This window comes from Malaclemys terrapin, chromosome 1 (assembly GCF_027887155.1).
Source record: "Malaclemys terrapin pileata isolate rMalTer1 chromosome 1, rMalTer1.hap1, whole genome shotgun sequence".
Taxonomy (NCBI): domain Eukaryota; kingdom Metazoa; phylum Chordata; order Testudines; family Emydidae; genus Malaclemys; species Malaclemys terrapin.
The window spans coordinates 27609988-27731883 of NC_071505.1; the positions used below are offsets into that span (position 1 = coordinate 27609988).

Sequence of the window (121896 nt, forward strand, 5' to 3'; positions counted from 1 at the left end):
ACCTCTGAATGGGACATTCAAGAGGCCGCCTCACTGCCAGGCAACTGGGGAGCCCAAGCCGCCGAACTCTATGCCCTGGCCCGAGCTTGCCAGTTGGCCGCTGGTAAGACCGTTACCATTTTTACTGATAGCAAGTATGCTTTTGGAGTTGTGCATTGTCACATCCACCTCTGGAAGTTTCGAGGTTTCCAGACAGCTGCCGGTAAACCCATTCAGCACCTCCCCCTAATCCACAAGCTTTTGGACGCCCTCCAAGAACCCTCGGTCCTGGCTGTAGTTCACTGCCGGGCCCATACTAAAGATGATAGCCCCGTCACCCGCGGGAATGCCCTGGCTGACGCCTCCGCCAAGACGGCTGCCGTCTTACCCTTAGCCATGCCCACGTTGGCTATTGCAGCCTCCTCCTTTACTCCACCGTACCCCATACCAGTACCCGCTGCTGAACTACAGTCGTGGGAGAGCCTCGGAGCCACTCTGGTCAAAGGGACCTGGCTTATGCCAGATGGCCGAGCCTGCCTCCCTCGCTCCACATACCCCGTGGCAGTTCGCTGGCACCATGATAAGGGGGGTCACTACGGCACGCACGCCCTTGTGGACACCATCGCTCGCTTTTGGTATGCTCCAGGCATTCAACCCTACTGCCTGTCAATAGTGAAAGCATGCAGCACATGTCAGCGTAATGGACCTGCTCCGCCTCTTAAAAAAATTAAGGGTGGAAGACCTCCGCCTGCTGCTCCATTTCAACATCTTCAAATTGACTTTGCAGATATGCCAAAGGCTTTTGGAAAAAAGCACCTCCTTGTTTTGGTTTGCCCTCTGACTTCCTGGGTCGAAGCTTTTCCTACTGCTAATTGTACTGCTGCCACAGTGGCGAAGATTCTCCTTAGAGACATTGTACCCCGTTTTGGCATCCCTCTCGTGCTTGACTCAGACCGCGGACCTCACTTTACTGGTCATGTCCTTGGCCGTTTAGAACAAGGACTGGGTATTTCACACTCCTTTCATACACCCTACCACCCTCAGTCTAGCGGGAAAGTTGAGCGTATGAACAGGGAGCTTAAGTTTACATTGGCTAAATACTGTCAGGAAACAGGATTAAAGTGGCCTCAGGTACTTCCCTTGGTCCTGTTTCACCTTCGTACTCGCCCAACCCGTGTATTGGGATTATCCCCCTTTGAACTGCTCTATGGACACCCCCCTTTCAAAGGCGGGGCGCTACCACGTGCTGATGTTTCACTATTGGGAGGGGATCATATGACCGCGTGCCAGTTTCTCTCCCTACAGGCTCGCCTCCGTACCCTTTGGAAAGCCTCGCAGTTTTCCCAGACCGTGCCGCTGGAAGAACAGATCCACCCGTTCCAACCAGGGGACTTCGTCTGGGCCAAAAAGTTCATTCGTGGCGACACCCTCCAGCCAAGGTTTAGTGGACCCCACCAGGTTCTTTTAACAACCCAGACTGCAGTGTTCCTGGAAGGACGCAAATCCTGGATCCACCACTCCCACGTCAAGCCAGCCGTATTGGACCACAGTGACGGACCAGCAGCTCTTGACACCACTGAGGACACTGCCTCCGACCAGTGGACCAGCTTACCTCTTTCAGACATCAGACTTAAATTGACTCGGAAAAAATGAGAGGACCTTTTATTCTGACAACTGTATGTTTTTTATTGTGCCTTTTTCGTTTATTTTCTGCTTATGAAGATAATGCTTTTATTAGATATTCCCACGAGGTTAAAACTCGTATTTTAGGAAATAGAAGTAATTGCTGGGTATGTACTCAATTTCCAGTAAATGTAGAACAGGGACTCCCCTTCACACCCATTCCCCTGACCACTGCTAATATGACTTGGATGCCACCGGCTAAAGTAAAAGATCCAGTCCAACACAATCTTACATGGGACAAAACAGGAGTGCCAATTAACAGATATCTCAGGGTAACCAATCAGACAGGATCACTGTGTTTTGTTAAAGAAAAGGGGTCAACTTTTGTGGGAACAAGTAAATGCAACATGTATTTTAATGGCACCGCTTTTAGTAAAAATCTTGACTTCAAGCCTTGCGCATCCCACTTATCCCACATGTGGATCCCTCACCCCGATCCAACTTTTTCATGGGTGGGCAGGCCTTCAGAGTCAGCTTTTAAGAAGCCCTGCTCAGATCACGAGGGTGTCCAACTAATTGCTAAGGGACATACGATTGCCTTCTACAACTGCTCAAGCAGTACTACACTGCCCTTTGAAAACACCACTACCAAATTGTGCCTCTGCAGTTCGCACAACGACCCCTCTGCATTACCAGGGGAACAGTGGTCCAACGGGTGGTGGGTTACCTCCTACTTTGAGAAATGGAATACCCGAAACGCATTGTATGGAACATACTGGGTGTGTGGGCCCAAAGCTTATTACTTTCTCTCCCCTGATTGGGCAGGGTCATGTTATTTGGCATGGCTAGCACCGCCTTCTCGCATCTCCCTCACTCCCCCTCATTTTCCCCACGTTCGTAACATCCGTGAAACCTTCAGAGATATTAATATCCATGATGGTTTGTCGTGGCAGCGGTGGGCTGGTCTCATTAGCTTGAGGGGTGGTGTCATCCGTCTACAGGGACTACTAGAATCTTTAACCAATGAAACTGCGACCCTATTTGAGAATCAGGCTGGGGAAATGTCCCAGCTGCGCCAGTTAGCTTTGCAAAACCGAATGGCTTTAGACATAATGTTAGCAGCCCAGGGAGGAACTTGTGCCCTCATAAATGAAGAATGCTGTGTTTTTGTAAATGACACCTACTCTGACACTTTTCAACGTACCAAACATCTAAGGGAAATAGCTAAGAACTACTCCTCTGGCCAGCCACCTTATGATTGGTGGGGAGCCTTATGGAATTGGCTGCCTGGATTTGGGTGGGTTAAAAAACTCTTGGTGGGTATTGTTGGGGCCATAGTAATCATTATAATACTGTGTTGCTGTATTCAGTGTGTCCCCTCCCTCATAAACTCATGTAGGTCAGTTTATTCTTTTCCTACTTCAGCCAAGGGCCTTACTCTCTTCGAGTTGGCCCAGGCTGAAATTGCCAAGCGGCCCTTGGCTCCTTTAAATGGGGTGTAGCTTTTGGTAAATAGTTATCCCAAAGCTACAAATGGAGGAATGTTGAGTCTGAACTTTTGATGAGCTTAAACTTAACCCAGACTTGATGTCTCTATCTGAACTTTTAACCGAAGCTCTGACCTGCGAACTACTCATGACACCCCCCCCTCCCCTTAAGTAGCCATCTCCCCTTATCTCTTTCTGAATTTACATTTTAACCTGTTTTATCCTGTAGAATCTTGTTTGATTATGCATGACGATTATGATCTGTTAATCACTTTGTTTACTTCTGTGTATAAATATTGATGCTCACCCCTAATAAACTTGCCACACTTACTCTGAAGCCTTTCAAGCTAAGGATAGTGTGAGCCCGTTGATCAACGAATTGGTGTCTGGTCTCTGACAGATTGTGAGCCCATACCAACTCCGCACGAACTCGGGTGCTGGAGAGGTGAGTGAGGACTTGCTTTTTTACCTAACAGTATAAATGCTTGTGTCAGCACTCTCATTTTGGTTACATGTGGCTTATTTCAGTTCTGTTTTACCCATTCCTAATCAATTTAAGCTAAATTGAAATAAGCCACTCTTAAACAGAAATCAGGTTTCAGAGTAGCAGCCATGTTAGTCTGTATCCGCAAAAAGAACAGGAGTACTTGTGGCACCTTAGAGACTAACAAATTTATTAGAGCATAAGCTTTTGTGGGCTACAGCCCACTGTGTGCTCACAAATGTTTGCACTGATATAATCAAATCAATTACAATCAACCTCTTCTCAGACCTTTGTTCTCATAAATCTACTTCTCGAGGCCAAGAATTTAAAGTTATATTCCTAAATTCATTTACTTCAATTGGAGCTGCTGGGTGTTCAATACTTGCAACGTATGACCCAATTTTTAGAAGTACCGAACACTCGCCAGTCTCTTTGCAGTCAATGAGAGTCCAAGGTGCTCAGCATCTCTGAAAATTAGAACATTATTAAGAGTTTAAATAAATATTTCAGTGCCTAACTTTAAGGTCCTATTTTTGAAAATCTTAATTTATAATTTCTGGACTGTAACACAGACTGGACATGTTACAACAGAGGAATATACATTTATTCTACAAGTTAAGAGCTCTAAGCCTGTTTCTTTTTCTTCCATTCCCCCTTCCCTTTCTCTGTCTATTTTCCTCCTGACTGTCCCTCTCCCTGACTGTAAGTTGAATCACCACAAGTCCTCCTATTGCTTCCTGCCACAATGAGTCAGTGTTTCCAGATGCAGCACTTCCTTTCAATGACTAATACATTACAGCACAAATTTATTCTGTATAATATATGTCATATTATATCCTGATATGATTACAGAGTTAAATAATTCAGTTACAAAATTAAAAAGTAATGGATATTAGCAGAAAGGAACAACGGGAGAAACAGGGAAAGCAGAAAAGATGAAAAAATTTATGTAAACCTTGTCTACTACAATAGGAATTTGAACAATTACGGAAAATAGTTTTCAGATACTATGTGTAATCAGATGAAATCTGAAGATAGATGTGGAGTCTTTGAGGCAGAGATTTTACAGGAAGGCTGTTCTAGATGGCAGGATTTTCACAGCAGAAGGCTCTCATGCTAACAATAGTTAGAATGTGTGAAGGTGAAGAGCAAGAACGAGAGAGAGAGAGAGAGAGAGAGAGCTGATGCTAGAGATGTGGAAGGATTGGGAAGACCAGCAGAGACAGAGAAGTACGCTGTAAGGTTTCTGTGCCACCCAACTTGACTAAGGCTATGTCTACACTACAGCAGCTACCATAGCACAGCTACGATGTTGCAGCTGTGCTGCCATAGCATCATAGTGTAGATGCTTCCTACAGCGAAGGAAGGGGATTTTCCATCATTGTAGCTAATCCACCTCTCTAAGAGATGATAGTCGAGGACAGTGATTATCTATAAATCAAAGACCCGCTTGAAGACAGCCATTTACATTTTCCAGAATAAGATTATCATAGTTTCTTGCACCATTCCCAACAACTTCTGCTCTATACTATCTTTAGAAATGGTGGTTCTCACAGAGAATGAAATGTGTGGAAAATTTTGACTAAATCTGCTGGGATTTCCTTCCTAAATCTTCAGCATTTTTTCTGTTAATAGAGTTTGGGGTCATAATTAGTAGTCTATCTGACCTTATTCTTATATTTTAGTATTATTAGCTTATTAAAATGAATAGCTTTTTCTGCCCTAGGACTATATGTCATAGGAAATCCACAAAATGAGAGCGCAGAAGACCCATAAAAGCTACACTACATGAACCCAACCCTTTTTAGTGTAACATGCTTTTTACCCTAGTTATCTGAATATTTCATAGATATTTGCATTTTCAAAACTTTCAGCTGTGTTCTTACAGACTGTACTTTCTAAAGAAAGAACACTTACCGGCATATTCCACAGCAATGGAGATCAAGAACAAGAATAACTGAACAAGATGACAGTGAGCGAGGGTTGGGTTCCAGAACCTCCTCTACCTCTGTTTTAAGGAAACTAAAAACAAAAACAAACAGTTCATCTAATATTACTATTAGATTTACATTTTACATAATCTACACAAGGTAAGGCATTTTCATCTTAAGTTAAAGAAAGGAAAGAAAAAGCGTACGTGTCCCAAAATGCAATCCTTGGCTCTGACCCCTTTGTCAGGGTCCCAGGAGCTATTCTATTCTATATAGCACGGGTTCTGAAACTTTTTTTTACTGGGCCCCCCCTTTTTAAATATTTCACACACACACACACTCTCTCTCTCTCTCTTTCAGTACCAGACATAGCTTTTGCAGCATCAGTACAGAACCCTACAGAGCTAAGTAACCATCCCATGCCATCTTTACTTCTGTGCTGCTGCTGGTGGCAGTGATGCCTTCAGAGCTGAGTGCCCAGCCAGCAGCTACTGCTCTCCAGCCACCCAGCTCTGAAGGCAGTGCCACTGCCAGCAGCATCACAGAAGTAAGGGTGGCAATACCATACCTTGCCATCCTTACTTCTGTACTGCCTTCAGAGCTGGGTGTCTGGCCAGCATCTACAGCTCTCTGCACTCCCAGCTCTGAGGGCAAGGAAAAAGGACAAACGGAAAAATCACAGACATCTGTTTGTATTTCAAAAAATCTGCCAGAGATTGGAGGACCAAAAAAGAGGTCATATCCAGGAAAACCTGGATGTCTGATAATCCTATTTTGAACTCATGACCCCCCCCCCAGAAAAGCGACCCCCTTTTGGGTCAATACCACCAGTTTGAGAAACACTGCTATATAGGTTCATATACCATGCTCATCATCACTGGTGCTGGAACCATTTTTATAATGGGTGTGCTGACAGCGAAAACCATGTATTTGGGTTGTTATTACTACTTCAAGCCAGGGGGTGCGGCAGCAGACCCAGCACGTCTAGTTCCAGCACCTATGCTCCTCACCGTAGTATCTGAGTGCCTCTCAATAGTGCATTAAGCAACATGACTACACATCCCTCCCTCTCCTCAGAGGGAGAAGTGTTAACATTGGAGTGTTTTGTTCTGGAATTTACTTTATAATATATAAACATGTTGTTTTATGTTTGTTAGAGAACACTAAGTCAAAGAAATGCACCTTGCTCTTGGAGCAGATGGTGGAGAGGTCTGTGATAGTCCTTAGTTCCTGGGCGCGTTCATTCCACAGTCTTGGGCTATCCCATGTCAAAGCTCTGTCTCCTGCACAGACAACCTGTATCCTTATTGTAGATAGTTCCTTTGTGCTAGAAGAACGAAGTGCTCCACCGCAATCTTCACCCTGGGGTTTAGGGGCGAGGTTTTTCTGAGGTGGTGTTTTCTTACATATCCTGTGTGACAGATTAGTATAGATCTGTACATGTCTGAATTGAATTGCAAAAATCATCAACTGAAAGTGTAATCTTTTTTAAGAATGTGACCTATATTTTGCATATGTAACAGTAACTGCTTAGAGATATCAAGGGCAGCAAGCCTTATTGTAATGCCTGAAACTCCCTGAGGGACTAATAGAAGAGTCATCAAATTCAACTGTGATTGTGTTCTAGTCACAGTCTAGCGTAGTCTTTGTATTCCAGGGGGTCCACCCCTAGAATAATAGTTTTACCATAGGGAGGAGCCAGGCGGCAGGAAACTGGTTTTCCCAGTGGTAGACTCCACCTGGTGATGCAACAAAATGACACCGGTTCTGAATGATGATTCTTACTGGCACACTAACAAAGTAGAATCAAGGGGTTCTGGTACATCTATCCCATAGATATATCCCCAGAGGGACACAAGGGAATGGGATAACTCTGGTGCCAGGAGATTCTATCACCAGGTTTACATACCCCTAGGTACATACTCCTTTGCACGTACCCCTAGGTATTTTATTGAGTGCTCATTAAAACCCAAGTTTTTAAATCACATCTTATTAATTTGTTTTAGAGAAATACTTACTCCTAACATTTCTGATTTATTGTAGTTCACTTTAAAGCTAGAGACTTTCTCAAACACTTGCTCCAGAGGGCCAGTAATTTTAAAAGAAACAAACAAACAAACAAACAAACAATCAAAAAACAGGCTGGAAGCAAATAAAATTTCCCTATATTGTTACCAGCTTTGCCCGTTACTTTGGGGTGCACTCATTTATTAGGGATACTCTTCTGGGCGGGGGGAGAGGGGGTTCTGTATTTCTATCAATGTACTGCTTGTGTCACTTGTGTAGGTTTTTGTAGAGAAACAACAATGGTTCAAGGGAGAACACTAGATTTGTTTATGTGTAAACCGATGGCTCAAGAGGTATACGAAAATTGTTTTGTTCAGGCTAGATAATGGGAGCTGATCATTTTTGGCTATGGGCGGTGTTCCTTGGAGGGAGCTCACAATGCAATTAGGGAGCTTCACTATTTTAAAGATTTATTACTAGAATTGATCTGATAACTACTGAGCTGGGTGTGTGCAGGCGTGGGTTCATTAACATCTAGAGCAGAGATCCCCCATCATGCAGTGCTTCCCTGCCTTTCTGGTCCCAAAGTTCTGTGCGGTTCTTGCCTTGGAATCTCTGTTCTCCATTCTGTATGCTAATGGAGATGCCTCCTTGTACCATCTTCAATGCAAATGAGGCAAGGGGAGTTTCCTTAATCCTGTCATCCATATCCCAGGGGTTTAGGTGTGTCTCCCACTGCCTCATCATTGCTTTTTGTAAGTCTTTCTTCTGATGCAGATTTGCTTCAAGCAGAGGCGGGGGAGGGGTGGCAGGAAGGTCTTTCGTGAGTCAGACAGGCTGGGTACTGCGCCCTGGTTCCCCAAGAACACAGAGCTGACAGGTAATAACATGTAGATAGCAATCTATGTTGTCCTCCAGTAATAGTGACACCTTGTTTAAAAAACATTCATTGCAAGTAAGTTGGGCAAGTGGTTCTCTTGCTATGGTGCCTTTTTGGAGAGAGACTGTATCAGAGCTGTATCCTTTCAATAACAGGTTGGAGATGGGCATATAATATACAGGTTGGAGATGGGCATATAATATTTCTATCCTTTCCATGAATTGTGACCTATTCCTAGTGTTAATTTAGAATAATTCCAGTTAACTCTATCAAAGCTTTTGCATGTAACGATAGGCGTACTAGAAGATTCCTTTTATTTGAGCTGAATATAATATTCCTTATACCCCTCTTATATTGACTATTAAGATAACTGTCTTTGATAAATCTTATCAGGCCTTGGTTGATATAACTTGGTAATATGTGATATAGACTTTTTGCCCATACTTAATTGGAATCTTTACATCTGAATTTAATAAGAAAATTGGTCTGTATGCTGAAAGATCTTTTCCAGTTTTAGAACAAACATTATATTAGTTTGATTAGAAACTGCTATTTCTTCTCCATCAATTCCAAATTAAACCCATTTTTGACAGGTCATACCTGTTTTTCTTTAAGTGTTTCATAATATTCTATTGGCAAGCCATCTGGGTCCAGGACTTTTCTATTTTTCATATCACATATGGTTATTAAGACTTCCTCCCGTGTGATGGATGTTCAAACCTGTCTAACAAAGGAAGCCTGGGTAGGTTCACTTTATTTATATGGGCCAGAATTTTCAAAAGCTTGCGCATGAAAAGTTGGCAGTATGGACACTGGCTAAAAGGGGAGTTTTAGCTCCTCTGGCTACACCTGGCATTTTCAAAAGGGGTCTTCTAGTAAGGAACACAGAAAGGTCCATTCAGCCAAAGGGATAAGGCGGGGGTGAGGCTAATATCTTTGTGTGGGAAGGTATCCCATAATTCTCATCACATCTGACATCAGAGATGCAGTCCCTCGTACCAGGTTGGATCATTTGAAGGAGGGAGCAGGAGAAATTAAATAGATGAACAAGAGCAAATAAACTCTACAGCACCTAGGCAATATGCAACTGAGCTAGAGAACAGTGCAAGACACCAATGCAACAGTAGAAAAATCCACAGGCAATGATGGGGGTGATGGGTACATAGAAAGGCCAGGTAGAGACAATATGATGTCAAGAATGGAGAGCAGCAGGAAGTGCAAGATAATTAACATCAGTAAGGAGCATAGTGTTCTATAATTACAGGACAGCAGACCTGGAGCAAGTCCAACATCAGACACCATCTTTAGCATGGGCATGCTCCTCCAGCTTGTCCTTCCACCTACCTTAGAGGATGCTTACTGATCTTCATGCTGTCAGCTCCCCCTACACCATTGCCTTGTTTAGGATGTGTCAGCAAGTTAGTTAGTCCATGCATCAATGACTGATCCAGCAATCATTCCGAGTATATCAGTATCACACTCAGCAAGGTTGCCCTTTTCCTTGTGCCCTTCCCCTCCTCATTTTTAATGCATGTTCAGAATCCACCCTCGGTTCTTATGTGGCAAGAACAGAATACATGATGGTTTGATGTGATATTAAAGCACCCATTTGGGGTGATATAACTCGGTGTGGCTATCCCAAATTCCTGATGATAAAGCCTTTTGCTACATCACAATGTACTTTCTTTGTCATTCATCTGTTACACACGTATTTCTAGATCACCTTCCATCTACAAATCTTAAAATTTACTACAAGTATTAATAAATTAAACTTTACACCACATTTCTGAGGTGGGTAAATATTACCCCTACACACACATACTTACAGAGTGGTAAGGAAATGGACATACAGGCTAAATGATTTGTTTAAGACCATGGCAGAGCTTGGAAGAGATCTCAGATTGCTTGCCTCCAATGTCTGTACCTTAACCACACAATTGTCCTTCCTTACACCCAAGTGGAACTAATGAAGAAAGAAGAGGAGGGAGTTTTTAAGTTTATGGAGAAGAGACACCTATCTAAAGTACTTACATGGTCCCCCACAGTATCTGAGCACTTCATAATCTTTATTCTCATAACACTTCTGTTAAGCAGGGGACTACTATTATCCCCATTTTACAGCAGGGAACTATGGCAAGAGAGATTAAGTGACTTGCGCAAGATCACACACTCTGTAGCACAGCAAGGAATTGAACTGAAGTCTTCCAAGTCCTAGACTAACACCCTAACCACTGGACCACCCTTCCTTGCTAGTAAGGTTAGCCTTAGGAACTCTTTGTACTGTACCAGAAATAAAACAAGGTCACAGAGAAAAGTACTTTATTTCCCCTTTCATTGAAAAATACTACTACTGAGAGAAGCAGCCATTATTATTTTTCCACTTTCCAGCAGGTGTCACTATAAGACAATGGTCTCATTTACATCCAAAATACAGTGAGTGATGTATCATTTATAGGGTGCCATAAATGTACATACCACTTGACAGTAGGTTAGATATATTAACAACAAACAAATAATTAAATTCCTGTTCCACATAGTTTACACTCTGAAGAGTAAAGCCCTGTAAAGGAAAAGCAAAGTGAAAAATAAAAGGGTGCTCACAGAAGACAAAATGATATAACATCCACTTAATTACATTATGAAAAAGTGAACTAGTTTAACGTCTTGAGTTGAGCCATTGCTATTTATTATTTGCCTTACAGTAATGCCTGGAGACCCTCAACGAGATCAGGGCCCCATTGTGCTGAGCAAATACTGAAGAATTTATAACTTAAGTTACCAAGAGGGACAAAGAGTGGGAGAAATGGGCAAGATAACACTGCCTTTTATGGAACTGTGGCACAGAGAGATTAAGGTCACAACCCCAAAGCCCATTGAAGTCAATGGGAGTCCACTCACTTCTATGAGCATTGGGCTAGGATCTAAGCATCCCAAGATCACCAAAGAAGCATGTTGCAGAGCCAGAAATCAAACTCCTCTCTATAAAGTCCCATTCAAGCACCTTAACCACAGAGCCTTCCCTTCTCTCAAGGCATAGGCCTGTAGTATAAAGATAGAACTTGTTTTTCTCCAAAAGCTGCAGTGTTTTAATATATGCACTTCATTTAAATCAGAGTGCCAGCCTACTTCAGATGAATATAGCTCGTTATTCCCCATTAGCCAGGGCAGAGGATTCTCACTTTTTGTACTCCTCCTTTTGTGAAACCCTGTCTGAGTACATTAGTCATTTCGGTGTAATGCCCAGTTCTTCGAGTGACAGTCCACGTGCAGGCCTGGATTAACCGGTGTGCACTGAATACATGTGCACAGGGCCCCCACTCACAGAGGGGTCCCCTGACCACCTGGTCAGTTTTTTAACCAGCCTAGCTGTTTTTTCTCCTGCATTGCCTGTTGTGATGTGCTACAGGGCGGGGAGTGTGGGCATCTCTTTTACAAGCTACTTGTAAATTACAAATGGAAAAAAAATGATACATTGCAAAATGCAACCATTGCTGCGTGCATACAGCGGAGTGGCAGCTGCTGCTTCCACTATGGCACGTAGGTAATATGGCCACTGGGAGCACTGTGGTGCATCACTCACATCCTGCTTCACGTGTCAGGCCCTCAACAAGCTGACATGGCAACTCCAGCTCCTCTCGGTGCCAGAAAACAGGATGCATCCAAGGCTCGCCAACAGGGTGGGATGAGGAGTGGGGACCAGGGTGGGAGAGACAGGGGCTCCTGGGAGGGGAATGTAAGAGGGGACTCCCAGGGCTGAGGCTTTTGGGAGTGGGTGGGTGTGAGGGCTCATGGGCTGGGACTCCAGGCTCCTGGTGGTGGTGGAACACCTGGGAGGGGAAGAGGAGGGACAGGCTGGTAGTGGGGACAGTGGTTGTTTTTTCTTCCTCAGAGGTGGCAAACATATTTGGGCCCTGACCAGATGTGTCTAGACCAAACTTCAGTGAATGGTGCCATGACCTGGTGAACAGGGTTGCAGCACCACTCAGGTCTGGAGCCCTAGGGAGAAGCACAGGCAGGTTAGGCTCCCTAGGCACCTGGGCCTCTTCTCAGCACTCTCCCAGATGGCCATGGTGATCAAAGCCACATAAGAGTAGGAGGCTTCTGGTAGGGGTCTGGTGTCCTGGGTCCCTTTTCAGGGTTCAGCTCAAGTTTGGTTCATTCTGCCTCCTGCTGGCATTGGGTGTCAGGAGCTATGGTGTTCTCTTCAGAGATGTGGTAGCTGGCCACCATGGCACCCAAGTCCACCCTTCTTCCTGGGGGAAAAGGACCAGCTTTTCTGCTTGCTCAACTGCTGAAGTCCAATCCCACAATGAGTGTCTGAATCAGTCCCTTCTTTGTATCAACTCAGATCAAACTAATGTACAGAGCTAGCTGAGACTCAGAGACTCTTTCCCTTAGGAGCTGATAAAGTTCCTCTTAGCCCTGCCTGCTTTTCCAAAGGCAGTAAAGCGTCTTTGTATCAGGAGGCTCAGAGATCCAAATGCTATTGTACTTGCTCTCTTCTGATTTGTATGGTCCCCAGCAAGTTCTGCTTTACTCAGGGACCCTTTCCCTTATAAATGGGAGACAGCTGGGCTCAGACAAGTTCATTTCTAAGTCCCATTTAATAAATCCACCCAAGTGATTAGCCTCCTTAGCAAATGTTTCCCAGGGCAAAAGGAAAGAAGGTACAATACTAGATTTTTAAAAAATAAAATCAAATTGCCATGTTTATCTAAATTTAATATATTTCATATTAAAAAAGTCTTCTCTGATCTAATAATCAAATGAAGATGTTCTCACATTTAGACTATGTCACAAGCTCTGCCTAGTTTGAGGAAGGTGGGGAGGGAGCCCCCAAACTCTTTAATCTGGCTCTGGCCACATGAATTCCACACTTGGTGCACATGCACCCCTTGTGCGCAAGATTGGATCCTTCTGGCCAGCAATGTCTATTAGGATTGCACCTGTGCCCTAGATGTCCTTGTGCCCCACTTTAGTGGAGCCAACTGCACCTCAGTTCCTCCTTTCTATAACGAGACTGAACTCCTGAAATGTCCACCCTTTGCGCGCGGTGCTAGTTTTCCTTTAGATAAGATTATTAATTAGTTTGTATGATTAATTGCCCACTGACTTATATGTATCTTAGATAGTTTGTTAGGCTAGACCTCCTCCCCTTCCAGTACAGGTGTGATATGTTGAACCTAAATCTTTGGGAATGAAGTCTTGTCCCTTGTGATGCTTTGATACCTGTTAATGATGTGTATTCCTGGTGCCTGCTCTGCATAGGAGAGGGACATATCCTGAAGCAATGTTCTATATGAAACTCCTCTAAGAACATTCAGAGCTAGAGAAGCCCACCTGAAGCTGTTCCTCCTTGAGAAGTCAATGCAAGCCTTCTCAGACAGCAAGTGGAAGGTCACAGCCAAACCACAGTGCTCTGGTGAGTCTCTCTCCAGTCCTGGCCCAGTAAGCCAACACCCCAACAACCCCAGCTCCTGGGCCATATCTACTCAAAGGCTCCAGTTATCCACCACTATTCAGGAATGGACATCTTCTGACAGGAGAAGAAAGAAGCCCCACCCCAGGGATGAGCCAAGTCACAAGTCACCACCTCTAGCACGTAGCAAGTAGAGACACAAGAGTCAGACTTCTGATACCTCGTGGATGCAACTTATAAAGGACAAAAGTCTGAAAAGGCCTCTGCTGGTGCCCCAGTACTGACCACTAAGAGCACAACCAGTACCCACTAGATCCGCAAACTGCACTTATCTTGGACTCCTTTCCCCCAGCAACAAGTGTCTTAGCACCCAGAACCTTGGCACCAAGTGCTACAGTACTTGGAGCCCCAGTGCCTACCACTTCTATATCAGTTGCCTCAGAACTGTGCCCAATCGGTACTCACTAGTCAATATCTCAATATTTAAAGCATACATGGTATTGAGTGACTCAACTGCAGACCCAGAACCAGAGTCTTCTCTCCTTGAGAGATTAAGGATGGTGATATGCAAACCACCAGCCTGTCAGCTTAAGGAAATATCTCCTCTACTGGCCTCTTCTCCACAGTGGCAGGGGACTCAGTTGAAATGGCCTCTCGCTTGAAGGATGCGTATTCCTTCTCCTGTAGGCACTGTAGTGATTCATCACCCACCCATCCACCTTCTACTCCTTGGGTAGCACAATGGGAGTCAGGAAGTGATTCTTGAGAGGATTCCGTGAGAAGTAGCAGGAAGAAATCTGGGACTCATCATGAACATTCCTCCTGGTACCATCCCATGTGTTCCTTACTTCAGTATTCTTATCCCTATCAGCCATGGCCCTGTTGGAGGCCACAAAGTGTGCAGCCATATACCCAGGTCAGCACAAGAGTGCATGGTGCTTTGACATATGAGATGACATGTTCACTGGCCCAAAGAACATATAGTCTAAGGCCTTAATCCTGCAAGATGTTCTGTGCAGGCAAACCTGAGCCCCTGCAGAGCCTCAAAGGTCCATTCACTTGGAATAGATGGCCACACGACTAAGCTATTTGTGATAGCTAACAAAGATATTCATAATGCAAAATTATATTGTCTGAAACTTATGTACAAGTGCTGCGGTTTTCTATCTTGTAGGTACCTGAATATTATGGATTTTGCTTTAACTTTTTCATTTCTATAAAAAGAACATACATGAAGCATTTGCTACACCAGGGTTGATTCTGGTCTATTATATCTGCTTCTAGTTGAAGTGCTGGCTTTAGGGACAATAGTCCGGAAAAGGCAGAAGTTATATTTCCCAGTGTAAATATAGGCATTTTCTCCACCAAAACTATTTGTGTCAATGAAGCACTGCCTCTCTCTCACTGCCACAGTTGTGGTCAGAGGCACTTACGGTGTATCCCCTTCATTATGAAAGAGAATGCTCTGCTGACATCCCCCAGCAGCCTCGGGACTCTGGAATTTGCTCCTGCTATTGGTCCAGAATAGCGCAAGTTTAGTAGTTTTCTGCATGTGCTGCAAAAGCTATTTGTTTCACACGGTTTTTGAAGAAGACTAAAGGCATGTTCCCAGAGTTGATGGGAGTTGGGAAAGAGGTTTTTCTGTGGCTGATTTACTTAAGGGCTAAATTGAGTTGAGATGATTTGTTCCTTTTTTAATAGTAGCATTAAAAAGCAAACAGGTATTATGTTGCAAGATTAGTTAGGTATGAGGATGCCTAGAACTCTTGTATAGGATTTTTTTAGGAGGGCGGGGGGATTTACACTGCCTAAATCTAAAGAAATAAACACAGTAGTTTAAACTAGAAGCATTTAACATTACCAGTATAAGAAAATGCATCACAAATCCCCTAATAAAATTCTTACCTAAGGTAACCCATGTATTACTCCAATATACACATGCACTCATACAGATACACACACATACCAACATCCCGCATACTTACACACATAGAGCACTTCATCTTACAAGGACTAAGAATAAGAAAAATCTAGCTAGTAAGCTAAAAGCAAGGGGTATTAGGGTACACAGTTATAGAAAGCTGAATAAAGAGGTTCTCACTGTGTTCTATATATAGCCAGTTTAGACTCGGATGCATTTTTGGTGAGAATATTCCAGAGGCTACTGTGACCTCTCCTATCTGTATCTTAGATTTTAAAATGTCACAAAATGCTTTTTCACTCACTGAAGGTCTGCTTGGGCATATGAACTTTCTATACATTTCTCCTTTTTGTTCCCATTCACTTCCTCTTTCAGAGTCCTAGCACCACAAGATGATGCAATATTGCATCACTACATAATAGTGAGCCCTTTCATGATAGTCACAAAAACTAGTGAGTTCCTCTCTTTATTTACTTCCTCAAAGACCCATTTACTATCCTGAGCAATAATACCTCTCGGCTACACACATATAACTCATGCAGACTAAAAATGCAGATAAAATCTGTTCTTAATGCATTAAAATTAATTCAGTTTTACACAACTTTATCCACTGTTTTATATTTTGATTGTGCATGTACCATGCAGAGCTGTGCAGGAGTACGTTGCTTGTACTCCCCACCTCCATATCTGCCAGATCTGTAAATACCATCTTTTAGACTACGACATGAGGATTCTGTTTAAAGCCATTTTAAATCAACTAAAACAGGAGGTAAGGCTGCAGGAAGTTCATCTGCAGAACTTTCTGAAAAACCTGGTGTAGCTTCCTGAAGTATAAGAGTTTAAGACATTTTGAAAGATTTATGCAAAATCTATGTATTGTCCTTTTTGCTCAGAGGGAAGGCAGGGCTGACAGTGGGAAAAAGGGAGAAACATCTTCCTTTTGTCCGAGACCAATACAGGTTCGAATGAGTATTCGAGTGAAAGAAGAAAATTGAAACGAAGACAGATTGCAATTCAAAACAAGTGGTTGTTTATTAATGGGGAATGAATTACAACTTGGGCTGGGGAGGAATACCTTTACCACTAGCAATACTATCAAGGCAAAAATATTTACACAACTCTAATTAAAAGAGAAACAAATCGTCAATTAAAAGCATCACCAGAACAGTAATATATGTAACTTGAAACAGTCTATTTACATCCAACAATGAAGAACCGAATGATCTATAATCAACTGTTCACTAAAAGCCAGAACAGACATACAAAGCTGAGTAAACCATACATACATTAATCGAATCCCCTATATATTATACATGAGATTTGGTACCAAGTAAGGGAGGAGAAAGAAGGAAGAGGCCAAGCAGACAAAATGTTTAAATGTACATACCACACTCCAGGCGCAGCTGACCAGCAGTACAGACACCAGGGGCATGACGGGATGTAATCCGAAACAACACGACACGAGCCAGCTAAATCCGGAGGAGACCCTGGCTGAAAGGGTGATCAGGCCTTTCAGCTAACACGCGGACACTCCCACAGATTTTGGCACGGGATATAGTTTTATTTGAAGACCCTTACTTGTGCCAGCATTCGATTGGTCCCCCGCTCCTACACCAACTGGGTTCCGAGCTGGTGCCCTCTACGTAAACAGATACTGCACCCGGCACACTAAGCTTATGCACACGACACGCCGGTATTGTAGCACATGGTACCAATGTGACCTACAATTGACCAGGCAGAAGGTTCGAGAACAGGCACACGACACCACAGTGTTGCAAACTACACCACGGTGCTGCGCACGACACCAATGTGACCTTTTGACCGACAATTGGTCATACAGACATCATAGGGTTGCGACACCTTTGAAGACAAAGAGGTGGATATAGGCAAGACCACTTCTGTCTCCATCAGGAGTTGCTGCTGCTACGCCTGCTGCTAAGACTCCAATCGTATTTCAACAGCTTTGCCTTCTGTGGCAATCAGGGTCCAGACAACCCAAGAGGTCTGCACCCCCAAAGAATAAGCCATCAAATCAACTGGCTGTATACAATGGTACTGTGTATAAAATATGTTGAATAAGATCTTTTATGAAAACTTGAAATGTTCTGAACTTGATGGTCATTATGAAATCATTTCTATCATTATGAAAGATCGACTGTGCTTATGAGTTTATGTATTTGTGTACGTGTAGAGCTGCACTCATGATTTGTGCTGCAGCAGTCTGCTCCAGCTCACAGCAGGGAAGTGAACCAGTCAGGCTGAGAGGGGCTGCCTCTCCAACTAGATGAGATTAGCTCCAGCTATTTAGTGTTCCACAACCCAGGAAAAGACAAATGATGGGCCATTGAGGCTAATGGGAAAACATTAAGACAGCTTGGCTAGAATTTCTCCATCCTAAATGACCATTAACCACCAGGCCAGGAGAAAGAGAAAAAGAAAATGTGTGTGGCGGGGAAACCCTTTTAAATAGAAGGCTTGAAACCATGGGTGGTGGATGAAGTTTCCCCTGGGAGTGGTTAGCTCCCTGTCCCACCTCTTGGCCCATGGCCCTGCTCACATTCCACCCCCACTCCGCCCCAGACCTTCCCTGCTCTGCCCCAGGACCCCACCACCACCACACCCTTCTCACACTGCTGCTCACCTTGTCCCTCCTCACCCCCTCATCCACTGCATCCCTCCTCACTCCCACACCAGATCCCCCTGCCCGCCACAAGACACCCCCCTTGCCTACAGCTGGTTTGCTGCATCACTCCTCATTCCCTACCTGCCACTCACCACCTCACCCCCCCCACCACTCGCCTCCTCACCCACTCACCTCTTCACTCCCCCGCCTGCTGCAAGACCCCCCTCACCTGACATGTCCCTCCTCGCTCCCCTGTCCACCTGCCTCCTCAGCTGCTGCTCGCTATGTCCCTCCTCTCCCCCCTACCCTTATGGGGGCGATGAGGAGGGACACAGCAGGCAGCGGGGGCCTCTGGGGGGTGGTGGAGTGAAGGAGAGGAGGAAGACTCACCAGGCAGCAACAGCAGGCAGTGGGGGCCTTGGGGAAAGGGGTGGAACAGGGGGAGGAAGAGGCGGGGCCATGGTGCCCCGGTGGCAGGTCCACAGTGGCTGCGCCAGGGGAGACTTGTGAAAAGGCCTCTGCAGGGTCCTGGAGGGGATGTGCTGTGAACGCTGCCAAGCTGTACTGTGACACTGGCAAACCAGGTGCCAGCTCAGGTCAGAATCCTAGGCCGATTCACTTGTGTGTTAGTATAGCTCAGAGGTTCTCATACTGTGGGTCGGGACCCCAAAGTGGGTTGGAACCACATTTTAATGGGGTTGCCAGGGCTGGTGTTAGACTTGCTGGGGCCCAGGGCTGAAACCTGAGCCCTGGGTGGCGGGGCTCAGGCTTTGGCTTCAGCCCTGGGCAGCAGGGCTCAGGTTACAGGTCCCCTCCCCCACCTGGGGCTGAAGCGGCTTTGGCTCTCCCGCCCAGGGTGGCAGGGCTCGGACTTTGGTCCCCCCTTCTGGGGTCATGTAGTAATTTTTGTTCTCAGAAGGGGGTCATGGTGCAATGAAGTTTGAGAACCTCTGGTTAAAGTGTTAAATGTATGTGTGTGTATTCAGATGTTTAAACTTCACAAAAACTTGTTGAATGTTACTTGTATTGTTTTCACTTATCTGTTCCTGTTATAATGTAACTGCAAACATTTACATGGTGTATACCCTGTGACTGATGATGATGTTCATCCATCGTTATCGATGAAGACCTCGACAACTCATTCTTTCGATGACTGGGCTTTGTGCGTCCGAAGATGACTGATCAGTCCGATTCGGGCGTGGAACATCCTGTCACACGTCGGGCAAACATGTAATGGCACTGTCGGTGATGTACGAGCAGCTCTGGACTTGCACAGCTCACACTTTTTTTCAGCCTCAGCAATACGCCTCGCCTCAGAGGTGTTACTGCCTGTGTGAATGAGGCTGTGCCATGCTGAATGGTTCAGTGCGAAGATTTCCCATGTGGCGGTGTTGATCTAGAAGGACTTCAAAGAGGTCTTCAGCGTGTCCTTGAATCGCTTCTTTTGTCCTCCATGGGAGCGCTTTCCCTGAGTGAGTTCTCCATAGAAGACCCCATCAAAGAACTCTTGTGAAACACTAATGAAGGACTTAAGAGCTTTAACACAAAAGGCTAATTCCAAGCAAATGGCCATTGTGGTGATGACCCCATGTCAGAAACTCAAAGTAGATCCCTCACTCATCATCAAAGGAAAAGCCTACGTAGGTAGAGACATTGTCAGCTTGCTTTCTGTGTGAAGATACTATAAATATGGATTCAAAGAAAGATCCTTCATCTCTGGACTCTAACAGGGCAGAATAACTGAACGAGAAGACAGAGATCCCCAGAGTTATTCCTGGTAGTCCTGAGAGATTTTTGGGAAACTGGCAGATTACTACATCTCTGCTACCATTTGGAATTATAGACTGTGACTGACCTGTACATATATTTTACCTGCTTTAACTAGGGCCTGGTCGACAAGGGACCCTAGCAGTTCCAGTCAGCACCACTGACCGGGCCGCTAAAAGTCTGGTTGGCAGTGTACCAGGGCTAAGGCAGGCTCCCTGCCTGCCCTGGCTCCACATGGCTCCCAGAAGTGGCCGACATGGCCGGCTCCTAGGCACAGGGGACCCGCCCCGAGTGCCAGCACCACAGTTCCCATTGGCAGGTGCAGGTAGTGCACAGAGCCCCCTGGCCCCTCTGCCTAGGAGCCGGACATGCCAGCCACTTCCAAGAGCCGCCTGAGGTAAGTGCCGCCTGAAGCCCGCATCCCTGAACCCCTTCCTGCGATCTAATCCCCTGCCCCAGGTCAGAACCTCTTCCCGCACCCTAATTCCCTCCCAGAGCCCACATCCCATCCTGCACCCTAACCCCCTGCCCCAGCCCTGAGCCCCCTCCCACACACAAACCCCTCATCCCTGGCCTCAGCCCAGAGCCCACTCCCCCAGCTGGAGCTCTCGAACCCCCGCCACACACACATATCCCTAGCCCCTGCCCCAGCCCAGAGTCCCCTCCCACCCTCTGAACCCCTCAGCCCCACACCCCAGGCAGGAGCCCTCACCTGCACCGCAAACCCCTCATCCCTGGACCTACCCCCGGGCCCACACGCCAACCCCTGGCCACAGCCCAGAGCCCCCTTCTGCAACCTGAACCCCTCATTTCTGGTCCAATCCCGGGGCCCGCACTCCCAGCCAGAGCCCTCTCCCCCGCGCCCCAACCCTGCCCCAGGCCATTGAAAGTGAGTGAGGGTAGGGGAGAGCGAGTAACAGAGGGAGTGGGAATGGAGTGAGTGGGGTGTGGGGCTTCGGAGAAGGGGCAAGGCAGAGGACAGGGTAAGAGTGTTCAGTTTTGTGCGATTAGAAAGTTGGCAACCCCAATTTAACCTCTCAATAACTTTCATTAATTTTTCTTAGCTAAGTGACCTTTCATCACAAAGTTCAGTTGTCTGGGTGCAAGACAGACTGGAGCGTCTAAGGGGACTCCATGGTAAGACTAAGAAATTTATTTGAGCATAAGCTTTCATGGGCTAAACCCCACTTCATTGGATGCATGAAGTAGAAAATACGATAGGAAGATATATATACACAGAGAACAGGAAAAAATGGGTGTTGCCATACTAACTATAACAAGAGTAATCAATTAAGGTGGGCTATTATCAGCAGGAGAGAAAAAAACATTTGTAGTGATAATCAGGATGGCCCATTTCCAACAGTTGACAAGAAGGTGTAAGTAACAGTGTCACACCCCAATGGCCCCCTCCCTCAGGGAGTCCCCGGGGAAGGCAGATCAGCATTGTATGCGGCTAACGCTGTTGCAAGCATTGCAAAGCATTTTGGGGAGGGTCAAAGGTGTGTGAGTGGAGAATGGAAGATTCCTTTGCAGGAGTACAAGAGGCCAAGAAAGGAGGTGAAGAAAGAAAAAAGCAGAGAACGGGTTAACTCAGCACTTTAGCTAGCTCCATGTGCAGATAAAACGCTGGGCCTGGCCCAAGGTCATGGGTTCGATGAGAAATTTACAGACGAGAAATCTACAGCTGCCCAGTCGTGAGAAGAGGAGAACTAAGTGGAGCAGAGCTGCAAAGATAGCAGCGAAAACAGAGCGAATGAGGTGCCGACGGTGAAGGCCAACAGAAGACAAAACAAATTCTCCGGAGCCGGTATGTTTTGGGCAGCCGAGAAGGCCACAGCAAGCTGTTTGGGACTGGTACAAAGAGCACCAGGCACAGAGGGCCCTGGACGATGACACCCCCAAAGGAACCCAGGACTTAAAAACCCTCCCAAGAGCTGGAGCAATTTGGAGATTACAGCGGATTCCCCGGACAACCTGGGCCCAAGGCAAGAACTCCCATCCACCCCTCCCCCTCTTCTTCTTATGTTACACCCAGGCCTGGCCAGCCTTGGGTAGTGCATGTGTGAGTATGAAAGTGGGTTAGGACTTGGGGCTCTAGTGCTCTCTTCCTGCCCCTGAGTGATGTGGGAGCGTTCCCAGCACTCTCTGCTGTATTTTATTATTTTATTAATAAAGCTTTAAAACTTAGATGCTTGGTGTGCTTCATCATCTCCTCCCTGAAAAGTTCCTGTGGCCCATCCTGATCAACTGTGGCCCAGGCAGATTGATAATGAAAAACTGTCACAACAGTAGGGGGGGAAATTTAGTTTGGGGAAATAGTTTTTACTTTGTATAATGACCCATCCACTCCCAGTCTTTATTCAAGCCTAATTTAATGGTGTCCAGTTTGCAAATTAATTCCAATTCTGCAGTTTCTCGTTGGAGTCTGGTTTTGAAGTTATTTTGTTGGAGTATTGCAACTTTGAGGTCTGTAATTGAGTGATCAGGGAGGTTGAAGTGTTCTCCAACTGTTTTTTGAATGTTATAATTCTTGACATCTGATTTGTGTTCATTTATTCTTTTGTGTAGAGACTGTCTGGTTTGACTAATGTACATGGCAGAGGGGCATTGCTGGCACATGATGGCATATATCACATTGGCAGATGTGCAGGTGAATGAGCCTCTAATAGCATGGCTGATGTGATTAGGTACTATGATGGTGTCCCCTGAATAGAAAAGTGGACAGAGTTGGCAACAGGCTTTGTTGCAAGGATAGGTTCCTGGGTTAGTGTTTTTGTTGTGTGGTTGCTGGTAAGTATTTGCTCAGGTTGGGGGGCTGTCTGTAAGCGAGGACTGGCCTGTCTCCCAAGATCTGTGAGAGTGAGGGATTGTCCTTCAGGATAGGTTGTAGATCCTTGATGATGCGCTGGAGAGGTTTTAGTTGGGGACTGAAGGTGATGGTTAGTGGTGTTCTGTTACTTTTTTTGTTGAGCCTGTCCTGTAGTAGGTGACTTCTGGGTACTCTTCTGGCTCCGTCAATCTGTTTCTAAGGTGCCACAAGTATTCCTCATTCTTTTTGCTGATACAGATTAAAACGGCTACCACTCTGAAACCGGTCACTATGGTAAGACTGGCAACCATAGGTGCCAACTTCTCCTGGCACCGGTAGGTACTCGACCCCCCCCCCCCCGCTCCTGCCCCCGGCCCCACTCATACTCCACTCCTGCCCTGCCCCCCTTCCCACCCCTTCCCCAAAGTCCTCGCCCTCCCAGCCCCTATTGGACCCCTTCCCCAAATCCCCGCCCTGGCCCTGCCTCTTCCCCACCTCCTCCCCTGAGCATGCTGTGTTCCCGCACCTCTACCCTCCCTCCCACAGCTTGTTACCCCACGAAACAGCTGTTTCACAGCCGCAAGCGCTGGGAGGAGAAGCAGGAATGTGGCACCATCAGGGGAGGAGATGGAGGCAAAGGTGAGGTGAGCTGGGGCGGGATGGGGAGCTTGGCTGCTGGTGGGTGCAGAGCACCCACCAATTTTTCCCCGTGGGTGCTCCAGCCCTGGAGCATCCACGGAGTTGGTGCCTATGCTGGTAACAGTGATCCAGGAGTTCACATTTGTTACTAGCTTGGTGAAATCTAATTATAGAACATACAACCAGTTTGGGGTTTCTGCCCTATTTCTGACAGTCTGCCCTCCTGAGGTTAGGCACTCACAGTTGTGAGCCACTTCAGACAGCGTGACGCCTACTACCGTGCAATAGGTCTGTGAATGGAGCATGGAGGGTCCCCTCTGTGGATCTTGTGGGGTAGGAGGATGATCTGGGCCTTAGTTTCTGCAGGCAAGATTCTGCTCTTAGGTACACCAGTGCAGCTCAATTATTTTCAGTGGAGTTACACAAGTGTAACAAGGCAACATTGTCTCTGTCATTGGAACATAGTAAACAATTCTGTTCATGATGCATAAGCCAAAATAAAATCCAGTTTGCTCTACCATAGTTGTTTGGTTCTAAGGTCCTAACAGGAATACAGTTTTGGGGCTTTTTTTGTTTGTGTGTGTGTGTGTGGGGGGGGGGGGGGTTGGGCACCAAAGTGACCAGGTAATCTTAAATATACACAAAACTAGGTTTGAATAATGACAGTTACAATTTTCAGAGCAGAGCTGCAGTTTAAAGGGATACTGTCACTTGTTTTATGCCCCAAATTTGGATTTGCCATAAAGTGATTATAATCTCATTGGGAAGTACTACACATTCTAAATCTTTTTTCTATCTACCATTCCATCAAGAAAGTAAGAATTTGGCCCATACTGATTCTTATTCTCTTTACTCATATTAGTAGACCTATTGCAAGCAAGGATTACTACAAAGCAAGCAGGCATTGGTCCTATTTTTTGAAGGAACCATAAAATCTGTATATTGTATTTTCCCTCTGCTGGCCCTGTGGAAAGTTTAAAGAGAAAAAAAAGGACACTAGATACTATTCCTGAATTGTAATGAAAGCAGGCAGTCAATGATGCTACAAAACATACACAATGTTCTGACATAGGTTGGTATATAAAGTTAGGTTATTGTATGTTTAACATGGCTGCTATCTCATTTTCTTTCAAAATAACACAAAATTAGGCTTGCAAGGATTAGATTTTTATCAGTAAATGCTGATTTTGCTGTTCACACAAACCAACAAAAATATTTCCATCAATAATTAAAATTTACAGACAGGAAAAAAAGAAAAATGCTGCTTGAGAACTCAGAGTTTGATTTAAGGAAATTTCATTTGTATATTTTGACATGATATTGACAACATGAGTCTAACGGTAATAAAGCTTTAACTTCTTGAATCTCAACATCTACTGTCATTGAATAACTATTGTCTGACACCCCCCCCCATAACTTCCCACAGCAGTTAAAATTTAAATCCATAAAAATGGGGGGGAATGCTTAAACATCTATTTTATCCATGAAAACTATAAAAAAATGAAAATTGAAATCTGCCAAGCCTATACAACTAATTTTTGCTAATGCAAAAGGCAGAAAAGATATAATCCTCCATTTCTTGCCCCCTCAAATCTTTAATATAATGACATGGCTTTTGCAGTATTTTCACAGCTGAAACGTAAAACAAATACATGCATTTTCTCTGCATTCCAGATTACATTAGCAAAATGAAGGCTTCTTTGCATGAGAATTTTGATTGAGCTGGCTTCATTTAAATACCAAATTGGGTTCTTCATCTTCCTGCAGTAAGCTGTGATACTGTTGCTTAGGTAGAACTCCTGTGGTGAAATGTGGATTTCATTTTAATGCCCAACCCTGACTGACAAAAGGAATATAGATGGACAAATTATAGGAAAGGGTTTAAGTAATTTTTGGAAATCAACTGTTACAGTGCTAATTTAAAAAATATTTTCCAGAGCCACAGCAACCTATAGACACCATATCCGCTTACAGTATTCTCTTTATTACCACATCTTTCACATGAAGAAGTAAAGAAAGGCATGTTTTATGTTTAGAAACTGAAATTCATTGTGGTTTAATGGTGAATATTTTATGTATACTCTTCCTAGACCTATATGTAGCCTAAAGCTACTTCAACTATGGCTTTCGATGATGCCTTAGGAAAATTATTTTCTCTACCTTTTCAGCAAATATAATAATCAATTTCTTCATGTATTTCATTGCAAATCACATTATGCTGATTGATACCTATTTTTAAAAGTCTATTCATATATAATTCTGGCTCAAGTCAACAAGAAACGTAAGTGTGTCATTCATACTGTAAATTATTCCTACTGTCGTTATCATATTATTTTTGACAAATGAAAGTCTTTAAAATCATTATGGGCTAGAAAGATCTTGCAAACAGATCTGCCTGCATGTACCCTGCCCCCACAAAGTTCCACTGACTCAGCCAGGCTCCCTGTGGATGCAGTGATGCTCTTGGAAGGATCCATTTGCAAGATCTAGCCCTTAAAATATGAAGAACAAAGGGGGTTTAATAGCTATTTTATCTATTTTTAAATGATTTCATAATGCATGTATTGTGCAAGGCTGGGCTTGTCACAGTTATAACTAGTGGCACCATTGCAAATTAACTCACATGACAGCCAGCACAAAGCTGAGGGTTCTTCATTGTGTTTTCATTTTTTCCGCAGAAAGGTCCTTGCTCTGCTCCCATTTTTGCAAGAAGGGGAACTTGCTGCTGGGAAGAGTTATGCTTTCACTTGGCTCCAGGGCAGTACAGTGTTTCAGAATTATGATACTTGTTCACCAATTTATAGTTCCTCAGTTACTTTCATGACCTGAGCAACTCTGCTTCAGACTGATTAAAAATGAATATTTAATGACCTGTTACATTGTCATAGAAATTTGTAAAAAAGTCAAATGAGTGAATTACTTTATTACAAGCAAAAATAAAATGTTAATAATGACAACTGGAATTTTAAAGGAAAACAGATAGCATTAATGACATGGATGACAGTTATTGTAGCTAGCTCTTATATTTTAGTATGTATGGATTTTAGTAATTCATGGATTATGCCTGTTATTTTGTCTCTAAATGTAAATTAAAAAGGCATATCTAGAAAGGTGATGGTCATTTTGATATATATTAAGGTAGAGGTGGGCAAACAACAGCCCGCGGGCCACATCCAGCCCACGGGACACTCCTGCCCGGTCCCTGAGTTTATGCCCCAGGAGGCTAGCCCCCAGCCCCTCCCCTGCTGTTCCCCCTCTCCCATAGCCTCAGCTCACTGCGAGCTCCTGGGGCAGCGCAGCTGCAGAGCTGCAGCCTGACCCGGTGCTCTGCGCAGTGGCATGGCTGGCTCCAGCCGGGTGGTGCGGCTGTAGTGCTGCCAGCCACCGGTGCTCCAGGCAGCGCAGGGCGGGGTGGATAGAAGATAGGGGAGTTTGGGGGATGGTGTGGTCAGGGGGCAGGGAGGTGGATAGGGGTCGGGGCGGTCAGAGGGTGGAGAATAGAGGGGTCGAATGGGGGTAGGGGTCCCAGGGGGGCAGTCAGGAAGGAGGGGGGTTGGATGGGGTGGCGGGGGGGCAGTAAGGGGATAGGGAGAAAGGGTGGTTGGATGGGGCAGGGGTCCTGGGGGGGCAGTCAGGAATGAGAGGAGGATTGGATGGGGCGGTGGGGGGCAGTCAGGGGCAGAGGTTCCGGGGGCAGTCAGGGGATGGGGAACGGGGGTGGGGGTGGATGGGGCAGAGTTCCCGGGGAGGCCATCAGGGAACGGGGGGGTTGGATGGGGCAGGAGTCCCGGGGGGGCCATCAAGGGGCAAGAAGCGGGGAGGGGGGGTCAGATAGGGGGCAGGGCCGGGCCATGCCTGGCTGTTTGGGGAGGCCCAGTCTCACCTAACCGGCCCGCCATACAATTTCGGAAACCTGATGCGGCCCTCAGGCCAAAAAGTTTGCCCGCTCCTGTATTAAGGCCTTGATCCTGCAAGCTTTTCCTTACAGAAAGACTCCTTCACCCATGCACAATTTAATGCAAGCCACTGGGCAGGGCCAGCTCTGGCTTTTTTGCTGCCCCAAGCAACAACAACAACAAAAAAATCGGGGCGGCCAGAACCGCAAAGCAAAAAAAAAAAAAAAAACCTGCGGGGCGGCCGGAGCCAGGGTGCAGGGGGACTCCCTGCGCTACAGACGTGCCCCGGCTAGCGTGGGGGAGGGAGCGGGGGGAGAAAGAGAAAGGGGGCGGCCCGGGCTTCAGCAGGGTGCTCGCCACGCGGCCCCTCCCACCGCGCCGCCTGCTGGGAGGGCTCTGTGCCGCTCCGGTCAGCAGGGAGGGAAGGACGTGGGCTGCCCTGCCGGGCTTGCTACAGACCTGGCACAGGCTGGGGCAGACAGAGCCCCTCTCTTCTCAATGCACAGCAAGCAGGAGGCTCCCGGGAGCAGTTCCAAGGCAGAGGACAGGAGCAGCACACGGCAGTGAGGGGAGGGATAGCTGCAACTGATAGCCTGCTGGGCAGCTGCCGCACAGGGAACTTAGGGGAGCAGGGAACTGATAGGGGGGCTGCCGGTCCACCCTGGTTCCAAGCCCCCACCAGCTAGCTGCAACGGGCTGCTCTTCCTGCAAGCAGTGGACAAAGCAGGCGGCTGCCAAACAACGTTATGAGGGAGCATTGCGCAACTTTAAAAAGCATGTTCCCTAATGGAACAGCAACAAAACTACATTAACTGGGATGACTTTAAATGAGGAGTTAGTGTCCTCCAGATGTGGCCTCACGAATGCCAAATAGAAGGGAATAATCACTTCCCTCGATCTGTTGGCAATGCTCCTACTAATGCAGCACAATATGCCGTTAGCCTTCTTGGCAACAAAGGCACACTGACAGGTTTCAGAGTAACAGCTGTGTTAGTCTGTATCCGCAAAAAGAAGAACAGGAGTACTTGTGGCACCTTAGAGACTAACAAATTCACACTGCTGACTCATATCCAGCTTCTCATCCACTGTAATCCCCAGGTCCTTTTCTGCAGAACTGCCACTTAGCCAGTCGGTCCCCAGCCTGTAGCAGTGCATGGGATTCTTTCATCCTAAGTGCAGGACTCTGCACTTGTCCTTGCTGAACCACATCAGATTTCTTTTGGCCCAATCCTCCAATTTCTCTAGGTCAGTGGTTTTCAAACTTTTTTTCAGGTGACCCAGTTGAAGAAAATTGTTGATGCCCGTGATCCAACAAAGCTGGGGATGAGGAGTTTGGGTTGTGGGAGGGGCTCAGGGCTGGGGCAGAGGGTTGGGATGCGGGGGTGAGGGCTGTGGTGTGGGGCCAGGAATGAGGGGTTCAGGGTGTGGAAGGGAGCTCAGGGCTGGGGCAGGGGGTTGGGGTGCAGGAGGGGGGTCAGGGCTCTGGGCTAGGGTGCAGGCTCTGGGGTGGAACCAGGGATGAGAGGTTTGGGGTACAGGAGGAGGCTCCGGGTTTGGGGGGGCTCAGGGCTGTGGCAGGTGATTGGAGCACGGGCTTACCTCGGGCAGCTCCCAGTCAGCAGCGCAGCGGGGATGCTAAGGCAGGCTTCCTGCCTGTCCTGGCACCGCAGACCATGGTGCACCCTGGAAGCGGCCACCAGCAGGTCCGGCTCCTAGGCGGAGGCAAGCAAGCAGCTCCACATGGCTCTCGCCCGCAGGCACCCCCCCCCCCCCAGGAGTGCTGCCAGCTTTTCTGCTGCCCTAGGCGGCGGAAGGTCCCGCCCTAAAATGCCGCCCCTCCCCAGAGGCGGCAGAAGGTCCCGCCGCCAAAATACCGCCGCAGTCGTCGCTCCCCAAATTGTAGTGCCCTAGGCGACCGCCTAGGTCGCCTAATGGGTTGCGCCGGCCCTGGCGCCCCCCCAGTTCCCATTGGCCAGGATGTTATGCTCATACAAAGCACACGGGATCTTTATAGAGGAAGGTAAATACACAGCATTTATTGAGAATACCACAGTTAGCATATGCTTTTTAGACACTCACACACACACATACAATCCTGCCATTGATGTTCATAGTTACCAGTCTGTTGTAGCTCGAGTAATCTAATGGCCAGTTAGATTGAGCACGAGTGTGGAGCTGGGTTCTGTCAGTCGCGATCCGATGCTCCGAGGCTTTGCAGGACTGAACCCAGAGTTCCATGGCAAAACACCCCAGCTTTATAGTTGTAAATTCCCATTTGAGTTCATGCATTTTGCAATGTCATTCTGTAATCATTAGTCCTTAAGTGGTGTTATCATTTGATGGTTATTGTCGGGCTTCCCATCGTTATCTCTTATTTGTTGTCTCGCCTTTGGGGGTGCCTGCCTCACCTCTGAGGTCGTCAATGCTGCTAACATGTTTAACATCGGATACAATGGATGTTTTCTGATTGTCTCCTGGTCTTTCCAAGTCTCTCACTTCTTCTTGACCATCTGGACATTTGTGATGGCTTTCAAACCTTATCTTTTCCTGATGCATGCATTCCTCATTCACACAATCTCTTACAGAAACCTTCAAAGGTTACAGACAGCAGTATTGTATATTCAGCAGAATACATTGTAAATCAAGCCTTGCTAAATCTTATAACTAAAACAATTCATATTGGGGCTTCAGGCCCTCAACATTCCTTGAATCTTCTTAACATAGATACAATAGAGAATCCTGTCTCTTAGTTCCTAATTTGTAATACATATGGAAACCATAGTAGCTTTATAACTTATTCTAAAACAAAAGGGTGACCATAATCACTCATAAGGATTGTTCTGGTCTGTCATTCCTTTCTGCTATTCAAAAGGGGTGGCTGACAGGATGAAATAAAATCATACATTAATTCTCATAATACATTATAAAATCCAGCTCCTACAAGAAACCAGCCAATGGGAGTCAATGGAGTGCAGAGTCAGTGCTTCTGGGGTGCAGCGCGGTGTCAGAACAGGTAGGAACTAGCCTTCCTTAACCAGGCAGCACCACTGATGGGACTTTTAACAGCCCGGTTGGCGGTGCTGACCAGAGCCGCCACCACAACCCAGCACCTTACATTCTGCGACACAGTACTGGGTTGTGACCCGCAGTTTGAAAACCACTGGTCTAGGTCACTCTGGACCCTATCTCTACCCTCCAGCGTATCCACCTCTCCCCCCAGATTAGTGTCATCCATGAACTTGCTGAGGGTGCAATCCACCCCATCATCCAGATCGTTAATGAAGATGTTGAACAAAACCAGCCCCAGGACCAACCCCTGGGGCACTTCGTTTGATACCGGCTGCCAACTAGACATCAAGCCGTTGATCACTACCTGTTGAGCCCAACGATCTACCCAACTTTCTATCCACCTTATAGTCCATTCATCCAATCCATATTTTTTAACTTGCTGGCAAGAATACTGTGGGAGATCGTATCAAAAGCTTTGCTAAAGTCAAGATATATCACGTCCACTGCTTTCCCCATATCCACAGAGCCAGTTATGTCATCATAGGCTTGCCCTTGGTGAATCCATGTTGACTGTTCCTGATCACCTTCCTCTCCTCCAAGTGCTTCTAAATGGATTCCTTGAGGACCTGCTCCACAATTTTTCCACGGACTGAGGTGAGGCTGACCGGTCTGTAGTTCCCTGGATTCTCCTTTATATACATTCATATAAAGTGCAAGGAACATGCATGTTTCATCAGAGCACAACTACTTTAACTCTGAACAAGGGCGTAACTGGGTGCCACCACCCAAGCACTCTCTTGTGGCTAGGAGTGGCTCTGCAGAACTCTGCCTCAGTTTTTCATCTCACAGGGCACCTCAATCATTCACCTCCTCAGTCCAACAGTAATTAGAACACTCCTCTCTTGCGGTCCAAATTATTTAATCTTTATACACAGTCCCTCCAGGCCCTAACCCCAGTTCAGCATCTCTCTCCTTGAATCAGAAGCCCCCAGCACTCCTTCTCAGGGGCGGGTTCATAGATCCCAAAGCCAGAAGGGACAACGTGACCATCTAATCCAGTGATTCTCAACCTGTGGCCCATGGGCCACTTGCGGCCCAATCAGCACACAGCTGAGGCCCATGTGACATCCTCGGGGCCATACACATTGTGGGCCACACATAGGCGCTGACTTTTGGTTTTGCCGGTGGGTGCTTTTGAAGAGGTGTGTGTGTTTGAAGGGGACACTCTGCCAATTTTGGGGTAAGGCTATTTTCAGCATATTTATACACTTCTTTCATATTCTAGTTATTGAATGTGTCTATCATGGGTATCTTTACTATTTTAATAATTATTCAACAGTTATGAACTACGTAATTACATTATCATAAATTACAGTATATTAAAATCATTGCAATTACCTACAAGCTGTCTTCAGTTTAAAGACATTATGTCTCGCTGTAGTTTTCTGGATGAAACTATCAGCAATCTTATTTACATCTGGCTTCTCTGGTATTGTTTTGATGCATGTTAAGGACAGCTACATTATTCAATTGTGTCTGTCCCATTGATTACTAGAGATAATTTTTAAGTCTTCTGAAGCTGGAGACTGAGTTCAGGATGATACAGGTACAGTAAGAAGGATACTTATGAATTTGCAGTACTCTGGAAACACAGTGCTTCCAGAATACTGCAAATGACTCCAAGCTCTCTTTCTTGATGGGTAAAGCTAATTTAGGCACCATCATTTTGTATGTATAGTTGGGATTAAATTTTGCCATGTGCACTACTTTGCATTTAAAATTGAATTTCATCTGCCATTTTGTTGCCAACTCACCCAGTTTTGTGACTTCCCTTTGTAACTCTTTGCAGTCTGTTTTGGACTTAACTATCTTGAGTAATTTTGTATCATCTGCAAACTTTGCCACCTCAGTTTACCCCTTTTTGCAGATCATTTATGAATAGGCTGAATAGCCCAGTACAAGCCCCACTATTTACTTCTCTCCATTCTGAAAATGGACCATTTATTCCTACCCTTTGTTTCCTATCTTTTAACTTAATGACAAGCCTTTTGTTATCTTAATCACCCTGCCTCTGTTTATAAACAAATTCCCTCCCCAAGGGAGGAAGTTGTTAGCAGCCCAAAACTCATCACATTCCACACTCAAGCTCTGACTCCTGGGTGCTGAGCACCCACTATTTTTTTCCCCATGGGTGCCTAAGCCCTGGAACACCAACAGGGCATATGTAGCCCACAATGGTAAATAGGTTGAGAACCACTGATCTAATCTAACACCTGTGTAACACAGGCCATGGAACTTCTCCAAAATAATTCCTAGACCATATCTTTTAGAAAAACATCAGATCCAGATTTAAAAATTGACATGGATGGAAAAATCCACCATGACCCTCAATAAATTGCTCTAATTACAATTTATGCCTTATTTCCAGTCTGAATTTGTCTATCTTAGTGCAGCCCACAGTGTGTTATGTGGGCTGCATCCAATACTACGTGTATGGCCCTGAGAATGTCACATGGTCCACAGCTGTGTGCTGATTGGGCCGCAAGCCGCCCTGCCGTAACAACCCCCCCCCCCCAGCGCCCCACACACCCCCCCGATCCCTCCCCGAGTGCCAGGCCAGGCCGGGCTGCCCAAACCCCCGCCCCCGAGCGCCGCACCGGGCCGCCCAAATCCCGAGTGACGGGCCGCGCTGCCCAAACCCCCGCGCCCCCCCCGAACGCCGCACCGCCCAAACCCCGAGCACCGCGCCGGGCCGTCCAAACCCCCGCCCAAACCCCGAGCGCCGCGCCAGGCCAGGCCGCCCAACCCCCCTCCCCTAGCACCGGGCCTCGCTGGGCCACCCAAACCCCGAGCACCTTGCCATGCCAGTCCCCACTCCCTCCCAGTGCCGCGCTGCTGAAACAAAAACAAACAAAAAACCTTGAGCCAAAAAAACCCCACCGAACCAAAAAAAATAAAAAACCCCAAGCGCCCCCCGCCATCCCAAGATTGGCCACCCCTTCCAAGGTGCCGCCCCAAGCACGTGCTTGGTCGGCTGGTGCCTGGAGCTGGCCCTGTTACCAAGCAATCCAGATCACACATAATGCTGAACCTGGAAGGGAAGCTTCTCATACTGACTCTATACGTACATTGCTCCTTTGGGAGCGGACAATCTGGGATTTCCGTGACTAGCTAGCATGGAGGGCTGGATATCATAGGGGAAAGCTTCAAGGGGACATAAGGACTGGGTTGCATCTTTTGTTAACGTGCAAAAGAAAGACAGGGCTGGTATAGCCCAGAGGGGACTACTTCACTGTCTGAAAGGTTGATGGTGTGAGGGAGCTAACGCTCAACTACCTCAACCAAGACTCCCTCACACTGGAGGCAGGAGAAACAAGTTGACTCGCAATGCTGGGTATCGTGAGATCCATCACAGAGTCCCCTGACTTCCTCCATGGAGCTGGGTTCTGTTCCTTTACTCCCTATAGGAGCCAGTCTCACTCCCTGCAGTGCTCACCTACAACTGCTTTTTCAGTCCAGCTACAGCTTCCAGCCTTGTCCAGCCTCGCAATCCCAGCCCTCCTAACTAGACTGTTACCAGCTCCCATTTGACTTTCCTCCTTTATCTCCCCCTGGGCCTTGCCTGAGTTAATCACATGACCTAATTACCCAACTGGGGAGGTGAACAGCTCTTGTCAGGTGGGCTCAGGGGGCCCCATAAGGAGCCAACCACCCTGTGGCAAATGGCTTGTGTTCTAAATGTAGTTTTGTGTCCAGTCTGGCGTGAGCTCCACATGGGCCCAGGGGCCCACTTGTGTTGAGCTTATGGTAGGATCAGGGACTTAGTTATCTTAATTTATGTAAATATTTTCTTTTAATGTGTATTTTATTTTCATTCTAAGCCTAATTTAGGGATCTAAATCATAGGCGCCGAGTTTCTAATCTGACGGGGGGTGCTCCCCCCAGCTCCGCCCAGACCCTGCCCCCACTCCACCTATTCCCCCCAAGGCCCCACCCCCGCCCTGCTTCTTCCCACCCCTGCTCCGCCTCTTCCCCACCCAGTTCTTCCCCCTCCCCCAATCATGATGTGTCCTTACTCCTCCCTCCTGCCCCCATGCCAGCGCCTCCTGACACTGTGAAACAACTGATACACAGCAGGCAGTAAGCACTGGGAGGGAGGTGGAGGCACTGCTTGGGGAGGTTCTCGTATGGGGGCTACCAGTGTGCTCAGCACCCAACTTTTTTTTCCCCATGGGTGCTCCAGCCCCAGAGCACTCACGGATCTAAACCATAATTATTTTAAAAGGTATTAACTACTTGTTAATGCTGTAAGAGTGGTCTAGTCCCTTTGACAGCAATAAAGGTTTTGAACTAGTCTCTTTGAAGTTGAAGTGAATGAGTCCAAGTAAGGCCAACTGACTGACAGTAACTGAGCAAGTGGGAGGGGCAAAGTCCTTGTGATTTACACTGGCTAGATATACAAATATTGGCTAGAAATAGAAAGCTAGCTAGTGAGAGATCCTAGAGAAAGTGTCCACATGGCACAGGAGTAGGCATCTTAATTAGTTGTTAGTGCACTAACGTAGAGAGATGCTGTTAAATAACCTAGTACCTTGTCACAGAACAAAAATCCTAGTTAAACTATGGAAATAGAGGACCCAGCACCAACGCTGACACAAGAACAAATGAATATAAATTGGTCATCAACAAGTTAGGTTAGAAATTAGAAGAAGGTTTCTAATAAGCAGAGGGGTGAGGTTCTGGAACAGCCGTCCAAGGGGTGTGTCAAGGCTGTATCCCCACTTTGAACTTTAGGGTACAAATGTAGGGGCCTGCATGAAAACTTCTAAGCTTAACTACCAGCTTAGCTCTGGTCCGCTGCCACCATCCCAAAGCTAATTCCCTTCCCTGGGTAGCCTTGAGAGACCTTCACCAATTCCCTGGTGAATACAGATCCAACCCCCTTGGATCTAAAACAAGGAAAAAATCAATCAGGTTCTTAAAAAGAAGGCTTTTAATTAAAGAAAAAGGTAAAAATCATCTCTGTAAAATCAGTATGGAAATTAACTTTACAGGGCAATCAAACTTAAAGAGCTCAGAGGACTCCCCTCTAGTCTCAGGTTCAAAGTATAGCAAACAAAGATAAACACTCCAGTAAAAGGTACATTTACAAGTTGAGAAAACAAAGTAAAACTAAGACGCCTTGCCTGGCTTTTTACTTACAAGTTTGAAATATGAGAGACTTGTTTAGAAAGATGGGGAGAACCTGGATTGATGTCTGGTCCCTCTCAGTCCCAAGAGGGAACGAACTCCCAAACAAAGAGCACAAACAAAAGCCTTCCTCCTCCCCCCCCCCCCCCAAGATTTGAAAGTATCTTGTCCCCTTATTGGTCCTTTGGGTCAGATGCCAGCCAGGTTACCGGAGCTTCTTAACCTTTTACAGGGAAAAGGATTTTGGAGTCTCTGGCCAGGAGGGATTTTATAGTACTGTACACAGGACAGCTGTTACCCTTCCCTTTATAGTTATGACAGGGTGTAATGAGGCAAAAAAATCTAACTTGTTCCACGACTGAGCTTGATAAATGTATGGAGGGGATGGTATGATGAGACTACCTACAATAGCACATGGCTCATTTGCTTTTAGCAAATAAGTCCATCGGCTGGAGATGGAACACTAGATGAGGAGGGTTGTTAATTACTACAGAGAATTCTTCCCAGGTGTCTTTTCCACATGCTCAGGGTCTGAGGGACAGATTTGTAGTTGGGAAGGAATTTTCCCCTGGATCAGATTGGTGGAGACCTTGTGGGTTTTTTTGCCTTCCTCTGCAGTGTGGGGCACAGGTCATTTGCTGGTTTGAACTAGAGTAGTGGTTCTCAAGCTGTGGGTCACAACCCCAAAGTGGGTTGTGACCCAATTTTAATAGGGTCGCAGAACTGGCATTAGAGTCACTGCAGTCTCGGGCTGAAACGAAAGCCTGAAGGGCTTCAGCTCGGGTCAACGGAGCTCAGCCTTCAGCTTCTGTCCCCACTCACCCAGAGTCGTGAGGTAATTTTTGTTGTCAGAAGTAGGGATGTAAATATTTAAAAAGTTAACCGGTTAAATGATTAAGATTATATCGTTTAACCAGTTAATCGAGATTGCTCCGGCTGGCCTGGTGCAGCCAGGGCTGGGGACCCTTCAGCTGGCCAGCAGGCACGGCCAGGGCTGGGGACATTCTGGCTAGCACAGCACGGCCAGGGCCACTCCAGCCCACCTGGAGCTGGGGCTTCTCTGGCTGGCCAGCTGGCGCAACCGGTGTCCCTCCAGCTGACCAGCCTGGCGTGGCTGAGGTCCCTCCGACTGGCTGGGCCAGCATGGCCGGGACTGCGCTGGCTGGCAGACACAGGGTTAATGGTTAAGGTCAGTTTACCAGTAAGCCTAATGCTTACTGGTTAACCACTTAACCTTTTACATCCCTAGTCAGAAGGGGGTCACAGTGCAATGAAGTTTGAGAATCCCTGAACTAGAGTAAATGGTGGGTTCTCTGTAACTTGAAGTCTTTAAATCAAGCTTTGAGGACTTCATTATCTCAGCCAAAGATTATGGGATTATTACAGGAGTGGGTGGGTGAGGTTCTGTGGCCTGCAATGTGCAGGAGGTCAGACTAGATGATCATGATGGTCCCTTCTGGCCTCAGAGACAAGGGGTATGTCTACACTTGCCAGTAGATCAGCACTGCTGCAATCGATGCAGCAAGTGTCGATTTAGCGGGTCTGGTGGTCGGGTGGGTCTGGTGAAGACCCACTAAATCGATGGGAGAGCACTCTCCCATCAATTTATGTACTCCACCTCCTTGAGAAGTGTAAGGGAAGTCGAGGGGAGATGCTCTCCTGTCAACACTGCACAGTGTAGCCACTGCGATAAGTGGATCTAACAACGTTGACTTCAGTTATGTTATTCACGTAACTGAAGCTGTGTAAATTAGATCGATTTACCATGGTAGTGTAGACCAGCCCTTAGAGTTCACTAATAAGAGTGGGAGTTACTCAGTTTACTGCAGTAGAGTGCAAAATGTACAACTACTTGCTTGGGGCCAAGTGCCATAATATGCATCTGGGGTGAAATTTATCCCTCTTTAGAGGGGCATCACAAGGCCTATGTACCACTCATGTTCAACATAAGCCCTACTTTGAAAGGTAAAGTGGTGTACAGGTCTCATGCTGGTCCACTGCAGAGGAGTGAATTTCATAACCATTGCCTTCAGTTTGTGTTCAACAGCACCTTGCAGCCACAACTCTTGAACTTTAGGAACAGAGGGAAGTTAAATTATATACACACGGGGCCGGCTCTAGCTTTTTTGCTGCCCCAAGCAGCAAAAAAAAGCGCCGCCCTCCCGCCGAGCGCCGCCCCCGCGCCGGAGCCCACCCCCACCCCGAGAGCCGCCAGAACCCCCCCAAGCACCGAGCCCTGCCCCCCCGCCGAGCGCCGTGCCGCCGGAGCCCACCCCCGCCCCCTGCCGAGCGCCGCCGGAACCCCCCTCCAGCGCCGCGCCCGCGCCGCCCCCCCCGCTGAGCACCACAGCCCACCCCCCCATGCCGAGCGCCACCGGAACCTCCCCCCCCCCAGCGCCGAGCCCCGCGCTGCCCCCACCCCACCGAGCGCTGCGCCGCCGGAGCCCGCCCCCACCGAACGCCGCGCCACGCTGCCGGAGCGCCCCCCCCCCCCCCCCGCGGAATGCCGTGCCGCGCTCCCCACGCCGCTCCTTACCAGGTGCCGCCCCAAGCATGTGCTTGGGTGCCTGGTGCCGGCCCTGTATACACAGACAGAATATTGTAGAGTGAGTATGCATTATAATTGGCTGTTCATTCTTCCTGTTGAAGAAACCATTCTCATGATTGGAGGGAACCAAGCTGGAATGGAAGGACAAACTCCCTTATGTAGGACTTGCCCTCCAATGCAAATAGAGGAAGCTGATCATTTCTCACGCACTGAAGGTGTCACTCCTGGAATGGTGTTGCAGGAAGATGCAGACAGGATGAGGTGATATTGGATCTGATCATTAAAAATATCGATAACGTGAGTATGTGGTAATCATGAGAACTGTTCAGTTCTTAGCTATTGGGTGCAAAGGTAGTTGGATCTCAGAAGACATCTAAAAAAAACTTCTGGTGACTGCTGCGGAGGACTCAGGCCTGGTCTGCACAAACTATTTCAATTAGGGCTATGAGTTTTACATAATAATTAAGCCACACAATCCTCAAGTTTCAGAGTAGCAGCCGTGTTAGTCTGTATCCGCAAAAAAAACAGGAGTACTTGTGGCACCTTAGAGACTAACAGATTTATTAGAGCATAAGCTTTCGTGGACTACAGCCCACTTCTTCGGATGTCATTATGCAAGGCACTGCATTTAGCCGTATGGAGTGGAAATCCATCAACCTCATGAAAAAACTCGTACAGATACAGACAGACATCATCTTCCTTTCCAAATGCAAGCAGATGGACATCATACCAAAAGGACTAAAGGTAAAAAATCCATTACAATCTACATATGCATCCGAAGAAGTGGGCTGTAGTCCACGAAAGCTTATGCTCTAATAAATCTGTTAGTCTCTAAGGCCTGGTCTACACTAGGCGTTTATGTCGAAGTTAGCGCCGTTACATCGAATTAACCCTGCACCCGTCCACACCGCGAAGCTATTTAGTTTGACATAGAGGTCTCTTTAATTCGACTTCTGTACTCCTCCCCGATGAGGGGAGTAGCGGTAAATTCGACATGGCCATGTCGAATTAGGCTAGGTGTGGATGGAAATCGACGCTAATAGCTCCGGGAGCTATCCCACAGTGCACCACTCTGTTGACGCTCTGGACAGCAGTACGAGCTCGGATGCTCTGACCAGCCACACAGGAAAAGCCCCGGGAAAATTTGAATTTGAATTCCTTTTCCTGTCTGGCCAGTTTGAATCTCATTTCCTGTCTGGACATCGTGGCGAGCTCAGCAGCACTGGCAACGGTGCAGAGCTCTCCAGCAGTGATGGCCGTGCAATCTCAGAATAGAAAGAGGGCCCCAGCATGGACTGATTGGGAAGTCTTGGATCTGATCGCTGTGTGGGGCGATGAGTCCGTGCATTCCGAGCTGCGCTCCAAGAAACGGAATGCAAAGATCTACGAGAAGATCTCTAAAGACATGTCAGAGAGAGGATACAGCCGGGATGCAACGCAGTGCCATGTGAAAATCAAGGAGCTGAGACAAGGCTACCAGAAGACCAAAGAGGCAAACGGACGCTCCGGATCCCATCCCCAGACATCCCGTTTCTACGAGGCACTGCATTCCATCCTAGGTGCGGCCACCACCACTACCCCACCACTGACCGTGGACTTTGAGGATGGGATATTGTCCACGGCCGGTTCCTCGGACATGTTAGTGGACGGGGAAGATGAGGAAGGAGATGAGGAGGACGAGGCAGTCGACAGCGCTCACAACGCTGATTTCCCCGACAGCCAGGATCTCTTCATCACCCTTACAGAGATCCCCTACCAACCGTCCCCAGCTGTTACCCCGGACACAGAATCTGGGGAAGGATCAGCCAGTAAGTGTTGTAAACATCTAAACATTTATTTTTAACAGAACAGGAATATTAACAATAACAAAAATGGGTTTCTCATGATTAGTTTGCCCTAGGCGCTTAACGGTTCAGTCATGGGCAGTGCAACTATTGAAAAAAAATCTAACAATGTCCGGTTTTGCATGATTGTCCTGCCCAAGCCGCTCTACTGTTTAGTCACTGCTAGTGCAGCTAGAGTAAAATGCGGTCTATATGTCCGGGGATAGAGCAGAAATCCTCCTGTGACATCTCGATGAAGCTCTCCTGGAGGTAATTGGAAAGCCGTTGCATGAGGTTCCTGGGGAGAGCGGCCTTATTGGGTCCTCCGTAGTATGACACGTTGCCGCGCCACGAGACAATCAAGTACTCGGGAATCATTGCTCTGCACAGCAGGGCGGCATACGGCCCTGGTCTTTAGAGGCTTTCCCGGAGCATTCTCTCTTTCTCGCTGTCAGAGATCCTCATGAGGGTGATGTCGCTCATGGTGACCTGCTTTGAATTAGGTAGGGGAATGTTAGTGTTGGGACTGCTTGCCCGTTCCTTTACAGAACTGTAACCACTGGTTTGCAGCCATGCGGTGGAGGCGGGAGAGGGGCAGCCTACAGGGATCGTTCCCGGGGACAGCCGCGAGGGGGTGGGACAGGGGCAGAGTTCCTGCTTGCCGGATTGCTGGCAGCAGGGACTGACATTGCTTTCAATGTGAAAGGAGGCCATTTCTAATATTAAAGTTTTAAGCTGCCACAAGTCTACGGCTTACCATGTCTGCCTGCAACAGAAATTCCGTTGTCCTGCCCCGCTTCTCAAATGTGCTGTGCAAGACCCCAGGCACTGAATGCGAAGGCCGAGAATTCGACCTTGTGCTGAGTGCGCATGTGATAGGTGCTGTGCATGGTCTTGTTCACAGAGAAAGACTATGTTCTTTGTTCACAACTACATTTATCTTTCTGAGGAATTCACTCCCTTTTTCCCATTCCCACAGCCACATCTGCGACTGTCTCACAACCTAGCCTGGCATCACACTCCCAGAGGCTAGCGCAGATTAGGCGTAGGAAGAAGAACATGATGGAAACAGTAGTTAACAGAAACGTATTTTTTATTATCAACTACACATGGAACTGGGAGGACATGTTCTCAGAGCTTATGGGCTGCTCCCGAGCCCAGGCAGCACAGCAGACCAGTGGCGGGAGAATTTGTCCCAAATGCACCAAGCAAACATGGATCGGGAGGAGAGGTGGCGGCAGGAAGACCAGCAGGCGACTCAAACGCTGCTTGGACTACTGAGGGAGCAAACAGACACGCTCCGGCGCCTTGTGGATGTTCTGCAGGAACGGAGGCAGGAGGACAGAGCCCCGCTGCAGTCTATCTCTAACCGCCCTCCCCCGCCACCAAGTCCCATACCCACCTCACCCAAAGTCCAAAGAAGGAGGGGCGGCAGAGTCCGTGCTAACTCTCACTCCACCCCTGCAGAGAGCTCTAGTAGTAGAAGGCTCTCATTACCCAAAATTTGACAAGTTCTTTCCTTCCCGCCTGACACAAGCCCCCGTCCAAGTTTCACCTCCCAGTTCCATGTGTAGTTGATAATAAAAAATACGTTTCTGTTAACTACTGTTTCCATCATGTTCTTTTGGAGGAGGAGGGGAAAGGGGGTTGGTAATTGGACAGGACAGTCACCTTTGGCAGGGTACATAGGCGGGGGCAGGTCCAGAAGCAGGGCACATACACAGTGCAGTGACTAGTTACCCTGGTCAGTCTGTGAGGTGGTTTTCATGTTCTGTGGTGGGGGGTGGGTTGCTCTGTGACTTTGTGGCGGGGGAGGGCAGTTACAGATCTTAAGCGGCGGTCCTTATGCAGGATCACAGAGCCACGCAGTAGGAGATCTGTAACCGTCCTCCCCCTGCCACAAAGTCACATAGCCCCTACACAGTCCCGATCAGGAGGGGTGACAGGCTCCGTTGAAACAACCAGCCCACCACAGCAGAGCCTGTCAATCCTTGAGTTTAGAAGCTTCATTTGCGTCACCACATTACACCCGCTCCCCACCACAGTCTGCGTCCCAGTTTAAAAAAATTCCCGTGAAAACAGTAATAAAGAAAACGGTGTTCATTAACAAAGTAGAACTGATTTTATTTCGAAACGTGTGTTGGAAGGGGGTGAAGGGGGTATGTAACTGGAGAGGATAGTCAACATTAACTGGGTAAAGAAACAGGGGCAGGTTCAGCTTCTCTGTACACAAACTTAAAAGTCACAGGTTACCCTGCTCACTCAGGAACCTAGCTTTCAAAGCCTCCCGGATGCACAGCGCGTCCCGCTGGTCTCTTCTAATCGCCCGGCTGTCTGGCTGTGCGTAATCAGAAGCCAGGCTATTTGCCTCAACCTCCCACCCCGCCATAAAGGTCTCCCCCTTGCTCTCACAGAGATTGTGGAGCACACAGCAAGCTGCTATAACAATGGGGATATTGGTTTCACTGAGATCACAGCGAGTCAGTAAGCTTCTCCATCTCCCCTTGAGACGGCCAAAAGCACACTCCACCACCATTCTGAACTTGCTCAGCCGGTAGTTGAAGAGTTCTTTTTCACTGTCCAGGGCGCCAGTATAGGGCTTCATGAGCTAGGGCATTAGCGGGTAGGCTGGGTCCCCGAGAATGACTATAGGCATCTCCACATCCCCAACAGTTATTTTGTGGTCCGGGAAGTAAATACCTTGCTGCAGCCGTCTAAACAGACCAGAGTTCCTGAAAACACGAGCGTCATGAACCTTGCCCGGCCATCCGACGTAGATGTTGGTAAAACGTCCCCTGTGGTCCACCAGTGCTTGCAGCACCATGGAAAAGTAGCCCTTTCTGTTAATGTACTGGCTGGCCTGGTGGTCCGGTGCCAGGATAGGGATGTGAGTTCCATCTATGGCCCCACCGCAGTTTGGGAATCCCATCGCTGCGAAGCCATCTATGATCGCCTCCACGTTTCCCAGGGTCACTACCTTTGACAGCAGTACATCAACGATTGCCTTGGCTACTTGTATCACAACAACCCCCACAGTAGATTTGCCCACGCCAAACTGGTTCGCGACTGACCGGTAGCTGTCTGGCGTTGCAAGCTTCCAGAGGGCTATGGCCACTCGCTTCTGGACAGTCAGGGCTGCTCGCATCAGAGTGTCATTGCGCTTCAGGGCAGGGGACAGCAACTCACAAAGTTCAAGGAAAGTTCCCTTCCGCATGCGAAAGTTTCGCAGCCACTGGGATTCATCCCAGACCTGCAGCACTATGCGGTCCCACCACTCAATGCTTGTTTCCAGAATCGCTGTTCCACGGCATCAACATGACCCATTGCCACCGTGATGTCCTCGGCGCTGGGTCCCGTGCTTTCTGAGAGGTCTGTGCTACTCTCAGACTTCAGGCCCTCACCGCGGTGCCGTAGCCTCCTCGCCTGACTTATCTGCATCTGCCTCAGGGAAAGGTGGATGATAAGCTGCGAGGCGTTGAGAGCGGCCACAACTGCAGCGATGGTCGCAGCGTGCTCCATGCTCGCAGTGCTGTGGCGTCCGCGCTGTCACTGACTAGAAAAGTGCGCGAACTGATTTCGGCGCTTTCAGAGAGGGAGGGCGGGAGTGATGGACGGATGACGACAGTTACCCAAAAGCACCCTGGACACATTTTTTTTACCCAGAAGGCATTTGCGGCTCCACCCAGAATTCCAATGGGCAGCGGTGACTGCGGGAACTGTGGGATAGCTGCCCACAGTGCACCCACAGTGCACCGCTTCCAATGTCGACGCTTTCCCCGTTACTGTGGACTCACAAAGTCGAATTACTGTCCTTAGTGTGGACACACACGTTCGACTTTGCAATATCGATTCCAAAAATTCGATTTAAGTAAAATCGAACTACTCTCGTAGTGTAGACATACCCTAAGGTGCCACAAGTACTCCTGTTCTTTTTACAATCCTCAAGATAGATGCAGTTACACTGGTTCAAAGGTGCATTATATCTGGATAACTTATTCCCATAAGGGAAGGGGAATAAGTTATACTGGTACACGTACATCTATAGTGCTACAGCTGCACCCACACAAGGAAGGTTATATTGCTTTAACTATACTGGTATAATTAAAGCTGTACAACTTTTTTGTGTAGACAAGCCCGCAGTGTTTGAACTATGTACTGATATCTATGACATACAGAGGTGCAGAAGTGATGACCTAGGAGCTAAATTTAAGTTACTGGAAAAAAGTCTTAAGTCACACATGAGTCAAACAGAGACATTTGCTAGGGTTACAAAACAAAAGTATCTGTATTCTTAAAAATAGGACGGAAGTTACAGCTGTACTGGACGAGTGACAGGTTCAGGCCACAAAGATAAATTTTGATAAACTACTAAGGTGTCAGATAAACTGGAAATAAAAATAGGCACATGGCCAAAAATAATCACTATAAGTATCTAAATACCAAATCATAATACAAATACATAATACAAATAGACCAGTAGGACTATATTGTTGGCCTTCAGATCAGAAGTGGGCTATTGAGTGCATAATGTTGAGAGAAATCAAAGAGGCATCTAAATCTAATAAAATAGCAATTACCCATATATAATCTGGTCAAATGTAACAGTGGGTGTAGGGAAGCAATTTCTCAACACCTCAAACAGTTACATCTTGCAACAGCTAGTTCTAGAAGGGAGTAATTATTTCTCCACTGAGGTCTTGCATAGTCTAGGGAGATTTGCACCAGTACCACTATTTACAACAGTCCCAACCCCTAATGCACACACTGCACCAGCAAAAAAAACAAAACATAAACCCACCGCTTGCACCACCGTACCTTATTTCAGCTGGTGAACTAGCACGGATGCAAGCCCCCTGTCACAGGGGTGCAGGCAGCACCTCCGGGGGGGGGGGGGAAAGACTGCAATGGCGTAGGGGGGCAGACTGTGCCTCACTCCGAAGTCACACACAGGATTTGTTTCAGCAAGTAGGAACATAGCAGACCGGGCCATACCAAAACTTGGCACTGCCACAACACTTGAGAAAGGGGGGGTTTAAAACTCCATCGCGCCCTCCCCCAATTCCTCAGAGGCTCTCCTGTGCTCTGCACTGCCCCCCTGCACTGCTCCACTCACAGAGCACCCCCGTGCCCCCCCACCCGGGCAGCCCGCCCCCCGCGCGGGTCACAGGGGATGCCCTGGGCTTTCCCCCGCGCTGTCCTTCCGCCGGGCGTTGCCGCGGCTGCCCTGCAGAGTTGTTCCGCGCCCGCCCCGGGCTGCCAGTGCCCTGCCCCGGCTCCAGGCCCTGGCTAGCGTGGCCCGTGCGCGGCACTCGCAGTAGCTGCCAGGTGCCGGGCCGGGCACCACAGGGCCGCTCCCGCCCAGAGGCTCGGCGCCGAGCTGGACCAAGCGGCTCCAGCTGCCCGCCGCGGCTCCGGGGGAGGGCTCCGCAGCCGGCTGCCCAGTGCGCCGGGAGTGGGACAGGCGGCGGCTGGAGCTCCGGGACTGCCGGCGCCAGGCTCCCTTCGCCCGCGGGTCCTGCCCGCCTCCCGGCTGGGGAAACACCTGCGCAGAGCCGGTGAGTAGCGAGAAGTGGGGCTCGCCCCGGGCTCCAGCTGAACCGGCTCGTTTGTTTCCTCCCTGCCTCCCCGGGCTACAGGCAGCTGCTGGGACACGCACCTCCCCGTGCGGTCCGGGGGCGCTGGGTGCGGGGAGGAAGAGGAGGCGGGTTGTTGTAACAGCAGGACTCGGGGTGCAGCAGCCCTGGAGCGGGGGGCGGCCTTGGGTGCAAATGATATCCCGAGGGGCAGGTGTGGGCCTTAGAAAAAACGGGTTTTGCAGCTGTTGTGTTAACTCCAACACACGTTTCCAACCCAACTTGGTTTAAGGGCTTCAAAGCTTGTTTGATTCACTTTTCCTCAGCGAAAGCTATCGCATAGGCCTACTACTTTTACCTTCTGGGAGTTCCCAATTCTGAGGCCCTGATCTTGCAATGAGCTCTGTGCAGGTGGACCACTTGCCTGTGCAGAGCCCCACTGAAGTTAACGGATAGGGGTCAGATCACCTTGCAGAAGCCTTCCTTACTTTCCCACTGACATAAGCAACCCTGAAAAAAAAATCTTAATATAGACAAACAGAAACACACTAACCAGTGGGTACAGCTCTAACCGTTGTAACACCAATGTACTGTATACAAAGACTGGGTGGGGTCAGGGATTTTTGGCCCCTAATTTTCTAATGCTGGTGTAGCTCAATCCTGTGAGATTGGTTTATTGTTAGTTCACAAGACCTGGAAGTGTATCCTGCACACAGGTTGGCTATTCTTACAGTTGGCAGGTGTATGTGCTTTTAAACTCCAGTGTGACTGCTGTAGATTTTTAGAATCTAAGGAATTTCTGCTAAATCTGCATAGTGACCATTGTAGAATTTATGAGTTGTGGTTTAACTGCTGTGGTGTTCTAAATTCTGTAGCAGTAAATACAGACCTTCTACGCTTTGGAAGAATTAATACGGAAGCATATGTAAATATTTCTTAATATAAATGACAAAATAGGTTAGACTGTTTAAAACCTAGGAAAATTCATAGACTAATATGTTAATTACAATAGAGTTAACGTTAACCATTAATTTAATGTGTCATTATCAGTGTTTTAAGTTTAAATTTATTTTCAAGTTTTTTCTTGCAGTTTTTTTTCTTCCTGTAGCAATTTAAACTCTGACTCATTACTCTCAACGTATTTAAGCCCTGATCCTGCAAATGCTTACATATGCAAGTAACTTTACCCAAAGGGACTACCCATTTGAATAACTGGGAGTGTAGATTAAATTCTTCAAATCAGGGACTGAGTCTTCCTACATATTGTATGGTGCCAAATAGAATAGGGCCCTAATCCTGATATGCTATAGCTCAAACAGAAGTTATGGGCTTGATGCAGAAATTATTGGGTGAAGTTCTTTGGCCTATGTTATGCAGGAGGTCAGACTGGCTGATCATAATGGTCCCATCTTGCCTTAAAATATATTAATTTGATCTACTGCAGTATAAATATTAAACACTAATAAATGGATTTTCTCATCTAACAAATAATGTCTGTTGTGTCCATCCTATACATATAGGCCATAAATCTTCCAATTATTGTACACACCCTTGTGATTTCCCTGTACCTAGCATGAGAGGGGAGTGTTGGTGGAGACTAAATCGCCATGTGACTAAAGACCAGAGTGTTGTAAATAAAATACACAATAGGAAGAAGTAGGCAGTAAGAGGAATGCTGCAGGGTCCTTCATTGTGAATTTCCTTACTTTCAAACTTTTGTTTGCTTTTGTGCAATATTACTCTATTGTTAAAGTTATGTATAATTTATAACTTTACTATATCTTACTCAAGATTTCTGTTTGAATTTATGGAGGCAGCTAAAAGTTTTAGCTCATTTCAGAATCTGCCACCAAACCTCCCCTTTGACTAGAGATCTAAACATCTTTAAATCTCCAGTGAACACAAACATGCTGAGGAACTACGGTAGCTGTTAGAGCATTCTGATTCACTCAAAGTCCTATTGATAAGAAGCATGAATGTGTACGTGCCAGTTGTTAGCATACTTTCTAGTGGGTACCAGCATTGGTACCCTGGTTCATCTGAGATTTAGTAATTTTCTAATGGGTTTGACATAATGGGTATGGGTACATACAGTTTTGCGTTTTACAATATCTTGTTTGCATAGTTCAGCATTGGATTGTAACAAATGTGGAAAAGTCAATACCCCTGCAATGGAAGGATACAATCCCCTGATACAGAATGTATTGGATATTAAATTTCTGTGTCTGCATGAAAACAACCTAAGTTGTGTATTTAAACCAATATAGTTACACCAGTATAACCCTCCATGTAGACATCCTTATTCTGCTACGGAGTGCCTTTTTGTTTGTTTGTTTGTTTTTGTTTTTGTTTTTGTTTGGGAAACTAAACTGAAAAAAAGCCACTCCTATACCAAAATACAAGTTTTTCATATGGTGGGTTATGACAGTATGACTTTATCAGTATAACTGGGAAAACATTCCCACCTGGACAAGCTCTAATAGCACTTGATCTTATTCAAAAAGCGAAGTTCAATAGATATTGTGACTATTTCATAATATAAAATATAAAATTAAAGCCATAATAGTAATAACACGTTGTCTTTCTATATAATCTTTCATCAGATCTTCTCAAAACACTTTACAAATGCTAATTATGAATTAAACCTCACAACATCATTAAGAACTAGATTAGTAGTATGCCTGTATTGGGTAAACTGCAGCACTAAGAGATTAAGTAATTTGCCCAAGGCATATCTATATTTCTATTGACTAGAACTAGATTTATCCCCGGTATAACTATTTTGGCCTGAGGAATCCATGTTTCCAGTCCCCGCCACTAAAATGACAAATAGTTGCTAGCTATTGTTGGTGCCCCAATATTGGACCATTTGTCTTTTTTCTTCTGCAAAGATTTCTATTTGTTTAATCAAAGTTTATAAATTAAATTTAAAAATGGTCCAACTTCGGATAAGACTCTGAAGTTTGAATGGTTCAACTGTAAAATTACACTGGAAATCTTTTGAAAACTGCCCCCTCATGATATTTTCAATACTTCATAGTAGGGTCAAAAATATCAAAAGAAACATCATTTTCTTTGTGTTTGGGTATCTCCAGTGCCAAAGAAAACCAGGAAATGCAGAGACTTGCAAAAATTAAATACAACACAGAACAAGAGTTCACCCACTTTTTTTGAAATGCCAAAAGTTCTTATTTTACCTGAACCTGGCTGTTAATCCCTAGTTACCCATACACTCTGTTTACATAATAGAAAATGTGATCTTAAAATAACTGGTTTTGTATTTTTGGCTTTCTGTAACTTTGTCATTACAATGTAGATATGGAAATGTGTATTTAAAAAAAAAAAAGGAAGAAAGAATAAAAATAGGCTTCCCGAGTGACTCGATTTGCAGGGAACTTCTTTAGTGGTGTTAGATGCCACTAACAAAGGTTCTGTGATTTTTGTCAGAAGCTAGGAACAGACAACAGGGGATGGATCACTTGAGGATTACCTGTTCTGTTCATTCCCTCTGAAGCACCAGGCACTAGGCTAGATGTACCTTTGGTCTGACCCAGTATGGCTGTTCTTATGTTCTTACTTACATGGGTCAATACACATGCCCCCACATCCAAACCGGATTACTATTAACTATTATACTATGGTATAACTCTAAGGACCCAATCATGATTGGGACTCCATTGAGCTCTTCACTGTACATAAAAGAGAGACAATCCCCATCCAAAGGGCTCACAATCTAAAGAGAGAGTAGGGCATCTGAACTGGAGTGGACCTGAAGGTGGGGGTCAAGGCGCAAATGGAGATCGGAAAGAGGGACTCTAAGGCCCAGACAATTGGCATTGATGTCCTAATACCATGCACTATGTCTGAAGCAATGGATGGCAGGACCATTAGCTTATCACACAATACTGCCACCCCTGTCCTTTGCAAATGGATGAATCCAAACGAGTTTTTTAATGGCTGGGCAATGTATAGATTTACTGTCTATTATGTAAGATGACACCCAGTCTGATCAGCTAGTTGATGTTTATCGGAATAGTTGACCAGGAAATGAAGTGTGTTTGTTTTGGAAGAATTGATCTTTAAACACATGCCTACCAACCGTAACAATGTTAGGACTGGTTCTTGCTGGCTTTTGCCAGATCTAAGGAGGCACAGCCATTGAGATCCTAATGAATCCAAGTATATTTAATAATGTCAGGGCAATGGGATTCCATTAGATCCAAGAATGTTTAGGTAAAACATATATGGGTCCATTGACATAAAAACTCACTGCTAGTAGTTTGTGGTTAGGACACATTCTTTCATTTTACAAATTTTCATCTATGGGCAGGTCTACACTACAGGGCTCAGTCGACCTAAGTTAAGCAATTCCAACTACGTGAATAACGTAGCTGGCGTTGACGTAGCTTAGGTCGACCTTTTGCAGTGTCTACACCACGCTGGGTCGACGGGAGAAACTCTCCTGTCAACTTACCTTACGCTTCTCATTCTGGTGGAGTACCGGAGTTGACGGGAGAATGATCGGCAGTCAATTTAGCAGGTCTTACCCCCGGTGGATCAATCACCGTGCGTCGATCCCCCGGTAAGTGGAGTCAAGCCCTATGATATGTAGAGACAGATTTTTTCCTAACTATATTACGAAGTGTATAGAAATTATATAAAAATTATGTAAAAGAATGTTAAGGCTGCAAGTGAAGCACTCAGAAGTTAGGGAATGCTAGAATTAAGGTTGCCCAGGCATGTTTCTGTGATGTTCCCCAGGCTACAATCTGGACTGTTGGACAGCTGCATCCGCTCAGTTCTCCAACCTCAGGTACTTTTTACACTGCTTTGCTGTGAGAGCAACCACTTCAGGTCTGCTCACACCCAGCCTCCAGTATGTAAATTACCTCTTTAGTCAGCCAGCCAGCCACCCTTGAATGGTACTCCAGGGCGACACCAGCAAATTCCCAGTCCCAGACTTTCCCCCAGTAATGTGCGTCTTGTATTACCCAGTACTCTACTGAACAATACAAGCTCATATAAAGTCAGTCATTTCATTAATAGAGCTTGATATGCACAAACATTGTTCTCTCAAATGGAGTTCCCCAGACACTTCAATCCAAACACAAACTGACCTCAATAAAACAAGTTTATTAACTGCAGAAAGAAAGATTTTAAATGATTACAAGTAAAGAAGCATAAATGTCAGAATTGGTTATAAAGAAATAAATGGTAAAACACAATACCTAATTTAACAAGCTAAGTGAATTTAAGCAAAAAGGTTTCTCTCACCACATGCTTACAGCAGTCTGGGTGGATTTCTTTCAGCCAGGACGCCTCTCCCAGTTCAATGATGCTGCTTTTGTCTTTCAAGTGTTATTGAGGCCATGAGTAGAGATGAGGGGAGAGAGGTGATTTGGAGCCTCTGTTCCTCATTTTCAATCTCTCTCTCCTCTTTGAAAATCATTTCCAGCTGGGGTTCAGGTGGCAGCCAGTCTGTTTGCTCAGGAACCTTGAGCTGTTCCATTGCCAAGATGTAAATTTCTCGCTCACACCCTTCTTCCTGCCAAAGAATGGCCACTTAACCAGGTGATAATCCATTTGATTTTGTTGACACCTGGCTGAGGCATCAGTTTGCCTTTTGTCTCTGAGGAACTGGTTTGTGCCTGCTTTTCTAAACTTGGCGTATGTCTCAGCAATGTCATACAGTAGAGTCTTATAACTTTACATACAATGTTGTCACACACATTTTACAAGGACAATAATGTTCAGCAAACTCTGTGTTTTCAAATGATACCTCACAAGGCATACTTTGTACAAAATTGATCATAGTCTTGTAAAAAGGATGAACATAAGGATACAAACTTTCACAGTTTTGCCCCTCACCCAGTGTATTTCTGTCCCTGTCATTGCCTACTCCTCTTCCCTTTGCATATGAGTCAGGCTGCTTCCCTGCTTTCAGTTCTGGTGCCCAGCACCACAGTGACCCTCTCATCGAGAAGGAGCAATCTCAGGGAAAGTCTTGCTCCGCTCTGACAGAATCTTCAGAGAATTTAGCTACCAAACTCCAACAAACCTCATGTACAAATGGTGATTTGCGGAGGCTTGTTATTTGGCTAATTTGAGTGAATTTTTATGGGGCTAGAAAAAAAAGCACTTTCATGACCCCAGAGCAACCTCTTCCCCATTTGCCAAATTTCAGGTCCTTGCTTCAAAGTTTTGAGGTGTTGGAGCTTCTCAACCAAAAGGATTAGGAATTTTTTTAACATTTGCATTGGGATTCCCTCCGAGACCTTTTGTACTTGGCTTATCCAGAACACCTTGTCCATTTCTGGGAGAACACTTCATCCAGGTCTCTGGGATCCCAAACATTCAGTTTGACTCTGGATTTCATCACTCAGTTCCTATAGCAAAGCTACATTGAGTTGATCAGACTCACGCGTACAGGTTGGATATAGGGCAAACCACACATCCAAAGTTACACAGACAACCCTCTTCCTTTCTACACGTTTATAAATTACATTGCATTTGCTACATATTAAATCAGACATTTTTGGATTGGGTTGGTTACTTCGCAGGAACCAATCCCTATACAGAATGCTCTGTCTGTGTGCTCTTCACGTGGAACCTAATCTTTATGTTCCAGGTTTATCTTGTCTATAGTCCCTATCATCAAGGTGTTTCTGCTTACCTTAGCTAGCACAGACATCCTGACTCCAGCATCCTGTTTGTCAAGCTCCTTTTTTACAACTTAACCTTCCCAATTATGCCCACTAAGAAATGAGGTAAGTTACTTATGTCAAGCCAGGACTACAATTAGCAAAACAGCATATTTCCCCCCCAAACTCATTCTCTGAAGCAGCTGAACTTTAAAAATAAATTAGTCTGAGTCTGACACCCAGCATGGAAAATTTCAGCCCTAACTTTTAAAGTTTGGCAAAGTTAAAAGCAACTGAAAACAGCATCCTATAAAGGAAAGTGTTAGGCCATCTTAACCATTTGCATCCTTGTCAGCTCTGCCTACAATAGATAAAAATGGCTGAAAGCCATTTCTAGCTGAATGAGGTGATATCTTTTATTGGACCAACTTCTGATGGTGAGAGAGACAAGCTTTCAAGCTTACACAGAGCTCTTCTTCAGGTCTGGAAAACGTACTTAAAGTGTCACAGCTAAATACAAAATGGAATAGATTGTCTAGTATAAGTAGTTAAAACATATTTCAAGGGACGATTCGAGGTGAACTGGCTTGTTTTGTAGGTAGCTGTGAAACTCTGAGTAGGGCCATGTCTACACTTACAAGCTTACAGCAGCACAGCTGTACCAATACAGCTGTGCCTCTGTAAGAGCGCTCATGTAGCTGTGTTATGCTGATGGGAGAGAGCTCTCCCATCTACATAATAAAACCAGCTCAATGAGCGGCGGTAGCTATGTTGGCAAGAAAGTGTCTCCCGCTGACATAGTGCTGTGTACATGAGCGGGTGACGGGTTGGACCCTTTGAGAAGCCATCTGATGTGCTGAGATACCACTGATTCTACCTGTTCTGCCAGCATGGTCCCCCTTTAACCTGTCTTGCTGAGCCAGGCTCTTAAAACATCCTCTAATACAGACACAGGCAGAGCCATACCCAGCTGCAGGTCAGCTCTGGGAAGACTCAGCTTAAGGGACTTGCTCCAGCACTCAGATGTCCACCTCCCTTGGAGTGCAGACCCAAAGATATATTAGGAGATTTGCCCCCTTCCTCAATGTGGAGAGAGGTGTGCACACTTCTTACCCCCACAGTTAGAAATTACAGAAACTGGGTTTAATAATAAACAAAACAAATTGTATTAACTATAAAAGGCAGATTTTAAGTGGTAAAAGGGGTAACAAACAGAAAAAAGCAGATTACTAAGGAAATGAAATCAAACACACAAACTAAGCTAATTTCACTAAAGAAATTGGTTACAAATAGTATTTCTAACCCTAGATATTGTTGTAGGCAGTTTGCAAAGCTTCTGTGGTTCAGAGTTCCAGTTATATTCCTTTTCAGACTAGACCCCTGTCTCAATCTGGATTCCTCCCTTGCCTTCAGTTTTCCTTCTTGGGCAGACAGGCCATGGAGAGGAGGAGTCCTAATTGCCTTCCTCCCCACCCTTAAATAGGATTTACATAAGGCAGGAATCCTTTGTTTCCCAAACTTGACCCCCCCCCCCCCTTACAGTGGAAAGTTAGAAGAAGTCCCAGGTAATGTTTTAGTATCAGGTGACAAGACCACCTGACCCTCTAGTATCACAGCGTCCATGAGTCAGTGGCAGTATGGAGAGTCCACAGGAAGGCCAAACTTTTCACAGTCTATAGTCCTCGCTGATGGGCCATTTCCCCTGTCTGGTTTTTCCATTGTTGTACCTGAAGTGTTAGTGGGCGTCACCCAAAACAGCATAGTTGAAATGCAGATATAGTCAATATTCCTAACTTCAGATACAGAAATGATACAGGCATACAAATTGGATAATCGCATTCAGTAAATCATAACCTTTCCAATGATATCTCACATGAGCGATCTTGCATAAAGTGTATCGCAGCTATGTCATATTCATATCATAAGCATATTTTCATAAAGAATATGGAATGACATGTCACAGAGTGCTTATGCTGGTAAAACTTATGTTGCTTGGGGAAGGGTGATTTTTTCATACCCCTGAGTGACAAAAGTTTTGACAGACATGGCCTAAGTTTCCCAGACATAAAAAAGAACTCTGTGTAATTCAAAAGCTTCTCTCTCTCTCTCACCAACAGAATTTGGTAAGGTAAAAGATATTACCTCACTCACCTTGTCTCTCTAATATCCTGGGACCAACATGGCAACAACAACTCTGCATATTACTAGCTGAAGGCTTTTCAGTGGCCTGTAGCAAATGAGTTGACAGCTCATTGTGTTCCTTAACAGAGTTGCTATTTTGGGTCTTAAACCATGATGGCGATGCTATGAATAAGGTGAATTAGTTACTGTGAAGATTTTTTTCACCTCTGTGAAGTGTTAATTTCAGAGCCTAGGGGTATGTCTACACTTAAACTGCTACAGCATCACAGCTACAGCAACGCAGCTGCATCACTGTAGTGCTTCAGCGTAGACCCTATCTACACTGCCAGGAGGGTTTCTCCCATCGGCGCTGGTAATCCTCCTCCCCAGGACACGATTCTTCCATCGACCTAGTGCTGTCATATCAGGCGTTTGGTCAGCTTAGTTATGTCTCTTAAGGTTGTGGATTTTCGTATCCCTAAGAGACGCAGCTATGCCAATGTAAGTTTGCAGTGTAGACCAGCCCAAAGACTGTTTCAGTGTTTTGCCTCCTGTGTAGATGGGGCTTGATCTTTCTGGAAACCAGGAAGCTTGTTTAGTGAAGATGGCATCTTAAGTGCTTTTGTGACTAAGGTCTAATCTACATTTAATACTGAGGCCTAGTCTACACTAGCATTTTACATCGGTATAGCCATGTCTCCCAGGGATGTGAAAAATTCACAACGACGTAGCTATATCAACATAACCCCTGGTGTAGGCTGTCCTAGGTCAGTGGAAGAATTCTTCCATCAAACTAGTTATCATCTCCAGGGGAGATGGATTACCTATGCCAATGTGAGAATCCCTCATCAGCGTAAGTCAGTGGTGGGCAACCTGCAACCCACAGGGCACATGCGGCCTGTCAGTAATTCACTGGCAGGCCACGAGACAGTTTGTTTACATAGACCATCCGCAGGCACGGCCACCCACAGCTCCCAGGGGCTGTGGTTTGCCGTTCCCAGCCAATGGGAGCTGCAGAAAGCAGGAGCCCACACCTCCCTGTGGGCCCACAGGTTGCCCACCACTGGTGTAGGTAGTGTCCACACTGAAGCATGACAGCACTGCAGCTGTTCTGCTGTAGCAATTTAAAGGTAGACAAGCCCCAGATTGACATAGCTACAGCCCTCAAGGGTGTAAAAAATCCACATCCCTGAATACTGTAGTTATGCTGAACTAACTCCTGGTGTAGACACAACTAGGTCAATGGAAGAAAGCTTCTGTTGACGTAGCTACCATCACTCGGGGAGGTGGTGTTCCTGCAGCAATAGAAAAAGCCCTTTCGTTGCTGTAAACTCTGTCGCTACTACAGGTTATGCCAGCATAGCTATAGCACCATAGTTATGCTGCTATAGTCCCCCTCCCCATATTATAGACCTAGCATAGGCATGGATGTCTAAGGGCTGGTCTACATTAGGAACTTACATCGGTATAGCTATATCTCTCAGGAGTGTGAAAAATCCACACCTCTGAGAGACATAGCTGTACCGACCTAACTCCTGGTGTAGACTGCACTAGGGTGATGGAAGAATTCTTCTGTCATCCTAGCGACAGCTTCTTTGGGAGGTGGATTACTTATTAATCGTGTGATTAATCACACTGTTAAACAATAATAGAATACCATTTATTTAAATATTTAAATAACTGATTAATCAACAGCCCTAATTCTTATGTAAAAATTAATTATAATAAAAATGTTTAGTACAGAAACTCCCCAAGATAACGATCCCTCGAGATAGCAGGAATATGAGATGATGACCTTGGCAAACAATGAAGAGTCCTGTGGTACCTTATAGACTAACAGACGTATTCACCCACGAAAGCTCATGCTCCAATACATCTTTTAGTCTATAAGGTGCCACAGGACTTTTTGCAGCTTTTACAGATCCAGACTAACACGGCTACCCCTCTGATACTTGGCAAACAATGCGTTTTAAAAATCTTGGCCTACTAGGAAATGTATATTTATATAAATTTCTCAGTCACAAATCTAGCATTTTGGAGCAAAGTCACTAAAACGTAGTCCAACAAACAAATGTTCCTTTAACGTGTCCATCCCTTCTCTTTCTACCGCACCCCGCTCCTAGTTGTTGTCTTTGGCCAGTGAAGACCAAGAGTTCAGAGGTGCTTTCGCATGAGTTCACCTCCCACCCTGGGGGTAGGAAGGAGGTTCAGGGGAGAAGGCACCTTGTCCTCCAGCTTCTTGTCACTCACTCTGGCCGCTGTTGTTTGTTGTGCCACCATTCACTCCACCACTCCATCACCGATGGCCCTGTGACATCACCTTCTGCTGCCACCTGCCACTGTGACCTCTGTGAGTTGGTCTCTTGAGGTTCCACCCAGCACTCAGTGATTTCACCTCTCAGTGGGAGAACCTCACAACGAGTGCAGGCTGGGCTGTCTTTTCCACAGAAATGCAGCCCTGCAGCAGGTCTAAGCACTTAGACCTGATTATTAGTGATTTCAGCTCTAGTGGTCACTTAACAAAACAAAAGACTCTCTATGGAGCCTAATAAGCTCTATCTTTAAATAGGGGAGCGGGATAGGTCAAATAGTGCCTGCAAGTTTTAGGCACAGCCCACACCACCAAGCAAAACCCCTGCCTCTTCCTCCCCTTCACTCTACTGGGATCTGTAATGAAAGAGGTGTTTTTGACTTTCATAACCAATGTGGCAAGCCTAGAAGTACCAGGGCCCTGAACTGCCAAGCCTAGAGGTGCCGGGGCTCAGCCCTGGCAAAAATTAAGCACTGAGGGTGACCCCCTCAATCAGGGCAAGCTAAGTACTATTCTGCTGCCCTTTATTCATACAATAAGGATAACAACATTTCATGACCCCCACATTCAATACTAAAGTGATTTGTAACTCAACACCAGCCTAAATTGATCACTTGGGCAACGCAGCTCTGTGGGCTGGATACCTAGGTAGGGTAGTTGAGTTCATGTAAATACAACCTGGTCCTGAAGCTTTCCCCCTGCCCTGGCTGTCAGGGGAGAGCTCATTCAGACCTTGCTTACAAATCATAATTTAAAATTATAAGGTTGGCCAATATTGCCGAAACGAATGTGCCAACATTGTCAAGAAAACAACAGCTGTGTGAAGAAGCTATTCTTCGTTCTTTTCAAACCTATTCTATTTTTTTCAGGTACAAGTATTTTATCATATATTGTATATGCTTTTAAAGTGTGTATTAATGTTTCAATTCAAATTTCCAACCAATGACTAAATTGGCAACACTGTGTAACTAGCTGACCACTGTCAGGGTGTTGGGGAAATTCAAGGGGTGGGGGTAGGGAAATCCCTGGTAGTCAATCTAGTCAAAGGTCCTAAGGACTACCATATGGGCAGCATTAGAGCCTTAATTGTGTCTTGTTTAATTTGTTTTTTTTTTTCTTTCTTTCTTTTTTGTACTAAGCATCTATAATTTGGCTCTTTCACATATAGTTCATCTGTATACAGAGCATTTCTTCTAGTCAGCTAGTTTTATGCATATGTCATTGTTTTAATTTTTATTAATGTTTTTATCTAAGTGGGTAATTTTTAGCACATCCCTCCCACCCATGAGTTTTAAAATTAAGTTCTGGTTTTTGTGGTTGCCAGTACTGTAAATATATTTGTTCTGTTCTAACAGGAAAAGCATTCTGACTTTTTTAAAATGAGCAATCATATGTATAATCAACTTGGTTAAAACTTCCTTCCTGGTAAGTGCAGCACTTCCTTTGCATCTGGATATGAAGGCAAGCAAGAAAAGCAGAACAACTTAAACAAACAACTTTCTTGTGAATGATCATTTAAAAAAAATACTTTAAAATTAAACAAATGAGTCTTATTCAGCGACTCATCCTGTGCTTTGTTATCAGGTAATGTTTCAATTTGATTTGGTAATTATAAATATGGTGCCCACAGTTATTTGCTTTCCGAAACATTAAGAACGAAGTGTGGTCACCGTGTGTTCTGTTGTTTCAAGTTAGTTTTGTTGTATGTTCTTACCTTTTGTTCTAATATTTACAAGGGCACGATGAGATTGCTGGGGCTTTTTGTAAGCAAATAGAGGGAGGCTTTATGTATAAAAGTTTTTTTTCTAAAAAAAATGTTGAAATAATTAAGCAATCTAGCATAATTTGTGAAGGAGAGATTGAAGGGGAACAAATGTAAGTACGTCCAGTCAACTTTGCTTTCCTCAGCTGAATACTCTGTAAATAACTTCCACTTTGATAGTGTAGAGCAGAGACTAATTGTGAGCGATAACATTTTTGCTTTCTTAAAATCAGCAAGATTGTCTTAAAATTTCTTTCTAATTTTGTCTGTTTTAGATATTTTCACTTGCTATAAAATGTACTATACTGTCATTGGCTTGCAAACATTTTCATCATATTAGGCTAAAATTTAGATGTACATTATATAAGGGATTTTAAAAATAAAAATATCCTAACGCTTCATCATGGAGGGGGGAAATGATCAACAGTTTCGCTTTCTGTGGGGTCCACGTAGAAACAATATTTGTCTCTTCTGCTACTATTAACATATTTTTCTCTGGAGCTTACTTTGAAATCATTCTGTGATACTGGCTCACTAACAGCAAAATGTCTTTTAATTGTTAAAATCCATTTGTGTTAATTTCAGCATCATCCAAAATACAGGAGGGAAAAAAAATCAATGTTTGCCAAATTCAAAAGAGAAAATCAGTCAGAGCAAAAAACCATTGTCAAGCTTCTAGAGATCACAGTTTCTACTGAAGTCTGGGAGTTTAGGCCCCTGATGCCCTCACAGGATTAGGTTCACAATTCATAAAATGTATTTGAGTGGATAGTGTTCTATAAATGCACAATTTTAATTAATTATTGCTGTACCTAATGTTTGGTTTTAAAATTAATAGATTGATTCAAATAAGCCATCCTGAACAAAAATAGTTTTATATTCAGAAACTTTTGGAATATATATTGTATATGTAAAGGTTATGCTTAAAGCTTGTAGTTAAACTTAACAAAAAGAGCTAATGTGTCTATAGAAGTACACACACAGAAATTAAATGAGAAAGTGATCAAACATTTGTATGTTTTGCTAGATTTCTTCTGGCATGGAGTTGGGGAATTATGAACAGCCTGTTGTAATGAGAGAGGAAACCAAACGAAGGAGAAGAAGAATGAAGCCATATAGTGCAGCAAGTAATTTGTCTTCAATGGAACTGATATCCATTGAGTTCATTCTGCCTACAAGCAATAAACATACTAAAGTGCAGGAAACAATGTTACTTGAAATAGCTGGCAACTGTACTGTTGAGCAAATGAAAGCACAGATTTGGATGCGTGCAATAGAGATGAGCCAAACTACAGACTTTTACCATAAATTCACCCCAGATCAATTTATTCTTCAATATCAAAAGAAAGGGCAGTGGTATGAAATTTATGACAAACATCAAGTAATACAGACGTTGGACTGCATACTGTATTGGAAAGTGTTACAGAAAAAGGTAGGCAAAATCTATGTGGTCCAGAAGCAAAAACCAGCAGAGGCGGTTCAGGAATTTCAGACGCAGCTTAATGATTTAATTGGCTATGATGTCACTGATGTTAGTAATGTGCATGATGATGAGCTAGAATTTACTCGTCGCAGGTTAGTCACACCACGAATGATTGAAGTAGCCTGCAGAGATCCAAAATTGTATTCAATGCATCCATGGATTACATCCAAGCCACTCCCAGAATATGTGTTTAAAAAGATTACTAATAACAATATTTTTATAATCATACATAGAGGAACAACTAGCCAGAAAATTAAAGTATCAATTGATGACACGCCAGATATGATCCTTCAGAGCTTTTTCACAAAAATGGCAAAGAAGAAATCTTTGATGGATATTCCTGAGGATCACAGTGAACTGGATTTTGTTCTCAGGGTTTGTGGCAGAGATGAGTATATCACAGGAGAGACGCCAATCAAAGATTTTCACTGGATAAGACAGTGCCTGAAGAATGGGGAAGAGATCCACCTAGTACTAGATGACCCTCCTGACCCCAAGGAGGATGAGGTTCAGAAAGAAGAATGGCCCTTGGTGGATGACTGCACAGGTGTTACAGGATATCATGAACAGCTGACAATAGATGGAAAAGATCATGAGAGGGTGTTCACTATCTCTTTGTGGGACTGTAATAGAAAATTCAGGGTCAAGATAGTTGGCATTGATATCCCAGTGCTACCAAGAAATACTGAACTTACTGTGTTTGTTGAGGCTAATATTCAACATGGGCAACAACTTCTTTCACAGAGAAGGACCATATCTAAGCCTTTTACTGAGGAGGTTCTGTGGAATACTTGGGTTGAATTTGATATTAAAATTAAAGATTTGCCTAAAGGAGCACTACTGAATCTACAGATATATTGTGGCAAAGCACAGGCATTATCCACAAAGGTTAGCCTTCAGTCACATGATTCCCCAAACTCCGATTCTAAATGCAAAACTCAGCTACTCTATTATGTAAATATTTTGTTGATTGATCATCGTTCCCTGCTACGTAGTGGGGAGTACGTGCTTCATATGTGGAAGATTTCAGGTAAGGGGGAAGAGCAGGGAAGCATCAATGCTGACAAACTTACATCAGCAACCAATCCTGATAAAGAAAACTCAATGGCTATCTCTATTGTTTTGGATAAATATTGCCACCCAATAGCTTTGCCCAAACATAGGATAACATCTGACCCCCAAGGGGATAGGACAAGAGCTGAAATGCCCAACCAGCTTCGAAAACAACTTGAAGCGATCGTAGACACTGACCCACTTAATCCACTTACTCCTGAGGACAAAGAATTATTGTGGCATTTTAGATATGAAAGCATAAAGCACCCCAAGGCATATCCTAAGCTGCTTAGCTCAGTGAAGTGGGGACAGCAAGAAATAGTGGCTAAAACATACCAGTTGTTAGCTAAAAGAGAAGCTTGGGATCATAGCACTTTGGATGTTGGATTAACAATGCAACTTTTGGACTGTAACTTTTCGGATGAAAATGTAAGAGCAATGGCAGTTCAAAAGCTGGAGAGCTTAGAAGACGACGATGTTCTGCATTACCTTTTGCAACTAGTGCAGGTAAGGTATATTTGCATTCCTGACATTAGTTTCCTTGAATATTTGCATGATCATTAAAATGTTCCAGTGTTATGAATGACCTACTGTTTGAAGTCTCCAATGTTAATCAAAACACTGCTCGTAAAAGGAATTAATAATATCCTTAATTCATTTACCTTTGTTATCATTCACATGTCTACATTAACAGTCTTCTTCAAATTTCCCTTACTACCAGTGTAGCTCTAGTGATGGAAGCACATCTTAACCACTGGGTTTTCTAATCCTGCTCAAAGCAGGTCTAGGTCACATGATAGTTAAAGCACCAGTTGTATAATGATCAGCGGAACTGCAGTCAGAGAGCCCATGTTTCCCTGAGGTAGGGTGATCAGATGTCCTGATTTTATAGGGACAGTCCAGATATTTGGGGCTTTTTCTTACATAGGTGCCTATTACTCCCCCACCCCCTGTCCTGATTTTTCACACTTGCTATCTGGTCACCCTACCCTGAGGGACTTTTATTGACAGGACACCAGGAAATGTGGGGAGTTTGGTTGGAAGCAACACAGCCACGTGGTCAGAGCAATGCACAGGATTTAATAAAGTTACGTCTTCAATGTAACCTGTATTCAGCTTTACACTAAGTGATTGAAACATCAGTGGCCAGTCTGTACCAGTGCTCCTGCTATTGTTGCCACTGTTGGTAATGAAACAATGACAAATTTAAAGAAATTGCTAGTTTAGACAAGGCCTGACACAAAAGTTTTGGGTTGTGCTTAGGTTCTGCTTGCAAAGTTGTATGAAGAATCTTTCATGCTACTGTGCATGCATCTTATCTGGCAATACTATCAATCTTGTACTTTCATGTACTTGTACTTCTCCTTAAAATTTAAAAAGTATAAAACAGTAAACTAAAAGGCATGGCAAGGAACCATGGTTCTGATTCCATACATAGGATTTATTCATTCATAGAAAGTTAGAAAGATCAAAATCAGGGTTTTTTTGGAAAGTGAGTTACAATCCTGTTTGCTTGAAATATCTCATATATGGTCTCTTGCTAGCTGTTGTTGCTGAAAGCTTGAGATCAGTTATACGACAAAGCATTTCAGAGATCTGAGTTTGAAAAGAGAAGTTTCTTTCACTTTCACTATAGTTTGCTTTGGGGTGGGAACACTGCGCCATTGCAACTTGCAGAACTGAGGGCATTATTGATTGCAGATGAAATTTGTAATAGTGCAATTCTGTAGTGTAAATGCATATCCAGCTACTCTGGTCCTATTCTGCATCTTTCCATACCTGGCAGCTCTTTCTCTATAAAGGTTATAAACTCCACAGCAGCAGACACAACTAAATATCAAGGAACCTGTGAGCAAATTCTGCAGTAACATTGGGCATCTCCGTGGCAAGGGAGCCTGTGGACCTTGTAAGCCGCACAGGTTCAGAGGTAGTTGCTGACTCCTAAGAAAGTGAAGTTGGCACTTCCAAATTTGCAGGAGCAGTGCTTCTGACAAAGCCTCTATATACTCTCCAGCCTCATCTTCACCCGTCTGGAGGTTGGGCTTCCCAGACAGGACGTATGCAATTCAAGGTTTGTAAATTTTAAGGCCAAAAATTACCACTAAGATTATCTAGTCTGACCTCCCACTTAACTGCTACTCTGTACGCTCTCCTTTAAGACAGCAGAGCTTACAGACAAGTAGTTTGTTTATTTTTAACACATTTTTGCACCCAAATTAGGGGCTCAATTAATATGCAGGCTGGCGGATACACGAGTGCACACAATGCAGGATGCTAAAATTATTCTTTGTGCATTTTCTAAAATAATTTGTTTCAAGACAATAAACATTAAAATGATTTTAAGAAGGAATAAACTACTGAGGTATTTTTAGTTTCTTTCAAAACAAAGGGAAAAATTCTGGTTAAAACTTTTATTAAATTACAGTATACACAATAGTTTAATGTAAAACAATATTAGAATGTTTTGTTTTATTGCCACCCCCTCATCTGAATCTCTGAGTACTGTCACTATAGTGCACCAACATTCATGAGTGTGAAGTTAGACTGGATGGCTTTTGTTTGTTAATCATCTGTCACAATAATAATGTCTCAAAAAAAAAAAAAACTAGCATAGAATCATAGAATGAGTGATCAAATCACATGCAAAGAAACATCAGTGCTTTTTCCAACTTTTTTTCTCTCTAAAGACCTATGCTTTTCCATAACATTTTTACTTTGACAGAGCTCTATTCTGTTGATGTCATCTGTAAATTACACATATAAGAAAATGCAACAAGGTATTATAAATATTTTAAATAAAATATGTATTTCTTTGATTTTTATATGCATTTTTTAGGCTGTGAAATTTGAACCCTATCATGACAGCGCACTAGCCAGATTTCTACTAAAACGAGGTTTGAGAGTAAGTACTTCAAATTTAAACAACATTAAAGTTACAGGCATTGTTAAAATTGACTGTTTCTCAGGAGAATGTTATGTATATTAATTTTAGCCTTTTCTCTGCCTTTAGAACAAAAGAATTGGTCACTTTTTGTTTTGGTTTTTAAGAAGTGAGATTGCTCAGTCCATGCACTACCAGCAGAGGTTTGCTGTGATCCTAGAAGCCTATCTTAGGGGCTGTGGAAAAGCCATGCTACATGATTTCATGAAACAGGTTCAGATAATTAAGTTGCTGCATAAAGTCACAATGGATATAAAATCAGTTTCTGCTGAAAAGTACGATGTCACCTCTCAAGGTATTTATTCATAGGTATTGCTTCATTTGTTATGTAATGTGTGTGTCTTTTCGCTCCATGTGTATTAAAACCAAGGCAGCAAACAGTACTGTTTCTCTGTAATGTCCATAAGAGTAAATTACTACTTCTGCCTCTGAGCATTACAATACAATTCTTCTAAATAGCCACATAAGTTGTGGGTGTCAAAGAAGCCAATACTATATTCACTTGTGGAAAACTGCATTAATGCGGAGTTAAGGTTGGAGGCACTCAATGGTGCGCTGTGTTCCTGGGTGCCTTCCAGAACTCAAACGTTGTAAAACCAGGAAATGCAGAATTCAAGTACTCTAACATTCTTCTAATCTAAGGCATATGTAATGTGACAAGAAAAAACAAAAGACACATGCTACCATGAAATGAAGAGGTAGGATGACACCACACTATACAATCTTAACTCCTCTCTTCTTTGTGTATGACTGCAACACAGATGCAAATGCAAGTTAATGCACCTCTCCTGGTATAAACGAGAAGCAGTGTGTTCTCAGTGAGGGGTCCTGGGCTCTGAAATTAATTTTCCTTCTTGATTCATCTGAGCCGTGGATGTAGTGTGACCTGCAGGTGATGCTGCAGATGTTTATGCAGACTTTTCCTAGAGAAGTGGAAGGTTAATTTTAGGGATTAATTAAGGAGCTGACTGGTAGGCTTTTGGAAAATGTTGCTTTGAGTTGGGAAAATTATTGGAGATCTCGCTTTCTCTTTTCACGTATTTATTTATTTTTGAGAGAGAGAGAAATGATCAATTGGTATGAGCCTGGTTAGGTGCCCTGTTTTAATTACAATTTGTATTAAAGTTGTGTATGTGTTTTATTACGTGCCGAGCACCTGAGATAGGCACAGTGGACAAATTTGAGTGAAACCATACTTTTTTATCTCAATTAAAAGTGAATGGATTTTTAATTCAGTTCATTGATTTTATAAAGGATGATACCTTTCTTCAGATTTTATGGTATATTTTGCATTTGCTGAAGAAGCACCCATAATAAAACATAATGTGAAGTCATATTTTTCATTAAGCCACTTTCTCAATATATCTCATAAATCAGTTTATGCTTCAAGCTAAAAGTCCTTAAACAGTGTTTTTGATTGTAGTAAGTGCGAGGCTTCATTTCAAGTGTCTTGGAGCATTCTTACCCAGAACGAAAGAAATGTTTACTTCATTTTTGAATATGCCTCCTGCTTTTTGAACAACTTTCCAGATACTTCATTCCTAGAGGAGAGAATTCCTTTCACTACTATACCTGCACCGTGACATCTTACCAGTTCTTTTTCAGCATTTACCATGCTGAATCAACCACCAATAGGAGCTTGTAACATGACTGGTTCCAACAGTTGGAAAACCCAATTGAGAATAGTGCAACTTCATATCAATCCCAGAAAGTGTTCCTTCAGTCCAGAGATCCTGATGTTGTTAATTAAAAAGTAAATTCCAAGGTCATTCCATTGTGAATATCAGCTTTGAAATCCCAGTCCAACTCACCATCCTGTAAATTGATGTTTCCAAGATAAGCCATTACCGGTGCCGTCAGTTGTGTGAGTAGACCTGAAACAATGCAGTGTTCACCCTGGATGACCCACGTATTTTTTCAGTCTTGCTATGTTTTCACTTTTATCCTGCATTCCTAAATTCAGGAGGAGTTTTGTCATTTTAAAGACTGTAAAATTGCGGCCATAGTATTTAATAACCTAGACAAATCCTCCTGTGTCATGCCCAGTGTTCAACATGGTGTTTGTTTGGTTGTGATGTTGACAAACCCCGTTAAAAACTTCTACATTTTAGAAGAAATTTAATTTTAATTATTTTACAAAACACATAGAGAGGCTTCCCCAAACTTCTTTGATCAGAATATCTACTTTTTAGGAGGAAACTTGAAGCTTCTGCAGCTATATATATACAGAGAGAGAGCTTCTGAAATTTCAATCACAACAATTAGCTTTATGTCCAGCAAGTTGTCTCTTATGTGATTTTTTTTTTCTTTCTTTCTTCTCTTTCACTCTCTCCAAAAATAGTGTAATATATAACAGGACCTGAAAAGAGTACTTGGGTGACCAAATGTGACTGCTCTGCATTTTTCAGGCTACTCACATGACTGTTCCACTAATGAGTTATCTAACTTGTTTTTGAAAATATGGGATATGTTGCCTTAACTACTCCCTTTGGAAATGTCACTGCCTAGCTACACTTACTTGTTAAGAAATGTTTCCTAACGTTGCTCCCAAACTTTTTCTTCCTTTAACTTCAGCCTGTTGCGCCTTTTGCCCACCATCTCCATTGTCTTCCTTTATTTATATTGTCAGTCTGAATGTGTTGGATCACGTCTTCTCCCTTTGGTCTTCTCTTTTCTAATCTTATCAGTCTTTCAATCTTATCCCCTAATTCTTGTATCTCTGTTTTTACCCTTCTCAGTACTGTTGTTTAGTCCTTTTTTATCTTCCCTCGGTTTAGGTACACAGTATTCCAGGTGCAATATCACCATGGCTATATCGGGTAATATTTCCCTCATTTTTCATGTCAGAATTCCTATGTATACATCGGAAAAAAAATTTCTACACGGGCAACACACTTTAATCTTATACTTGTTTTACTATCTGCTTTCATCCCTGGATCTGCATAATTGCTTCCTAAATATCTTCAAAATAGATATCTGTGCAATTGTTTCCTCTCTCTAGGTTCTAGTTTTGAGTTCTTAAACTAGATCAGCTGGAAAATCTTATTACTTATAGATACTTATGTTCTTTTTTTTTTTTTTTTTTTAATTAACTAGTTCCAAACCTTTACTGTGATTGCTTTAAGTAATTGGTATTCGGGTTCTTAATTATGTGGTTTTATATCAGATAGCTTATTGAAATTAATATGCTATATCCTGAGCACCTTTGTGTAGTAAATCAATAATTACATTGTAGAAAGCTATTAGATTTGAGAAGGCCTATTTTAATAAACCCTAGTTTGTCTTTAAAGAAAGGTGTCTAATTATAATGTTCACATATTGACTCCTTTATCTTGCACTCAGATATCACACTAGTCATCTGGTATTTTCTAGGCCTTTCTTTCCTAAAAGCCTCAAAGATAGGTGTCATTTGTTTTTGTTTTTCAATTCCTGGGTGACTCTTAATTCACTGAACTTTATAGAAAAGATTTTGAGATTTTTCTCTGTTAGTATTTTAAAAATTCTAGGTGCATAAATGCTTTGTCTAGCTTCTTCATTTTCCAGTGGTCCTTTGTTTCCCTTCTAATTTTCCTCTTTTTTTGAGGGTATAATTATTTATATAGTGCCATCAAGATGGTGGGACGCTTGAATAGCTAGAACTTGTGCATATAGAAATCCCTGTCTAATTTTCTTTTTATTTTAAATTGGTGTCTTGTTTGTTTAATATACAAGAAGAGTACTTCCCAGCATATTGCAGAGAGGGATTGTGACTGGCTAGCTAAGATGGAACAATGTGTATTTATTAACCATTCCAATTTAAACTGAAGGATCAGAAATCTGGAGGGGCTATGAATGGATCTCCTAATTTACATATATGACTATTCAATGCCTTGTTTACATGATCAGCAGATGTTCTGTTTGCTAGAATTTAAAACTGATAGAGCTGCAGTATGGAACATTCTTTAAGAATATAGTAATTGCTTTGCCCTTGGCTGGCTCCAGGTAACTGGTGGCTCCTTGAGGCTCTGCCTCTGGTTGCTTCTTGCCCTGGACTGGATGGAGGGCTGTGGTTGGTTGCTCATCCTGGTGCTGGCCGTTGTCCTGCCATCAGTTTGGGGGATACTCTGACTGAGCCGCTAGCCCTTAGTTGTAACTATTCCTTGCACCCTGGCTTGTGAGGATTGGAGCTCTAGCTGTAACTGCCTGGCTGTTGCTGGAAAGCCTTGCAGTCACAGAGAGGGAGCTAAAGCACTGCCCAACATCACTATAGCTGTAGGTCCAAATCTGTGGCCAGGTGTGGCTGGGGGAACTATGCTCCAGGGAGGCTATGTCTCTGGCTAGAGTCTTCATGGCTTCAGTATTATTCACACTAAGCATCCAAAAATCAGGAGATTTGTTTAAAAAGTTGTGTTCTTGTCTTCTAGTTTTGAACTTTTAGGGGTCATGTTTTCAGGTTTTTTTGTTAATGATGAGGGCTAGAAATGTTTTTTTAATGAAAGCTCAGATTCTCATATAATAACCCGAGTCCAGGTGTTGGATCTTTAAGAAAAACACCAAATTTTACAAGACTAGTGGTAACATCATGAAAGTTGGTAACACTGTGACTGGCTGTCTATGGTTAGACACCGAGGACATTTAACCATATAGAGCATCCCTACCAATAGAATCTCCTTGGATTTCCAAATCAGAAGAAGCTGCTAGAAGGTCTTAGGCATAAGCAGTTCAAAAAGGTAGCTAAAAATAGGAGCCTTGCATCCAAATTCTGAGACTTAAAAGGTCTAATTAATTGTAACTTTCTGCTTCTAACTTTTGAACCCAATAATGGTGATTTATTTTTTGCGATTACAGTTATCACTCAGCTGAAACAAAAGCTTGAAAAACTGCAGAACAGCAAACTTCCGGAAAGCTTTAGAGTTCCATATGACCCTGGGCTGAGAGCAGGAGCACTAGTGGTAAATATATTTTATTATTTACAAATTCTTCATGGTTTGAACATCTCTTATCTGCAAATATGTGTGATTTACATATCTGCCTCTTCAAATCATGTACCCAAAAGTCTTGACTTCACTTCTGCCATAGATATCCTCATTTATGGTTTTACCTCAGTTCACTTTGACAACCCTATCTTTTCTGTGGTTACTCCCCTTACCTATGATGGATCACAGACCTCAAACCTGGGTCCATGGGTCCCCAGGCAGCACTCAGGTCATGACTGCCACCCAGCAGCTCACCTGAGTAACTAGGGACAGGTTCAAAGAAGGTCTAGCTTGCAGAGGGCCCTGCCCCAAAACACTGGGGGAAACATCCAGACCCCCAACTGGCTAAGGAGCACAACATAAACCAGGAAGTAACAACAGGAAGCTGTGCAATCAAGTAGCGGAATCCTTGGCTGGCTGTGACTACCTCTGGATTACCTGACTCCTGAGCCCTGCATTCCTTCCTGTTCCTGTCCTCCCATCCCAGACCCCTGTCTACTCCCAGTTCCTGCTGTCCTGCTCTACTTTGGCCCCTGCTCCTCTGCCTTATCCCTGACGCTGTCCTCAGTTCTGATCCCTGGCCTAGCACCCAACTTTGTCTCTAGCTCTGACCTTCAGCTTTGTACCTAATGTTGTCTTTCGTTTTGACCTTCTGCTCTGACCATTAGAGCTGATTTCTGCTTCAACCACTAGGTATGACTGCCCATGGCGCAGTCATTGCACCACCTCGTTGAGCCATTGTTGATACAAAAGTCTTCTCTGCCATTTAGAATAACCTTTCTGTATCTCTTCAATATACCAAATTGCTGTTTTATTTCAAATCTCAGCTTAAAAGTTCTTTTCATTGCCTTTTCCTTTCTCTCTGCTTTGAGTTACCACCTTATTTTTGTAAGTATCAGTTAATTGTGCAAAGCATTTTAGGATAGAATTTATGTTGTGGTGATACAGAAAATATTCTATTGCACAGTGTAGGAAGAAAGGCACTGATTGGCTTTGTATACACAGAAGTGTTACATTTATCCAAATGCAATAAAAGCAATCACAGTGTGGACCTTCCGTCTAACATAACTAATTCAGTCTCATAATCTATTTTGTGTAAAATGGCCAGTAGTGTAAAAGTCTCTTCATTCATACTTCATTAATGAAAATGTTGTATACTGTAAATACCTAGATAGACAGTAAAATGCCGGTCACTGCAACATGATCACAGACACGTGTCTACCAAATTAAGAGGTTGATGTGGTATGACTATAGAATCAATTAAGCGGTTGATGGGCTATTCAGATACTGTAGATAGAAGTCACAATTGGTTTGATGGCAATGTGACTTTTTTTTTTTTAGACACTTTGCTGCCACAACAGCATTTGATACTTTCCGTATAGACTGTGAAGCTCACAACTCTACAGCACTTCCCTAGATAAGGGAAATAAGTTATAGGTGCAAATGGTGTGACATCAGAAGGCAGACAGACAGTTATTCACAAGCTATCCCTTCCTTTTATTCCTTGGATACTAAACTCAAAGTAATCTGTGAACAAAGGCATGTTTATTATAGTGGTTACTTTAGTCCAGTGTGAGTTCCACTTTCCATTCAAATACATTTTCTTCTATTTTCTCATATATTTAAAACCCTTTTGGGCTGAAATTTTCAATATTTAGCCTTAGCCCAAATGTTTGAGGCCAATTGGTTCAGTATTTTTAAAGTAATTAAGATTTAAGGCTGGCAGTTTCACACATAGCTATAAAGCCCAGTTGATTTTGAATATTTAAGGTGCACTGAATTACATTAGCCCCAGCCTTGCATAAGCATGCTCTGTCCATGTGCTGTTCATATAGAACCTGATCTTTACATTCCAAGTTTATCTTGTCCATTGTCCCTAGCATCAGGGTGTTCCAGCTTATCTTAGCTAGCACAGACAACCTGATTCCAGCATACTGCTTGATAAGCCCATATTTGCAACTTAACCTTCCATTCATCTTCCCAGTCATGCCCACTAAGAAATGAGGCAGGTTATGGCAAACCAGGCCTACGTTTCCACTCCTTTAATTTTCTTGTTTTTAATGTTAGTATTTGTTTCATTTGTGTCCTATTCCACCTTTCTGTGCTCTTTTTTTCAAGTTTACCAAGCAGCAACACATCGTCAAAACCACAGTAGTTATAATAATTTGAACCACCCTTAATATTAGGTTCAAAGTACGAAGCAGGGGATGCAACTTCACCTCCGCAGGTAGAACCCAGAAGGATCTAATCCCACATTATAAGCTTGCTCTGCCTTTAAAGCATCCTTCAGTAATTTTAACTTTGCCTTTATTTTAATGACATTATGAAAAACTGGTACAAAATGTAAAAATCTTTCCATTTATCACCATGAGAAATTTAGGTGTCAAACAGAACATAGGCCAATTAAAATAACATTTCCTGGGTCCGTACCCGAAGTGATCCTGTTAAGCCACCAAACAATACTTATCATCACCAACATAGGCAGTTTTTACTTTACCAACATCCCAGCATCTGAACTGTACTGTGCAATTTGACGACTATTCCCCCAGATTGAGCCCACATGCTGGCAACTCTTACTCTGCACATGTAAGTGCCCTCCTGGTGCAAGCAGCAGTACAAGTCCAGAGCTTTCCGGACTTTGCATTGTCTTGCAACAGAATTTGAGGAAGGAAAATAAAACTTCTTCCACGCCGGGCGAGTTGTAGTGCTTTTCACATTTAACTTCATGTTATTGGACCTTGGTTAAATTTCTTACCCTGTACCAATTAGTATTACATCCCTTGTACCAAATTTTTAATATTTCTGTGGGGATAAAATAGGGCAACCCTCTTTGTTCTGTCACTTAAGGCATCTTTTACTTTATATAGTATGTCATTGTTTTTGCCTTTTATCTTTCATGTTCGAAAATTAACTTTATCTTGTACATAAAAAAAAATTACAACATCATACATATAAAATAGTTACAAATTCTTTATCAATAAATTTTTTGCTTTGTTGACTTTCAAAATACAGTACTCTAGATGCTAATTCTGTCTGAAACCCTTGCTCATGTAACTGTTGAAGTACTTCTGCTGCTAGTAACGGTTGAAGTACTTCTGCTGCTAGCTTCTGTTCATATGCTTGTTCATGTTCCCACAGCCTTTCTATATCAACCATTGGGGATGCTGGCCCCACCCCTTGTGCCTGAGACCCACCCCTTTCCCACCGGAGCCCCAAGTCCCCCACCGCGGCCACCGGCCCCTAACCTCAGGCCACCTCGCCCGAGCGCCCCTAGCCTCGGCACTGACCCCAGCTGGCAGGCCACAGGCGGGCCCGCCTTAGTCCCAGCCCACTTTGGGGAAGAGGAGCAGCCTGCCTGGGCTGGGGCCATGGGGGAAGCGGCAGGAAGCAGGAGACGGCCTCGGGATGGAGCATGGGTGGGGCCAGGCCTGGCTGGGGAGGCTCAGCCTCCCCGGGCCTGCGATACTTGTCGCTGATGATGTCTTCTTGGTTTCAAAGTGATATACCAGTCCCAAAAAGCTCAGCTCCCATGTCAGGCTCCCTCCAGGTTTCATTGCTTCCTGACCTTGGCAGGCTTATGCATTTTGAAAGTTTACTTTTTTGTCCATAGAGTCCTTTCAATAGTTTTAAACCATTTTTGATAAAACCCCTGTGACTGCTGATAGGTGAAATTCAATGACACTTGGCACATTAATAAACTAAAATTTATTAAGCAATAAGACCTTAATTTAACTCTAAGCCATTAGTTGGATTTGTTTCAAATCTAGGCTATTTCAATCTTATATATAATTGCTTAGTTTTCCATTTACAAAACACTTCTATATAGGTTTTTACTTCCCAATGCAATTTATTTTACTCTATAATTACACAAAACTTTTGGATAAAAGCGTTAATGGTTAAGATTAATTTCTTATTTTCACTGATCTTTCTTGGTGCTGGGTTGATTTCTGCTTCCAAAGCGCACAGCCATCTGAAAAAGAAAACACAACCTATTGTGGCTCCTATTTGGAGCCTCTATATGGTTTTAATTAAATAGCATGTCTTTACATTTGTTTTATCTCTCTTACAAAACACACTTCATGTACCATGGGAATCTTCCATAGTGCATCTCTCACCCTTTATTTGCCATAAAATCTTGTTAGCCGTGTTAATTTTCACGTCAAGTATAACTGTTTTGTGAATGGTTTCAGAGTAACAGCCGTGTTAGTCTGTATCCGCAAAAAGAAGAACAGGAGTACTTGTGGCACCTTAGAGACTAACAAATTTATTAGAGCATAAGCTTTCGTGGACTACAGCCCACTTCTTCGGATGCATATAGAATGGAACATATATTGAGGAGATATATATACACACATACAGAGAGCATAAACAGGTGGGAGTTGTCTTACCAACTCTGAGAGGCCAATTAATTAAGAGAAAAAAAACTTTTGAAGTGATAATCAAGCTAGCCCAGTACAGACAGTTTGATAATAGGTGTGAGAGTACTTACAAGGGGAGATAGAGTCAATGTTTGTAATGGCTCAGCCATTCCCAGTCCTTATTCAAACCGGAGTTGATTGTGTCTAGTTTGCATATCAATTCTAGCTCACCAGACAACCCCCCGACCTAAAGCAAATACTCACCAGACAACCCCCCAACCTAAAGCAAATACTCACCAGCAACCACACATCACTGAACAAAACCACTAACCCAGGAACCTACCCTTGTAACAAACCCCGATGCCAACTCTGTCCACATATCTATTCAAGTGACATCATCATAGGACCTAATCACATCAGCCATACCATCAGGGGCTCGTTCACCTGCACATCTACCAATGTGATATATGCCATCATGTGCCAGCAATGCCCCTCTGCCATGTACATTTGCCAAACCGGACAGTCTCTACGCAAAAGAATTAATGGACACAAATCTGACATCAGGAATCAAAATACTCAAAAACCAGTGAGAGAACACTTTAACCTGTCTGGTCATTCAGTGACAGACCTGCGGGTGGCTATATTACAACAGAAAAACTTCAAAAACAGACTCCAAAGAGAGACTGCTGAGCTAGAATTGATATGCAAACTAGACACAATCAACTCCGGTTTGAATAAGGACTGGGAATGGCTGAGCCATTACAAACATTGACTCTATCTCCCCTTGTAAGTACTCTCACACCTATTATCAAACTGTCTGTACTGGGCTAGCTTGATTATCACTTCAAAAGTTTTTTTTCTCTTAATTAATTGGCCTCTCAGAGTTGGTAAGACAACTCCCACCTGTTTATGCTCTCTGTATGTGTGTATATATATCTCCTCAATATATGTTCCATTCTATATGCATCCGAAGAAGTGGGCTGTAGTCCACAAAAGCTTATGCTCTAATAAATTTGTTAGTCTCTAAGGTGCCACAAGTACTCCTGTTCTTCTGTTTTGTGAATAAAAAGTTTCCATGTACCCTTATGAAAGCGATTGTCTGATTACTAGAGCCACCTTAAGGCTCAGTGTTCAAAACATTGCTACTCCTCTAACAATGCCTCCCACCCTCCCATACATGCCTTTGCTGTTGCTCCAGAGGTGTACTGTCTCTTTAATTTTTCATTCTCACCCTGCAGCTCTTTCAGCTGCTGATTCATTACAAGAGGATGCAGAGTCTCTCACTACTTTCTTGGTTCTGGCCATCCCTGCCACAGCCGCAACCATGTCCTCTAGCCCTTATTTAAAAAGATGTTGAACTTCATAAACACATTGAGGTAACAAAGCCAAATGATACAAGCTACGTGTGTTTGGCTTGAGCAGGCGGGTTGGGGGAGAAGGATTTAGCAAAGACTACCAGCAAACCTTGGCAGCTGCTCAAAAGTGCCTGTCTGCTTTTGCAACTTTGAATGAAAGATTGAAATGGATTTTTAGATCTTTAGGACTTTTAAAAGCCAATTAATTTTTTACGTACAAAGTAGGGTTTTACAAACCAGGAGTGTTTGTTTAGGTCCTTAAAACCTTATATAATTACACAAATATATTTGCATTTCTTTTAAGTATTTTAATCAACACCGCTTGTTTTGCTCTAATTATATTTTACAAACTGTACCCTGACTACATTCCCTACTTGTACATTTGGAGGCAGCTAAGTTCAAATGGAAACCCCTAATTTCTTTTTAGTGATTTTGACTAAATTGTTCATAGTCCAATGACTCAAATCAAAGGCCTTGGCTACACTGGCACTGTACAGCGCTGCAACTTGCTGCGCTCAGGGGTATGAAAACGCCCCCCCTCCCCCCCTCCCCAACGCCGAGCGCAGCGCTGTAAAGCACTAGTGTAATCAGCGCCTGCAGCGCTGCACGCTCGCTCGCTCGCAGCGCTGCAAGCGATTCCCCTCAGAGAGAGGGGACTACACTCGCGCAGCGCTGTGAATTCTCAAGTGTAGCCAAGCCCAGAGTGTCTCTCTGCCTACAGCAGTCCTTTACAATTGATTATTTACAGACATTCAATGGCCATTCTCTCTCAGAACGACTGTAAAGATTCCTGGGGACAAAAGCATAGTGGTGGTAGTTGTGTAATTTGTTTGACTACCAGGGTTCCACCAGGCAAGACTGGACCAAGTTGTACTGCTGTAACCAGATTTTGTTATCAAACCAAGAATTCAATTTTCCCTTACTGAATATTACACCCAATACCTTTACTATACCGGCCTGCTTAATCCTTTCAGCACTCTAACGTTTTTAACATCTGCATAAATATTCCCTTTAACCCCTCACTCTCTTTCCTTAAATCACTTACTTATCTCCCAAAGTGACACATTTCTCAGCCAATTTCTCTCGGGAATACGAGCTTATCTTTGTGATTGTTCGCATTCATTCTTTAGCTACACTTACTGTTCTCTTCATGATCTCCCATTGGTCTTATTCTTTAAAGTTTCAGTAGCATTCAACATACCTTTGCCTGCTCTGCCAGGCATTCCTTTCTATAGGAATCCAAAGTAGCTCCCTCTATTCCCTGAATGTTACTTAATTTCTCTTTAGGAGAGACTTCTGTATAATAACATGGTTTTTTGTTTCTTTTTGTTGCATTTCTTGTCTAACACTATTTATTGGAGTTCCTTTTCTACCTGGTTCCAGTCTCCCCTATCATTTATTTAGGGGAGTCCATAGGGACCTCCTTTAGATCTAACCCACTCCTCCAGTGCCCTGGAAAGCTGAAATTTAAACCCTTCCAATACCATTGCTAAACTTCTGGGTTGTGATCCTTGTAAGTAAAGCTACGTATATAATAAACTATACATTACCTGCTCCAGACAAATGGAATCTGAACTGCTATATTGGTGTTCTCCTGAGACCTCTTCCACTCAGTTCCCCAAGAACTCAGTTTGACTCCAGTCTCGTCACTCAGGTTCCTTTCTATGGCATACAGCAAAGCTATGTTGACGACAAGTGTAGGGGGTGGGTATATTATAGGGCATACCACACATCCAAAGTTACACAGCAAAACTTTACCTTATACGGTAACTCTTCACTTAATATCGTCCCAGTTAATGTTGTTTCGTTGTTACATTGTTGATCAATTAGAGAACATGCTCGTTTAAAGTTGCGCAATGCTCCCTTATAACGTTGTTTGGCAATCACCTGCTTTGTCCATTGTTTGCAGAAAGAGCAGCCCGTTGGAGCTAGCTGGGGGGGCTTGGAACCAGGGTGGACTGGCAGCCCCCCTATCAGCTCCCCTAAGTTCCCTGTGCCGCAGCCTCCCAGCAGGCTATCAATTGCCAGGCAGTTCAGCTGTCCCTCCCGCAACTGTGGTATGCTGCTCCTGCCCTCTGCCTTGGAGCTGCTCCCCGGAGCCTCCCGCTTGCTGTGCAGAGGTGGGGTGGAAAAGAAGTTCTAATGTCGGGGTGTCCCCCTCCCTCCCACTTTCACCCTCCCCTCTGCTCCTGTACCTCTCCACAGAGCAGGGGGAGGACACAACAGGGCTCAGGATGGAGGGAGCTTGCTGGCAGCAGCTGCTGTCTCAATTTGCTGATCTACTTAAAAAGGCAATGTACTTAGAGTGGGGTCAGCGTACTTAAAGGGGCAATGTAGGTCTCTCTCTCACACACGGTGAGACACACACACGCGCACACACATACACACACATCTCTGTCTCTCTCTGCCATGCTGTGTCTCCTCCCTCCATTCCTGCTGCCTTGTAGAGTGTGAGGCTACATTAACAACAATGTGTTAATCCTCAGACGAGGGCTCAGCCGAGTGCTAGTTCATCATTTAGCAGTAAGGCATTCCCTGGGAAATATCCCACCCTCTGACTCCACCACCTCAACCAAGCTTCACAATCATAATTGCTGTGTATACTATTAATTGTTTAAAACTTATACTGTGTGTGTGTGTGTGTGTGTGTGTGTGTGTGTGTGTGTGTGTGTGTGTGTTTGTATAGAGAGAGAGTCTCTTTTGTCTGGGGAAAATTTTTTTCCCTGGAACCTAACCCCCCTATTTACATTAATTCTTATGGGGAAATTGGATTCGCTTAACATCGTACCGCTTAAAGTAGCATTTTTCAGGAACATAACTACAACGTTAAGTGAGGAGTTACTGTATTCCTGCTTATCTTAGCTAGTACAGACATCCTGACTACAGCATACTGCTTGGTAAGCCCCATTTACATCTTAACCTTCCATTCACCTTCCCAGTCATGCCCACTAAAAAATGAGGCAAGTTACTTACGTCAAGCCAAGCCTACAGAGAACACTAAAGCATGAGGAAGGTGATTTGCTGAAAGTCTGTTGCAGAACTAGGAACAAACTTCCAGTTCCCAGTCCTATGTTTTATCCATAAAAATAACTAACTGGATTTTTTAATTTTATTTTCTAAAAGGGAAATTACTGAGATGGTGGGAAAGTGTTACTGCAGTACTAAGCTTGGGAATTCAAGCACTTAAAAATCAGGACGATCCAAAAAATTAAGTCGTCTCTTGCAACATTAATTCATCCATATCTTGCATGTATGTAGCAATTCCTGTTTTCTTTGTGCAGTGTAAACATATTAACATTAACATATGCATATAAGTTTACATTGAAGAAGGCAATCAGGAATAATACATGTTACATGCCATATGTGCAATATGCCTCAATTAACTTTGTTGGAAAAACAGTAAATAAGTTTTCTGAGTTTCAGTGCTGGATTTCACAAGCTTGAAATTGCATTAACAGTCTTTTTTTTATTTTTGTATTTTATACCTAATTACATTAAATTACTTACCGCTGTCATACTGTAAGAATGTAGGCAACACATGTTTTGAGGGGTGGGTTTTGGAGGTAGGAGTTGTGGTTTGTTTGGGGATTTTTTGTTTTTGTTTTATATACGGTAAATACTGTGGTCCAGATCCACAATGTAGCTCCACTGATGTCAACGACTTCTAAACTAACTTACCTCAGCTGAGGATCTGCCCAAATACATGTTTCTGTGTTCTCTACCATAAATTGGAAATAAAATAAAATGCAGTAAACAACTAATAATTCTTAATATTGTAGAGACTTGATACAGATGTGTACTTACAATTGATCTAGCTTCAGATGCCCTCAAAGATGTAATTTTCTTGCTCAAAGTCTGTTCATGCTTTTTAAAATACCATGTTTCACTGATGTTTAAAATAGAATCGAACAGAATCCAGAGACATAGGACCCAATTCACTTACAATGAAGTCAATAGGAGTCATTTTTTTGGGGCGGGGTGGTGGTAATTAAATGTGTGTTTCTACTCTGCAAACTAACAGTAAAACTGCTATTGTGGGTTTCCATACTTACTGTCTCCCTATGATTTCAGAATCTCATATTCTTGGTTCACAGTTTAGAAGATGGTGCTGTTGGTTTTTTTTAATGGCCAATTCTATAAATTTAGCCTGTGCTCTGAGTCAAGCTGGGTTCTTTCCAGCTCATGCATCATCACTAGTATTAAAAATTCTGCAAGCTAAATTAGGCCTTCTGTGGTAACTGAATAACACCTTTCTCCCCCAACCTTTAAATGTGTTTCCACAGGCATAACTGATTTGAATTTTGTAAACAATGTGTTGATGATGCATAAAAAGCAATAGAACCTGCAGCTAATTCTGTTAGCTGCATTGACTCTGCTGTGCCAACAGGAGTAAAAAGCTTAGAAATGAATTCATCTTTTACAGATTGAAAAATGCAAAGTAATGGCATCCAAGAAAAAACCACTTTGGCTTGAATTTAAATGTGCAGACCCCACAGCCCTATCAAATGAAACCATAGGCATTATCTTCAAACATGGAGATGACCTTCGCCAGGATATGCTTATTTTACAGGTATGATTGCTAAACTGCTATGTGATATGTATAAGAGCCACGTGAATAAAGTATTGTTTGAAAAAAAAAACCTTTTCCTGTCAAAAATGTATGTAAATTGTATTTATGGTACACTTGGAACATGAACTTATTATTTATTAAATCATATTATGGTACTGCTCAGAGGCCCCAACCAGGACTAGGGCCTCATTTTTTATGTCCTATTGGTACTTTATATCACCTTTGCACCTCATTCCTCCTGTCCTAGTCCTCCTGCATGCATTTGGCTAGATGATAGAATTGAGACTCTGAGTTTTTCATAAATTTCACACTTTCACTATTCTACAAAATTAATCTGTCATTTTGGCCATTATGATCCATTTCCCACTAAAGGGAAAACATATTTTTTATAAACTTACAAAGGTAAAAGACACTGACAGATTGCATTTCTCCTGTATGACCTTGCTGGTTGGTCTGATGGTGGTGTTCCAATAGACCAGTTTACCAATATTAGCATTTTTCTGAGGATTTACATAGAAGTTGGTGTTTCATAATGTGGTCAGGTCTTGTCTCTTAAAATAGGGCATACAATAAATATGTATGTTTTATCAGGGAGAGAGACATGATGTGAAGACAGGACTGAGAGCCAAGAAGTATAACGTTCTAATTCCAGTTCTGCCACTGGTTGTCTCTGTGGCCTCAGATGGATCATTTTATTCTTTCTGTCTCAGTTTCTCCATCTGTAAAATGGGATAATCCTACTGACTTGTCTCACAAGATTCTGGATAGGGTTAATTAGTTGTTTTGTAAAGTGCTTTTGAAGATGGAATGCTGTAAAAATGTGTATTGTTTTTATGACTAGATTCTTCGAATTATGGAATCTATTTGGGAAGCAGAATCCTTGGACCTATGTTTGTTGCCATATGGTTGCATTTCTACGGGAAATAAAATAGGTACAGTACACTTGATGAGATCAGTAGATTGCAGAATGTCGTGGTGGTAACAAATCACAAAAATTGTACATAAAGTTTATATTGTATGTCTCTGTGTAAGTCATGGCTCTAGGGTGAGCCTTACTTTTGACCCCTCTCTCAGTCCCTCCCTGAGTATTGCTTTCAAGTTGATAGGTCCAGCATCTGCATGTCTCTGAGTGAAATCACCAACCGTGTTTACCCGAATTGGGTTTGGCCCCTGCTATACACTTCCCCTCGGGAGCTGTGATCAGTATGACAATGCAATGACACCAATCCGCTTCTTCAAAGCAAAGTGTTATTTATTTGTCCATAGATACACAGCAATCAGAGAAAGAAGGGTTAAAACAACATGAAGCCCATACACATATTATCTTATCAAAAGCTTCACATTTTCCCCAAGATGTTGGTAGGCCTGACATATCCTTGGTACCCCCACTCTTCTGGGAGCCAGGTTACAGTCTGTTTTTCTACAGACCCTGTTTTTCTCCATCTCCCCTGAGTTTCAGGGGGTATCTCTTTTTAAAACCAAACAGGCTTCTTTGTTCTTTCTGTCCATGCGCTGTCCCCCCCTCTCCCCATTGCCAAGGGAGTGTTGTGTCCAACTTTGACAGGGACAAAACTTCAAAGGCCTTGACACCAGTATTATTTGTTGAACAATGATGATGGGAGCTGTCTAAGGCTTGGTCTACACTGGTGATTTCTGCCGGCACAGCTATGTCACACAGGAGTGGTAAGAGGTGTGACTCTTTACTGACATAGTTATGCCAGCAAAAGCCCCTAGTATAGATGTAGCTATCCCAGCAAAACTGCACGTTTACTGGGATAGCTTGTTTCACTTGTGAGGATGGTTTTTACTATTCCACCACAAAATGCAGCTTCGCTGGTATAGCTACATCCACACGAAGAATGCTTTGCCAGTATACTTATACCAGTATAGCCATACCGGTAAAGTGATCCTAGTGTAGACATGGCCGTAGCTTGATCGTCACTTAAAAGTTTTGCCAACATAGCTATGTTGGTTAGGAGTGTGAGAGAAAAAAAAGAAGTCACATCTCTAACTGACACATCTAAAAATCCCAGTGTGGACAGTTAAACCAGCAAAAAGTTATACCTTTTGCACTGGTGTCGCTTATTCCATTTGGGGAACAGGTTTAAGCTTTGCTGGCAAAAGAAGTCTTTTGATGGTACAAGCTGCATCTCCACTACAGGGTTTGTCAGTATAGCTATACTGGCATTCCTTTTTAAGTGTAGACAAGGACTAAAGTAATTAACTTTGGTTTCCTGGAGACATGCAGAACTTCCCAGGATTGAGTTAACTTTTTGCATCCACATAGCAGATAACAGCATGATAATTATTAAGAAATTAATGGAGATATCCCATCTCCTAGAACTGGAAGGGACCTTGAAAGGTCATCGAGTCCAGCCCCCTGCCTTCACTAGCAGGACCAAGTACTGATTTTGCCCCAGATCCCCAAGTGGCCCCCTCAAGGATTGAACTCACAACCCTGGGTTTAGCAGGCCAATGCTCAAACCACTGAGCTATCCCTCCCCCCTTCAATTTTTGTGAATATTATGTGGACCTCTGCCTATTTATAATAATCAAATAGGCAGAGGTCCACATAATATTCACAAAAAATAATAACGGTGTTTCCCACATTCTTCACAATACGCTTTTTTTTTTCCTTTCCTTTCCCACCTGCAACAGAAACTGCTTTATCAGCAGAAAAATATGAAAGCAGTACTGCTAAAATTAAGAATTCTCTAAAATATCTCTAAAGTAATTTTTCTAAAAGCTAAAAATATGTGGCATAGAGAATATGTAATGTTGCAGTGGAAAGACTTCATCAAGATTGCTTTGAGGTCACCTGCATTACTCATTCATGACTTTGTGATTCCTGAGCATTGCAGCAGTCCCAAATTCATGCTTATTAAAATGCAAGATGTTGCAATATAAAGGGTATTTCTCTTTCTCGATACACATTGTTTTTAAAATCAGAGATTACTATTCAAATTATATCAAATGAAAATCAAAGGTAATTAAACATGAATGATATTTGAAAATATTACTTGATACATGTATTTTAACATTAACTGTTACTGTTAAAATGTTTTCAAATTTTGCGGCCTCTCCATTAGACCATTTTTTTTAGAAAACGTATTATTTTCCAGAAACTATAAGACTTAATTTTATTGCACATAAATTTATCTTAAAACTATCCAATAACATAAAAATAAAATTGCAGGGGGAAAAAATCTGCCATGACTCTCTCTTCTTTTATGGGTTCTTAATAGGTTCCCCATTTTTTATTTCAAGAAAATATATTCTTTCGTACTGTACTTCCTATATTCCCTTTTCCATGTGATGGATCTAAGAATTGTGCACCCCTCAATACCACAAAAAAGGACATTGTTGGTCAAATGAGGGTACAGTCTCCGCTCATTACTGTATGTTTTCTCAGGTTAAACTAGTGTTCTTCAATATGTGACTAGTTGGTGCACCACTTCAAGGTCTCCTGGAGGTTACATTCTTTTGGACCAAAATCAGAGGGTCATGATAGGCAAGTGGTCTGCCAGAACATTCACTTACAGATTTCCCCAAATCTCATTCTTCTCCCCAATGGTATTCAACAGATATATGAAGCTACTGTTTGTGAGCCAACACAGATTGACGTTCCAGCAGTATGGAGACTACTCAGATCTAAATTCCATTAACATCAAATATAAAAAAGAACCATCTTTCAGGTTTTTCAGTACCTGGATGGAGAGCAGCCAGCTGAAGCTGATCAGATGATTTTGGTGGGAAGAGGGAAGCACTTTGAAGGACTCGCTTCATGTGTAATGCCTCAATTTGCTAAGGGCGTCTTCTTTAAGATTGTTAAGTTGCAGCCTTGGGGGCCTCTGCATTTCTCTTTGCTAATGAATGCCCAAACAGCCCGTGCTCTAAAAAACACTATCTTTAATGTATTGCTGGCCAGAAGGCTGCATCTTATTGTGTCAGACTCAGATGTGACCAGGGTGATCCATGTGCTTGTGACCACTGGATGTGATTATTGCTGATCATTATACCCGTGAATGAAGCTGCCAACTCTGAAGAGGCTCCATCTGTTACAAAGTATAGAAAGTACCTGCTTAGCAACACAGGTTACCAGAAGCACATCAACCCAGTGCTCTCCTCTCTGCACTGCCTCCCCATGAAACAGAATCAAATTCAAGTGCTTTGTCCCAGCAATCAACACCCTCAATAGGATTGGCCCTAGCAACCTAAGAGATCACCTCTCCCTCCGACTGACTTCCCAGGATAGCTGTGTTCCACTGGAACCACAAAAGAGTTGACCAACAGAGGGAGGCTTTTGTATACAGGAGAGGGAACCGTCTTGATAGCTGGACTAAGAGACTGGAATTCACTTCCATGAGAGAGAAGAGTGGCTGTGAACATCACCATGTGTAAAGCAAAATACAAAATTCATTATACTTTAACTTCACTGTCTCGTAATAAGCAACACTTCTTCAGATGAAGTGAGGTTCTTACCCACGAAAGCTTATGCTCCCAATACTTCTGTTAGTCTAGAAGGTGCCACAGGACCCTCTGTTGTTTTTTACAGATTCAGACTAACATGGCTACCCCTCTGACACTTGTCTCGTAATAATTGTATTACTTTAAAAAAAATAACTACACACATGCTCAGAATGAAATAGTTATTTCCTCCCAGTAGGAGGATTTGGCCGAGAGTATAGGGGGAGGAAGAGATTGCTATGTTGTCTTTCTCTTATTTGTGAGGCCCTCAGAGACTATGGTAACAAGTGCAGGATAAGAACCTAGACAGATAGAAATGTGTACTCAGGCAGAGCACGCAGGATGCTGAGCACAGGAGTGTTCCCCATGCTGCCAGAAACTTGAGGCAGTGCAGGGAGCACAGCACAAAAGAACTGGAGCCATCAGGATCTCTCCCAGGGATCGGAAAGGGAAAGAGAAAATAAAAATATCCCAATATTCCTTCCTAGTAGCTATGTGTAAGAGCAGAGGTGAGGGGAGATAATGTATCAAATAGTAGCACAGAACCACAAAGCCATGGATAATACCCTGATACTACATTTGCAATATTTGTACTGTAGTGTTGCTTTGAGACATAATGACTTTGAACTGTGACAATGCAACCTCCTAATGTAAATATCTCAACAGAATATAAGACCTTCACTCTGTGACTTTGTGGTTCTATGAAATAATACGCAGACCGCATTGGTTCTATAAATATATATATATATATATATATATATATATATATATATATATATATATATATATATAAAGTGTTTTGGAAAATAAAATTCTTATTTCCTCTTTGTCTTTTGTAGGAATGATTGAAATTGTGAAAGATGCTACAACAATTGCCAAAATTCAGCAAAGTACAGTTGGCAACACAGGTGCATTTAAGGATGAAATACTAAATCAGTGGCTGAAAGACAGATGTGTGATTGAAGAAAAGGTGAATTCTTAGACACTTTTGAATTGGGTATCAAAAGCGCCTAAGTGATTTAGGTGCACAAGTCCCATTGAAAGTCCCAAAAGTGTTCTCTAACACACACACTGCATCCTCTTTGTAAATTATTCTGTTTTGTTGTTGTTTTAAATTGGTTCACAGGTTTCATTAACATAGTTTGTTTTTCCTTTAAAAATAAATTTTACTGTGTGTTGTAGCAGAACAAGAACTATGGTGTGTATGATGGGGTGTCATGTAACAGGGCAAAAGGAAAGCTAACGTCATAATCCTGAGTAACAAGGTGCTTTTTTATCCCTTTTGTTGATGGTATTTGGAAGTGATGCATGGTGAGCTGACTAAAGCAAGCATTGTTAGGCCTGGTCTACATTGCGGGGGGAGGGAGCTAAGTCAGTCTAAGTTACGCAACTTCAGTTATGAAAATAGCATGGCTGAAGTCAACATACTTAGAGCTACTTACCGCGGTATCTTCACTTCAGTAGGTCGACTGCTGATGCTCCCCCGTCGACTCCACCTACGCTTCTCGCTCCGGTGGAGTACCGGAGTCGATGGGAGAGTGCTCGGTGGTCGACTTATCGTGTCTTCACTAGACACGATAAATTGACCCCCTTTGGATCGATCACTCTGGAGGTAAGTGTCGACATGCCCATAGGAAGACTGTAAAAGGCAGCATGGTTTAGGGTTAAGCACAGGACTGGGAGCTAACACTGGCTTTCACACTGATTTGCTGTGTGGCTTTGGGCAAATCATTAACCTCTCTGCATGTTTTTTTCCTCTGTAAAAGTGGGATAACAATATAAATGGAGCTCACAAATGTATTGTGGTAATTAATTAATAAGGGCCTGATTCTGCAAGGTGCTGAGTGCAGTGTAGGATCCTGCTCTTAATGCCTATACCGAGATTTGAAGGTGAAGTGTTCTATATAAGCCAGTGGTTCTCAACCCGCGGTCTGCGGGCCACATGTGGTCCAATTAGGACACAGCTGCAGCCCAGCTGTGTGCTAAAGGTCACCAGGCCCTGTGGTGGAGTATGGTTTCCTGGCTGCCTGGTGCGGCAGGGTCCGGGCTGCCTGGCAGGGTCCGGGCTGCCCAGCCCGGCGAGGATCCGAGGTCTGGGGCTGCCAGCCGGCCCCACGGGGTACGGGCTCTGGGGCTGCCGCTCAGTCCCACATAGCAGGGGTCTGGAGTCCAGAGCTGCCACCCGGCCCTACAGGCTCCAGGGTTGGGATCGCCAGCCCTGCACAGCGGGGATCCGGGGTCAGAGCTGCCCCCCGGCCCTACACAACAGAGGTCCGGTCCAGGGCTGCCGCCCGGCCCCATACAACAGGGATCTGGGGTCCAGGGCTGCTGCCACCCCACACAGCAAGGTCTGGGGTCCAGGGCTGCTGCCCGGCTGGGTCCAAAGTCAGGGCTGCAACCCAGCCCTGCATGGCGGGGTCCAGAGTCCCTGCACCCCGGCTCCCCACCCAGAACTCCACTCCTGGCCCCATCTGTGGAGGGGTCTCTGCGGGGGATTGAGGGGGTGCACCGTGGTTCTCAACCTGCGGCCCAGGTAACAGATTGTGGGCCACATATGTGGCCTACAATGATAAATAGTTTGCGAAACACTGATATAAGCAATAGAATGTTCTTACTTTTATTCTTGCTATTAATTAGTTTCAGGCAGCAGTGGAAAGATTTGTTTATTCTTGTTCTGGTTACTGTGTGGCAACCTTTGTACTTGGAATAGGAGACAGACACAATGACAACATTATGATTACAGAATCAGGTGAGGTTTTTTATGAATGACATACTTAAAATAGGGACTGGGTATGTTTTATTAGACATGTTTTTAACTGATATTTAATTAATATTTACATCTTACTCATAATTCATCATATCCCTGTACTTTTTATTTATTAACATTAGTATTTAAACCGACTCACAGATATGTAAGACTGCACTGACTGGAAGTTAGGGTGGAAATGTTTAATCGTGTAACATAAATAGGGTTGGTAACATTTTTATTGACGTGCATAGATTCTGTGCTACTGGTATAGCTGTATGGACATTTATTTCAGCTGTTTTTCCTGTATATTATTTTTTAAATGTATGTAAAACCCACATTCCAAAAAAGTAAAACAAAATCAACAACTTGAATACCCTAATTCTACCATCAGAAACATGGATGCAACTCTGGTTGGGCTTAATGAGCATAAGAATGGCCATACTGGGTCAGACCAAAGGTCCATCAAGCCCAGTATCCTGTCCTCTGACAGTGGCCAATGGCAGGTGCCCCAAAGGGAATGAACACAGGTTATCATCAAGTGATCCATGCCCTGTCACCCAATCCCAGCTTCTGGCAAACAGAGGCTAGGGACACCATTTCTGCCCATCCTGGATAATAGTCATTGATGGACCTATCCTCCATGAATCTATCTAGGTCTCTTTTGAACCCCGTTATAGTATTGGCCTTCACAACACCCTTTGGCAAGGAGTTCTGGAGGTTGACAGTGCGTTGCATGAAAAAATACTTTCTTGTGTTTGTTTTAAACCTGCTGCGTATTAATTTCATTTGGTGGCCCCTTGTTCTTGTATTATGAGAAGGAGTAAATAACACTTCCTTATTTACTTTCTGTATACCACTCATGATTTTATAGATATCTATCATATCCCCCGTTAGGTGCCTCTTTTCCAAGCTGAAAAGTCCCAGTCTTATTAATCTCTCCTCATATGGAAACCGTTCCATACCCCTAATAATTTTTGTTGCCCTTTTCTGAACCTTTTTCAATTCCAGTATATCTTTTTCGAGATTGGGGACCACATCTGCACGCAGTATTCAAGGTGGGGGCGTACCATGGATTTATATAGAGGCAATATGATATTTTCTGTCTTATTATCTATCCCTTTCTTGATGATTCCCAACATTCTGTTAACTTTTTTGACTGCCGTTGCACATTGAGTGGATGATTTCAAAGAACTATCCACAATGACTCATCTCTTTGAGTGGTAACAGCTAATTTAGACCTATATGTATAGTTAGGATTATGTTTTCCAATGTGCATTACCTTGCATTTATCAACATTAAATTTCATCTGCCATTTTGTTGCCCAGTCACCCAGTTTTGTGAGATCCTTTTGTAGTTCTTCGCAGTCTGCCTGGGATTTAACTATCTTGAGTAGTTTTGTATCCTCTGCAAATTTTGCCACCTCACTGTTTACCCTTTTTTCCAGATCGTTTATGCATATGTTAAATAGTACTGGGCCCAGTACAGATCCCTTTCGGACACCACTATTTATCTCTCTCCATTCTGAAAGCTGACCATTTATTCCTACCCTTTCTTTCCTATCTTTTAACCAGTTACCAATCCATGAGAGAAAGCAGAATTGGGCTGTTAGTGAAATGGCTTGGTTTCCAATGAACTCAAGCATTTATATACCTTTATGAAAAGATCCTGCGGAATTAGTGAATATATAATATAATGTATCTTTGTTATAGATATCTATATCCTGGTTAAAAAATAACTACAGAAAGGGTTGTATTATGTATTAAATCCTAAAGGAGTAATTTCTGTGGAACCATGTTTGTTTCATCTCTATTGTATTTTATGGGGGCTTTTCCACAAGGGTATGGGGTGATACGGATTTAAGACACAAGTTTTCATGGTACAACTTTTTTTATCATGTGACTTGTCATATATATGTTATAAGGTCCCAATAGTAATAATGCCACTAAGAGAAATGGATAAAGATCTAGAAGTTCTGCCTGCTTATTAAGGGATGCAAAAAATAAATTTGAACAATAAATATTTTGCTGCGAGGCTATGATGATGTATAAAAAGGAGAACAAATAGTCTGTTCTAGTAAACCAGAGTTATATTATAGTAAACTAATGTAAGATAAACCATAACAAGGTTGCTATCCATAGTATTATGGATGCCAGTGGAAATATTTGTCTGCTACTTATTTATCAGCCTAATCTTGAATTCTCTTCCTTATAAAGGTAATCTCTTTCATATTGACTTTGGTCATATTCTTGGGAATTACAAAAGCTTCCTTGGAATTAATAAGGAAAGAGTCCCTTTTGTGTTGACACCAGATTTTCTTTTTGTCATGGGAACTGCTGGAAAGAAGACAAGTCTGCATTTCAGTAAATTTCAGGTAAGGAGTCAATCTTCTGCTGTAAATAAGTTAAACAATGTTTTATTTTTTGAGACTAGCATTTAGTGCCTTAGTCTTCAAAATGTAAGACTTCCCTGTTAATAGACTGTATTGAACCAAAATCAAATTCTGGGCTATTTTATTCCTGAATTTATAACTAAATTATCAAATTACCTATATGTTATGGGAACTAGAATTCAAAAGGCACATATGGAGCTGCTTGGCACAGCATTACCCTGCAATGGAAATGAATGGGAAGACCTGTTACTCTATTTCATGTTTTGAATGGGATCACCCAGTATGACATACCAGGATACAGTCCAGACTAATGAGCAGCTGTGTCACCCTTGCCCTGCAACCTTGGGTGCCTTACAATGCCTTGCTGAAGTAGCTCCCACCTGGGCCACTCACAAACAGCCTTCTTGCAAGCAAACCACACTCTGAGTGTCTATGTGTAACTGCAGCCTGCCAACCACTCTGGGTAACACTGTGGCTCTCCCCAGCCTTGGTTATCCTGCCAGATGACCACAACACATCCCCAGTCCCAGATTTCCCCCCAGAAATATATGTCCTGTATTGCCCAGCCTTTTCCTGAACAGTATGAAATATTTTAACTCCGTTACTCTTTAAACGTAATGATATGACATTTTATTATCTCAAATAATTATTCAGGCACTTAAGTTTAAACACATTGGATTAGATGATACAGTAAAACAAGTTTATTAACTACAAAGAGATTAAGTGGGTACAAGTAATGAGGTATAAAAGTCAGAAAAATAACTATTTCTGTTTGGGCAGGGCTGTGGGGTTTGGAACATATGTTAAAAACATCATACAGGGCAGTCTTATAACTTTACATACAATGTTGCCATACATTTTATCAGGACGATACTGACCATTACAAGATTTCAAATGATACCTTACGAGACATATCTTGGACAAAATTATTACAATAGTGATTAGGGTGTGAATACAGAGGTGTATTCTGTTAGACCCAGTTAATAGAATCATTTTCACTAGACCATTTATGTTTATTATTAAGTTTCAATATATATAAAATTAGAGAAGACTAATGGAATTTGCTAGAGTCAGCCATAGTGTGAGCAGGTGCTGTGCATACTTCTAACTGCTATGCCAGGACAGCTATGCCTGGCATATTCCTGATCTGCATGCCTATTTCAGTCCTGGAATTCTGTTTCTGAATAATTTCCAGTTGTCCTGAACCATGGCAGGTGTTGTAGTATTTTTTTCATATGTCCTAAGTGTAGGATAGTGTTTCCTTCTCTGCAGTTTAACAAGGAGGCCTTCCAAAATGGCTAAGCACATGACTTTGTAGTGTTTTATAGGACCTGCAGAAGAAACCTATTTAGGAGGCTTAAGAAAGATAAGATAATGGCTTCCAGTGCTGCTGCTGTGAGATGTTTAAAATGGGCATTTTTGGGGTAAAATTTTCTATATTTGAACATATATGTGGTGTTCCGTCTTCAAATAAGCTTTTCTGGAACAAAATTTTCATTTCTAACACAAGGCAGCTGCCATTTTCCAACCTGTGCTTCTAAAAGTAAGTGAGGACCCACTGCTGGTTTTGAGCCTTTATTTTGAATCAAAAGCAGTTCCAGCATCATCTTAGGGTACATCTACACTTACCTCTGGGTCCGGCGGCAGGCAATCGATTTTCTGGGATCGATTTATCGCGTCTGGTTTAGACACGATAAATCGATCCCGGATCGATCCCGGAAGTGCTCGCCGTCGACGCTGGTACTCAGCTCGGCGAGAGGAGTACACGGCATCAACGGGGGAGCCTCCCTGCCGCGTCTGGACCCGCGGTAAGCTCGGACTAAGGTACTTCGAATTCAGCTATGTTATTAATGTAGCTGAATTTGCGTACCTTAGTCCGAAGTGGGGGGTTAGTGGGGACCAGGCCTTAGTGTAAAGTGATTTCATTGCTCTAGCAGTGCAGAATTCCAAGTGACCTGCAGATCCACCATATTTGTAAGGTGATAGAACATTTAAAAGTCTAACTATTGCAAAGCCTTTTATAAAGCTAGGCATTTCTTGGCTGTTGGAAGATAGGAGAGTTGAACCCCCCTTCAAAGAAGGATTTGAACCGAACATAGCTGTGTACCAGAGCAGAAGTGCTGTTGCAGACACCGTGTAAGCTATGCATGAATGTGGGGTTCAAATGCCAGCGTGAATTGGTAGGTCATGTTCAGTCTGGAAGCAGCAATTAGATAGACAGCAGGAAAATATACCCCAAGAGAACTGTTAGACGACATTGTAGCTACACTGTACTGCAATTCCCCAGTGTTGATGCACTGAATCAGTGTGAAGTGGCACATGGGACAGTATGACTTTCCCCGGGGTCTGGGAAGCTACAGTACTGCAAAAATTCCTAATGAAGACAAATCTGAATTCTGGTGTGGGCCTTAAATCACAATCTTTCCCCCCCAAATCTAAATTGCAGTCCTCTCAATCATACGGACATTGTTGCATGTAAGATGGGCAGTCTAATTTCCACTAGTGCCAATAACCAGATAAAAAGTAGTTAACCCGTTCATATTTTCTTGAACTACAATTCTGATAGTATAAACTGGTCAATTATTTATCTTTTCAAAATGTACAAGAGAGGGAGGATTTAGAGAGGTTTCTATAATTAAAAAAAAACGTAACTGCATTTGCAGTTCCGCAGTATTACAGTACTGTTTCAAAATTTCTGTTCTGTCAATGTTTTAAATGGCTTGTTGTCTTCAAAACAATAAAAAGAAAGTTAAAAATAAGGTGAGAACACCAAATAAGATACTTTTTTATACTAAAGCTGCATTTTTAGTTATACAGTTTTTTAAAAATGTGCAATATCTTTTTAATTTCAATAATGCTAGTGATCGTAACCTTTTGTAATAGTAAGTGTTTCATTTGTTTTGACTGTTGACTTTGCTTACTAGGTATTAATGGGAAAGGTTCATTATTGAGCCGTCATTAATTTTTAAGAGAACCTTATATTAATTTGATGTTCAGCCATATTGCAGTTTTATTCTCCAGAGAAATCTTCTGTAGTGTACTGTTCTGGTGTTTATTCCTCTTTAAAACTTCTGATTTTGCCCCTCTGTCAGTTGTTGAAGACCATAGCCACAGGTCATTTGGCAGATCTTAAAGAGGCTGTTAGTTAAAAAATAGTATCTTTGATAAAGAGTAATGCAACATAACATGCAGCTAGCTATTCTATTTCCAAAGTTACCAAGGGCATGGCAAACGTATAAAGCTAGCAAAAAAGACACATGGTACAATATTGTCTTGGTCATTTCTATCAGAGCTTAACCTAAGTTTTGCATTTTGTATTTTCTGATAGTTATTTAGTGAAGTTAAGATGCGAAAGGCTATTAATTGTGTCTTGAAACTCTGTTTTGCTGAAAGCAATATTGACACTTCTGTGTCTTTACCATAAAAGTTCAATTTAGAAGAGCAGAACTCAGATCTGAGAAGAAGAATATTTTAGTGCCCTTGTAGGTGAATTTTCTGGCTGCCTTCAATGCCTTTAGAATTCTTTGTTCTTAATGTCCAAGAGGGTGCCAGTGGTACTGAATTTTTCTTTTCCAGCTTTTTTGGCTGGGATCTCACAACTCCTTTTCATATATATATATATATATATATAAATGAGGACTTCTTAAAACAAATCAGAGGTTTGGTCCTCCTTTAATTTGCAGAAGCCTTAAGAATGTCCATTTCTGGTTTTACCCTGTATTTCTAGCATCTTGAGCCTTCTGTCTGCTGGGTGTTTTTTTTTATTATTATTATTATTATTATTAGCTTAGATATTTCACTCTTAGCATTTTGCTTCGCCCTGCAGGCTTGATAATGCTGTGTTATTTTTCTAATATTGCCTGAACAACTTCCTTAAGAGAGACCCTGTGGCTACCAAATCGTGTAGATAATTGTTAGGAAAAAGTGATAGGGGAAAAATACAACTTGTCTTCATTTAAAAGTACTAATTTGTAAAAGAAATTGTGTGTTGGGAAGAGTGGGTTTGTACAGTGTACATTAGAAAGATGCCAAAACTTCTAAAACAGTGGCCCCCAAACTTTTCATGTCGCGCCCCCCCCCCACCTCTGTCCACCCCTCCACCCCCTGGAGCCACAGTCAGGCGCCAGGGCCAGGCATGTGGTCATGGGTGTGTGGCATGGACAGGGGTAAGGATGCTGGAGCCATGACCAGGCGCCAGGGGCTGAGGGTGGGGCCGCAGCTGGGGGGCAGGTCTGGGGCCAGGATTAGAGCTGTGGCTGGAAGCCGAGGCCGGGGCTGGGGGCAAGGCTGGAGCAGAGCTGGGGACAGAGCAGGGCTGGGTGGCACTCACTCCCCGCTTCCCATGGGCGCTGGCTGGGGCCCTGCCACACTCACCCTCCGAATGTTCCTCTGCGCACCCCACAGTTTGGGACCACTGTTCTAACTAATATCTTTTGGCCCTAAGAACTATCATTTGTCCCTTTTGTTGTGTATTTGAGGGGATTTTTTTCTTTCTTGCACTATGTCTGTGTCTTCAGAGATCATGTCGCTTTATTGTGCCTGCAAGGATACCCTCTGGTCTGTCTATAGCCATGTACCTGAGGCAATCTTCTTCATGTCCTCAATGCATACATATGCTGTTTTCACCTCTGTCTGCCTCTCTTGAGAGAATAGATATCGGCATCCTTTGAGAGTGCCAATTCAAAACTCACTTCAGATTATACGTAGACAATTAGCTTTAGTAAGTAGGTGCAGATTCTCAGAAATCTCAGTGTCCTTAGACTAAACGTGAGACCTGATGAAGCAACTGTTTCTTTATGACAGCATTGTTCCTCTGCCCCGGCACCAAAAATATTGAGATATAACATCTAGGGGAAAATAGTCTCCCTGGAAACCAAATTTCTTTGATTTCATCAACTGATACAACTATAAAAAGTGCTCACATCTCCTTCAAGGGGAAATAAATACACATTAGTTTTTGTGCCAGAATTTCCTTGTTTGCAATTAATATACAAAAGTAGAATTTCCTCCTTTCTGGTGTCACAGAAAGACACTAATCCCCACAAAGTTACAGATGAAATGAGTTTTCTATTATAAACTCAACTCTGACCAACATAATCCACCCCTAACTTTGTCAGCACTAAACCAACTGATCGTAGATTTGACTGAAGAATGTATCTGGAAAAATTTAGGCAAATTGAGAGGTTTGGGAGATGAGGGTTTTTAAATAAATTCTCACTTCTGGAACATCTTCCTAACTTGTTTGGCTCTTGTCACTCCTACAGCTGTGCTGGGATCACTCTTTCCAAGGGATGCAGGAAATGAAAGCAGGATTTCCCCCTTAATGGTCATGGCTCCATAGTTACGTTTATTTGTTAAAATGGGGTATCATGCTGTCTCTTACTAAGGACTAAAAAAACTAACCCTGATTTAAAATGAACACACACTCCAGTAGGATATTGATAGGATTTTTGAGAAAGTTACATGGAAATACTTTGATTGCTTAAGGAGCTTAAAATGACTTATTTTGAAATTTGTGGAAAGTCTAATCTTAAAGATCATTCATACACTTGGAAGTATAGACATTACCATAAAATTTAATTTTGATTTTTTATTTTCTATTGCTTGGTTTTGTTTTGATTTTTTTTTAATAACTATTCACTAGGAAGGATTTTTTTACCTCTAAGCTATTGAAATGTACTCTCAATCTTAACTCTAGCATTACAGTGTTTTCTTGAATATGGAGCTTCATTGCATTACTTTGCTCAATTGGTTTTGAGAAAACTATTTCTAAAAGTAAATGTAACACAAATTTAAATAAAATGAAAATGTTTACTAGTTAGTGTTTACTAATTAGTCACTTTCTATTATATAGTCTTTTGATTCATTGTACATTTATCCAACCTATAAGAACTGTTTGCCTTTCTAACGTTTTTAAATAATGTACTAATGTAATTAGATGGGGTATATAGGTACGTGATAAAGCAATAGTGATAGCAGAAAATATATTCTTACTCCAGTGAGTTCAGTATGGCAGTCAACACAAACAACACTCCTTCAGCAAAAATGATGCAACTTAAAACTAGAGCTGGTGAAAATGATAGCTATCTATCAACAAGATGAAACTTAACTGTGTTCTCCATTAAACATGTAATCATCTCTGTAAAGTTTATAGATATATAAAGAATATATAAATATTCCCCCAGAAGTTCTGCTGAACTTGCTACAAAGTGAGCTCATTTGGATTCTCCCATGATAAATGGAAATGCTACTGAACTTAGAAAAAGATGGTAAATTAATGAGGTTTCTTTCATTGTTACTGGCAATTATCATACATTAGGAAAATTAAACTTAAATCCTCTTTTTCACTAAAAAGCTTATGTTTGATTAATTTATGTAATGCTGTTACAAAAAGCCCTTTAGTTTTTGCAACAAAACATGGACCCATTCCTCAATAGCTACCAGTGCATCCAGAGCAATGGATGGGGAAGTTAGCTTAATGTTTCTGTTAAAATGAATAGTAGGGAAAATAAGTGTTAGCAATTGAACATGGTTGATTGGTACTGTGTAAATCAAATTTAAGCAAGTTCCTAAATGAGCTTCCTAAAACCTTTTGTTTCAGTCTGCTCAGTCAGGTAACAACGAAACTTTTTTCCCTCGTGTAGGACATTTGTGTGAAGGCTTATCTTGCTCTTCGACATCACACAAACCTGCTGATCATTCTGTTTTCCATGATGCTAATGACTGGAATGCCTCAATTAACCAGCAAAGAAGATATTGAATATATCCGGGATGCTCTAACTGTAGGTAAAAACGAGGAAGATGCTAAAAAGCATTTCCTAGATCAGATTGAGGTTTGCAGAGATAAAGGCTGGACTGTGCAGTTTAACTGGTTTCTACATCTTGTGCTTGGAATCAAACAAGGAGTAGAAAAGCATTCTGCTTAATGTTTCTGTAAAGTAACTATGGATATAACTAGAAAGTTAACAAGTCTGGGTGTTTACTTACAGCTTATTAGTAATTGAACTATCAAAGTTGCCTTTTAATTTGCTAACAGTTTAAATAGGACTTCTAAAAATGGCAAACTGCTTTGCCCTGAACTTCAAGAATGTCAATCTGTTTCTTACAGGAAAAAAAATGTTCTGGAGTTGCTGACATTGCAAATACTGTTTTTTATTTGTTAGTAGCTTTGCTGATGTGGCCTACAAGTTTCCCATTTGTCTTCATTGTAGCTTCAGAAAAAGACAAAGCAGGGAGTGGAGCCTGGGAACTGAAACATGGGTACCCTGTGACTTTCCCCTAAATTATGCATGATTGTCAGGCCCTTCAAGATATGGAGGATTTTTATTTATTTAGTTTAAATAATCTGATATGTAAGTGCCCCTACAGGATGTATACTTCTTCAGGAGGGCTTTATTACCAAGCATTCTTCACCCTCATTCTCCTTCATTCTTTCCTTAACTCCTTGTTTCCCCTTGACCAGGCCTGAAAGAGAGTCTAAGTTTAAAAATTAGATTGTCCTAGCTATGTTGCTCAGGGTTGTGAATAATTTCATGCTAACCACCAGTGTAACCACAGCTAGGTCGACGGAATTTTTCCATTGACCTACCTACCACCTCTGAGAGATGGATTAACTAAATTCGTGGAAAAAACAGTTGGTGGTAAAAAAATGGCTCAGGACCCATTTGTAAATGTTTATGGCTTGTGACCCAGTAAATAGTCTGGGGGTAGAGGCCCTGGGATGGTTTCAGTCAGATCCCGTCTCTTGGCGGGTTGGATCCTACCCAGCACTCACCCCACAGTGGTGGCTCCTGCAGCTCCTGTGCTGTAGGGCTGGCTGGGCTTGGCTCTGGGCGTTGCAACCTCCGAGGTTGCAGTGCCACTCAGGTATGGCCCTGCCTCCCTGACTGGATTAAATTTGTGTGAGTGGAGTTGTGACTTGGCTCATGAGGTTGCAGTGTCACTCACTCATATTTGGCCTACTTGAACTCCTGTCCTGTTGATAGCTGGGCCAAACCTGAGTGGTGCTGGGACCCCATAGGTTGCAGAGCTAGGAGGAGGGAGGCGAGCCCAGCCAGCCCTGTGGGACTAGATCCACAGGAGCTGCCACAAAACCCTTTGAAACATTCTGGTGATCCAATTTTGTGTCCTGACCCAAGGGTTGAGAAACTGTGGTCTAGGAAGAACCTTACATTACCATTGGTGTAGCTTCCTGAACCATAAAACCAAAGGCCTAATTGGCCCTTCCACAGAAGTACCCACAGAACATCTCCTTTACCTTAAAGTTCCTGGGTTTGCTCCGATAATTTTCTTTTAAGTTTAAGTGTTTCAGTTTTCATTTTTGAGTTTCTTTTTTAAATGAACATCCAATATATTATATTGAATCTTGATGCTTATATAGTTTTCTTGTGAAATTACTAGAATTCTGCCTATACATTAAAAGCTTTATAAAAGTAATTTCCTTGTTCCTCAAAAGAATCTTCTCTAAGAACAATTGACATTTTGCCAAATGTTTAAGAAGCCCAAAGGTTATTTATTCTTCAGTGACATATTTTCAGGTTATACCAATCAGGAACTAAATGTAATCTTTGAAATCATGTATATTTTGCTATTTATAGTGTTTGTTTTATTTTTAAAGTTCTTTTAAAATAATTGACTATTGCGAAGCTATTTATGAAAGGAATTAAATTGTTTATTTTTAATTTAAGTATAAACTAAATCTAAAGACAAGGAAGTACTGGGAGCAAATATTAGGTGTATATTTTTAACTATTTCTCTAATAAGATATCTGAAAATAATGAATTGATCCTATTAATATAACAAAAAGCAAAACACAATTTATAGCATGAATTTTGCTTCTGACTTAAATTATTAAAATACTCTTCCTGCTGATTAATTGATTTTACCAAAGAGAGAAGACCGCTTACAGTATGGCCTATTTGCACTTGTGCCTATGTAATTGCTTCTTTCATTACATATTGACACGGGTTCTATGTTAAACTCAGATGAACAATTGGATTTGCTAATTTCTGTTATTGTTTGTATCCATCATTTCACACTATTGCTTAGATTTCAACAAGAACTACTGAGAGTGCTCTTAAAGAATTTGTAATAAATATATTGTAGTTGGTATCTCAATTATGAGACATGTAGAGAATTTTTAGTTTTTAAATGTAGGTGCTTAATGGGTTGCTCTCCACAAAGGTATTTTTGATGTATACGGTAAATTTTGATGAGAAGGTCCAAAATGCTTACATGTTATGACATCATTTTCCATTCTGTCACATAATGACCCTGTGCAAAATGGTTTTAAAAGCATGCTGAGGTGTAAAATGTATGATTAGTATTGTGTCTGTAATGTGATATTCTTGGGTTTGTGCTCTATAGTCCTGAAATGAATTGTCTCTTATTTGATGATAAATCATGAAATAAAAGGATTTCTTTCAAAAATAAATAAATAGTCTTCTATTTCTCCAATAATTCAAAACACTTGTATGGAACTTCTTGAAGAAATGCTATTCAAAGCCCAGCTTGGAGGAAATTTTTATTCTTAAGTCTAAAACTCTGCAAACAGCCCTCCCCACCCTCCTAATTCTAGGGACTTTGTCAATATGAAACAAAAGAGAAGACTCCAGTTTCATGATTATCCACCCTGAGGGCAAACCCCCATTTTCTAATGGGATTTTATAAACCCTGGTTCTGTTCTTTAAAGCAAATTTGATTTAAATTGTGCTATGATTTTAAATTAAATTCTCTGCTATTAATATTAGTACCACTTGAGTCAGCAATATCTGAAACAATGGTTGCAATTTTGCCAGGTAATGCCATTCATAAGCAAACCTGTTCATGTAAATAAAGATCTAACAGCAATCTATCCCTCGGAGAGAAGTTTACAATCTACTACTAAGTTTAAAGCATGTATCAGCAGTTTATTACGTGCTACAAGCTGACAAAAAAGCCTTATCGATTAAAGCAATATATACTATGAAAACAGGATTTGAGGCTAGAATTTAGTAAAAAGAGTTATCTGAAACCTTACAAAATCTGTTCAGGCTATCCAAAGATTATGATAATACAGGAACACAGATCTTTGTTATACACAGACTTGTATGGGGGAGGGGGGAAGGTGGGGAGGGGAGCAGGGACTATTATAGCAGGAATTAAGGGAGAGACCAGAGAGAACATAGGGGAAAATCAAATCAGCATCTGAGATGTCTGTATACTCATGTGAGAAATATGGGGAATAAGCAGGAAGAACTTGAAATGCTAGTTAACAAACAACTATACACATGACTGGAATATTGATATAGAAGGTTACAGCTTGCTCAGGAGGGACAGGCAAGGAAGAAAGGGAGAAAGGTGTTGCTTTATATATTAAAAATATATACACTTCGACTGAGGTTGAGATAGAAATAGGAGACAGACTTGTTGAAAGTCTCTGGGTAAGGCTAAAAGGGCTTAAAAACATGTCATGGTAGGGGTCTGCTAGAGACCACTTAACCAGGAAGAAGAGGTAGATGAGGCTTTTTTTAAACAACTAACAAAATCATCCAAAACACAGGACTTGGTTGTGATGGGGGACTTCAACTACCTAGACACCTGTTGGAAAAATAAGACAGCAGGGCACACATTATCCAACAAATTCTTAGAATGTATTGGAGACAATTTTTTATTTCAGAAGGTGGAGAAAGCTACCAGGGGAGAGGCTGTTCTAGATTTGATTTTCACAAATAGGGAGGAACTAGTTGAGAATTTGAAAGTGGAAGGCAGCTTAGGTGAAAGTGATCATGAAGTACATTCTAATACATTAGAAGCAAGAGGAAGACCAAGGACAGGATAGGCCCCTTACTCAATGACGGAGAAAAAACAAAAATAGAATGTGGAAATGGCAGAAGTGCTAAATGACTTTTTTGTTTGTTATCACCAAAAAGGTTAGTAGCGATTGGACATCTAACATAGTGAATGCCAGCGAAAATGAGATAGGATCAGAGGCTAAAATAGGAGAACAACAAGTTAAAAATTACTTAGACAAGTTAGATGTCTTAAAGTCAGCAGGGCCTGATGAAATACATTCTAGAATTCTCAAGGAGCTGACTGAGGAGATATCTGAGCCATTAGCGATTATCTGCAAAAAGGGAGATGGGAGAAATTCCAGAGGACTGGAAAAGGGCAAATATAGTGTCAATCTATAAAAAGGGAAATAAGGACAACCCTGGGAATTACAGACCAGTCACCTTAACTTCAGTATCTGAAAACCTAATGAAGCAAATAATTAAACAATCAGTTTGTAGATACCTAGAACATCACGTCCCTGTGGCCTCCCACTTCCCGCAGCTCTCATTGGCTGGGAACAGCGAACTGGGCCACTGGGAGCTGCAGGGGGCCGTGCCTGTGGATAGTCAACGAAAACAAAATGTCTTGTGGCCTGCCTTTGGATTACCCTGATGGGCTGCATGCCGAAGGTTGCCAACCCTTGGTTTAGATAATACTTTAGTCCTGTTATGAGTGCAGGGGACTGGACTACATGACCTCTCGAGGACCCTTCCAGTCCTGTGATTTCACCAAGAATATGATATTGACTTTAATGGGACCATCTACATGAGTTAAGGATTGTTAGAGCTAGCCCATTATTTGTAATAAGCATAATATACAGTATCAATATATAATAAACATCCTATACAATGTAGTTAATCTATTTCTGTACGGTATGAAGTTGCGAACAATTATTTTCCACATCCTTAAGGCCACCATCCCTTTATCTAGACTTAATGGTTCATGGTGGTGGAGGGGAATACTCTGTTGGGCTCACTGTGCAGTAATGTGTAGTCCTCTCTCCTCTCATGAGCTGAGAACCCTGCCTCCAGAGCACTTGGAGCTTCTGCCAGCCTGGGCAACGAGTGACCAGGAATTGAACCCGGATCTCCTCCATACAGACAGACAATGACAGCTAGGTTATCTGGCTGGCCTGGCAACCATCTAATTTTTAAATAGTTGTGTATTTATGTGATTGGATTCTACTGTTGCCTGCCAACCTTTAGCTTTCAGTCCCTCCCATTCAAGCCATCCAGTTTGGCAAATGTAATTTTCTGTTTATCCCTGAATGAAGATAAAATATACACTTTGTCTTCTATGGCTTGAAGTGATTCCAACACGCTCAAAGAGATCCCACCTTCTGTTCCATTTAGGCCTCATTGTTGGACTGCAGAAGAAGGTAACACTTGCCACACTACTTTTGAGTTCTAATTATAAGTTTTTAACATCCTGTTTTTCCTCATCTTAATACATATAATTGCACTTCCATCCAATACTATGAAAGCTGTAGACTGGTAAGATTCACCAACAACCAGATGAAGACCAGAATTGGAAAATAGAAAATTCTCTCCACTGCCAGGAAACTCCAAAGCAACACTATGTACGTATTGTCATTTTACCAGATTTCACACACCTTCCCCTTCTGAGGTTTTAACCAGAAAGGAGACATTTTTACATTAAGGCATTGATATGACCCCCAGTACTATAGTACCTGTGCGGCGGCCGGGGAGCTTCCAGGGAACAGAGATACAGCTTCCATAGTATTGGATGGAAGTGCAATTATATGTATTAAGATGAGGAAAAATAGGATGTTAAAAAATATTTTAAAAGGATATTTTTCATGGTAAACCTTAAGAGGTGTGTACTAAATTTACTGTCCAGTGGATGTATCTTGCACATCCACACATGAGCAGTCCCTTTGACTTTAGATTGTGAATTCTTGGTAAACTGGTTTCTTCGCTGGGGTTTCTTGGTGCTATCACAATATAAATACTAACAGTAATAATCAGGAGAGTAAAGCTGCTCGCATGCTTAGGATATTTGCGGGAAGAGGTTCTTAGCACCAGCTGCTACAGAATTGGACAAAGAGAACCAGCAAATATGGTAAAAACTTTGCTGCAGGCCTATGGAAACAAGGCTTGTGCTACAGATAAGGCAGTTTTTCCAGGCTGACACTGGCAGCAAAAAATGCTGCCCAAAGATGAGAACAAACTGAAAATATGAAGGCAGTTGCTATTAGCATCACATGTGCCAGAAGTATGCATGCTGAACTGTTAGAGGAAAGGAACAGTTCAGCATGCATACTTCTGGCACATGTGATGCTAATAGCATCACATGTGTCAGATGCTAAAATGATACTAAAAATAAATAAATAGACAAATAGAAATATATGTTGTTTTCTTGTTTCATAGCAAGAAATACCTTAAAGCAGCCCCAGGAGCACTATCTATTTTATCCAGCTTGGTGCCTTGGAAAGAGAGAGGTGCTGATGGTGAGGAATTACACAGTTGATAGGGAAAACTGGTTCTTTATGTAAAGCCATCCTAACCCCAGGAGGGAGACCTTATTTCAAAGAGTGTTACTGAGGTAGTATTTGAAGTGTCAGAGCCCTCTACAGGACTGTGAAGGGCAAGCACAATCCATCTATTTAATCCAGAGAAATTTAGAGAAAGCTGTAGCAGCTCTAGAGTGATACAAAAGGAGGCTGCCACTCTGGACACAGCATGAGAACCGCCGGAACCACATGCAGGTCAATTTTAAGTAACAAAAGAGATCGGAGTGTGGCACCATGTGCTATCTAGTAAATACAATTGCACCCCAAACACTGCTTTGATTTAAAGTTACAAAAAGGCCACAGATGCTTTTTGGCCTCTATGGTAACATCATAATTTACAAGTGCTGGTGGTGCTCCTAGAGCTGCAGTGTCAACAGTATTGGTGAACTTCTTGCCAACTTTATTTCACAAGTGTGTGAAGGGGCATACTGGAAACAGGCCCATCTGCATTTTGTTGTCGGCAGCTTAAGAGAAAACTAAACCTAATATTACTAGGTATGACCAGGGTAGATGAAGAGGACCCTTGAAGGGAGGAGAAAATGATTAAAGGTCCAAATTTCAAAACAGGGTTATGTACTAATGTAGCTCCAAACAACTTGAACATTATTCTTCAAATTTTGCACAAACATTCTCCTTTGTCTTTTTTAGAGTGAATCTGGCTTTTTTTCAGGCTGAACTAATTTTCCAATACAAAGTTGTATGGGAGGGGGGGCTAAAAATAAGGTTTCAAAACAGAAATTGGTCACAACCTTGACTACGGGCAAGTTACCATCTCTCCATAATGCAAAGAAATTATTTTTATTTACTGTATAAATAACTTGAAAAATTCACTGCCACAAAATTATATTGAGGCAAAGAGCTTAATAATAGCATTCAAAACATGATCAGAAATTTGTTACTAATAAAAATATATGCAGGTACATTAGCTATGATAAAAATTATAAGGGAATATACAACTTCATGCTTCAGGATCTAGGCTAAGTACTGAGTGTCTGGGTATGACATTCCGGGGTGTAACCTGAGCCAGTGAGGGGCTGTCACTACCTGCCTGCAACGTTGCGTGCCTCACAATTCTTTGCTGCTGTAGCTCCCGCCTGGGCTGCTCACACAGAGCATGCAGGTAACACCCTGTCTGTGTATAGCTGCAGCCTGCCAGCCACACATCAGTCACACTCTGGCTTCCACCAGCCTTGGTAATTACTTGCAGGGTGACCCCAACGCATCCCAGACTCGGATTTTCCCCAGAAAATGCGTGTTCTGCACTGTCCAGCCCTCTCCTGCTTTTTTACCTATAAAGAGAGAGGTTTTAAGTGAGTACAAGTATAAGGCATTAAAGCCAGAAATGGTTACAAGAGAAATAAAGTGAAAACACTTTCTAAATTTAATAAACTAGACTTGGTTCTAGGTAAAGTTCTTCCACATGCTTCCAGCAACAGGGCTGACCAACTTTCAGGTCAGTATCTGCTCCTAAAGTCCATAGGCTGTTTCTTTTGTCGTCTTAGGTGGAAAAGAGAGAGATGAGTAGAGAGAGAGAACTTGGAGTGTTTTTGCCTCTCACTTTTAAAGCTCAGTCAGCCTTCAGAATGCATTTTCCTGAGGGTCACCCCTAGTTAAAGTTTATTCAAACAGTAAAGAAGGTGACATGGAGTCTGGTGGTAAAAGGGGCTGCATGCTGTTTCCTCTCACCTTTCTTTGGTGAAATACAGATTTTCCTTGTCTCCTGTTTTTCCCCTCTCTCTAAGACCCGGTTTATAACTTAGATGTAAACAAACACTCCTTTGTTTACGACCGGCTTGCCTAGTTCTGCCTAATTGGGGCTATGTGGATTTGAACATATACCACCAACATCATTCAGGGGGATTCATAACTTTATATATAATGGTGCTACATACATTTTACCATGATATTATTGACCAGTGAGTTATTAGTTTTCAAATAATACCTCACGAGGCATATTTTTACAGATTATTACAATGGTGTGTAGGGTGTGTATATGGGGGTACATTCAGTCACACTGGGGTGGGCAAGAAATTCTCCACATGGGCATGTTGTTGTATTAATTCCGATTGTGGGGGGTATGTGTCTTCCTCTGCAATGTTTATGCTGGCCACTGTGAAAGACAGGATACTGGACTAGATGGACTACTGGTCTAATGCAACATAACAGTTTTTATGTTTAATTGTCATAGCCCTCATCCATGTCCCTGCAAGTCGCAATGAAATAACCAGGCCTCTTCAGGAAATCCTTTTTCTCCACCCAAAGTTAGGCTTCATTCTGACGAATCTCATGACAGTTCGTCAGTTGTATAAACATCACTATTTCCTGCTGTATATGCTATGCCTCTCAGCATATATTTTTATGTAGTTTATAAAATGTTCATTCCAGCTCTCTGGGGGGAAACTCCTAGAAATCATAACAACATTAAAATATTTGCATTTGCCCAGAGTTGAAATATTCTAGACAGGGCCCCTTGTACTCTGTGGCACAATGGACCCAGAATCCATGTCAGGTCCCCTTCAGTTCCAAGTCCGGGAACCCGCAATTCCTTGACTGTGTTAATTACATTAATTTGCTGATTTTTTATAGTACATTGCTGAGTCTTCTCTAGCAGTGCAGTAACATCTTTTATGGAGCCCCTGGGTAAGGGGACAAAGTTACTCCCAGTAAGGTCGGATGTTTGGGGTCCATGCAGGTAAAACACCTATCTGCTCAGAGTAGTATGTGGCAAGTGGATAAAGCTGCATACTTCCCAGGCTGGTAAGCAAGGCTGATTGGGCCTGAAGAAGGAGGATTGTGACAGCCAAGGGCCAAGCAGATGGGCTGCAGATGCCAGGCTGAACGCCATCCTTCCTGAGCCTTGAAGTGTGTCAGGGGTTCTGGGGGAGGTAAGGAAGACAACTGAGTGGTACACATGTATCCATGGCCAGATTAAAGCAGAAATACTGTATGTCTGTGCCCAGGGCCCTGGAGCCATGTGATTACATCACACTGTCAGCTTCCATTAGAAAGAAAAATAAGTTCCTAGCCCTCCTGGTTGTGGAGATTTTGAAAACATGACTGTAACCAATGCAGATCTCAGATTGAAGTAATAGCTCATGAGAGCTGTGATGGGGTCATCCTGAACCAGGGAAGGGAGTAGAGCAATGCTGGGCTAGGGAGGCCCTGCCCCTCAACAGGTGCCAGGCATGTTCCCAGTGGAAAAACAGTTTAAAAGGACACTCGTAGGTGAGGAGACAGGGGGAATGAGCTGAATGTGGCATTGGGAAGACAGGCTGATGCTGAGAAGTGTTCCAGGAGTGGAAACAGCTTTGTGAAGGTTACTCTATCACCAGGGTCTTGGGATTTCCCTCTTCTTTAGGAGCTGAAAGTCCTAAAATAGATTTACTGACTGACCAGGACACTAAGATACTGAGGAGAGTCTGCTAAGCCAGTGACTACCCCACAAACTGAGGAGCTCCAGTCTGGTAGAAAGTGACCTTGGGGGGAAATAATTTGGGGGTAGCCCAGTAACAGGGCTGAACACTTTGATAAACTCCTAGTGCCCTGGGTTAGGGCCTGCTACAGTGGGTAGGCAGGCCTGGGTCCCCCTGCCTTGCTCCTTTGTAGTGACTGAACTCTGGGGGTTGATTGAGGCTGCAGCGGGGGACCCCACTGGAACAGACTGACAGAAACTGTAAGGCTGTGAGCTGACTACTAAGGCCTGGTCTACACTACGGGTTTAGGTCGACTTTAGCACCGTTAAACCGAATTAAGCCTGGACACGTCCACACAACGAAGCCCTTTCTTTCGACTTAAAGGGCCCTTTAAACCGGTTTCTTTACACCACCTCCGACGAGGGGATTAGCGATAAAACCGGCCTTTGCGGGTCGGAATTGGGGTAGTGTGGACGGAATTCAACGTTATTGGCCTCCGAGAGCTATCCCACAGTGCTTCATTGTGACCGCTCTGGACAGCGCTCTCAACTCAGATGCACTGACCAGGTAGACAGGAAAAGACCCGCGAAGGTTTGAATTTCATTTCCTGTTTGCCCAGCGTGGAGAGCACAGGTGACCACGCAGAGCTCATCAGCACAGGTAACCGTGATGGAGTCCTCCCAGGATCGCAAAAGAGCTCCAGCATGGACCGAACGGGAGGTACGAGATCTGCTTGCCATATGGGGAGATGAAGCAGTGATAGCTGAACTCCGTAGCAGTAAAAGAAATGGAAAAGTATTAGAAAAGATCTCCAAGGCCATGAAGGACCGAGGCCATAACAGGGACACACAGCAGTGCCGCGTGAAAATTAAGGAGCTACGGCAAGCTTACCACAAAGCCAGAGAAGCAAACGGAAGGTCCGGAGCAGAGCCGCAAACTTGCCGCTACTACGCGGAGCTGCATGCGATCCTAGGGGGTGCAGCCACCACTACCCCAACCGTGTGCTATGACTCTCTCACTGGAGAAACACACAGGGAAGACGGTTCGGGGAACGAGGAAGATGACGATGGAGGTACTGTAGGTAGCTCACAGCAGCAAGGAAGCGGAGAAACCGGTTTCCCCAACAGCCAGGATATGTTTGTGACCCTGGACCTGGAACCAGTAACCCCCGAACTCACCCAAGACCCTCAGGGCACACAGGAGACCTCTGGTGAGTGTAACTTTGTAAATATTTGTAAACATTACAAAAAAAAAGCAAGCGTGTTTAATGATTACTTTGCCCTGGCAATCGCGGCCAGTACATCTACTGGAAAAGTCTGTTAACGTGTATGGGGATGGAGCGGAAATCCTCCAGGGACATCTCCAGAAAGCTCTCCTGGTTGAAATGGGGTGATTTTATTAAGGGGACATTCAGAGGCGCCCGTTCCTGCTCTTCTGACCAGAAATGTTCCCCGCTGTTAACCACGTGGTGGGGGGAGGGGTGAAGTGATCATCCCAGAGAATCGTGGGGGGGGGGGGGGGGGAGGTGGTTTACTTGTGTTTGTGCCACATGTTAACCGGGAAACCGCAGCCCCCTCCTTTTACATTGAAACCCCATTTTAAATGGACAACCCAATTCATCCTTGATATGGGAAATGCGCTGCTGTTTGCAACCTTTCCCGCATGTTAAGAAGGTTAAAAAAGCCAAAACACTGTGGCCTACCATGGCTGCCTGCAAGCCGAAATATGCAACCTTGTAATGAAAGAGTGTACCCATTGTTCTCTAAAATGTGTCTTTTTTAACCACCTCTCTCTTCTCCTCCGCCAGCTGCAAATGTTTCTCCTTCGCAGAGGCTCGTGAACATTAGAAAGAGAAAACGTAGGACGAGGGACGAGATGTTCACGGAGCTGCAGATGTCCGCCCAGGCTGATAGAGCACAGCAGAATGCGTGGAGGCAGTCAATGTCGGAGATGAGAAAAGCCCAATATGAACGAGAGGAGAGGTGGCGGGCTGAATCGCGGGAAGAACAGAGCAAGTGGCGGGCTGAAGACGATAGGTGGCGTCAGCTTGCAGACAGACGGCAAGAGGCAATGCTCCGTCTGCTGGAGCATCAAACTGATATGCTCGAGCATATGGTTGAGTTGCAGGAAAGGCAGCAGGAGCAGAGACCGCCGCTACAGCCCCTGTGTAACCAACAGCCCTCCTCCCCAAGTTCCATAGCCTCCTCACCCAGACGCCCAAGAACACGGTGGGGGGGCCTCCGTCCACCCAGTCACTCCACCCCAGATGATCGCCCAAGCATCAGAAGGCTGGCCTTCAATAAGAGTTAAAGTTTTAAAATGCAGTGTGTCCTTTTCCATCCCTCCTCCCCCACCCATCCCAGGCTACCTTGGCAATTATCCCCCTACCTCTGTAAGGAACTAATAAAGAATGCATGAATGTGAAAAAACAATGACTTTATTGCCTCTGCAAGCGGGAGGGGAGGGTGGGGTGGGGTGGTTGGTTTACAGGGAAGTAGAGTGAACTGGGTCGGGGGGGGGGGGGTTGGAGGGTTCATCAAGGAGAAACAAACAGAAGTTTCACACAGTAGCCTGGCCAGTCACAAAACTCGTTTTCAAAGCTTCTCTGATGCGCACCGCGCCCTGCTGTGCTCCTCTAACCGCCCTGGTGTCTGGCTGCGCGTAATCAGCGGCCAGGCGAGTTGCCTCAACCTCCGACCCAGCCATAAATGTCTCCCCCTTACTCTCACAGATATTGTGGAGCGCACAGCAAGCAGCAATAACAATGGGGATATTCTTTTCGCTGAGGTCTGAGCGAGTCAGTAAGCTGCGCCAGCGCGCTTTTAAACGTCCAAATGCACATTCCACCACCATTCGGCACTTGCTCAGCCTGTAGTTGAACAGGTCCTGACTCCTGTCCAGGCTGCCTGTGTACGGCTTCATGAGCCATGGCATTAAGGGGTAGGCTGGGTCCCCAAGGATCACGATAGGCATTTCAACATCACCAATGGTCACTTTCTGGTCCGGGAAGAAAGTCCCTTCCTCCAGCTTTCGAAACAGAGCAGAGTTCCTGAAGACGCGAGCATCATGTACCTTTCCCGGCCATCCCACGTTGATGTTGGTGAAACGTCCCTTGTGATCCACCAGGGCTTGCAGCAGCATTGAAAAGTACCCCTTGCGGTTTACGTAGTCGGTGGCTTGGTGCTCCGGTGACAAGATAGGGATATGGGTTCCGTCTATGGCCCCGCCACAGTTTGGGAATCCCATTTCAGCAAAACCATCCACTATTGACTGCACGTTTCCCAGAGTCACTACCCTTGCTATCACCAGGTCTTTCATTGCCCTGGCAAATTGGATCACAGCAGCCCCCACCGTAGATTTGCCCACTCCAAATTGATTCCCGACTGACCGGTAGCTGTCTGGCGTTGCAAGCTTCCACAGGGCTATCGCCACTCGCTTCTCAACTGTGAGGGCTGCTCTCATCTTGGTATCCTGGCGTTTCAGGGCAGGGGAAAGCAAGTCACAAAGTTCCATGAAAGTGCCCTTACGCATGCGAAAGTTTCGCAGCCACTGGGAATCGTCCCATACCTGCAGCACGATGCGGTCCCACCAGTCTGTGCTTGTTTCCCGGGCCCAGAATCGGCGTTCCACGGCATCAACCTGCCCCAGTGACACCATGATTTCCACATTGCTGGGGCCTGTGCCTTGTGAGAGGTCTATGTCCATGTCAATTTCCTCATCACTCTCGTCGCCGCGCTGCAATCGCCTCCTCGGCTGGTCCGGGTTTCGCCTTGGCATGTCCTGGCTCTGCATATACTCCAGGACAATGCGCATGGTGTTCATAGTGCTCATAATTGCCGCGGTGATCTGAGCGGGCTCCATGATCCCAGTGCTAGCTATGGCGCCTGGTCAGAAAAAAGGCGCGAAAGTATTATCTGATGGACCAGGAGAAGGAGGGAGGGCGGGAGGGAGGGAGGGCCGAGTGACGACATGGCGTACAGGTACAGGAACAGGGAGAAACACAAACAACTGTCACACAGAATGGTCCCCCCAAAGATTAAACTGGAAACCCTGGGCTTAGCAGGCCGTTGATTTCACGGAGGAAGGGGAAGCAAATGAACACAGAACAAATCTATTTTTTACATCTTAAGGTGGCAGCCGACGGTGCAGCATGAGTGATAGCCTCTCCAGTATGATGACGATGGGTACCAATCATAATATACCATCATCTGCAAAAAGGCAAGGGGCTGCTGCTGTGTAGCAATGCAGCCCCACGTCTGCCAGCCCCACGTCCGCCAGCACCCAGCATCGCCCTCGGCCTCTTCTGGGTGCTTAGCAGACAATACTGGGCAATTGGCAGAAAATAGTATATTACGACTGGTAACCATCATCATCAAAACAGTAGCATGTCTGCCCAGGTGGCCATGATTGACAGCCATACCAGTATGACGACGATGGGTACCAGTCATAATATACCATCGCCTGCAAGGGGCTGGTGCAATGCAGCCCTACGGCTGCCAGCCCCACGACTATCACTCATGCTACACCGTCTACCGCCAAAAGGCAGTTAGCAGCTGCTGCTGTGTAGCAATGCAGTCCCACGTCTGCCGGCACCCAGAGGACATATGGTGACGGTGAGCTCAGCTGAGCTGAGCGGGCTCCATGCTTGCCATGGTATGTTGTCTGCACAGGTAACCCAGGTAAAAAGGCGCGAATCTATTGTCTGACGTTGCTGTGACGAGGGGGGAGGGGCCTGACGACATGTACCCAGAACCGCCCACGACACTGTTTTGCATCATCCGGGCATTGGGATCTCAACCCAGAATTCAAAGAAAAGGCGCGAACCGCTTCTCGGCTCTCTGAGCTGTGGCGCAAACGTAGTATCTGACGGCCTAGGGGAAGGAGGGAGGGGGGCCGAGTGACGACATGGCGTACAGGCACAGGGAATTAAAATAAAGAACGGTGGCTGTGCATCAGGGAGAGACACAAACAACTGTCACAGACTGGTCCCCCCCAAAGATTAAACTGAAAACCCTGGGTTTAGCAGGCCGTTGATTTGACGGAGGGAGGGGGAAGCAAATGAATACAGAGCAAATCTATTTTTTACATCTTAAGACGACGGTGCAGCGTGACTGATAGCCCTCGGCATCTTTCTGGGTGCTTGGCAGCAAATACGGGGCGGTGTATGACGATGGTCTTCAGGCCTATTGCACAATCGGCTGCTCGGGGAAGACTCTGCTAACGTACGATGACCCGACTTGTAATAGGACGGCTAACAGTCGTAATACACCATTTACTGCCAAAAGGCAAGCCCCACGGCTGCCAGCACCCAGATCGCCGATGAAGGCTACCAGTCTACTGCACCATCTACCGCCAAAAGGCAGTTAGCAGCTGCTGCTGTGTAGCAATGCAGTCCCACGTCTGCCGGCACCCAGAGGACATATGGTGACGGTGAGCTCAGCTGAGCTGAGCGGGCTCCATGTTGTCTGCACAGGTAACCCAGGTAACCCAGGTAAAAAGGCGCGAATCTATTGTCTGCCGTTGCTGTGACGGGGGAGGGAGGGGCCTGACGACATGTACCCAGAACCGCCCGCGACACTGTTTTGCATCATCCGGGCATTGGGATCTCAACCCAGAATTCCAAGGGGCGGCAGAAACTGCGGGAACTGTGGGATAGCTGTGGGATAGCTACCCATAGTGCAATGCTCCGGAAGTCGACGCTAGCCTCGTACTGTGGACGCGGTCCGCCGACTAGAGCACCTAGAGCATTTTATTGTGTGGACACACACAATCGGCTGTATACAACCGATTTCAATAAAACCGGCTTCTATAAATTCGAACTAATTTCGTAGTGTAGACATACCCTAAGACATCTGGACATCAGACATTCCTGCTCCAGAGGTGTAAATTGCTTTATTAATCTCAATGGGGTGTTAACTCTAAAACCCTCTGCTCTGGTGGGCGTTACCAGTAGAGGACTGTGGCCTTGGCTACACTTGCAGATGTACAGCTCTGTGACTTAAACCTGACTTCGTACAGCTGAGTAGGGAAAGCGCAGCAGTCTGTCCACACTGACAGCTGCCCAGCGCACTGTCGTGGCCACATTTGCGGCAATTGCAGCGCTATTGGGAGCGGTGCATTATGGGCAGCTAGCCCACAGAGCACCTTTTCCCATTCTGGCGCCGTGGGTTGTGGGAAGGGGGTGTGGATGTGGGGGATTCTGGGTCCTGTCCCAATGCCCCGTGATGCATTGCTTCGCATCCCATAAATCCCTTTGTTTCCGTCCACCTTTGGCGCCATCTTTCAACGGTTTCTGTGCAGCGCGATCTGTCTGCGGGAAATGGAGTCCGAACTGCTGAGGCGTATGCTGACGAGTCTCACCAGCACGTCACGTTTGGCTGTCGAACTATTCCTTAAGATCCAAAGTGACAGTGAGAGTGAGGGTGAGGAGTCCGACGATGCTATTGAGCCTCGTAACGCCTACGACACGAAATTGCTTGTGGCATTCACGGACATGCTCAGCACCGTGGAACGCCGCTTTTGGGCTCGGGAAACAAGCACCGAGTGGTGGGATCACATTGTCATGGAAGTCTGGGATGACAAGCAGTGGCTGCAGAACTTTCGGATGAGAAAAGCCACTTTCCTGGGACTGTGTGAGGAGCTTGCCCCCACCCTGCGGCGCAAGGACACGAGATTGAGAGCTGCCCTGCCAGTGGAGAAGTGAGTGGCTATTGCAATCTGGAAGCTGGCAACTCCAGACAGCTACCGGTCAGTCACAAACCAGTTTGGAGTGGGAAAGTTGACCGTTGGAATCATGTTGATGCAAGTTTGCAAGGCCATTAATCGCATCCTACTCAGAAGAACCATGACTCTGGGTAACGTGCAGGAAATAGTGGATGGCTTTGCACAAATGGGGTTCCCTAACTGTGGAGGGGCGATAGATGGGACGCACATTCCTATTCTGGCACCACTCCACCTAGGATCCGAGTACGTTAATCGGAAGGGGTATTTCTCTATGGTTCTCCAGGCGCTTGTGGATCACCGTGGGCGTTTCATTGACATTAACACAGGCTGGCCCGGAAAGGTGCATGACGCACACATCTTTCGGAACACTTGGCTGTTCAGGAAGATGCAGGCCGGGACTTTTTTCCCAGAGTGGAAGATCACGATAGGGGAAGTTGAAATGCCCATTGTGATCCTTGGAGATCCCGCTTACCCGTTAATGCCGTGGCTCATGAAACCCTACACAGGGAGCCTTGACGGCAGCAAGGAACGGTTCAACTACAGGCTGAGCTGGTGCCGAATGACTGTGGAGTGTGCCTTTGGCCGTTTAAAGGTCCACTTGCGAGCTCTGTATGGAAGCTGGACTTGGCTGAAAACAGCATCCCCGCGGTTATATCCGCGTGCTGTGTCCTCCATAATATTTGTGAAGGGAAGGGTGAAGCTTCACTCAGGCATGGACCTCTGAGGTTCAACACCTGGAGGCTGAATTTGCACAGCCAGAGAGCAGGGCCCAGTGCAGGGCTGCAAGGATTAGGGATGCCTTGAGGGAGCAATTTGAGGCTGAAAACCAGCAGTGATATCTGGTGCCCTGCACGGGAGTGAAGTGCAGTAGTTCCAATCTTTAGGAATCAGTGTCTGCTTAGCAGACAAGCAGACTTGCAGTGCCTGTTTATTTCCTGGGCTAAGGAGTCTTTTACTTTATGCAATAATAAAAAATGTTTTCAAAGCCAAAGAATCCATTTATTGAAAAGAAAAAAAAAATATTTATTGAAAAGAAGGGGGTGGAGTGGAGAATGGTACAATCACAGATTCGCGTATGTCCTGTCTGGTGTGCTGTGCAGTGAGTGCTGCACTTCAGGACAGCTATACTGCATGGTGATGGGGGTTGAGTGCAGAGGGTAAGGGTCGTGGTTTTCAGGGCTGGGTGGTGAAGATACTGATGTTGGAGGCAGCGGGTGGCGTGAAGAACACGGACGTTGGGGAAAGTGGGTTGGAGGTGACAGTGGGGCACATGGGAAAGAGTTTTGGGACCAGGGCTGTGGGGGGGGTGGCGTTTGCATTTGCGGTACTGCTCCTCTTTCTGTATGGCTACCAGCTCCTGGATAGCATCTGCTTGGTGCTCCAGGATGCTTATGAGCCTATCAGTGCTTTGCCGCCGGAGCACGGTGCTTTGCTGCCAGTGCGCTGCGTTTTCCTGGTGGATCCTGCTTTCTCTCTCCCTCCAGTTTTTCATTCTCTTTAATAGATTGCCGCATCACTTCTTGCGGCATGTCTTCTTTGCTTTTTCGCGGTCTCTTCCTGAGTCTTTGCAGTCTCTGAGCAGGCGATAAGAGGAACGGCTGAGGTCTCAAGGTTGATGCAGCTGTATAGGCAAAATGCAACATTTAACAGAGGCAGCATTGTTTATACCAGACAGAGTAATGATTCCCCCCGCACTTAAGGAGTAGAAAACACACAGGGTCTACACAATAGCATAATTTTCCCGTCCGAAACAGAGCACACATATCCCACGGGAGCCTCAAAATGGTAAGTAAGGGGAGCTGATTGTTTCAGGGCTGCACTGTCCTCTGGGTTTCTGTGCCTTGGGGAGAGCCAACAGCTTCGGGGGCACCTACACTGAACACTGTCCCAACATTTTCCACAGGAGTTCGTCCTGGACGATATCTCGCTGCTGAGGGTGACCTGGGAAGCAAGGGAGGGTCTTCTACTGCAATGCGGCTTCCGCCCTGGCCCATATGCAGCTTGCCTGTGTGCAGCAATGGTCCCCCTGCCCCTCGTGGCACAGTGGCGCGGACACATTAGCCTGGCTGGGACAAGGACCACGGTGGCTCTCCCGATAAATCTGCGCAAGCGCATTGCACACATTCTGGATGAGACATTCGAGGAGATTACTGAGGCCGATTACCGTGATGTGATAAACCACAGCAATGCACTATTCCGCATCCAGGCATGCATGCCTAACCCTCCTCTCCCAAAGACCCGCACCAAAAAAATTCCTTCCCGAAAAAAAAAAAAAACGCTTACTGGGAACTTGCTCGTCTGTTTGTCCTCCACCAAGTACCGGCCGCTGCGACTGGCTACCTTCCTCCTGGCTTGAGAAGAGCTCCTGGCTGCATGGCTCCAGGGATTCCGGGGTGTCTCCATCCGGCCCACCACCATCACTCCCGTTTTCCTCCTCCTCCTCCTCCACCCACCCCCCCGGCTCTGAAGTGTCCATGATGGTGCTCGGAGTGGAGGTGGGGTTAACCCCAAGTATCGCATCCAGCTCTTTGTAGAATCGGCAGATCGTGGGGGGAGCACCCGAGCGGCCGTTTGCATCGTGGGCTTTGCAGTAGGCAATCCGCAGCTCCTTCATTTTAATCCTGCACTGCAGGGCGTCCCGGCCCTGGCCCCTTTCCATCATGTCCTTTGATACCTTCCCGAAGGTATTGTAATTCCTACGGCTGAAGCGCAGCTGGGACTGTACAGCTTCCTCCCCCCAAACACTGATGAGGTCCAGCAACTCGCCATTGCTCCATGCTGGGGCTCGCTTGGCGCGTGGAGGCAAGGTCACCTGGAAAGATTTGCTAATAGCACTCCACGCCACGCCGGGCTGAGCAAACAGGAAGGGGATTTTTAAAATTCCCGGGGAATATAAAGGGTCGGTCACATGGTTGGTTACCTGAAGCCAGGGCAGTAGAGTTTGAAGTGATGACCAGAGTGGCTAGAACAGGCATTGTGGGATACTGCCGAATAATTCTGGAGGCCATTCACAGCGCATTGGGTGGCCACACTGGCGCTGCAGCGGCAGCGCAATACTTGCTATTCCTCTCGGAGAGGTGGAGTACATGCAGCGCTGCAACCATGGAGATACAGCGCTGCAAATGTCTTGCCAGTGTGGATGGGGAGTGAGTTACAGCGCTGGGGGAGCCTTTACAGCGCTGTAACTCGCAAGTGTAGCCAAGGCCTGTGTGTGCAGCAAGGGGGGAAGAGGGCGGCAGGCCAGGCCCACCCAGCCACACAGGTGATACAATTGTGATGCTGAAGTAATTACTGATACCTCTGCCCCTTACTTCCTGCTGTACTTGCGGCTTCTGATTAGAGAGTGGCCCCTGCTGCCACTCCTGTGGGGAAGGACAAAAGGAAGTCCTATGCTGCTGCTATTCCAATAGGGTTGCCAAACCTCTAGGATTGTCCTGGAGTCTCCAGGAATTAAAGAGTAATCTTTAATTAAAGATTATGTCATGTGATGAAACCCCCAGGAATATGTCCAACCAAAATTGGCAACCCTAATTCCACGTGATGCTACGTGGGAGGTGGGGATGGGGGCCCGGTCATGGTGTGTCTAAGGCCCCAGGCTGCCTTAAACCAGTCCAATTTAACTGTACTCTGCCCAGTGCTCATGGCTCATTGCCTTGGCCCCTGGTTGCTATGTTCTCCCCTCAGGGGACACACCTTTAGAAATAGGCAAGGAAGATCCTGATGAGTCAGGAGAATTGTTCTGCTTTCTAGGGCTCTGTTAGGGCAGCTGCTTGTGTCACACACTCCCCCTTGTGGTGAAAGCAGCACAGAAAGAGAAAGTTGTAGCTAAGTTCCACTGGAGCTGACAGAACAAAGTGTCAGACATCTGGCTGCTGCAAAATTACAGATTCTGTGGCCAGAATATAGAATCCTATAGAAATTTGGCAATATGCCAAATTCTGTGGGGGAAAATGGCTTGAGTAGGAATCAGAAAGTCTATGGGGCTCTGGTCATAAGAAGCATTTAATATTGAACTCTTGTAGGTCTGTAATAAGTAAAGAACATACATGGGAGCAGGATATGCTGTGCCCAGAAGGAAACAACAAGATGCAAAGTCAGAATCTGAGAAAATCCACCTCAAGATTTCCTCAGGTCCTGGAAACCAGCCTGGATAAATTTCCAGCCTCATCATCGTGGCCATTTCCCCAGCTTGTTGGCTATACAGATTGTCAGTACTAAAAATAGTCCTCATTGGCATGCTAGCAGGAGCTTGTCAAATGAGAAGGAAAGCAATGTGTCATTTCTGAGGAGGTGGATGCAATGTTTAGGCATATGGCACCAAGCCAGAAACAATCCACCACATTATGGCAAGCGTCCCACTATCTGCATCAATCCGATATTTAACTACGCTGACATATCAGTTGTAAGCTGGAGAATATCTAGGAACTTATAATAATTCCTGTAGAAAAATAAAAAAATACTACCGTATGATACAATGTTGGGTATATATTGAAAGTTCACTTGGGACTTGCTGCGGTTACTTTTAGACCAGAGAGAAACAAGCTCAGCTAAACTGAGGAACCAATGTAGTCCAAAAGCATGGTATAAAGATGGCAAGGACAGAACTCTTCCTGATCTCTTTAGGGAAAATATTCTATAGCCCTCGACCTGTTAAGAAAACTGTACATCCAGCTACTCTTAGAGTAAATATAAGCTATTCTAGACATACATACCAGACAATCATAGCTGTAATGGTAAGTTAGTGTGGGCCTATTCCACAAACACTTTGTAAATCAATACCAGAAACTTGAGGAGACCTATGGTGAGCAAGGCTAGGTTGTGGAGCACCAACATGATATGCTTTGTATAGATCATCTTTCTCAGGAGATGGGCTTCCTCACTGTGAGCAAATTAGATGCATCATGAATTTCTTGTCTTGGTGTAAGTACTCGTAAACTGAGTTAAAATGGTCCGACCTAGAGGTAAGTTGGTCATTTACCAAGAAGAATGACCAGAGGATCTGGCCAAAGTCTTTAAAGTTCACTCGAGCACACACATTCTTTCTTTTCAGAGTCCTCCGATCTTCCCCCAAATCTAATTGGTTGTTGCCTTATCCCAGAAACAGATAGTTAAACAAAAACATTTACTTTTAGAAATAATACCCTGACCCAGCAGGCACATGCATGGACCTAACTGAAGGATCATGGCCTAGGACAGTGGAGAAAACAAATTAATTCAGGGGAGAGACATTGCTGTGTAATCATAGGAATACAACAAATATATGCACAGATATCCCCTCAAAAAGGCAGAAGACCCTATTGATAAAAAGGGCTATGCATGCTTCCGGGAAGATTGCACGTAGCTTCTCATGAGGAAAGTGTTGTGGTTGCATTTGGAAAATACTTTGTTCTTGTTCCAAAATAGGGAGTTCAGTTGTATTGAAATAATTAGGACTCGTTTTTTGTATGGTTTGTTTGTAACCTTCTTCATGAAGAAGGTATCCAGATCCTTTTAAGATGAGCAATTGTATCTGGATTATGTTTCTTTTTCCAACATGCAGCTAGGCAGCACCTTGCTACAAATAAGATAAGAAATACATTTTTCAGTGGGCCAACCCCTTTCAAAGGAAGACCCAGAAATATCACTAAGGATCCAAGGGAAGTTTGCATCTAGTGATTTCAAAGATACCCATCAGGATTTTGAAAACCACTTTTTTATTGACAACCATTCTGTTTTGATGGGTACAGAATTATGGCTGTAGCAGTCTCCTAATGTAACACTGACAGACCCCCGTCATCAATGTGAGGGATCAAACCAGGGATCTCTAAAGCTTAGTGTATGAGCCTCTACTGTAGCAGACTCATCAAACTCTAGACTGTCTAGGTGCCACTAGAGGGGGACAGAGTGCCTCACCAAGCAGGCATGGGTTACAGTAGTTTTTATCTTCTGCCTCTGCTCCGAAGCTCAAATGTGGAAGAATAAGAACAGCTTGGCATCCTTCCATTTTCTTTTTAGTAGCTGAAAAGACCATAGGCTAGCTCATCCCCTGTGCTGAGGCCACTTTGCCACAAAGTGACTCTAAAGCTGGTGTATCTGGCCACTGGTGAATTCCCAAGTGAGGTGGGAGGCTTAGGTAGAGATTGGTCCCTGCTTCTGGAGTGCCCCTACATTCTAGAATAGCCTTTTGGAGCTGCATTTTATAGGAACCTCAAGCTGCAGATTGGCCCAGGATCAGAGAACGCAAAGGGGTTAAAATTATGGAAGGCCCAGAGACTGGGGAAATGCAACTCCTTCTCAGCTGGGGATGCTAAAATAGGTAGAATTGCCCCTTCCATTTCAGTACACTTCAGTCACTATGAGGGATGTGAGTAATGCTCAACCTTAAAGCCTCCTTGGTACACGTCCTTGGTACACCAACTTGTGAGCTGAGCTAAGAGGAGCTCTCCGTGGGCTGCCGTGCAGGAACTGGGCCCTTAGCCTTATCTCAAGAGCAAGACAATCAGGACTATGACTTCTTAATGTATTAATTGAAATTAGGCTTCATATAAGCAATCTGGAACATTTTGATGTAGAAGTGGACTTTGTAAACCGGGTGTGTGATTGATTATACGTGTGTGTGTGTGTGATTCCTACCATGCTACAGATTTTCTACAAGTATAAATCATCACTCCATGCCAGAGAGACTCTTTATTAAAGCAATGGAATAAAATAAACCCTTCAACCCACCATAACTTTATCTACACTGCTTTAAATTCACATCGTAGTTTAATTTGCAATTGCTTCCCCATGTAGACAATCACTCTAGCATCTTTAGACTGATATAACTGCATCCACATGAGGGGGATTCTACTGTTTTTAGTTGAAACAGTACATCAATTTTGTGTGTAGACAGGCCCTTAGTGTAAATGAGAATCAGGTCCAAAGAGGGAAAGTCATCTCAGTGCCGAGGATGAATTTCACCCAAAGAGCAATGATATTACAGAATGAAATATTTAAGTGATTTTATCAGTTAAAGTCCCAGTCCTTAATTATGCATGTTGTCCTATTGGGGCAGATGATCTTCTCCCTTGTTCACCAGAAGCAGAGCCAGCTCATAGGCATCCCTCCACACAACCACTTGACTTCCATGCAGGGGACATGTTGAGGGCAGGTCTGGAGCAGCCTGATATGCTCTGACCAGCCCCAACTAGTGGATGGTTCCTAGGGAATCATACTCAGCTGGTGCAAGTTTGAGGAGTCACCAAACTACTCTAACCTGCACTCAGGGCAGTGACAGAAAATCATCCATGATCCCCCTCCCCAGCAACTCCCATAACTTGCTACCTTCAGCAGAATCTGGACACAGCAGAGATTCTACCCCAATAATGTCAATGGAACGACTTGTATCATAGAGTACAGGCGCTGTGTGTATGAGTGATGTTGCTCTCTCATGACTAGTCCAGAGAGAGAAAAAGGGGCTTACCAGAGGTGACACTGAGGTTGGGGGGCACGTGGGTCACATGCCCCCCCCCCAGATTTCTGCCTCCCATTTAGGTTTTCAAACTGGGGAATGTGCCCCCCCCCCCAGGGAAGGCACGCCCCACAGTTCGAAAACCATAGCCTTCTGCCAGGAGCCGGTAGATTGGAAGCTGGTGGGAGCCATTCAGGCCCCTGGCCCTCCGCACTGTGGGAGCTGTGGCATTGGCTGGCTGCCCAGCAGCCCTCCCTGCCCTGCTTCTGAGCCAGGCCACCTCTGCACAGGCAGGCACTCCCCAGACAGGGCAGGCAGCACAGCATGTGCTCTTGCTTCTCTCCTGAAGGAGCCCGGTGCCAGCTGATGCCCCCTGGAGCCAGTGCCTGCCTGTGGAGCCCATCTGCTATGAGATGCTCCTCGAGGCACTCATTTGATACTGCCCTGGTGCTCCTGGCTCTGCTGCTGCTTCTCAGTCCAGATGCGATGCATGGTGTGGTCACGTGCCCCCCCACCATCAAGAGTTACGCATCGTCTCTGGGGCCTACTGTTACTGTCAGTAATGGGAGATTTTCTTCAGCTCAAGAAGTGGATGGGGGACTAGGCTGTAGTCCCAGCTCTATATATGTGGCTGTTGTCCTCAAAATATGAATTAATTATGGCATGAATAAGGATTACTTACTGGATTAGGCATTAAAGTGTTCTTGCAAAGTACTCTGAAACTGGAAAAAGCACTCTGTTGGAAATAAGCAGTAGGCACTGGGAAATAAAGTTTGGGCAATTAAACAAAGTATGTGTGTTCCCCATAGAACTAAATAAAAATAGATCTTAGAATATACAAATGGCCATACTGGGTCAGACCAATGGTCCAGCTAGCCCAGTATCCTGTCTTCCAACAGTGGCAGATGCTTCAGAAGGAATGAAAAGAACAGGGTAATTTATTGAATGATCCATCCCCTATCATCCAGTCCCAGCTTCTAGCATTCAGTGGATTAGGGACACCCACAGCATGGGGTTGAGTCCCTGTCCATCTTGCCAAGTAGCTGTTGATGGAGCTATCCTCCATGAAGGTATCGTATTCTTTTTTTGAACCCCGTTATAGTTTAGGCCTTCGCAGCATCCCCTGGCAATGAGTTCCACAGATCGAATGTGCCTTGTATAAAGTACTTCCTTATGTTTGTTTTAAACCTGCTACCTATTAATTTAATTGGGTGACCCCTGGTTCTTGTGTTTTGTGAAGATAGCTTTTCCTCATTCACTTTCTTCACACCATTCATGATTTTATACACCTGAAAACAATAATAAAAAACTCATGGGGCTGACATATAAGGCATGACTGGCACTGATTATATTCTATTACAGTGGCTAAACTTAGAATTTGAAAAGAATGCTAACATTACAGATGACATGAAAGAGAATGCTTTATAAAAAAATTAAAATCTTCTGTTTCTTATCAAAGTGGTAAAGTAGACTTGTTTTCCATATGCATTATTTATATTAAACGGGGAGACTTGACTGATTGCAAGATTTGAGGTATTTCATTACCAATATTTTCTAGATGTGTTTCTACAATATCAAGTACAACAGGGTTTCCAGATGCTGCCATAAAAAAAAATAATAATTTCATATTTCCCATCTAATAATTTCTATATATGGAGAAGAGTTTTTCTGTTCCAGAATCTGAAAAGGGTCACTAAATTTACATGGCTTTTTTTTTAAAATCAAATCCAGATTTACAAACAATCCGCAATTCTGCATACTTGGCATTATAGTGTGTAACTCTGAACCATTTGTATTTGGTCCCTTACAGTCTGCTGTGCTGAGTTGTATTGCACCATTTTATCAGGCTTAGCCTTTTGGAGCTCCAGGGACACAGCTTCCCTCATAGACAAAGGCCTAAAATTCGATAGACATAGCAACAAAATTAGCAACATAGGTAGTCGACCTAACCCCCCTGTAGATGCAGCTAGATAGACAGTAGGGTGCTTCCATCGACCTCGCTACTGCTTCTTCGATAGATTGATTACCTACTGTGATGGTTCTCTGGTTGCTCAGGACTGTGAGTCACCTTGTTACCTGCTGCCTCCAGCAAGAAAGAGACTTGCTGGTGCTTAACTGGCTGTCAGCTCCCTGACACCATGTGTGTGTCAGTTACCCAAACAATCTCCGTGTGCTATGCCAGCCCATGTAGTGTTCATTCCCTTATCCACTGAACAATCACAG

The 121896-nt window shown here is 44.0% G+C and overlaps 2 protein-coding genes across 3 annotated transcripts; both read left to right on the forward strand.

The window, feature by feature from the left end:
• The first annotated feature begins 45267 nt into the window (after positions 1-45267).
• On the forward strand, positions 45268-98194 carry PIK3CG (phosphatidylinositol-4,5-bisphosphate 3-kinase catalytic subunit gamma). 2 transcript variants are annotated; one of them, XM_054018516.1, is made up of 11 exons: positions 45268-45590; positions 59471-61486; positions 63816-63881; positions 63990-64215; positions 68748-68851; positions 79012-79158; positions 80000-80090; positions 84465-84595; positions 86263-86374; positions 88588-88745; positions 95408-98194. In XM_054018516.1, the coding sequence occupies exons 2-11, from the start codon at positions 59483-59485 to the stop codon at positions 95687-95689; spliced, it is 3321 nt and encodes a 1106-aa protein (XP_053874491.1). In that variant the 5' UTR covers positions 45268-45590; positions 59471-59482; the 3' UTR covers positions 95690-98194. The 2 variants fall into 2 exon arrangements, with proteins under 2 accessions (XP_053874491.1, XP_053874500.1); XM_054018525.1 differs by lacking the exon at positions 45268-45590 and adding an exon at positions 58162-58265.
• Positions 98195-106599: 8405 nt separating this feature from the next.
• Positions 106600-107889, forward strand: LOC128831801 (PAX-interacting protein 1-like). Its single transcript, XM_054018572.1, has 2 exons — positions 106600-106731; positions 107329-107889. The coding sequence occupies exons 1-2, from the start codon at positions 106656-106658 to the stop codon at positions 107829-107831; spliced, it is 579 nt and encodes a 192-aa protein (XP_053874547.1). The 5' UTR covers positions 106600-106655; the 3' UTR covers positions 107832-107889.
• The last annotated feature ends 14007 nt before the right edge of the window (positions 107890-121896 follow it).

Coding starts and splice junctions, on each gene's coding strand:
- PIK3CG (XM_054018516.1), top strand. CDS start 59,483: ATGGAGTTGGGGAATTATGAACAGCCTGTTGTAATGAGAGAGGAAACC. Junction 68,852..79,011: donor TGAGAGCAGGAGCACTAGTG/GTAAATATATTT, acceptor CATCTTTTACAG/ATTGAAAAATGCAAAGTAAT. Junction 80,091..84,464: donor TTCTACGGGAAATAAAATAG/GTACAGTACACT, acceptor TGTCTTTTGTAG/GAATGATTGAAATTGTGAAA.
- LOC128831801 (XM_054018572.1), top strand. CDS start 106,656: ATGTTTGTGACCCTGGACCTGGAACCAGTAACCCCCGAACTCACCCAA. Junction 106,732..107,328: donor GGGCACACAGGAGACCTCTG/GTGAGTGTAACT, acceptor CTCCTCCGCCAG/CTGCAAATGTTTCTCCTTCG.